General features: G+C 39.7%; 4 protein-coding genes across 7 annotated transcripts; 2 read left to right on the top strand and 2 right to left on the bottom strand.

The window, feature by feature from the left end:
- Nucleotides 1–14309: 14309 nt before the first annotated feature.
- LOC103698529 (photosynthetic NDH subunit of lumenal location 5, chloroplastic) lies at nt 14310–26590 on the bottom strand. Of its 2 annotated transcripts, none has more exons than XM_039130949.1 (7): nt 26419–26590; nt 26104–26322; nt 24899–25049; nt 24695–24783; nt 17628–17682; nt 17455–17540; nt 14310–14680 (listed from the first exon to the last, which is right to left on the bottom strand). In XM_039130949.1, the coding sequence occupies exons 1-7, from the start codon at nt 26440–26442 to the stop codon at nt 14519–14521; spliced, it is 786 nt and encodes a 261-aa protein (XP_038986877.1). In that variant the 5' UTR covers nt 26443–26590; the 3' UTR covers nt 14310–14518. The 2 variants fall into 2 exon arrangements, with proteins under 2 accessions (XP_038986877.1, XP_038986876.1); XM_039130948.1 differs by having other exon boundaries at nt 24899–25055; nt 26419–26589.
- A 53439-nt stretch (nt 26591–80029) lies between these two features.
- LOC103711996 (ACT domain-containing protein ACR6-like) lies at nt 80030–83697 on the top strand. Its single transcript, XM_008798358.4, has 7 exons — nt 80030–80234; nt 81216–81261; nt 81381–81495; nt 81608–81675; nt 81909–82508; nt 82622–82726; nt 82951–83697. Exons 1-7 carry the CDS (start codon nt 80161–80163, stop codon nt 83290–83292), a joined length of 1350 nt encoding a protein of 449 aa, XP_008796580.1. The 5' UTR covers nt 80030–80160; the 3' UTR covers nt 83293–83697.
- Nucleotides 83698–85078: 1381 nt separating this feature from the next.
- LOC103711997 (SWI/SNF complex subunit SWI3A) lies at nt 85079–98136 on the bottom strand. The gene is made up of 7 exons (XM_008798359.4): nt 97863–98136; nt 97207–97733; nt 91573–92058; nt 91293–91462; nt 91148–91194; nt 86095–86255; nt 85079–85539 (listed from the first exon to the last, which is right to left on the bottom strand). The coding sequence occupies exons 1-7, from the start codon at nt 97921–97923 to the stop codon at nt 85342–85344; spliced, it is 1650 nt and encodes a 549-aa protein (XP_008796581.2). The 5' UTR covers nt 97924–98136; the 3' UTR covers nt 85079–85341.
- Nucleotides 98137–102098: 3962 nt separating this feature from the next.
- Nucleotides 102099–138736, top strand: LOC103711998 (CCR4-NOT transcription complex subunit 3-like). Of its 3 annotated transcripts, XR_003386617.2 has the most exons (17): nt 102099–102382; nt 102473–102604; nt 105625–105762; nt 111329–111379; nt 115323–115412; nt 115543–115689; nt 115809–115919; nt 118163–118234; nt 118990–119754; nt 126707–126877; nt 135547–135709; nt 135783–135910; nt 136686–136964; nt 137075–137209; nt 137292–137473; nt 137878–138003; nt 138232–138736. XR_003386617.2 is itself a non-coding variant. In XM_008798361.3 (16 exons), exons 1-16 carry the CDS (start codon nt 102290–102292, stop codon nt 137942–137944), a joined length of 2703 nt encoding a protein of 900 aa, XP_008796583.2. In that variant the 5' UTR covers nt 102099–102289; the 3' UTR covers nt 137945–138137. The 3 variants fall into 3 exon arrangements, 2 of the variants coding, with proteins under 2 accessions (XP_008796583.2, XP_008796582.2); XM_008798361.3 differs by lacking the exon at nt 138232–138736 and having other exon boundaries at nt 105646–105762; nt 137878–138137; XM_008798360.3 differs by lacking the exon at nt 138232–138736 and having other exon boundaries at nt 137878–138137.
- Nucleotides 138737–144179: the final 5443 nt, after the last annotated feature.

Raw genomic sequence — 144179 nt, 5'->3', positions numbered from 1 at the left:
TGAAATATGTTTTGTATTTAGTAAAATGGGTCTGGCATGTTAAATTTCTGAAAATTATGCTTTGAAATCCGTAAACTATGACTGGAAAATTTATGAAATCTGTTTTTATATATATGTATTCTCAGCATGGCTATGATCTGTTCTGTTCTGTTCTGGCCCCGCCAATGGGGATTATACGTTGGACCTGTCGACTTGTAATCTGTGAGGAACCGGTTTCGACACCGCGCCACCGGTGATTAGAATAGTGGTTTCTGGACACCGGCTGCCATCGGTGGGTAAATATAGTGGATTTGGCACTTTTGTGCAACACCGGCTGCCATCGGTGGATAAAAATAGTGGATTTGGCACTTTGTGCAACCCATGCCACTGGGTTACGTGGCCATAGCCTATCATGTTGAGATTCTGATATCATATTTTTGGAAAAATGATAATAAGTTTTGAAAACAACAAAACGATGTTATTTATGATTTATTCCAGACATTATCCTGTATTTTGATCTGATATGCTCTGACCCCACTTTGGGGTATTTTGTTGCTTACTGGGCTAGTGTAGCTCATTGTTCTATTTTCTCCATTTTTCAGATCTAGAGGCTTGATCTCACGAGATTGGGGAGTGCGTTAGATTTTCCGACGATTTCTTCAGTTATTGATCCTTTTGTTAGATTGATTAGAGTATTTGACTTACGTCAGCATATGTTATTTGAAATTTTGTAATACCGCTTTTGAACAATTTAAATAATTATGTCATCTTTGAATAGTTGTATCTGCTTTGATATGATCCGATGCCTTGCGCGCCCGTGCGGCCCGCCGTGCGGGCGTGCGGCGTCTGCCACGCCTCGGGCTCGGGGCGTGACAGATTTGGTGGTATCAGAGCTCAGGTTTCAGATTCCTAGGGATTATGTTTGAAATAGTCAGATGGAGCTTAAGTTTTAGGATCTTTAGGATTCATCAGAAAGTTTGAGAGATGGGTAGACATTAGGCCATTAGACGAAGGCATTTATTTGCTTTTGTTATTGATAAATTTGAGTTATTTTATCACAATTTTGAAATGCTAAAATTAGAATGCAACCTAATTATGGTCGTAATCGAAGTGTGAATGAGCTACTCTGAGAGTTTTCTTGGTAGAGCATTTTGTATTTCAAGTTATGATTAATTAGATTTTGACTAAATTAAGTGAAGGAATATTAATCATGAGATATTATCGTGCAATATAATTATTTTGGAAGTTTAACTTGATATCAGGCACTGTGGATATTGCTTCTAGTTGAAGTTAATTATTTTGGTGGCAAATTAAGATTCATTTATAAAAAGATGTTTAAAGGTTGGACTAGAAAATATTCATTGAAACCTGTATGTGGATCATGCATGGAACTCGTATATAGAAGGAAAATATACTTGGGGATGAGACTTAAGAATTTTTATTTGGCTCTAACCCTTGAGACTTGAAACAGTTAAGATTGATATTTTGATGGATCTCAATGTAAAATCATAGAGCTTATATCTTTGTAGAATTTCTTGTAAATCTTTAAATTTACAATAATCATAGAGCTTATATCCCTAGTGATCTTTGTAGATTTGGTAAGTGAAATCTGGAACTTGCTGCTATTGTGTTTGCATTAAAAATTTGGAGACATTATTTATACGGTGAATCTTGTAAGGTGTACACTGATCACAAAAGTTTGAAATACCTTTTTACCCAGAAGGAACTAAACATGAGACAGAGAAGATGGTTAGAGTTACTGAAAGATTATGATTTGTCTATTTATTACCATCCGGGAAAAGCTAATGTGGTAGCAGATGCACTGAGCAGAAAATCCACTGGTAGTATTGCTGCCTTACTCACCTCTCAGAGGAAAATTCTGGAAGATCTGAGGAGAGCAGAAATTGAGGTATGTTGGCATGACTCTGATGCACAATTGGCAAACTTACGTGTCCAACCTACCTTGATAGAGAGGATCAGGATTGCTCAAGCAGATGACCCTCAGTTGCAAAAGCTTAGAAGTGATATTGAATCAGGTTCTCAATCAGAATTCAGACTTCATGAGGATGGATCATTGAGATACAGGAACAGAATGTGTATTCCAAATGACTCCGACTTAAAGAATGAAATTATGAAGGAAGCTCATAATACTGGATATACAGTGCATCCTGGGGGTACTAAGATGTATAAGGATTTGAAAGGTACATTTTGGTAGAATAATATGAAGAGAGAAATTGCACAATTTGTGGCTCGGTGTTTGACATGTCAGCAAGTTAAAGCAGAGCATCAAAGACCGGCAGGGTTGTTGCAGCCCCTACCACTTCCCAAATGGAAGTGGGAACACATCACTATGGACTTCGTCTCCGGGTTGCCTCGCACTCTTAAAGGTTATGATGCTATATGGGTGATTGTGGACAGATTGACAAAGTCGGCACACTTTTTGGCATTCAAAGTAGGAATGATCTTGAAAAAGTTTGCAGAGCTCTACATTGAACAAATAGTGAGGTTGCATGGAGTACCCCGTAATTAAGTATTAGTCCCTACAATGAATTTTTATTGCATAAATGAACCAATTAGATTCCAACCTTGGGGGCCTTATTGGGCCGGGGTATGCGGGTCCATTGGCCCGTGTTCGATGTGGGCCCTATTGGGCCATGCCCATTATGGGCCAACTCTGGGCCCTGTTAGGCCGTGTCCAATAATATTATTTTTAGTTTTGCTTAGCTCCGAAATTAACAATGAAATTAATTAAATGTTAACAGGTGAACCTGATCCGCCTGCCTGAAGTAGGAATTAAGCGAGAAGAGGTAAGTGACTTAATACTTCAAGTGTGATTTTCAAATAAATAGATTAAATTCTGAAATATGTTTTGTATTTAGTAAAATGGGTCTGGCATGTTAAATTTCATTTGAAAATTATGCTCTGAAATCCGTAAACTATGACTGAAAAATTTATGAAATCTGTTTTTATATATATATATTCTCAGCATGGCTATGATCTGTTCTGTTCTGTTCTGGCCCCGCCAATGGGGATTATACGTTGGACCTGTCGACTTGTAATCTGTGAGGAATCGGTTTCGACACCGCGCCACCGGTGATTAGAATAGTGGTTTCTGGACACCGTTTCCACCGGTGACTAACAATAGTGGTTTCTGGCACTCTGTGCAACCCATGCCACTGGGTTACGTGGCCGTAGCCTATTATGTTGAGATTCTGGTATAAGAGTTTTTGGAAAAATGATAATAAGTTTTGAAAACAACAAAACGATGTTATTGATGATTTATCCCAGACATTATCCTGTATTTTGATCTGATATGCTCTGACCCCACTCTGGGGTATTTTGTTGCTTACTGGGCTAGTGTAGCTCATTATTCTGTTTTCTTCATTTTTCAGATCCAGAGGCTTGATCGCACGGGATTGGGGAGTGCGTTAGATTTTCCGACGATTCCTTCAGTTATTAGTCCTTTAGTTAGATTGATTAAAGTATTTGACTTACGTAAGCATTTGTTATTTGAAATTTTGTAAAACCGCTTTTGAACAATTTAAATAATTATGTCAGTTTTGAATATTTGTATCTGCTTTGATATGATCCGATGCCTTGCACGCCTGTGCGGCCCGCCGTGCGGGCGTGCGGCGTCTGCCACGCCTCGGGCTCGGGGCGTGACAGATTTGGTGGTATCAGAGCCTTGGGACTCGCGGTTTGTATCTCACTTTTGGAGTAGTTTGCATAAAGCCTTGGGGACCACTCTGAGCTTCAGCACAGCTTTCCACCCTCAGACTGATGGCCAATCAGAAAGAACCATTCAGACCTTGGAAGATATGCTAAGAGCTTGTGTAATGGATATGAAAGGTTCTTGGGACCGTCACTTGCCTTTGGTTGAGTTTGCATATAATAACAGTTACCAGGCAAGTATTCAAATGGCACCTTATGAGGCTCTATATGGAAGAAAGTGTAGATCACCTATCTGTTGGGATGATGTTGGTGAAAGAAAAATTATGGGCCCCGAGATTGTGCAACAAACAGTAGAGAAGATCCAGCTGATCAGGGAACGCCTCCGGATAGCTCAGAGCAGACAGAAAAGTTATGCAGATAATAGAAGAAGGGAATTGGAATTTCAGGTCGGAGATCATGTGTTTCTGAAAGTGTCTCCTACTAAAGGGGTGATGCGATTTGGAATACGCGGAAAACTCAGTCCACGCTATGTCGGCCCCTTTGAGATTCTGGAAAGAGTAGGAGCTGTGGCTTACAAATTGGCACTTCCACCTTCACTGTCTGGAGTTCACAATGTTTTTCATGTTTCTATGTTACGAAGGTATATTCCAGATATGAGCCATGTGGTAGAAGTGGCCCCTTTGCAGCTTAGAGAAGATTTGACATATCCTGAGCAGCCTGTACGAGTGGTTGATAGAAAAGAGCAAGTGTTGAGGAGGCGCACGATTCCTTATGTTAAGATTCAGTGGAGCAATCACTCAGAACGTGAGGCTACGTGGGAGCTGGAAGACGAGATGAAGGAAAAATATCCGGACCTTTTTGCAAGCTAAGGTATATTAAATTTCGAGGACGAAATTTTTCTAAGGGGGAGAGAATGTGAGACACGGGCTGAAGTCGGCAGCCCCTGCCGACTTCAGTCCCGTTCCCTCTTTTGGGAAGACCGGAACAGAGGATCGCGATCGCGATCCTCTCCGGCTCTTCCGGGGGCGGATGGGGCGAGGATGCCGCAAGTCCCGCGGCACCCCCCCCCCCCTCTAGCTAATCCGCGGCCGAACCGCGGCCGCGGATTTCGCTCGGCCGCCGCAATCTTTGCGGTGGAGAGCCATCACGAGGGGGGTGATAAAACCCCCCAAGCCCTCCTTCCGAGGGCACCTCCGAACTCCACCTCCTCTTCCTCTCTTCCCTCCTCCTCCTCTCCTTGGTGACCGGCATCCTCTTCCCGACCGTGCGCCGCCCGGACTCCCTCGTGGCCTGCCTCTGTTCCGAGATCCATCTCGGTTCCAAGCACTGCTACCGCCGCCGCTTGTCCACCGGATCGAGCAGCCGTGGCCGGGATCTGCCTCTCCATCGACCACCGGTGAGCCTCCATCCTCTTTTGCCCTTGATTCCATGCCGAACAGCCCGATTTCCCTCTCTGTTTCGACCCCAAACCGAGATCTCTCTCGGTCTTTTTCTTCCCCGTTAGCTGCCGCAGCGGCCGCCGGCCGTCCCCGCAGCCGGCTGGCCGTCGACCGAGGGGTGGCCTCCGGCCATCCCGCCGCCCCCTTCCTCTTCCGCTCTCCCTCTCGGTCTTCCCCTGCCGTGGGGGGGGTTGGGGAGGAAGAAGGCCCTACGGGCCGAACAGGGCCAAGCATGGGCCCTGTTCACCGTGGGCCCGACCTGGGCTTGGTTCACTGTGGGCCCAACTTGGGCCCAGTTAAAAAAAAAAAAAAAAAAAAAAAGATGAAACCCAGTCTAGACCCAAAATCCGAAATCCAGTTCAGACCCGAAACCCGAAACCCGAACCCGTTTAGCCAATAAATGAACAAATTAGAGGCCAACCTTGGGAGGGCCCTATTGGGCCGAGTCTATGTGGGCCCATTGGGTCGTGTCTGATGTGTGCCCTATCGGGCCACGTTCATTATGGACCAACTCTGGGCCCTGTTGGGCCGTGCCCAGTAGTATTATTTTTGAATTTTTGCTTAGCTCTGAAATTAACAAGGAATTAATTAAATTTAAACAGGTGAACCTGATCCGCCTACCTGAAGTAGGAATTAAGCGAGGAGAGGTAAGTAACTTAATACTTCGAGTGTGATTTCTAAATTATTTGATAAATATATTAAATTCTGAAATATGTTTTGTATTTAGTAAAATGGGTCTGGCATGTTAAATTTCTGAAAATTATGCTTTGAAATCCGTAAACTATGACTGGAAAATTTATGAAATCTGTTTTTATATATATGTATTCTCAGCATGGCTATGATCTGTTCTGTTCTGTTCTGGCCCCGCCAATGGGGATTATACGTTGGACCTGTCGACTTGTAATCTGTGAGGAACCGGTTTCGACACCGCGCCACCGGTGATTAGAATAGTGGTTTCTGGACACCGGCTGCCATCGGTGGGTAAATATAGTGGATTTGGCACTTTTGTGCAACACCGGCTGCCATCGGTGGATAAAAATAGTGGATTTGGCACTTTGTGCAACCCATGCCACTGGGTTACGTGGCCGTAGCCTATCATGTTGAGATTCTGATATCATATTTTTGGAAAAATGATAATAAGTTTTGAAAACAACAAAACGATGTTATTTATGATTTATTCCAGACATTATCCTGTATTTTGATCTGATATGCTCTGACCCCACTTTGGGGTATTTTGTTGCTTACTGGGCTAGTGTAGCTCATTGTTCTATTTTCTCCATTTTTCAGATCTAGAGGCTTGATCTCACGAGATTGGGGAGTGCGTTAGATTTTCCGACGATTTCTTCAGTTATTGATCCTTTTGTTAGATTGATTAGAGTATTTGACTTACGTCAGCATATGTTATTTGAAATTTTGTAATACCGCTTTTGAACAATTTAAATAATTATGTCATCTTTGAATAGTTGTATCTGCTTTGATATGATCCGATGCCTTGCGCGCCCGTGCGGCCCGCCGTGCGGGCGTGCGGCGTCTGCCACGCCTCGGGCTCGGGGCGTGACACTCTCCGCCGCCGCCCACTGCTTCCCCAGCGCCGCCGCCCGCCGTCTCGTTGCCCACTGCGTTCTACCCCTCTCCTTCCGTTCCTCCTCCTCGTCGACCGTGCGGACCACGGTGAGAAAGGGCCGGAGGATTGGAGGAAGGAGAGGAGGGGCAGGGGCAGAGTGGAAAGACGGCGAGGGGTGAAGAAGCAGGGTGGAGAGACGACCGCCCATTTTCTAAGGAAAATCAGCAATGGCGTCCACTCTGGGCGGCGTGCTCTCGTCCCCGAGACGAACCGCAGCCTTCACGCATCGCTCCCAAACCTGGCACGGTGGCACCAGGACCGCTCCTCAGCTCCCACCTCTCTTCCCCCGGTTCCTCCTCGGCGCTCTAGTTTCTCTCTGTCCCTTGGGGATGGAAGCTGTCAGAAGCCCCCAAGCAAGTGTTTCCAGGGGTAAAGGTAAGCTAAAGAAGAATTTTTGGAGGAATTTCTCATGTTCTGTATAGAGATATTGTGTTCCCAGTGGGCTCTGTATGCGGTGGTGGTCCCAGTGTGCGCCCCGATCTGGGAGGATATTGTGTTCCGTGGCTTCCTTCTCCCCTCACTTCAGTGCACAGAGGTTGTTGCTGCTTGTGTTTCTTTGGGTGGTAATGGGTGTGGTGTTTGCAAGATCCTGGAACTCACCATCTTCAACGCTCTTGCATAGCCTGTGGAACGGCTTTATCTTCTTGGATCTCATGAAATGATGAAGCCATGCTTGAAACTATTTACATGTATATCAGGTGCCAGTCAATCTTATCTCGTTGATCTGCACTGTCGTTCCATGCAAAATTGATCAGATTGTTTCGCTGAAGTGATAAGCTAACCTGCATCAAAACTTGTCCGCTAAACTTTCTACCAGGACCTAGGCTTGAGCTGAACCTGCTTATCCATGCCTCAGATGTCCAGCAAAGAGGAGTTTTTGGAAATGGGATGCATAAGATTGTTGTGGTTTATAGTTGTGGATTCCATGTCCATTCAGTTGTAATCTACCAGCTTATAAGCCTGTATCAGTTTTGACATTGAAGAAAACCATTGGTGAAAAATTTTTGAAGATTCTATGTATTTTGTTTTTAATTTGTTAGCCAATATCTTTCTACAACTAAGAATTGTTTGTGTCTGTGTAAACTAGAATTGACCAAGAGACGTCTTCGCCGTTGGAACCGCGAGGTTGTGGGCAACATTTTCCGGAGATTCAAGGGGGTAGAGATTGCGATTGCTGGGTTGTAAAGGAAGGAAGACCTAGGAGGCGTGCTCCTGGTGGCCAATATGGTCGATTTTCGGAGGCTACTTGTGACTCACCACTCGCTGCTACGGCAACATGAGATCTTCTGGCGACAAAACTCTCGTGTGCAGTGGGTAAGTAAGGGTGATCGTAACACCAAGTTCTTTCATCGGACGACGGTTATTCGGAGACAGTGGAGCATGATCCACTCTTTGCAAGATGGGTCTCAAGGTGAGCCTATCGTCCGACAGGTCTTATTTGACTTTTTACGCGCCAGATGGACGGAGGATGAGGATGCTAGTGATGGAGATCACCTTCTGAGGGTAGATGTGGGTATTGATAATGATAAGAATGCATCCCTGATCTGGCCGGTGTCGGCACAGGAGGTGCAAGAGGCAGTCTGGGCTTTGGCAGCAGACAAGGCCCCAAGACCTAACGGTTTCTCCCTTTCTTCTTTCGACAGTACTAGGGTATCATTCGGGAAGCTGTGGTGGAGGCTATTTAATACTTCTTTATCCAGACAGCGATGCCTGAGGATTGAAAGGCTACTTTCATCACGCTTATACCGAAGCGTTAGAATGCGGCTGAGCCTTGTCACTTCAGGTCCATTAGTTTGTGCACAACCTTATACAAGGTTGTGGCGAGAATAATAGTGAGCAGAATGAAGCCCCTTTTGCCTAGTATCATCAGCCAAGAGCAGGAGGCTTTTGTAGCCTGCAGAAACATCTCCAACAACGTCATGTTGGCCCAGGAGATGATGTGGGATCTTCAGCGAGCACCGAAGCGGCAAAGCTTGATAGCAGTCAAGTTGGATATGGAGAGGGCTTACGATAGGATTAGGTGGAGTTTTTTTCAATGGGTACTGGAGGCATACGGTTTTCACAGGCGGTGGATTAGATGGGTCATAGGGTGTGTCCGGGGACCAAAGTTTTCTATCTTGATCAACAGCACACCGTCATCTTTTTCAAGTCCACCATTGGGTTGCGTCAGGGATGTCCCTTATCTCCATACTTGTTTATTATTTGTGCTGACATTTTGTCTTGTGCTTTGCAGAGAGTATGCGCCAGCCGGGAGCTGGAGACCTATGTTCCAGCACCGGGGGCTGGACCTATTTTTACTTACTCTTTGCTGATGATTGTCTTCTTCTGGCCAGGGTACGGATTTCTGAGGCACAGGTCCTTCGTAGGGTGTTGGTGGGCTACTGTGCGGTGTCCAACTAGAGAGTGAACTTCCTAAAGTGAGCCATTTTTTTCAGCCTCGGTATGGAGACCAGAGTCAGACAGGAGATCCGAGGAATTTTGCAAATACCGGAGCAGGAGGGGATGCTGACCTACCTGGGAGTTTCCATCACTAGTTGGAAGCTACGGGTGATAAAGTGCTCGGGCCTGGTGTAGTGGGTCCAGAGCAGGTTGGAGGGATGGAGGGCGTCCTCCCTATCCATGATGGGGAGATTGACACTAGTCAGATCGGTGTTGGGGTCCATGCCGGTGTATCTCATGGCCAACACTGTGGTACCGAAGACGATTCTGTTGAGGATCGAGCATCTTCTTCGAAGCTTCTTGTGGGGGTCACACAGTGGAGGCCACGGAGTGCATTTGGTGGCCTGGGAGCAGGTCTGCCTTCCCACTAGTGAGGGTGGTCTAGGGGTGCAGTCCCTCCTGAAGAGGTGTGAGGCTTTCATTGCTCGGCACGCGGTTCGGTTTATGTTAAAGCCACATGGCTTCTGGAGTCAGGTGATAGCAGCCAGATATGGTCGAGGGGGTTCAGAGATGGCAAGGAGGGGTTGACGAACCTCCTTCATATGGTGCGAGATCGGGAGGTACCTGCCGACTGCATCAACAAACACCAAGTGGCTGATAGGTGATGAACGGAGTATTGATGTGACAAGCGATCCATGGTTGGACACCCTTTTCCTGAGGTGCTGGCCAACCATGGTTGATATAGAGGTAGTGGAGGGGCTGCAGGTGTGCGACCTCCTAGCACCAGGAAAGGTAGAGTAGGATGAGGCCAGACTTCGACAGCTATTCGGGGTACACCTAGCTGAGAGGATCCGGTCCCTTCCGGTACCGGGATGTACGGGGCAAGTTGTCAGGGTTTGGGGTACCTCGTGCCGGGCCAATGTTAGACTGGGAGACCTCTTCCATGCTATTCAGCTGGAGCATGAGCCGAGGCCGGATTGTACGTGGATCTGGAGGTCTGGGCTCCACCCGAGGGCAGCCCTCTTTTTATGGAAGGTGATGTGGAATTGCCTTCCGACGAGAGCAGTGCTGAGCAGGCGTGGCTGGGGGATCCCAGCCGAGTGCGGAACATGTGGAGCTAAGAAGTCGGTGGACTATGTATTTTTCCAGTGTACATGGGCGAGGTCGACAGTGAACAGGGATCCCACAGAAGGCTCGGAGTGAGGTTACAGTTTTTTCAGATGATACGATAGTGGCTGGCCAGTTCGCGGACTTGTCAGGAGGCCATCAGAGCAACTTGCACAGTACATCAGATCTGGCTGGTAAAAAATGCTCGTACTCTCGGCGAGCGCAGGGTGTCACCGAGGTTTGTTGTAGAGTTTACTCGAGCACAGGCCACGGAGATCAGGCCCACCCCCTCTTCAGATAGACTTTTGATAGCTCGAAATACTTGAGTTTCCCTCTCTGCTCCGACAGCTCCTCAGACGGTGTTTTTTACCTAGAAGCCCCCACCTCTGAGCTTTCTCAAGGTCAACTTCAATGGGTCGGTGTTGGATGGCAGTACACAGGGCGGTGCAGGCTTTGTTATATGGGGCTTGCAGCTGTTTGACACGTCAGTTCCGGAAGCAGAGTTGCGAGCTGCCTGTGCGGGTCCTTGACATGCGCGGGTGGTGCTGCAGGCCAGTTCGATCATTTTTTTTTCTGGAGGGCGACTCGGCCACGGTTATCGGGTGGATTCAGGGAGGTCAAGAGGTGAGAGCACGGACCACCCCTTGATTTGGGACATAAGGATATGATGAAAGATGGGGGTGCCTTCCAGGCCAAGCATGTATTTAGAGAAGTCAATGGGGCGGCTGCCTACGCGGTCCACCACTCAGGGTACACCCTTTGATCAGGGGAGGGGGAGCTGCCACTGGCACTCCGCAAGCTGTTGTATTTTGATTTTATTAGGTGTATTTGTACATGCATTGTATGAGGCACCCGCTTAAGCAAAAAAAAAAGAATTGTATGCATAGATATAATTTTGGAGAGGAGACATATTGAGCATATTGTAAAGACCTGAAATTTGTGTTGGGCCCGTCCTTGGGCCCAACGAACTGAAGTCGGCAATGGGTGCCGACTTCAGTTTCATCATCATGGTCATCCCCACGATCACCACGCCGGCCGAACGGCCAGCGAAACCTCCCCGCACCCCTCTCCCCTCCCTCTCTCTTCATTAAAGGGAGTTTGAGAACTCTCAGAGGAGCCCCCATCCCTCTAAAATTTGAATCTTCTCTCCTTTTCTTTTTCCCTCTTTTTGAGAGGATCGCCGGAGCCACCGTCGCCGCCGGAGCCACCATCGCCGCCGGGAATCCACTCGTCGACGACCGGAGATGAGAAAGACAACCTATTTACTACCTTTTATGGATTTAAGGGGAGAGGAATGAGGGTATGTTAATCGGTTTCACTTTCCCCGTTTTGGAGAAGTTTTTGTGAGATTCGGCCGGCCGATGGTGGCCGGCCGGGGTCAATCCGGGCCAAAACGAGTTCGACCAGAGGTGGACGAACGGGGGGCCGGGCTTTCCATCCCCGGCCTCTCTCTTCCCTCCCTTTCTTCCTCTCCTTCTTCTTTTCTTCCGCGCTGTTCGTGACAGTGGCGTGGCCGACGGCGGCTGGCCGAGCGCCGCCGCCGAGGGCCACGGTCGGCCGCCGAAGGCCGACCGAAACCACCAGCCACCCTCCTTTCTTCCTTTCTTCCCCTTCTTCTCCTTCTCCTCCTCCTCCTCCTCCTTCTTCTTCTTCTTCTTCTTCTTCTTCTTCTTTCTTCTTCCTGGGCATTTTTCTTGTTTTGATTTCCGTTCCCTGTTTGTGTCTCAGACCAGACACAAACAGACCCTAATCTGATTGAACCGTTTTCTGACTGTAGATTTGGTCTGAACTTGGGTTGGAGTAGTGTGGATCAGACCATGAACCGGTTCAGGCTATGAACCGGTTCCACCTATTCCTTGAATTGGATTTGATCTGAGTTTGAGTGAATGGGTTTTGTTTGGTCTGATTGAACCAGTAATTAGTAAGATGGATTGAGTTTGAGTTGCAATCTGAATAACCAGCTTCGGATTGGAATTGGATTTTAGGTCTGAATCTGAGTCAAAAATTTGGGTTGGTCTGATTTGAGTGTAATCTGGTTTGTTAAGATTTGATCTAATCTGGTCTGATCATATCTGGTTTGGGTTGGGCTGGAGATCTATTTTTGGGCTAAGTTGAATCTGATTGGATCTGTGGGCTGGTTTGGTTTGGGCCTGAGATCTGATCTGGACCTGTAATCTGGTTTGGTTCAATTGGGCCTAATCTGTTTTGGGCCACAATTGGTTTTAGGTTCAAAGGATTCTGATTTTCGGATTTTGGTTTACTTGTTCTTAGGATCTATGTTTGATCTTGGGGGCCCATTCTTGGATCTATGAACTTAGGAGTTTAAGGGGTTGGAAATAGTTTAAATTATGTTTCTTAATTAATTAAATAATTAATGTTTATGTTTAATCAGGGGTTCGTGATATCTGTGGCAGGGATTTTTTAAGCTAGCCCAGGTAGGTGACCTATTGCTTTAAAGTAGAATTTTAACATATATCTTGCATATGTTGATGTTATGATTTATTATTGGCATTATGCGTTAGAATTAGAATTAAATATTTAATTTCATAAACTGTTATGTGCTTTACTATTGGGAGCATGATCATGACTTTGATTTGGAAATTTACCATGTGGAAAGTTGATTTATTGATTTTTTTTAAAACCGCGTGACTATAGTCTAGGCCCCGCCAATGGGATGATACGTTGGCCCTGTCGACTTGTACTGAGCAACTAGTTCTGACACCGCGACCACCGGTGATAGAATAGTGGCGGCACAGGGGTGCGTTTTTGCTCTTCGGAGCGGCTCGGTGGAGCGTGAGATTGGCACCAGGGGGTGCGGCACAGTGGTGCGTTGGCTCAGTGGAGCGGCTCTGCGGAGAGTTGTATTGGCACTTCGGTGTAACCATGTCACTGGGTGATGTGGCCGTAGTCATGCGGTTAAGTTATTTTGAGTCTCGGATTGGGTTTACGAGTTATCGTGTGGATTTTTGGATTCATAAGTTTTAGCTGCTTTTCATATGCATCATGACATGTTATATGATGACTTTATTGCATGATGTTGTCTACTGAGCTGTTAGCTCACTCCTACTATTTACATTTTTACAGGTGATGACATATGATTATAGGGATTACGGGATGGAGTGATCATGATGTATTTAGCTAGTAGATATTGACTTTTCTTTTGACATATGTATATATAGACATTTGATATGAAAGCTGGAATTTATCTTCATTTAGTTATTGATGGTTGATCTAATTCATCTGCCTTGCATGCCTGCGGGGTCCGCCCTGCAGGTGCGCGGCGTCTGCTCGCGTCCCGGGCCCCGGGTTCGGGGCGTGACACATATTATGCTTAAATTTATTCTGGGAAAATTCACATTTCATGGTTGTAAATTCTTCTTTTTTCAACAGAGATGTGGAAAACTAATTTATACCATATTCATATTGTCTTAGATTTTGATTTACATGCACGCTATAATTGAGCTTGTCAAATTCTAATATATACTGAATGTGGAGGTCATCTCCGTCACTGTAGTGTTCGGGGCAAGAGGCATCAATATTTGTTTTGTCCAATCGTATGAGACCTATATCATGAATTTTCTCAATCTCATTCAGACGTTTCACTGCATGCCAAACATTAAAACATAATTTCCAAAAGGAAAGTTTATGACAAAGCAAGCACCTTAAGAATGAATTAGATCCACTGACATCATTGATCTTATTCTCAAGAGTCTACTAATACACTTACTGCTTGTCAAGCATTTGCAAATTCTATTTAGCGAAGTGACTCTTGCTTGCTTTCTTTCATGTCTTCTTAGTGTTCCGTCTTTCACCATCATACTGGGGATAGTTAGAAAGTCAAAAATGTGAACAGGAAGCATCAAATTTAAACAGAGCTACTTGACCGTAGAACTCAGACAAGATGGCTTGAAGGATGCTGATAGTCAACCATGAGATTTAATAGCTTTACTTTTCATGACAGGACAATTCCCTCCTGATCCATGCAAGGAAGTTTGGCTATTGTAGCAATTTGCTCTCAATGTCCATTGTACGGTGGAGAGCTTCTCTAGCATTTCCTTGGTACTGTAAAACCTTGCATGGACATAAATATCAAGTAATAAATACCATGCTCAATCTTAATGACTCAACGCAATCTTATCACATCAATTATTTAAAACTTGTGCAGCATTACATTTCAACCACATGCAGCAAATGGATCATCAATTCAACTGTTTCAACCTAAAATCAACAGTATTTGTTCGCCGATGAGATTAAATCTAGAAAAATTGTGGGATCCTTATGGTGCCTCGCTTGAATAAAGATAACGGGGTGGATCTCCTCAGGCCATGGCGACCACTGGAAGCTCGCCACAGTCACTAATAACCACTTTCTTTTTTGGACGGTCCCCCCGGTCAGTCTCCTGGGACTCGATCAGCCTCACCACATCCATCCCCTCGAGGACCTGCCCAAACACAACGTGCCTCTGGTCCAACCATGGAGTCTGCACCAAAACAGTACACAAAAGTCATATTGTCAGCTTCATGAGTAGCCACCTTGTGCTCGCATTAAGCACAAGCATATTATTCTACCAGAGCCAGCATAGGTCCACATAACCCGACCAACATGACTGAGGCTTAAATGAACAAAAGGGTTTCCTGCAGTCAAGATGATTTGAAATTTGAGGGCAGTTGAAATTGTACTCCACGCTCGCTAGTGCTAGTACAAGCCCCTAAAAACATGATCAAAGTACCTGTGCAATGAATGTATGCCAATATTTTTTATTCAAAGAGTTCTCCAAAATCAGTGATTCGGATTGTCAATATTCTTCCCCTTTTTTTTCGAGAATCGGAAGCACAAGTCAGTGTTCCAGCTGTCTGAATAATTTCAAGGCTAATGTTCTCAAGATATTTAATAACAGGGGAAATAAGGTTCGCATTTCTTGATGTTTGATGATCGGAGTGTCTTGAGTGTTTGATAATAATAGGCCAACCTCCAAAAACTCATAGTGGAACTTTGTAGAAAAAGAACCATGTGGAAGAAGAGGCCTGCATTTGTTGATGTTTGAAGATTGGATCAAGGTGTCTTAAGTGTTTGACAATAATGGGCCAACCGCCAAAATCTCTTTGTGAGAACCTTGTGGAAGAAGACGAAGAAGACAATGAAGAAATCAAGATACAAATATTGGCCCCCACTTTGCCAAGCCATTTAATGGGATAGCTTTCGGTCAAAATAAATTAGACCTAGGGCCGGCCCAAGCCTTAGGCGAGATAGGCAGTCGCCTAAGGCCCCGGCCCAAAAGAAGGCCCACCGCCCGCCGCGCCTTGCCTTCAAAGTTCAAAATGCGAGAAGGCTCGGAAGGGAAAAATCGAAAACTCTTGTTACTTAAGGCCCCGGATCGGCACGTCGTCGTCCTCTCCTGAGTGGCTGACAGGTTGACCATTCCCATCGCACGATCGTGGAAGAAAGTAAAGAGCCAGAGCCCTACATGCTACATACCCCTCTCGGCCTCTCCAGCTCTCCCGAGTCTCTTCCCATTCCCATTGCCATCGGCCAACTCCCTCTCCAGGGTCCAGAGTCCAGCCATTCTCATATTCTCTCTTGCTTAAAGAGAAGTGAACTGCCTCCTTTGGGGCCTCTCCGCCTCTGTCTCTTAGACACTTACTCTCTTTTTATGTCTTGAGAAAAAGCAGAGGGATTGAGCCATTGAGGGAACTCTAGGAAGACGGTAGCTCCTCTTACTCTCTTCTAACTCTCCACCGGCAGCTCCTCACGCCACCTCGCCACTCGCTAGCAATTAACTACGAGAATTCCTGTGGTTGCAAAAGAGAAATGCTATTGTGAAACCGATAACGTACGTCCAATTCGTAGGAAGAGGGGGGATTGTGACGTAAGGCAAGGAACTTCCATAGTTTCCAGAGGAGTCTTCGACTCCACAGCGGCCACCTCCCGATCCTTCCCTCCAAATTGATTTTACTCCAGTTAACACTTTTAACTTTTTGGGAGATTTTTAAGCTATGAGTTAGAAGATATGTTCCCATGTTTGGCTATCACTCTACTTTGACTTTTGCTCCTCTTCAGGTTGAGGGTTACACAAATCAAGAGGCCAACTGGCAAATGCCAATCTACGGTTTGCCTTACAAAATACTTTGCCGAGTTGTAAATGTCCAGTTAAAGGTCTTTCACTTTTGATCGATGCGTTCGCTAGTTTCCTATTCTTTCATTATTATAAGATTCAATCTTCAGTTGTGGGTGGCATGGTTTTTCTGTCCATTGTATTGGTTTTACTTATTTTTCTTCTCTGGTGTATTTTGTTTTCAAACATAATTCTGTAGGCAGAACGAGACACCAATGAAGTCTTTGCGTTTGCGACGCTACTTCCAGAACACAAGGTTGGATGCTAATCTGTGCTTTGGATTGGGTATTTTATTCTAATATTTGATTTTTGTATTTGTTTTTGTAGGATATGACCCAGCAACCCCTAGTTCAAGAGCTTGTCACAAAGGATTTGCATGGTGTAGAATGGAGCTTTCGCCATATCTTTCGTGGTAAGTACACCAACACTTTCGTACTGAAAAGCAATTTCATGGTTAACATTTATGTTAATATCAACATATGCATGACCTTAAAACTATGGCAGTAGGACTTGGGGAAGGACTAAGGAGGGGACATATGTGCCATATTTTCCTCTATCTACATCTATAAGACTGCTTGTTGATCTATAAGACTACTTCCGTGGTTAAAACTTTGGCAGGATTGGTGGTTTTGAGTTTCCAAGGGTTTAGGGCTTTGGTCTGGTACCATCTATGTATCTCCTTATTTCTCTGTCTTTCTCTATATAGAAAGCTTAAATGTTGGGATTTTGACTTGAAAAAATTTATCTTTTTCCGCTTCTTTGAAAAATTTCGTTCATATTTCTTTCACGATTCTTTCTTCTTTTTTTACATTTTTCTTTATCATTTAAGCTATGATCTTTGGCTTCTCTGGGTTCTCTGATCTCTTGAAAAACTATATCTGAGTTTTTTTGACTTTGATTCCGTCCAACCGTACATAAAGTATTGTGCACTTATTAAAAAAAATTTATTATTAAAAAAAAGGCCCCTCTTAGTGAGTTCGCCTTAGGCCCCTAAATGCATTGGGCCGCCCCTGATTAGACCCCCATATTATGATAAACAACACGATGCATCCAAAAGTTGCTGAAAACCAGAATCAAGACTAGGAAGTCTAGCATAAAACTTTGGAAAATAATTTCATATGAGTAATGATATTGTCAGTTACCTTGACAGTGCAAATGAAGAACTGGCTTCCATTGGTGTTGGGTCCTGCATTTGCCATGCTAACTACTCCAGGTCCCACATGAGACACTACAAATTTTCAAATAGCTGAAGATTAACAGCCACGTGAGTGACTGATATTAGATGAAGACAAACAGAACACGGAATTCGACTTACGCCTGAAGTTCTCGTCTTTAAATGTACGGCCATATATGCTTTTACCTCCAGTTCCCTGCAATTCAAAATTAAGTTTTTTGGATAACTGGGAGAGAACTTTTCTACACTAATGTACAAATTCTCTGAATGAATACAAGTGTTTGTCTATGTATGCCTAAACCAACTGTGGACGTCATAGGAAGAAGTCAAAGACAGGAACCCATAACTGTAACTTTGCATCTGTTGATTCTGTTTGCTCTTCTCTTAGTTAAATCAGTTCTAGGTTTGACGTCTGTTAAGATGATCAACAAAAGTATGATCTAAAAAGTTATTTTATGCACAGAGAGCAGGAAATGTCAAGAAAACACAGAGCTGTTCCTAGTACAAATGTTGGCAGCACCTTGACATTTTTATACTCAAAAGAAACATGTTATTGATTTGAAAGTTTTGCTAAGGACATATCTCTTTTTTCTCCCCAACAGCACACGTTTGAAAAGAAGAATGAGTAAAAAATTATCCAGAGGCATAGACCACATTTCTTTTGTAGCCATGCGACATTGAAACATCAATGTCAAGAGGGTACATGATGCCAGAAGGGTGTTACCCACCCTGATGTCCATCTGATTGAGCCACATGCCGGGCTGCACACTGCTCGGCAGGGTAGAGGGAGCACTGGCCAGTGCACAGTGTGGACAAGGATGCAGCACATGGTGGCCTGCGGGAGGGAAAATGGGGTGCCTGTCACGAGGTATCCCCCCACTGGCAAGGCAGCAACAGCGGATCCGTGCTCATATCATGGAGGCACAATATACTACTTTGATCTATTTTAGACATCCTACTATATCATGATCTCATCCACCAAAATTTATAATAAGAAGCTAGCTAATGAAACTACTTTTAGAAAGATCAAACTCTCTCAATTCCCAAGAAATCAGACAAAAATTCAAGTTCTTTATGGATTTCCTTCTTGATCAATGACAAATGTTGCATTGTTATCAATCATATCTTACCATAAGAGTGTCGGATTTGAGTTCTTGACACAGACATGAAGTAACAACTTAATATTTTTTTCTAGATCTTCTTAGTGCATATTGCACATTGCTTCTTTGATTATAGCAAGAATCTTATAGAAACTTGCTGTTTGATTCTCTTATCTAAGCTGAGTACTTAATTTATGTTGATAAATTATTTAAAAACATAATAAAACATGATATTTTATAGATAAACAGAAGCAGTTGCACAGCATATATTTTGTAAGTGGCAAACAATAACTGAAAAAAAAACACACATTCTTGCGAGAATTTTATAATTTTGGGACTTACTTTAACCATATTTATTTGGTGGGAACTCCTCAAACTCAGAATATTTAGCTAATAAATTCTTTCTTGCGAAACAAAACATAACTATTCATGGCAACTAATACTCCCGTTAATTCTCCTACGATAAAATAAACCCTAAAGCAAATCAACATCGTAAAGGGGGGAAACCCATCTTCTATATCAATAAGTACAGGTGATGATAGGAATGAAATTTTTTTATTAAAAAAAAAAAAGAAAAGCAGACTCTACCAAAAAGAAAAGTTAATACGAGTGCAACCTTAAGACATTTCTAAAATGCCAGAAACTGGGTTCACCAAATTCTGAATGTTATATGAAATAGACCTTAGAAAAAATTACCATTCACTTTCTTACATAACTAAGTGGAATAAATAGCACGGATAAATAGCAATGTGTTATATAAAAAGCATATTTAGTACCATATCTATAAATAAAGGGTAAAAATATTAGTTCCATGTATATTATGTGCAAACAGCAAAGTCTAAAAACATGCAACAACCTCCTAAAATATGAAGTTAAAAAGCATACTCTTCGTATGGATTCAAAATCATGGAAGATTTATATAATCAGTTACAGAATTTTAGAAATTCAGAAAATATGCAAAAGGTTCTTTACTGAAATTATATATGATTGTAACTCTGTGTCAAGTGATTCTTAAATTCATGTGACATAATGCAAATGAAAAAAGAATGTTGAAGAGCAACATTCCATCTTATATAAGAATATGAAGGGATGAGAAATATGAATATTCAGAAGGTTTACAGCTTAAGGGGGAAAAAATACAAAAGCCAAAATACAAGCAGTCATAAGGCACTCCAAGTACTCCAAAATTGAGGTTCAGTAAATCTAAGATTATGTTGGACAGATTTGAAATTCCTTACTTTAAACTTATATAAAAAACAAAATTGTGAACAATTTAAGAGGCATGAAAGTTATGGCATGTGCTTGGATGAGGTGAAGAGGGTGAACATGGAGTCTCACCATGTTGCTCAGTACGGACACTCGGTACCATACTGGATGTACTATACCATACTAATATGCAGTCTTATACCGTACCAACACTCCATACATCTCACCATCTTGTACCTTACCATATACTGACACTGTAATAGGATAGTACCGGTACCGGTACAAGATCCGGTACCGAGACGACGAATCTTAATTACAATAGCTGCCCGTAAAATGAAAATATTTAATAGGCAATTCTGGAAATACCTTGAAGCAGGTACCTCCGAAAATTTTGAAAAGTAAATATCATGAGAATTTTAATAGAACAACATCTCACCATGACACTCTTCATCCCTCTTCTCTTTTTCCTCCCTCCCACTTTCCCACATGGCCCACCTAGGATTTTTCTTATTTGCCTGCACCATAATGCCCTTCAGCTTTCACTCTACTATAAAAGACGTGAAGAGGCTGGATTTTGGGATATAGATTATGCTTGCAAGCAAACAAGGAATAGTAAATCATACAAATGGGCTGCATCTGAAAGTATGCATGTATATGTATATATGTATGTGCATATACATCTGCACATATATGTGCATATATGTATACATAAATGCATGCACATGCATAGGTAGGCTATATTGTTATTACGAAAAATATGCACGGGTACTTCCGCATACAATTACAAGAGTTTCCCTTGAAGCCAGGGCTGCAAAATTATCCGAGTTGCTCATGAGCAGCTCAGGATCGGCTTGGTCCAGGCTCAGTGCAGGCTCAACGCAATTAGAAAATGAACCAAGCTACCATAGTTTTTGGAGCCCAGATCATACATGAGCCAAGCTTGAACATCAGCCAGTCAAGAGAAGGCAGCTTCAGAATGATAAAAGCTAAACTAAGAACTTATATGCGCCAAACTTGAGCAGTTGAAGTCAAGCTCGAGCAGCTCATGTACATACAGGAGCTCGAGCAGCCTGCTACTTAGCTTGTTTGTACCCTTACTTGAAGCGGATATTTAACGGCCAATTCTGGTAACGTCTAGAAACAGCTAGCTCAACAAGATTTTGACAATAAACATCAACATTTTTTATGAAATTTTGCAAGTATATTTTAGCACCGATAAGACTCTCCATCCCTCTTTTCTTCCTCTCCTTTCTCTCTTCTTGTCGCTGCTGATATACAAAACCTTCCCCTCTCGCATTTTCCTCTAATGGCTCAGCTGCAGATTTCCAATTTGACATGCACCACATGCCCCTTATCTTTCCCTGCACCATCGTCACCAAAATTCCTATGTTACCCTTGTTTCTTTAAAACTTTGCCAAAACCCAATCCATCTCTTCCACCAGCCTCAAGCCGCTCTCTCTCTCTCTCTCTCTCTCTGGTAATTCGTTGCCTCTAAGTTGCTTTCAGTAATGTTGGAGTAGTGGCTGAATTTCTAAAATTAGATATATTTTATAATCACCTATAGTAATTCAAGTATCAACTTACAATTGTGTTTCATAATCTTTTAACAACTCCTACAAATATTAAAATGGCTATTGTGACAAAAAAATGTAAATATTTACAGAAATATTATCTTATGAGCAATGGAGCACAAAGAAGAATCTCGGGCTTAGTAATTTTCACAATCATGTAACCTCTAGATGATCTTGTTGGTCCACAGTCTTATAGCTTTTCCATGAGTCCTCTCATTAGTTGTTGGTTACACAGCTCCCCACTATATTTCTCATACAAGCCACCATGTCTTGTTTTATTGGGCCAAGCAATGAGAATTGTGAGGCTTCTGTTGCGGGTTGGCTTAACAAGTGATTGAAAAGAGAGCAACCTCAAGAATGACCATGAAAGAAGCTTGGCCATGAAGGAAAATGGAAAGAGAGTAGGTGGGGAGCTATGAGGATGAACGGGAATGAAGGAACTAGAGGAAAAGTGTCAAGACGTAGAAGCTTGGAATGGAGAAGCCTAGCCAAGCCGTCAAAAGGAAGTGGCAGGATGGAACTTGTAAGTTGTGTTAGGAGAGGGTGGAAGAAATATAAGAAGTGTATCACAATGACTTAGTTGTTGAATTGAACAAAATACATGACAGTCCGTCGATTATTTTGTATCTCTAATTAAGTATTAGCTATACCAAATTACCAAAATTATGCCATTAAATGTTAACTTTTAGAGAGCAATTTTTAACTATGCATATAAAACATTAATAACATGCCCGTTTATGAATGTATAATTACATAGGGAATAACCAGCCTAACCATCCATTTAGTTCAAATGATGCCCCCGATTAAAATCCCATTCTATTACCTTGATGCCATTAAACTACCAATTCCTTTCCCCCTCCCTCAAATACTCCCCACCTGTCCTCTCTCAACTCTTTTCCTTACCTCTTCCTTCTTTTCTCTGCACTCCCCCCCCAGCCTCTCACATCCTTCTCTTCCACACTAACACCTAGCAACCCTAGCACCACTCACAATCTTCAAACCTTCGATGGCCCACACAATTCATGCATCCTACAAACCAACATCTCCCACAGCCCTAGCAACACCAGTTGCAAAACAAGCTTAGCAACCCCAACAACATTAGCATATCCACACAATCCCACCACCCCTTTGTCCTCTCTCAATTGCAACCCACCCCACCCCACCCTCATTCCTCCCCACAGGAACATACAAGATGGTCAAGCCTAAATTCAAATTTAAGCTTAAGCCTACGCTCCAGTAATATTTTTGCACTTGGATTAGAGCTAGGCTTATCCTAATATGGGTTTGTCGATCATAAACCTGGCATAGCCCAACCAAACCTAGCCAATTCCAAACCTTGGTTCCAACTGCTGCTAAAGTGTTTCGCTACATAGTGTGGTATGTAAACCATCCCTACAAATGATTCACACAAGCATCATAAGTACTAATTTAACCTATAATATAAAGAAGTGAAGAAAGAGAGATGAATAGTATATCCCACTTTAATAGATAAGAGATACAAGGAAAGAGTAATGATAGAATAAGAGAATCAAGAACAAAAAGATAGAGTGGAATAACTTCCCAAACAATATTCTACTAAATAACCTCTCATCCGATCACAAAAGTCAAGATTTTCCAAAGCCTTAACAGTAAGATCTATAAATCACTCCAACACATAATAACTTTCTCAACCCACTCTTTATGGCCAAATGAAAAGTCTATGTATTTTAACTAATCTTACTCGAAACATGAATTTCCAGCATGGTACCAGTGCTTTCTAATTTCTTAAAAGCATTAGCTATCAGTACTCAGAAGATTCTAAGCAAGCAAATGCAATTTGAATCACTAAATTAGAAAATTAATGCATTTTATTTAACAATATTAAAAATAAATCAAGTTAAATAAAAACAACTAAAGAAATATTGTCCTTAACCCCTGTCCAGAAAAGAGAAGCAACCATCCCAAAGCTAGACACTTTCCCCCTTTTTCCTTTATTCTTCCACCATTTCCCCCTCTTTATCCTCATAAATCATCACCTTCAGTAACCACAATGCAGCCACAAGCAGCAAGCTTACAATTAATTATTCAGGGGTAAATATCACCACCAACTCTCCCTTTTAGTCAGACACCTCTCAGCCTCCCACAATCTTGTCATTTTCCAACTTTTGCTAGGGATAAGATGTTGCTCACCCATTGCTGGTCTCTATTATCTCCACAAATCCTCATGCAAGCACGCATATCCATTTGAAAAATAAGAGTTAGATAGCCAAACTTGAACTCCTTTTTAAAATTCCATAACCTGCCCAAATGCCTTAAAGTCAAGATTACATAAATCACGCCTCTCCAATATAAGTCAAATCTAAACTAGCCCAAACCTTAAATTCCAATATCTATCTATTCTAAAAGTCCAAAACTTTATTTCAGCTAGCCAGAAACTCCATTTAATAAAAAAAAAGCGGACATCGAGGAGGAAAGGAATTTTCCATAAGACTTAGTGATGATCTTATTTTTGCTTGATATAATTTAGAGCAGTGACACTTTTGTTATTTGATGAGGGAACATATAGAGCCACATCACACATACTTGTGCTACATTTTTATGAAAAAATTATGGATTGTTACTTAGAAGAAGAATAAATCCATTTGTTCCAATGAACGCATATTTTTCCAATCATCTCCTATCTAACATGCATCATTCATGTTGTTTATGTACATAAACAAAGCCCCCACAAAATTTCATGACTAATTCATTTTTTTATTTTAATAAATAATTAAATTGCAAATGCACCAGCATTTAACACACCTTAGATTAGGAATTCTACATTCATGAGTATCAATCATGTTCTTCCCATCATGCAGTATGACTCTCAAATTATTTCTTTAAGTCCAAAGTTGTTATATCCAGTTATTCAGTTTTACATTTTCATGAACTATTAGTTATAAGAAGATGATTATGGAAATGAAACATTTATGATGAATTATTTTGCTTCTTATGATTTATACTGAATACATGAGTTGCATTGTCATGGTGTTATGCATTAGCTTTTCATGAATGATTAAACAACAAAGTAAATCCTCTTTGATGCCTAGTTCACGACATAGATTTCAAGTTTATTATTTACAGTTGAAAACAGTACGTAGAAGATGGACAAGACATATTAGGTTTATATTCTGATATATAAGGCAGCCCAAGATAATGGCAACATCTGCTATGCCTCTAAAGAAACAGCAATTGCAATAAATGCCAACTTTACAATGCACTGCAGTGACAAAAATAAAAATTGCTAACATGTTTAAACTTTCTATAGAAGCATGTGGACTAAAATCAGAAAACAAGGAAAAACAGGACATACATTTCCCTTGTCAAAGTCTCCCCCTTGGATCATGAAATCCTTGATGACACGATGAAACATGGATCCCTTGTAGCCAAAGCCTTTCTCCCCTGAACAAAACATCATGAATTAAGAAATGCATCTATATTTTCTTCATAATATACCAAGAGACCAGAAAATGATAAACATAATAAAAGTGTCAAAAAATAAAAGCTAGCTCTCAACCTGTACAAAGAGCACGAAAGTTTTCAGCAGTTTGGGGCACATCATCCCCATACAACCCTATCACAATCCTTCCAACAAGCTTTCCCACAGGGTTCCCAATGCTTATGTCAAAGAACACTTTGTTGGTAACCTTAGACTGCAATTCAGCTTCCTGAGACTATGCCAAACAACAGAACCATTATCAGACCTCAAGAACCTCTACTCAAGCATTGTTATATTTAAAAATCTCAACAAAAGTCCAAAGCTCATATTAGTGACAATATCACCAATAAACTCTGTTCTCTCGTAGCCCAATAAATTTCTCAACATATGCTGCAACATAATATCAAGGTTCCGTTACAAATATCAGATATCAATAGAAATTGCATCTAAGAAAACTCATGAGATTCTCATCTTGGGGGACTGAAATATTTTTATGGAACCAGAGAAAGAACAGCTTGTTTTTTTTATTAAGTTTCCAAGCATAAGGGATCCCACAGGAATAAAAAGTTAAACATAACATTAAATGAGAATCCAAGTTCCATCATTCAAAGAGAAAGATGAACAGATTAAACAAACTAGATTCACTCAGAACTCCACTAATAACCTAACAAAGCTTTCAAAGAATAATGCAGTAATAAATTCATATTCTATTACAGATACAGTATTCCAGTACAGCATCAAACTCTTGTGACACCAAAATAGAATAAGAAAAGGAACGAAGTTTTTTTTTTTTTTTGGCTTTGCTTTATCTTAATTCCCAAAATCAAAGTAATCACATACAACATCATATTAGAATGCAGCTTCCAACATCAAAGAAAGTTGAATTAACTATACAAACTACAAGATGTACTCAAAATTCCATTAAAACCCAATAAAATATTCAAGAATACGCCAATCAAGCTTTTCAAGAATACCGCTACAACATGCTAAACCCCCATTTTCAAACATGGTAGATTTCAATGCAGATTACATCTATTTCTCATGATATTTCTTGACTATTAAATGGTTCAAAGGGGGCAATAATTGGTTCTCTTTGTTTCAGCTTCTCCAAGAATCAAAGCGATCAAACATAACGGAAATCAAGAATCCAATCCCTATCACCATACAGAGAAATTTGGACATTCCGCATTAAGCAATACATTAATAGAAATCCTACTGGAAACCCTGAGCGAAAATAGGCAATAAAAAGAACAGCCGTAAAACCCTAGATCCCGTCTAGTAACCTTCAACTCAGCACGAGCCGAGGTGGTGTAGCGGGCACTCCTCCGGAAGGATGACACGGAGAGGGAGGAAAGCCCATGGCCGCCGGAGAGAGCGGCGGCGGAGGAGATCTCCGGCGCCGGCAAGGAGCTCCCTCGGAGACCCAAGAAACCCGGCGAGGGGGTCCGTTGATGGGAGCGGCGGAGGCTCCTCGGCCCGGCCACCGCCGGCCGCACGCTCGCCTGCGAGAAAAAGAGAGAGAGAAACGACGTCAGAGAGAGAGAGAGAGAGAGGATGGGAGGGAAGGGGGGAGAGAGAGAGAGAGGGTTTAGGAGTACGAGGCTGGTGAGAGAAGACGCCATTAATGGAAGAGGAGGAGGTGTTGAGCGGGAGAAGCGACGATGAACGAGAAGAAGGTTGGTGGATTTTTGTTCGGCCGCCGCTGCTGATAAGAATAGGGAGAAGGGGACAAGTGGTGCCGCTTGTTTTTGTTTGTAAGAGAGGAGAAGGAAAAAAAATGGAAATGGGTGCTTGGAAATCGGAATTAGCCAAAAATGCTATTTTGTTTTTTTTATTTAAAAAATCTTAAAATAAAAAATAAAAAATAAAAGGCGTGATTTATTTGAGGGTAAAGATGATTTCACCACCCTCTATGATTAGATTTTAACAATATAGTATACTGGAGTGTGCCAACTAATACAGCTGCTATAATTTTGGGGATTAGCTTAGCTGTCCAAACAAATGCACTCAATTGTAGTTAAAATCATGATCGGCAGAATCATTCCGAATTATATAGTTCCGGCTGTTTCGAGCCATCCCGACAACTCATTGAGACGGTTCCGGTAATGGAAACGAAAATGTTGTTAGAGGCGGAGAAGAAGAAGAAGAAAATAGAGAAAAAGAGAGAGCGAGCGCGAGAGAGAGGGAGAGGTTGGACCCTGTTTCAAACGAAATAGGAGAACGGTCGCGGCCTCTGCCTACTGCCCCGAAGATGGCCTCCAACGGCCCTCTGCCGGCCTCCATCCCTCTCTCTACCTTCTCTCTCTTTTCCTCTTCAGTCTCTTCTACTGTGTCGGTACAAACCTCGCATGGCTCGGCATGGGCCCATACCGATTCGTCTTGTTGGGCAAACGATATAGTGCCTGGTACTAGTTCCACCAAAGCTAGTTGCAATGCTTGTTGTGGTCATATATTGGTTTCATGTACATATTTTTTTGCAAGTAGACAATCCTTTAGTATTGTCACTTGTTCATCCTATGGCACAATGGACACATCTTCCATGAGATGCATAGTGTCACTTGTGTAATTTTTTTTTCCTTTTACTTAATTTTAGCAAGGGAGATTGTTGGGCATACTATGCCGTTGTGCGGGCCATACCTTGCGGGGTCCCTGAGCAGCACAGGGGGATCACTGAGTCAGCATGTCTTGCCGCCTGCCAGCGGCGATGGCCTGGTTAGTATGTGGGTTATACTCCAGGTGGGGGTCCCTGAACCCATGGCTTGGTGTCGCCCAGTAGCCGACTCGAGGCGCTGGCTAGTGCGGTATAAGGAAATAAAGTAGCGCTTTCACTCTTAGCGGTCGCTCTTGATTCTAACAACCGGTATCGGAGCCAGAGGTCTCGAGTTCGAAACCCAGGCATCGTGCTAGGGGGAAATGTTGGACATACTCTGCCGCTGTGCGAGCCATACCTTGCGGGGTCCCTCAGCAGCACAGGGGGGTCACTAAGTCAGCATGTCCTGCCACCCATCAGTGACGATGACCTGGTTAGTAGGTGGGTTATACTCCAGATGGGGGTCCCTGAACCCATGGCTTGGTGTCGCCCAGTAGCCGACTCGAGGCGCTGGCTGGTGCGGTTTAAAGAAATAAAGTAACATATAATGATGAGCGCTTGATCCTAACAACAGAGATGGAGTGAGCCTCTTGCATTCAAACATAACCACAGTGAGCAACATTTGCCTCCATCAAGTCCAAGAGCTCCAAGGGAATTGATGAAGCAAGAGGTGATGAGTTATGGAAGGAGGAAAGAAGTTAGCAAACCATTTAATAAGTCTAGTGATTTATCTATAACAAATATGAAACATCAAGGAGCAATCCCAGTCTTTCACCATTCGCATATCCTTAAGGCAAGGATCGTGAGGATTAGAATGATCCAAAATAATCGACTGTATGTTAGAGGGTGACTAATTTTTCCCCCTTAAAAGTTTGCATGATAACTCTTTGTGCAGCTGCACTTCTATCAGAATAATCAAAAGTGAATCGATATTATTTTCTATACTTTTTCCGTCCTATCTCAATGCATGATTAGTCCTGAATCTTGAGTTCTATTAAGTTAGGACTTAAGGCTACCTCATGCTTAATATGAAATCATGCAATTAATCTTTATGCAATCTCATTATCCTTGTAGAGCCCATTCAATGTGTTACTTCTTGGGATAAGTATTTCTTATAGAATTCTAGAAATATTAAATTTGTTTTACCGCTGCCTAGATTTTATAAACAAAGCAACGTCGTCATCATAATCTTATTTTATTTTTACTGTTAGTCAGTAATATTTGTTAACAAGATATATATAGTTGTGGATGTATCCCATCAAAATAATTTACTCGAGGTACCTTTATCTAAATCATGTTAATTATAAATAATAACATGCTAAGATTTAGAATCACCATAATAGTGTATTCAAGTTTGAGAGATATACCTACGGAAGATATATTGAATACGTTCTTCAATCACCTAGAATAATAGCGGTTGGATCTTTCCTTCCTTGCTTCTCACAAAAGATAGTCAACAGGGCAAGCTATCAATCATATGGAGAGGAGAGGGGGACCTAGTCTTTATATAGAAAACATAAGAGAGCCTTCCCATTAAAGGCTCCAAAACTCTAATTAGGTTTCCTGACCTATATAACAAAATTACCACAATAAATAGAATTCAATCCTATACATCCAAGGTGCACCAAAGTCCATAAAACAAAATGATCACATATCATATTGGGCTTAACCATAATACCATTATGAGCCATACATCTAACCCATTTTATAAAACAAAAATACGCAATCACCCATATTTTGAAATTATTCTAACATTCTTCCACTTGGGCGAACACAGATTGTCATATTAATTTAAAAAACTTTATTTTGAAAACGACTCTCAGGTTAGATACAAGATCTGGTTCAACAAGAACATCAACATCGAATATGGAAGTCATTACACCATTTAATTGATGTAAGATTACTCCACGGCTACAAATGCTAACATCCTTATCGACATGGATCTCCATCCTCCAACCAATATGGTAGTATGTAGTATGAACTGAGATGGCCAAAGACATCTGGGATACTCTTTTCTGTTGTCACAGCACCCAGATTCGCCCTTGTTTCTTACTTGCCCCCACCTCTTGGTCATCTTAAAGTGAACTTTGACGCTAGTATGTCGGTGGATGGTGTATATAGGGGTGTTGGATTTGTGATCAAATATTTCCTTAGCAGGTTGGTAGCAGTCGGGACTCGACAGACGCCTGGTCTCACTGTTGTAGGGGCAGAGCTTCGGGCTGCATGGGAGGGGCTGTTATATGCGAAGAGGTTTCTCAGTGCCGAGTGGGTGTATCTCGAGGAAGATTCATCTGTGGTGATTGACTGGTTACAAGGTTTGGATAGGTATGGTGATGGCCACCCTCTCATCAGAGAGTTGCGTAGACTGGTTCGGAAGATGGGTGGTCTCTAAGTAGCACATATTTTTCGGAAGGCAAACCGAGCAGCAAACTAGGTTGCTTACTTCGTCGTCCGGCACTTTAGGAAGTTCCTCTGGACTTCTATAGAAGATATTTTCTATCCTTTGTACTCTTTACTTTTTGTTGATTTGGCAGGATGTACTCACGTTAGAGCTACATAAATTGCCATTTTCACTAAAAAAAAAGGTGTGCTAATTCACATCGGTCCTTATAAATGCTTCAAAAAGAAGCCACATGTCTCAAAAGAGACTCACATCATGTCTTTATGCATTATATCTCGAGTACAAAATGATATCTTAATAAATGATATATGCGAAATGCATGCTCAAATATAATTAAAATTTCTGTGCACAAAATACAGAATTATAAATAGAAAGACAAATATTATTATTATTGAAAGAAGCTGTACCCAAACCATATGTGTTGTCTGCGTACTCCATAAAGGGGATCAAGCCAAAATGTAGTTCTTTTACATAATTAACTCCCACTAACCAAAAACATCAAAGGTTTCCACAATATGCATATTACAATAGGTGTCTTAAAGACTTTCGGTGCGAGTCCCTTAGTCAATGGGTCTGCAATCATTGCCTCTATATTTATATGCTCTATTCTTGTCTGCTCTTCTTTAACTTTATCTCTGACCACTAAGTACTTGATGTCTATATGCTTAGAGCTACCAAAACTCTTGTTATTCTTTAAAAATAACACCGCTGCATTATTGTCACACTAGATAGTAATTGGTCTTGAGATGGAATCAACAACTTTCAATCCCAAAATAAAATTTCTCAACCAAATGGCTTGAACTGTAGCTTCATAACATGCTACAAATTTAGCTTGCATATAAGAAAAAGCCACTAGAGTTTTGCTTAACACTTTTTCAAAAAATAGCACCACCAGCCATTATAAAAACATAACCTGAAGTTAACTTCAGATCATCTTGACATCCTGCAAAATCAAAATCTGAGTAGCCTACCACCTCAAGAAGATCTATATGCTGAAAGGTAAGCATATAACCTTTAGTCTTCTTCAAATATTTCAAAACTTTCTTAGCTGCTTTCCAATGCTCTTGTCCTGGATTCGACTAAAATCTACTAAGGACACTGACTGTATAGGCTATGTCTGGTCTAGTGCAAACTTGAGCATACATCAGGCTTCCTACGGCACTTGCATATGGTATGTTCTTCAAAAATTTCCTTTTAAGTTTATTCCTTGGACACTGGACTTTGCTAAACTTATCTCCTTTTACAATAGGTACATCACGAGTGCACAGTTTTGCATATTGAACCTCTCTAGGATGCGTCGTATGTATGTTTTCTGAGAAAGTCCCAATAAACCACGACCTCTATCACGCTGTATCTCAATGCTAAGTACAAAAGAAGCTTCCCCAAGATCTTTCATTTCAAAATTAGCAGATAACATTTTTTTTATCTCATGAAGTAACCCCAAGTCACTGCTGGCAAGTAAAATATCATCAATATACAAAAAAAGAAAAATAAATTTTCTTCCACTGATCTTGAGATAAATGCATTGGTCCACTATATTTTCAACAAAACTAAGAGAAGTCACAACTTCATCAAATTTCAAATACCATTGTCTGGATGCTTGCTTGAGCCCATATATGGATTTGTTTAACTTACACACCAAATTTTTATTTTTCTCTACGACAAAACCTTCTAGTTGCCTTATGTAAACTTATTCATAGAGATCTCAATTTAAAAATGCTATCTTGACATCCATTTGATGAAGCTCTAATACTGTGCTACAAGTGCCATGATAATTCTAAAAGAATCCTTGGATGAAACTAGTGAACAAGTCTCATTATAGTCGCTGCTCTCTTGCTCAGTGAAACTTTTAGCAACCAGTCTAACCTTTTATCTTTCAACATTTCCTTTTGAGTCTAACTTGAATTTGTAAATCCATTTGCAACCTATGGCCTTAACATGTGGTGGAAGTTCAATAAGTTTCCAAACTCTATTTCTCTTCATAGAAAGCATTTCATCTTCCATGACATTTAGCAATTTATCTGAGTCAAGTCTTGTTAATGCTTCTTTAAAGGAGACGGGATTAATATTATGCCCAATATTAAATCACTCTCCAGTAAATAGACAATATAGTCATTAGGCAAGACAAACCTTCTTTCCCTTTGTGATCTCCTAACATGTGATTCAGAAACTAACTTAACTGTTGTTGGAGAAGGTATGTGAGACTCTTCTTGATGCCCAGATTCTTCATTAACGGTTGCAATCAGCTGAGAAATAACTCTTTCTTGTACAATGGAAATTGGAACCACAACTTGATCCAGTTCAGTAAAAGTTTTCTTTAATATAGAACTCCCACTATTACCAACATCATTCTCCAGAAATTTCGTCGTAATGGACTCAACAATTCTGGTTCCACGATTAGGACAATAGAACTTATAGCCCTTTGATCTATCTGGATACCTAATGACAAAACTAGGTGTGGATTTGGGGTCTAATTTTCTTTCAAAAGGATTATAAATCCTAACCATAGCTGGGCAGCCCCAAACTCTAAAATGGGCTAAACTGGGTTTACGACTTGTCCACAATTCAAAAAAAGTTTTTTCAATAACTTTACTAGAAATTCTGTTTAGAATGTACGTAGCAGATTTCAATGCTTCACCCCACAAGAATTCTGACAAATTTGTTCTACTCATCATACTCCTGACCATATCCTTTAGAGTCTGATTACGCCTTTCAGAAACACTATTTTGCTCAGGTATTATTGGCATTGTGTATTGAGGGACTATCCCATATTGCTGTAAAAATCTTGCAAAATCACCCATGTTCCGACCGGACTCGTCATACTTACCATAGTATTCACCACCACTGTCAGATCTCACAACTTTAATACTCTTCCCACATTACATTTCTACTTCCATTTTAAACACCTTGAATTTCTCAAGAGCGAGGGATTTATCATTAATCAAGTAAACATAACCATAACGCGAGAAATCATCAATGAAGGTTATGAAATACTTGTTCCCACATATAGTAGAAGGTAACGATCCACTAATATCGGTGTGAATTAGATCCAAAAGACCATCACTTTGAGTGGTTCCCTTCCTTGTAGTTTTAGTCAGCTTTCCCCTTATGTAACCTATGCAAGTGTCAAAATCCGAAAAATTCAAAAAGGGCATAATCTCAGCTTTTATCAATCTCTCCATTCGCTCCTTCGAAATGTGCCCGAAATGCTTATGCCACAACATAGAGGATGATTCACGAATTAAAGCCCTTTTCTTTTCAACTTTTGTAACAAAAGAAACTTCATCAACTGGAGCCAAATTCAATCTCTACAAACCATCACATAAAATATCATTTCCAACCATACGAAAATCATAAAATAATTCAATCATTTCATTATTAAATTTATAAAAAAATTCAGACTGATCAAGTTAAAACATAGAAATTAAATTACGTCTCATCTTCGGTACAAAAAATGTATTTTTCAAAATAAGAGAAAAACTAGACTCCAAGGATAACTTTACTGCCCCTATAAACTCAATTTTAACTTGAACTCCATTTTCCACGCAGAGGTTCACTTCATTCTCACTTAGCCTCCATCTTCTTACAAAATCTTGTAAGGAATTAGTGATATGAATACTTGCACCAGAGTCTATCCACCAAGAATTCAGAGGTACATCTACCAAATAAGACTCAAAACAAACCAAGGCCAAGGACCCCTTGTTCTGAGAAGGCTGATAGGTCAGTTGCACAGTTTCAATATTCTCACGACGCATTCTATACTCCTCTTGGACACACACAGCAATCAAATTATTGAAATCCCATTTGTCATGCTGAGCATTATAAGAAACTTTAGCTAGTTGAACTGGCTCGGAAGGCTATTAAGAGCATGGTAGACAAGAAAAGGCTTTGTAATGGAAACTTTTAGGGCTTCCAATTTAGAACTTATGTGTATCATTTTCATAATGTACTCCCTAACTCCACAAGTATCATCATATTTCATATTCATAAATTTATCCATTTGGTCCGTAGTTTCAGCCTTATCGGACTCAACAAATCTCTGTCCTATCGCATCCAAAAAATTCTTAGCATTGTCATTGTCTGGTATAGCACTCATAATGGAATCAGATATAGAACGCTTGATAATTTTCAAACATAGCTTGTTAACTCTTTTCCACTTGACATACTCAGCATTGTATTCGATAATACTCTTATCTGTTGGTTTTGAAGGCTGCTCCTCCAAAGCAAAATCTAAATCCAAGAGACCGAGTGTTATTTCTATATCTCGTTTTCTTCTCACATAATTATTTTCAGTCAATGTTTCAGTAGCAGACAATTGGCTTGAAAAGAATAAGACATTCAAAACTGCGGAAACAACACATTATATTTAATATCATCCAAATGTGATGCCTACAATCAATGGATGACAACATATCTATCTAATCAACTTGGGCTATTAATTAGATAGTTCGTAATCAAAATTAAAAAATATATATGTTATTTCTGTTGCCCAGATAGACAACCCAAGAGGGGGGGTGAATTGGGTTTTAAAATAATTTTAACTATTAAAGCGTTTGTGGGTGACTAATTAATGCTTTTTACAAGATGATTAATTAGTTGCTGTGATGTGTATGAAATGAAAGTAATGGTAAGAGACAAGCAATCACAAACACAAAGCTTTTATAGTGGTTCAGAGCTAACCCTTGCTCCTACGTCCACTCCCCAAGTCTCTCTTGGGAATTCACTATAACCCCTTGGATTACAGCCGGTTGTTTTCCAAGCTCACAACCAAACTTGTTGTTTTACGAGCTCACAACGAACTCGGTCGGTTTTCCCAGGCTCACCGACTAGAACCAACCCCGATTGTTTTTCCGGGATCACAATCGAACCCTTACACGTTGGTTTTACATTCGGCTCACCAACCAACCTCAATACTCTTGATTCAATGCCCCGATTGAACCAAGCAAAGACAAAGGTGTAGATAAAAGAGACAAACAGAAAAATACAGCTTCTCAAAAGCAGATAAATGGCAATATGAACAATAACGAAGTTAAGAGCCCTCAAACGCTTTTAAGTTGGAGAAGAGGAAGGGCTTCTTGAACTTCGGGTCTCCTCTTGAATGTGTAGTCGACTTGAATGCAGGAGAAGGCTCTTTCAATGTTGGGAAGAAGTAGGTGGATGCAGTTAATGCTGCTCTTCCTTCTTTTTCGTTGAAGAACAAGTTGCAGAGATTGAAAGCTTGATTACTTGGAGTGGAATGGTTGTTCTCTACCTTGCTACAGTCCTCTGTGGCTATTTAAACCAACCCTCACGGAAACTAGCCGTTAGAGAGCTTTTTCTGCCCGTTCTGCACACTCTGTACAGTCTGACAATGTGTCCGTTGGTGGGTTGGAGTCGACTCGCGCGATCAGGAGTCGACTCGTCTGTAGCGGGAGTCGACTCATACTTTTCCGGAGTCGACTCTGCAACTGTTCCAGATTTGAATTAAAGTTGCCTTCGCGACTGGGAGTCGACTCGTCTTGACCTAGAGTCGACTCGCCAACTTCTGGAGCTGACTTGGCTTTCTCGGAGTCGGCTCATCCCATGAAGTCCGTGGACGTGTTTTTGAATTTGGTCCACTCGAGTCGACTCGACTGTCCTGGGAGTCGACTCGGCGCTCAGAGCCCGAACTCCCTATCTTCTGTCTTTTGGCTCGCCCAGTCTTGGAGTCGACTCGAGCTTCCTCGGAGTCGACTCGGCTCTCAGTTTCCGAAACTTGGTCTTCTGCCCTTTTGATGTGAAGCTGCCTTGGAGTCGACTCTAGCTTTCTGGGAGTCGACTCGAATCTCAGAGGCAGTAACTTGGTCTTCTGTCTTCTTTGTGGTCGCGGAGTCTCGGAGTCGACTCGCGTAATGCGGGAGTCGACTCGAATCTCAGAGTCCAGAATCTGCCCTCTGACTTTTTCTTTGTATACTGCTGAGAGTCGACTCTTGCTGTCTTTGGAGTCGACCTGCCAACCATCGGAGTCGACTCGCGTTCCACTAGAGTCGACTCGAATCTCAGACCCGAAAACTGCTCTCTGACTTTTTCTTTGTATTCCTCTTGGAGTCGACTCTTACTACCCTGGAGTCGACTCGGTGAACATTGGAGTCGACTCGCGCACTTCGGGAGTCGACTCGTTGACAGGTTCTGAGTTGAAGCTTTCTGTTCGTCTGTCTGTTCTCAGTCGGAGTCGACTCGTACAGATCGGGAGTCGACTCGAGCCCGTGCCAGTGAACTTGATACGCTTGGAGTCGACTCGTGATACTCTGGAGTCGACTCGAGTCTCAGACTTTGGTTCAAGCTGACTTCTTAACTTATCCAAAAATTATGAACCAAGTCTTGAGACACTTAGACAAGATTTTCACTGAAACACTTAATTGAATTCATTAGTAAACAAGAAATATACTCAAATGCTTTGAGCTCATCAAAATCAAATAGGGTTTTAATCAATCACTCCACAATCTCCCCCTTTTTGATGATGACAAAACATTGAGTATATGTAAAGTGAATTGCACAATAAACAATGAAATAAAATCCATAAATGAATTCAAATGTCTGGTAGTTCAATTTATCCAAGCTTGAAAGGAGTGAAACAATAAATTTCGGAGTTAAAGCTCCCCCTTTCATTTGGAATTATATAAGCCTTCATCTCATGCAATCAATTGTTTGGCTTATATATATTTAATGATTTAGCTTTCTTAAAAATTCAGATTCTCCCCCTCAACATATGCATTCTACTTTGTTTTGATTCTTTGAATTTCCTTTTAATGCTTTGAAGTTTTTGAACTGAAATTTTGGTTTTTAGAGGGAAAATCTGTCAATTTGTTGTTGAGTAGGATTCAGCTAATCTCCGAATATCCCTTGAATAGATTCTGGAGATTACTCCATTAGGAGCCCCAAAAGAGAGATAATGAGCCTCGAGGTACCGAATCCACTTAGAACAAATTTGTGTGTTTTAAGAGTTTATCTTTTTATTGATTTCCATTGATTCCTTTTACATATTTTATACATATTTTTTCTTTTACATATTTTATACATATTTCTCCCCCTTTTTGTCATCATATCAAAAAGGAGGTAAACAGAACACACAATCAAACATAGATCAAAAGGCACAGTATTGAAGAAAAATGCGGCTACTCATTGTATTAATTTGTATGTAAGTACATTTCAGAATACAATAAGTAACGTAAAGCAATACATGTCAAAGCAAAATACAAAAAGTAGCTACGGTCTCCTCGAGGATGTAGGTCCTCCTCTCGAGGATGTATCTCCTCCTCTCGAGGATGTGGCTCCTCCTCTCGAGGATGTATCTCCTCGAGGCATGCGCTCCACGAGTGATTGGACCGCATTGGTCACGTTCTCTAACTGGCGAATGATGGCCTGGATGGCCCTGCTCTGTGTCGTATCCAGCTCGAGTACTGACTTCTGCAGTCCGTCCAGCTTGTCGATGAGCACATTCGATAAGCGCTCGGCCCCCGCGGTGGTGGTGGACATGTCACGGCCGATGTCATCCCGCATCCGTCGAGTGGTGCTCGTGACCTCACTCATGCTGTGGAACTGGGCTTGGACCAGGAACCGTACATTGTCGATCTCTTCCCGCACATGGGCCGTCATGTCAGTCACGGCTGTCAAGGAAGGGACCAACGCTGACGAAGGTGCAGGAGTGGGAGCAGGCACTGAACCCCGGAGCTCCTGGAGCAGATCTCGGACTATCTCCTGCCGCAGCTCCCGGAGCTGCTCAGACGAGATCCGAACCTCCATAGGCTGAGTGGGTGGAGCTGAGGAGGAGGGTCCGGCGGAGGTGGTAGGAGCAGAAGTGGATGGAAAGTCTGGTACATCGGGAAAGTCAGAATCGGGCTCAGGACTGAGGGAAAGTCTGGTGGTCTGTGTGGTGATGAATGACTTCCTAACCCAGATCCCCTCTCTCTTCCGAAACCCCATCCTGTGTAAGGTCCCCGCTCGCATGCGATCTGTCCATCGCAATGCCTTAGAGGGTTCCCCCTCAGGAATGGGAATCTCGTACTCCCTGAACAGAAGAGTGAATATCATGCCGTATGGGAGGGTGAGCCTAGGTCTATCTAGGGGCTCACACAGATACCTATAGATGAGTTTGGGAAAGTTGATTGGGGTGTCCTGAAGAATATAAAACATAAGAGCTAGGTCTCTCTCATTTACAAAATCAAATCTCCCTGTCTTAGGGAAGATGGACCTAGACAATATACTCAAGAGGATCCGCACCTCAATCGGAAGTGAGCTAGCAGATACCTCGTCTAGGGGGGACTGAGGTGGATGCCCTAGTACGGCCGTAAGGGCCTCAACCCTGTCCTCGGGGTGTGTGGGAGCCACCCCGACTTGTGGAAGGTGGAGGATGTGGGCAATGAGATCCTCCGTAATGAACAGAGGGACACCGGCTACTGTGCCCTCGATACCTCCATCTCCCCGATGGACGGTACCGTAGAACTCTCTAATGAGGCCTGGATATGTGGGGAGATCTAAGGTGAGGAAGTACTCTAAGCCCTGGGCCCTAAGTCTATCACCTATAGTGAACCCTTCCTGGGAGAGGAAGTCGAAATCGACATATCTCCCGGTGGAGACGGCCTTCCCGGCTAATGGCCTCGCGGGAACCGCCCTAGGCGGGGAACGAGCCGGAGGTTGTGGCCTCGCGGGATCGTGCCGAGCCTTGGAGCGCCGCTCGGGACGGACCTCGGGTTGGGACCTCTTCCGGACTACGGTCTTACGCGGCATAATGACCTAAAATGGGAGGAAAACCTAATGAGCGGTGAAGAACCGACGGGAAAGTCTTGGGGACGACCGGGGACGACCTAGAAAGGGAGGAAAACCCTAAGGGACGGTGAAAGGTCGACGGAAAAGGGCTTGGAGACGATCGGGGACGACCTAGGAGTCGGCTCTAGGGCTTGTGAACAGTGGCGGCTGAGAAAGAAAGTGTTTTTGAAACGACAAAGCTAGGGTTAAAAAGTCGGATCCCGACTGCGAGTCGACTCGACCTCGAGTCGACTCCCGACTATATGCGAGTCGACTCCCCCTCTGCTGCCATCTTTGCGAGTCGACTCCCGCAAATGCGCGAGTCGACTCCCCCTTAGGAGCCGACTCTGAAACTTACTCGAGTCGTCTCTAACTTTGGCACGCACCTAAAAATCATGCTATGTTCGTGCCGAATGAGGGAAAATCACTAAATTATGATCTGATTTGATGAACATTGAAAAGAAACTCTATTTTAACCACAATCTAATCATCAAAATCAACGAATCTAGTGGAAACTACCACTAGGATGGATCAATCACTCCTAATCCCCTCCTAAGCACACTAAACCTCTCTTCACTTAGGGGTTTTGTAAAAATGTCTGCTAATTGATCATCAGTACAAACAAATTGGAGTGTCACATCACCATTCAATACATGATCTCTTATGAAGTGATGTCTTATCTCAATATGTTTAGTTCTTGAATGCTGAATTGGATTTTTAGTTAGATTAATGGCACTTGTATGATCACAATTAATGGGAATTTTATCTTGTTTAATGCCATAATCTTCTAGTTGTTGTTTAATCCACAAGATTTGAGCACAACAACTCCCGGCTGCAACATATTCAGCTTCAGCAGTAGATAATGCAACCGAGTTTTGTTTCTTGCTAAACCATGAGATAAGGTTTTCTCCTAGAAATTGATACGACCCGCTGGTACTTTTTCTATCAAGCTTACATCCAGCGAAGTCTGAATCTGTGTATCCTATTAAGTTTAGGCTAGATTCTTTAGAGTACCATAGCCCTATATTCTTAGTTCCTATTAAATATTTAAAAATTCTCTTAACTGCAACTAGATGTGATTCTTTAGGATTAGCCTGATATCTAGCACACATGCAAACACTAAACATAATATCAGGTCTACTTGCAGTAAGATACAATAAGGATCCTATCATACCTCGATACAGTTTCTGATCTACAGATTTACCTGATTCATCTTGGTCTAATTTGCATGATGAACTCATGGGGGTGCTGATTGATTTGTTTCCCTCCATATCAAACTTCTTGAGCATCTCCTTGATATATTTGGCTTGATTGATGAAGATGCCTCCTTCAGATTGTTTGATTTGGAGTCCAAGGAAGTAAGTCAGCTCTCCCATCATGCTCATCTCAAATTCACTCTGCATCAAGTTAGCAAATTCTTCGCAGAGACGATTGTTAGTAGCACCGAAAATAATATCATCAACATAAATCTGTACTAACAGCATATCTTGGTTTTTCTTTTTCAGAAATAGAGTTGTATCTACATTACCCCTAGAGAACTCATGTTCTAATAGGAATTTGCTAAGTCTCTCATACCATGCTCTAGGTGCTTGTTTCAGACCATAAAGTGCTTTGTTCAATTTATAAACATGATTAGGGTATTGATGATTTTCAAAACCAGGAGGTTGTTCTACATATACCTCCTCATTAATATACCCATTTAAAAATGTACTTTTTACATCCATTTGAAATAGTTTGAAGTCCTTAGAGCATGCATATGCTAATAATAATCTAATAGCCTCAAGTCTAGCTACAGGAGCAAAGGTTTCATCAAAATCTATACCTTCTTCTTGATTATACCCCTTTGCTACTAGTCTAGCCTTATTCCTTATTACGATTCCATTTTCATCTAGTTTATTTTTATAAATCCATTTTGTACCTATAATTGGATATTCAGAAGGTCTCTCAACAAGATTCCACACTTTGTTTCTAGTAAATTGGTTTAATTCTTCTTGCATTGCATTTATCCAATTTACATCATTTTCGGCTTCTTCTATATGTTTGGGCTCAAAGTGTGAGACAAAAGCTAGATGGTTATTTAAATTCCTAAGGGATGCTCTAGTCCTAACCGGTTGAGATGGGTCATCTAGAATTAGTTCCTTAGGATGCCCGTGAGCATACCTCCAAGCTTTAGTTAGCCCATGATCCACAATAGCCTCTTGGCTTGATGATGCTCCTTCAATCAATTTTTGATTATCATCTTGTAATGTCATTTCATCTATCTTTTCTTCAAGAATTTCAGCATCATCATCAAAGTTAACTTTCTTACTAGAGGAGATGTCACTAGAATCATCAAATACAACATGTATAGATTCTTCTATAACTAGGGTTCTTGTATTAAAGACTCTATAGGCTTTACTAGTTGTAGAGTAACCTAAGAATATGCCCTCATCAGATTTAGAGTCAAATTTACCTAGATTATCTTTTCCATTATTATGAACAAAACACCTACATCCAAAAACATGAAAGTAGTTTACCTTTGGTTTTCTGTTTTTCCAAAGTTCATAAGGTGTTTTCTTTATAATGGGTCTTAATAAAACTCTATTTAATATATGACTAGAAGTATTAATGGCTTCTCCCCAAAAGTACTTAGGGAGGTTACTTTCACATAACATAGTTCTAGCCATTTCCTCTAGAGTTCTATTTTTCCTCTCCACAACTCCATTTTGTTGTGGTGTCCTAGGTGCAGAAAAATTATGAGTTATTCCCTTTTTACTACAAAACTCATTGAATAACTGATTTTCAAATTCGGTACCATGGTCACTTCTAATGGCTATTACTGAAGTATCTCTAGCATTGGTTACTTCCTTATAAAACTTTTTAAATACTGAAAAAGCTTGATCTTTATGTGCTAAGAACATAACCCAAGTGTACCTAGAATAATCATCTACAATAACTAGACCATATTTATTTCCACCTAGGCTTGTTGTTCTAGTTGGTCCGAATAGGTCCATGTGTAATAATTCTAGAGGTCTAGAGGTAGAGACACATTTTATGGATTTAAATGAGTTCCTAGATTGTTTGCCAAATTGACATGCTTCACATATTTTGTTCTTTTCAAATTTTAATTTTGGCAAACCTATCACAGAATCTCTTTTAACTAGTTTAGTTATTGTGTCCATGCTTGCATGACCCAACTTACGGTGCCATAACCAACTAGCATCATTATCTTTAGTTTCATTAACAACTAAACATTGGTTATGTTTTGCAAGATCTTCAAGGTCTACAACATATACATTTCCACGTCTAATTCCTTTAAAGACTAAACTATTGTCATTAGGGTTTGTTATAATGCATAGTGATGGTTTAAACATAACATCATACCCTTTATCACATAATTGACTAATGCTTAACAAGTTATGTTTAAGACCATCAACATATCTAACATTATCAATAAAAGTAGAAGGGGTGATTTGAACTTTACCAATACCAATGATGTGACCTTGGTTGTTATCCTAAACCCGCTTTATTAAATACTGCTCGTTGACTATTTAGTATCATATTCAATTTTTCTGAGCTATATGTAAATTTTTCAACTAAGGGTTTGTATTTGTTAAGTTCTTTGGTTAGTGTTTGATTTTCTGCCTTTAGATCATTTAGTTCTTTTGTGAAATCCTTGTTTAAGATTTGTTTATGGTTTTTAAGTTCTGAGAGTTCCTTAGTTAGTTTTTCATTATCCTTAGTTAAGGTATTAGTCTTTTGAGTTAAAAGTTGGTTGCTTTTCTTAAGGTCTATATTTTCTTTGGTGATTAAATCCTTATCCTTAACTAATGAATCATACTTACGGATATAAGTTTGGTTAGTTACTTTTAATTCTCTGTTTTTAACATTTATAGCCTTATATTCAATCATTAGTTCATTAAAGGCATCATAAAGCTCATCAAAAGTAAAATCTAAAGGCGATTCGAGCGTTACCTCATTTCCATTGGCCATGAAGCAGAAATTGGCATTTTCCTCTTGTTCCTCATCCGATGAAGAGGATGATGAGTCTGAGTCGGATAGTGTCGTGACAAGAGCCTTCTTCTTCTTGTACTTGCTCCCCTTCTTCAGTAAAGGGCACTCAGCTCTTATGTGACCCGGCTTCTTGCACTCGTAACACCCAATCCCCTCAATTTTCCTTTCCTTACCTTTGTCCTTGCGGTAGGAATTTGAGGGGCCTCTCCTTTGATGATAGGACTTCTTGTGGTTGATGAATTTTCTGAATTTGCGCACAAGAAGTGCCTCACCATCATCATCCTCATGTTCTTCTTCTTCACTGCTGCTACTGCAAGATAAGTCCTTGTTAGATGAAGTAGATTTTAGAGCTATTGCCTTTTTCTTATGGGAGGACTCTTCCTCGTTGTGTTGTTTCATAGTTAGCTCGTGCGTCATTAGGGATCCAAGAAGCTCCTCAAGTGGTAATTTGTTCAGGTCCTTGGCTTCTTGGATTGCGGTCACTTTAGCTTCCCATGACCTTGGTAGACACCGAAGGATTTTCCTGACAAGCTCACTGTTAGTATAGTTCTTGCCAAGGCTTTTTAGGCCATTGACAATGTCAGTAAACCTAGTAAACATGCATGTAATTGTTTCATTAGAATCCATTTTAAATAGTTCATATTTATGAACCAAAATATTTATTTTGGATTCTTTGACTTGATTCGTGCCCTCATGGGTCACTTCAAGTCTGTCCCAAATCTCTTTTGCAGAATTGCAAGTAGAGACCCTATTAAATTCATTTCTATCTAAGGCACAATAAAGCACATTCATAGCTTTAGAGTTTAGTTGTGCCTTCCTCATGTCATGTTCATCCCAATCCTTTTCTAGTTTGGGTACCGTGACACCCTCTACATATATGGATGGGATGTATGGCCCATTTACTACAATGGTCCACATCTCATAGTCTTGGGCTTGGATGAATATTCTCATCCTAGCCTTCCAATATGAGTAGTCGGATCCATTAAAGAATGGGGGTCTTTGGGTGGACTGACCCTCAATGTGGGAAGATCCAAATGGGGTTGTCATTTTGATCTTTTACTCTTGGGTGGAAGAGTTTAGGCTCTGATACCACTTGTTGCCCAGATAGACAACCCAAGAGGGGGGGTGAATTGGGTTTTAAAATAATTTTAACTATTAAAGCGTTTGTGGGTGACTAATTAATGCTTTTTACAAAATGATTAATTAGTTGCTGTGATGTGTATGAAATGAGAGTAATGGTAAGAGACAAGCAATCACAAACACAAAGCTTTTATAGTGGTTCGGAGCTAACCCTTGCTCCTACGTCCACTCCCCAAGTCTCTCTTGGGAATTCACTATAACCCCTTGGATTACAGCCGGTTGTTTTCCAAGCTCACAACCAAACTTGTTGTTTTACGAGCTCACAACGAACTCGGTCGGTTTTTCCAGGCTCACCGACTAGAACCAACCCCGATTGTTTTCCCGGGATCACAATCGAACCCTTACACGTTGGTTTTACACTCGGCTCACCAACCAACCTCAATACTCTTGATTCAATGCCCCGATTGAACCAAGCAAAGACAAAGGTGTAGATAAAAGAGACAAACAGAAAAATACAGCTTCTCAAAAGCAGATAAATGGCAATATGAACAATAACGAAGTTAAGAGCCCTCAAACGCTTTTAAGTTGGAGAAGAGGAAGGGCTTCTTGAACTTCGGGTCTCCTCTTGAATGTGTAGTCGACTTGAATGCAGGAGAAGGCTCTTTCAATGTTGGGAAGAAGTAGGTGGATGCAGTTAATGCTGCTCTTCCTTCTTTTTTGTTGAAGAACAAGTTGCAGAGATTGAAAGCTTGATTACTTGGAGTGGAATGGTTGTTCTCTACCTTGCTACAGTCCTCTGTGGCTATTTAAACCAACCCCCACGGAAACTAGCCGTTAGAGAGCTTTTTCTGCCCGTTCTGCACACTCTGTACAGTCTGACAATGTGTCCGTTGGTGGGTTGGAACCGACTCGCGCGATCAGGAGTCGACTCGTCTGTAGCGGGAGTCGACTCATACTTTTCCGGAGTCGACTCTGCAACTGTTCCAGATTTGAATTAAAGTTGCCTTCGCGACTGGGAGTCGACTCGTCTTGACCTAGAGTCGACTCGCCAACTTCTGGAGCTGACTTGGCTTTCTCGGAGTCGGCTCATCCCATGAAGTCCGTGGACGTGTTTTTGAATTTGGTCCACTCGAGTCGACTCGACTGTCCTGGGAGTCGACTCGGCGCTCAGAGCCCGAACTCCCTATCTTCTGTCTTTTGGCTCGCCCAGTCTTGGAGTCGACTCGAGCTTCCTCGGAGTCGACTCGGCTCTCAGTTTCCGAAACTTGGTCTTCTGCTCTTTTGATGTGAAGCTGCCTTGGAGTCGACTCTAGCTTTCTGGGAGTCGACTCGAATCTCAGAGGCAGTAACTTGGTCTTCTGTCTTCTTTGTGGTCGCGGAGTCTCGGAGTCGACTCGCGTAATGCGGGAGTCGACTCGAATCTCAGAGTCCAGAATCTGCCCTCTGACTTTTTCTTTGTGTACTGCTGAGAGTCAACTCTTGCTGTCTTTGGAGTCGACCTGCCAACCATCGGAGTCGACTCGCGTTCCACTGGAGTCGACTCGAATCTCAGACCCGAAAACTGCTCTCTGACTTTTTCTTTGTATTCCTCTTGGAGTCGACTCTTACTACCCTGGAGTCGACTCGGTGAACATTGGAGTCGACTCGCGCACTTCGGGAGTCGACTCGTTGACAGGTTCTGAGTTGAAGCTTTCTGTTCGTTTGTCTGTTCTCAGTCGGAGTCGACTCGTACAGATCGGGAGTCGACTCGAGCCCGTGCCAGTGAACTTGATACGCTTGGAGTCGACTCGTGATACTCTGGAGTCGACTCGAGTCTCAGACTTTGGTTCAAGCTGACTTCTTAACTTATCCAAAAATTATGAACCAAGTCTTGAGACACTTAGACAAGATTTTCACTGAAACACTTAATTGAATTCATTAGTAAACAAGAAAATACTCAAATGCTTTGAGCTCATCAAAATCAAATAGGGTTTTAATCAATCACTCCACAATTTCTGGTAAGAGCCTTGGTGCATCATTGTAAAGTTACCTTTGGGCTGACTATACAACATGCAATAAGGTACTCTTAGACATATCATAAAGCCGATTAACAAAATCACATCAACTTTCGAAACACCATCACCTTTGGGCAGAAGGATGATTCTAGGCTAATGCAATTCCATTAATCACTCCATGGCATTTTTCCAAATCATCATACATAATAACACCTTTAGGCAAGATATTGCATGCAATGATCCAAAAAATGCAATGCTACCCTCTTTTTTTTGAGAAAACTAGATAAATATCAATGAGTGTGCCACTTTGGCGGCTACCACTCACTTCAATTTCAAAATATTCTCTTAATAGAAAAATAAGAATAGTTTTTATGCCCAACAAATTCAATCACAAAAATAATAGTTATGTGACAAAATCATAACCATCAAAACATACTACAATTATAATCAAAATCAAATGTGATTGATCAAACAAAGATATTAATTACAAAATTTAAGGCATATATGGCAGCAAGATATGTCCAAAATTTAACACCTCATTAATTTAACACTTTAATAATTAATATGCATGAGGGCCCTAATTCAAATTATTCAGTATTTAAATAACAATTAAATGGGTTACTAACTCAGTTCCAGGCCCAAAACCTATTCTGGTCCATTAAGATAAAATGCAAATAAAATAAACATGGGTTGACTAAATAAGAGGCCCAACTTGCAATTGTGGACCTATTGAGATTGGGCTTAGTAGGCCCAAGCCTAATCAAAAGGAAAAATCCTAAACCTTTTTTTTTCTCTATCTTCTTCTTTTAGCCGCTGCCCCTTTTTTTTTGGTTGTTTTGGGAGGCAGCCCCTGGCTGCCCATGGTGCCAACCCGTGGCTGCCACCCACGACAGCCACTACGCCGGCCCATGGCGGGCGACCCTCGTCGGGCCGCCACGACACCCCACGGCCGGCCGGTCGTCGGGCTGCCACGACACCCCACGGCCTGCAGCCAGCCGTGGGGTGGCTCAGGACACGCCCCAACCTGCAGCGGCGGTGGTGTGTAACGTGCCCACGTTATATGGTTGTGCTTGTAAAGGTGCAGGCCGTGGGTGGCTCGGGACACGCCCCAGCCTGTAGCGGCGGCGGTGTATAACCTACCCATGTTACATGGTTGTGCTTGTAAAGGTATATTCGTGTTCCACATTTCTCTTTTAATAAAGGATGTACGTGTCTAGGTGTTTGAAAGAGTCCTAGGGGTAGTTTGTTTTTTGGAGAAGAGTTGTTGTAACAACCTCCTTTTATCAGGGGAGGTGAAGTAGTATTTGAAGTGGTCTTTGTACGTGTCCTGTAACTCCTTTCTTCTTTTTAGGAGAAGGAGATTGGTGCCGAACCAGATCCGGGAAGAATGATTGCGGTGGTAGAAAGTAAGAGAAGAGAAGGAAGAAGAAGAGAAGAAGGAGAAGGAAGGAGGAAGAGAAGAGAGGGAAACGTGGGGGAAAGAAAATGCTTAATTCTTCATTAAACTTTCATCATGAAAATAATTTTCTATATATAGGGCCTAAATACACAATTTGCATGATCCCCCTTACACAGAAATAAATCCTAATAAACCCACAAATAAGCTCTAAAATACAGATAAGCCCAGAAATAAAATAATCCATAAATAAATCCTAAAATGCAAATAAGCCCAGAAATAAAATAATAAAATAAATTTGCACATAAAATGGTGGCCTAGCTGATGTCCCTTTCAACTCCTTCCGGGTGGAAAAAAACTCGACCCCGTCGAGTGCAAATCTGGACGGCTGTCGTACTGCTCCAGAATATCAGGGTCAAGGCACTGCAACTCAGCTCGCGAAATCCACGTCATATTTAATTCGGGTCGACCTTTCCACCGAACAAGGTAACGTTGGTAGCTTCCTCTCCTGGTAGAAATAACCTGCTCATCTAATATATGTTCTATGTGTTCTCTGCGTGCATGAAACTTTGGAGGTGGAGGCTCAATAGCAGGTGTGGGATCAGGGTGATCAACAACAACGGGTGTATCAACAAAAGGATCAGAAGGAATGAATGTGGACTTCTTGTAAGGGACTAAATCTTCAATATTAAATGTCGCACTAATCCCATAGGCTTCAGGAAGATCTACAACATAAGCATTTGAACTAATTATCTTGAGAATTTTGAACGGTCCTGCACTACGAGATTGCAACTTTTTGAACATTTCCGAAGGAAGTCATTCAGGTCTAATTCTTACCATGACAGAATCGCCTACATTCAGTTCTTTATAACGTCTGTGCAAATCAGCAAGGGATTTATATTTTAAGTTATTAGAGTGAATATGTTTGCTGACCTCTTGATGCAATGAATGCAGGTGTGAAGCAAATGATTGTGCAGACTCAGAGACTCTGTGATGATGAGACATGGGAATCAAGTCTATAGATTGCCGAGGTTTATAACCATTCACCACTTCAAAAGGACTCATGCCTAAGGTCCTATTGACCGAACTATTATATGCAAACTCGGCGATTGGTAACACTAGATCCCAAGTCCTAGCATGCTCACCTACCAGACATCTTAAAAGATTTTCGAGACTTCGATTTACTACTTCTGTCTGACCATTAGTTTGGGGATGATAAGTGGAGGAGAATTTTAATTTGGTGCCCATCATGTGCCAAAGGGTTTTCCAAAAATAGCTCATAAATTTAACATCCCTATCGGACACAATAGATTTTGGGAGGCCATGGAGTCTAACGACTTTATCAAAATAGAGTTTCGCAATCCTAGAAGCATCAGAAGTCTTAGAACAGGAGAGAAAATGAGCCATTTTAGAGAATCGGTCCACCACTACAAAAATGGAATCGTGTTTGGTAGAGGTACGCGGCAGCCCTAACACAAAATCCATACTAACATCTTGCCAAGGACAATCAGGAACGGGTAGGAAAGTGTAAAGGCCAGTGTACTGTTTACGCTGCTTAGCTAGTTGACATGTGCGACACTGACCGACAATGTTAGCAACGTCTCTCTTGAGACTCGGCCAAAAGAAACGTCTTTCCACCATTTCAATGGTTTTGTCTCTCCCGAAATGCCCAGACAGTCCTCCAGCATGTACTTTCCATACTAGAAAATCTCTCAATGAGGTTCGAGGAATACACAATCGGTCGGAGCGAAAGAGGTAATCATCTTGTAAAAAGAAATCATCTTGTTCTCTCTCTACTTCATCTCATGGGGTCAGGTATACATCACTAAAATCGGGACAGGTGGTATATTGTTTCCTGATCCTTTCAAAATCAATTACTTCAGTGCTCATCACGGATAGGAGGAAGATCCGTCGACTGAGCGCATCAGCAGCCCTATTCTCAACGCCAGCTTCATGTTTCAGCACAAAAGTATAGACTTGCAGAAACTCAATCCATCGGTCGTGTCGAAGGTTTAGTTTCTTTTGAGAATTGAGATACTTTAAAGCCTCATGGTCTGAATACAGAACAAATTCTTGCGGTAGCAAATAGTGTCGCCAATGTCGCAAAGTTTGCACTACCGCATAGAATTTCTTATCATAGGTGGAATAATGCAACCTATCGTCACTTAACTTTTTGCTAAAGAACGCGACAGGGGGACCTTCTTGGCTTAACACACCACCTATGCCAACGCCAGAGGCGTCACATGCGACCTCGAATACTTTAGTGAAATCGGGGAGGCGCAAGACAGGTGCTTCGGTCATCCTATGCTTAATATCTTTAAATGCTTGGGATGCCGACTTAGTCCAGATAAAGTCTCCTTTCTTCATGCAATCTGTAATGGGAGACATTATCAAACTAAAAGTTCTAATGAAACGACGATAGAAAGTAGTCAAACTATGAAAACTACATACTTCTGCTAGGGTCTTGGGCTCAGGCCAATCGACTATCGCGCTTACTTTTTCTGGATCAGCAGAGACACCCTTGGAAGACACTATGAACCCTAAGAAAGTGACGTGATCAGTCAGGAAAGCACACTTCTTAGGATTTGCAAAGAAGCTTTCTTTCCGCAGGACATCACAAACCTGCCTTAAGTGTGAGAGATGGAGCTCTTGAGTTTGACTATAGATGAGGATGTCATCAAAATATACAACGACAAATTTATTCAAGAAAGGTCGAAAAATCTATGTCATCACCCTCATAAAAGTACTAGGAGCATTTGTTAATCCGAAAGGCATTACTAGCCATTCGTAGAGTCCATCTTTGGTTTTAAAGACAGTTTTTCATTCATCCCCAGGACGAATCCGAATCTAGTGGTACCCACTCTTTAAGTCGATCTTGGAAAAAACTGTAGCACCAGACATATAGTCTAAAAGGTCGTCCAGTCTGGGAATGGAAAAACGATACTTAACTATAATTTTATTGATAGCATGGCTATCGACGCACATCCTCCAAGAGCCATCTTTCTTGGGAGTGAGGAGTGCAGGTACAGCATAGGGACTCAGACTCTCACGAATATATCCTCGAGTGAATAGTTCGTCAACTTGACGTTTCAGTTCAGTGTGCTCGTTTGGGTTTAGCCTATGATGGGGAAGATTTGGCAAAGATGCTTCAGAAATGAGATCAATTACGTGCTGGATATCACGCATCGGAGGGAGTGTAACTGGAAGATCCTTAGGGAAAACAGAGTGAAACTCCTCCAACAGGGGAACTACGGCAGCCGGATGCTCGGCATTTGACTCCACATTGATAACTCTAGCCACAAGGGCGAACACAGGTGAATGGCTTTCGATATCTTTCATTACCTCTTTCGAAGTAATGATGTGAAGTGACTCATCTTTTCGTGGTGTAGCACCCTTCTTCTCAGGGCCGGGCTCTCTAGGAGGTAATGAATTCAGTATAATTTTTCGACCCTAGAACATAAAGCTACACGAATTTGACCGACCATGAAGTGTGACGTCCCTATCATATAACCAAGGTCTTCCTAGAATGACTTGACCTACGTCCATCGGAAGGCAGTCGCACCAAATCTCGTCTTTATAAGATAGAAATTGAATCGGAATAAGGCATCTTTCCAATACCGAAATGGACGTCTTATCTACCCAGGCTACTTTGTATGGATTAGGATGAGGGGTAGATTTCAGGCCAAGACGAGAAACAACTCCAGATGCAATGGCGTTGATGCAACTTCCGCTATCAAATAAGATTTTACATGTTTTACTATTGATCTTAATAAGCGTGTAAAATAGGAAGGTTCTATGCCAATCTTGTTCGGCCTTTGTTTGGGTTAGAGTACACCTAACCACCTGAAGCCTAGGGTTTTGGTCATTCCGATCAGTGAGCTCATACTGGGATGCAGGCTGGGCAAACTCTAACCCGGTCTGTTCGTCTCCAAAGTCTTCTACAAAATCCTCGATGTTTGGTTCATAGACTTCTTCGACACATTCAGTCTCCTGGGTTCCTGCTTCTAGATCAGTTATTAAATAAGTCTTGGCATTACATTGGGACGCGATATGGCCAAACTTTTGGCACCTGAAATACTGGGTTTGGCTTCTTGAGGGCGGGTTGGACCCTAATAGGCCTTTTCCTTTATCAGTTGACGTACTTTAAGCAGGCATCGGAAACGGCCTAGTCGGTGTTTGGCTAGAGCCGGGCTGGGTAGGATGGTTGGAGAGTGGTCTGGATTGCGGGAGATAGCTTTGATTAGGTCGGGCTCCTGGGGGTAAGAACCGAAAGTCGGTACGTCTCACTACAGGAACTCGTAAAAAACTATCCACATCTTGAGCCAACTGGTATGCCTGGCCAAGGGTGGTAATCTCTTGGAGGATTAATTCTTTCTGGATCTCCTCATAGAGTTCTGCCTGAAACCTAGAAAGAGTAACAGTCTTCTCTTCGATTACACCGCACCACATGTGAAACTCCTCAAATCGTGCAATGTAATCGGCAACAGTTGAAGTTCCCTGAGTTAGTTTCTGCCACCTATCCATAAGGCATTGTCGGTAAGAAAATGGCAGATACTTCTCATTCAGTTTTTCTTTCATATCCTCTCAGATGGTGATACGTGGAAGCCTCTGGGTCTCACGCCTATGTTCTACGTTATGCCAGTACCAGTGAGCTTGCCCAATAAGCTTCATTTTAGCAAACCGTACTTTTCGATCATCAGTCATTTCGTACCACTCAAAATAGTTATCCATGGCTGCTCTCCAATCAAGGTACATACTCGGCTCTAATTGACCAGCAAATGTGGGAGCATCTACTCATACGGTACAAAGTAGTCGCTCGTCAAGATCGCGCTGGTGATCAAGAGGAAGTTGGTTCCTAGAGGGATGGAAAAAAGCTACAAGTGGTGTGGTCAAACCAAACTCAGGATAAGCTGCGATTAGGGTTGACAGTTCAGGAGTCCTGGGGTGTTGCACAAGAGCACGGATCTCTCTTTTGAATTCATCTTGATCAGCTCGTAATGTAGCTAATTGTTCCAAAATATCTTGTAGAACTCTGGGGTCCATGGTGGGTAAAGAGGTCTGAGAGTCAGTGAGGAGGTACTCTCTACCACTACGGGTTGGCATGCAGGGACTACTCTAGTTGGTGATATGATATGAAATGCTACTATGAATCCTAACTTACCTAATACAATGCAGGACAACCTACTAATGCAATCTACTATAAATTCGGAAATCAGCAAATTTTTACAAAATTAACTTAAAATTAAATATTACTAATTTGTACTTTGGTTATTTCAGAATAAAGGTAGAAAATTAGTCACTATAAGAAATTAGGTTGCAAACACGTGTTACGATCGCTCAAAATCCAAAAGTAATCTGATCTATGGATGTTGAGAATTGTCCTGTCGCTAAGGTGTGCTGATTTAATATTTAGATTTAAATGGTGAGTAGCATGGGTGTGGTGGTAAATGTTCTAGGTTTTGCAGTTTGACAAGAAAATAAGTTTCAAAATAGGACTCTCATGCAAGAGAACTAGAATATAATTAGATAAACAAGCCCAAAAGAAAGAAGAACTTGATACCTGTGGCGGATGCAGTCAATCAGAATCGTGTACTCGTAGGCTGGGGCGACGGTCGGGGTGCGGCGAGTCGGCTCGTCGGATGGCGCGAATCTGGTCGAATCACAGCAACTTGGGGGCCTGATGGACCTGCCAACTATGGAGTGTGCTGTGTGGTGTGGCTGGCGGGCCTGTAAATGAAGGAGGCTTGTGAATTGGCCTTTGAAGAAGTGGTCGAGCCCTGCAGTCGGTTGGGCCGCATGTGATGCGGTGGGCCCTGGATCGAGCATGGGCGTGGGCGCGGCCTGTGGACTGGGCGCGGGAGGGAGTCGCGTTCTATGGGTTCTGAGGGCCCGGCTCGGCTGATGGGGCTGTGAAGCCGATGGCGGATGGAAGGGGCAGTGAAAGGGTTTCAACCGAAACCCTGGGTCGAGGAACTTTGGCGGAGGAGATGGGATCCGACGGAGGTGGGTCGGCGGATGTGGTTGGAGAAGGAAGCGGCAAGACGTGGTGAGGAGGCGGTGGTGAATGGTGGAGGGAGGTGGTGTGCGGGTGGTGTGCGGCCTGTGGAGTCGGCCGGTGGTGAGAAAAATGGAAGGGGTGTACAAGGAGGCGGAATTGGGGAAGGAGATGGACAAAGGGAGCTAGGCGGAGGCGGAGGCGCGGGTTGTGGCGGAGGCGGACGCGGCGAGGCGGCGGAAGGGTGGTACAACGAGCGGTGCGGAGGGGTGGCGTGCTCGGGGAAGGGGAAGGCGGAGCGGCGAGCGTAGACGGAGGCGGTGATGGCGCTGCGGGTGCGGCGGCGGTGGCAACAGCGGCGAGCGGAGCGGGGTGGAAGCTCGGCAGCATGGCGAAGGCGGCGGCGACGGCAGCGAAACCCTAGGGTTTCCTTTCGGCGAAACAGAGGTAACAATTTTTTTTTTTTTGGAAACACGTGCAGGTCACGTGATTCTACAGAATTTTTTTTTTTACCCTTTACGGGTTCGGGTTTCGGTTGAAACCCGCTCCAACAACTGTGAAGCCCAGCACGTGCAGATCACGTGCAAACAAAAAAAAAAAAATCTGGAATGACTAGTGGACCCAGGTTACCAGGTTGTGGGTAACGGGTTTAAGACTTACCCGTTACCTAACTTCTTCTTCAACCTCCCGACCGATTTGGGAGGCCGATCCAGTCGCTTCGGCGGTGGTTGCGGAGCGGCCGAACGGAACGGCGACGGAGCTCGCAGACGTGGCTCCGTGGTCGGCGGCAACAGGCAATGGCCAGTCGTGGTGGCGGCCGAGATTCCCCTGTGCGCGGTGGTCGGCGGGTGCGTCGACAGTGCCGAGGGACAAGGCTGAAAATAGATCGGCGACGCTCTTCTTCTTTCCGGCAGCGGGAGTCACTCGTGGCCCTTCGACACGCTCCGGTGTCCGTGGTCGAGGTACGGTGTAGAGCTCGTGTGCCCACAGGAATCCGGGGATCCGGCAACGCTCGGCCATACACCGGCTGACGGTAGTTGCAGGTGATGGGGGCAGCGGCGACGACTAATGGCGGCGGCAGGATCAAGTGTGACGATGGGCAGGGAGAATTCGGCGCAGGGACTGTTGCCCTTTCTTCTCTCTCGGCTACAGAAGTTTTTTTTTTTTTTTGTGAAGCTGACAGAGGGAAAGGAGAAGGAACCGAGAGAAGCTCGGTGAACCAGGGTTGTTCCCCTCTGTCCCGTTTCGTGTAAACTGAGAGGACAAGAAATCTTTTTTTTTTTCTGGTGAACGGACTGACAGAGGGAAGGGCCCTGTTCTTGTTGTTGATGGTAACCGAGGGAAAGAAAAACTGTTGATGGATTGGGGCTTTGGCAATAGAAGCAAAACCGATTGCTCTGATACCAAGTTAGTGCCGAACCAGATCCGAGAAGAATGATTGCGGTGGTAGAAAGTAAGAGAAGAGAAGGAAGAAGAAGAAGAGAAGAAGGAGAAGGAAGGAGGAAGAGAAGAGAGGAAAACGTGGGGAAAAGAAAATGCTTAATTCTTCATTAAACTTTCATCATGAAAATAATTTCCTATATATAGGGCCCAAATACACAATTTGCATGAACCCCCTTACACAGAAATAAATCCTAATAAACCCACAAATAAGCTCTAAAATGCAGATAAGCCCAGAAATAAAATAAACCACAAATAAACCCTAAAATGCAAATAAGCCTAGAAATAAAATAATAAAATAAATATGCACATAAAATGGTGGCCTAGCTGATGTCCCCATCATAGATCTATTTAAATTTAGCAATGAATCCATCGCAGGGGATACCAACCAAAAAGTTCTTGCAACAACAGGTGGTTGGAGCTTCCTCGAAAAGCTCTGCTTTAGTGTCTTATTCCCCCGTCCCTGCCTTTCACGCATTTCATCCAACACTTCTTACTTGCCTTCCTTAATTCACCGCCTCACACACAAATCACCAAACAGCTGCTGGGCATGTTGTATCTAGTATCAGAGCCAGGCTTTCCATCATGGCTGAAGGTACTTGGCTCGCCAAGATTGAAAAAATGGTCCTCGCCATGAAGTTGACATCAGAAGTTCACGACAACCTGCTGCAAGAATAGGGCAAGATCTTACAAGAGATGATCCGAAAAATAACTATTCGATTCCAAGCTCGAGTCTATCTCCCTTCCTTCACCAAGAGAGCATGGGGAGTCATCAAATGCCCCTCAATCCCGAGCTCCAACGGCGGTAGCTGAGGAGATCCAGGCAGGCATCCAAACCCGCACGGTTCGCCTACAATTTCCGATTTTTGATGGAGAAGACCCAGCTAGTTGGCTTTACCGAGCTGAACAGTTCTTCGTCTACCACTGCACACCCAATACCTTGAAGCTCCTTACAGCCTCTTTCCATCTTGAAGGGAAGGCGCTCAAGTGGTTCCAAAGTGTGGAGAAAGCCGGCACGGTGACTCATTGGGAGAACTTCGCCAAATCTCTCCTCACTCGATTCGGCCCAAGCCCTTATGAAGATTCTACTGGCTTGCTTGCCGAGCTGAGGCAGACTTCCTCTATTGAAGACTACCAAACTCAATTCGAAGACTTGTCCAACCACACTGAAGGGTTGAACGAAGCTTTCATGATCAGTTGTTTTGTGGGCGGGCTTAAAGAAGAAATCTGCCTAAGTGTGCACATGCTCCGACCTGAGACTCTCTCAGATGGTTTCGGGCTTGCACAGATGCAAGAGACTAAGGTCGCGGCTCGAAGGAGACAACTTCGATCTGAACCCGTGAAGCCAGGTTTGCAGCATTCCAACTCTCCACTACCTTCCATTAAACATCTCACTCCTACTGAGATGAAGAAAAGACGAGAGAAGGGCCTATGCTACAACTGTGACGAGACGTTCTTGCCTGGCCATAAATGTCGAGCATAGAAGTTGTTCCTTATGGAAGGAAGCTGGCCAGATAGCGAGGATCATGAGAACGTGGACGTCGAGCCGGTGGTGCATGAGATCAATGAAGACAACTATGAACCCATGCCGGCCATATCTCTTCATACCATTACAGGAAGCCAAACACCACAAACCATGAGGGTCAGAGGCTGGCTCGGCAGAGTACCGATGGTGGTCCTCATAGACTCAGGCAGTACACACAGCTTCCTGAGTCCTCGGACAGCAGCAAGGGTAGGTCTCATCATCCGGGAGGGCGCCAAGTTTGAAGTATCTGTTGCAAATGGAGATCGCGTTCCATGCAAGGGCCCTAGTATGGGAGCAAAGTTGCGCATCCAAGGCATCACACTCCTAGTTGATTTTTATCCGTTGAATCTGGGCGGCTATGAGGCTGTACTCGGTGCCCAATGGTTGCAAAGGTTGGGGCCGATCACTTGGGATTTCTCCAATCTCACAATGAGTTTCCTTGTGGATGAAAAGACTTACTTGTTACGTGGAGAGGCAGATAAGGATATGCAGTTTATTCCAGATAAGGCTGTGGGTAAAGAAATCTGCTCTCACAACTCTTGTTTTTTGTTACAAGTACATGCCTTGTAGGGAGAAAAAGAAATGAGTCCTGCGCCCCAACCAATTAAGGATCTTTTGGACAAATATAAGGATGTCTTCCATGAGCCGCAGGGACTTCCTCCTTCCTGTACTTGTGACCATCAGATTCCTCTACTACCTGGAACCAAGCCAGTCAACTCTCGTCCCTACCGTTATCCTCATTACCAAAAATCAAAAATTGAGAAGATAGTAGGAGAGTTGCTACAATAAAGTGTGATCCGTACGAGCCAGAGCCCTTTTGTCTCACTTGTGCTCCTGATACGCAGGCAAGATGGCGGATGGAGATTGTGCGTCGACTATAGAGCTCTAAATCAAGCTACAGTCAAGGATAAGTTTTCGATCCCCATAATAGAGGAGTTGTTGGATGAATTACATGGGGCCACAATTTTTTCCAAGTTGGACTTGCGCTTGGGTTACCATCAAATTCGAGTAAAGCCCGAGGACATCCCAAAAACTGCCTTTCGAACTCATGAAGGACACTACGAATTTTTAGTCATGCCATTTGGCCTCACCAATGCTCCTGCCACCTTTCAAGAACTCATGAACGAGGTATTCCGACCTTTCCTCAGGAGATTTGTCTTAATATTTTTTGATGATATCCTTGTATACAGTGTAACTATGGAAGATCATTTGTTACATCAACAATCTGTACTTGATCTCCTCCGTTCTAACAAACCGTATGCCAAGGAAAGCAAGTGCCTATTCGGTAGTGACTCTATCAAATATTTGGGACATATCATCTCAAAGGAGGAAGTTGCAGCTGATCCAAAAAAGATCAGGTGCATGATGGAATGGCCATAACCAACCACTCTCAAAGGCCTCCGAGGATTCTTGGGGCTAATAGGATATTATCGCCGGTTCATAAAGAATTATGGGAAGATCTCTAAGCCATTGATAGAGATGCTTAAAAAGAACTCTTTGTCTTGGACGGAAGAATCTGTAGCTACCTTCAATTGCTTGAAGAAAGTTTTGACTCGGCCACCTGTCTTAGCACTTTCAAATTTCGACGAGAAATTTCAAGTCGAGTGTGATGCTTTGGGAACAGGAATCGGCACAGTGTTGTCACAGGATAGACGCCCAATTGCTTTTTTCAATAAGGCTCTTAAAGGAAGGCATTTGTTCTTATCTACCTATGAAAAGGAGCTGTTGGCATTAGTTTTGGCAGTGCAAAGGTGGAGGCATTATCTCATTGGGCGAAAGTTTTTGATAAAAACTGATCAACAGAGTCTCAAGTTCCTCCTTGATCAAAAAATAGGAACATCCATGTAGCAGCAGTGGGTGTCCAAACTGTTCGGCTATGATTTTCATGTTGAATATAGGAGTGGGACTTCCAATATGGTGGCGGATGCCTTGTCAAGGAAGGAAGCAGAAGTACTAGCAACAACAATTCCTATGGCTAATTGGCTAGAAGCCTTGAAGAAGGAACAAGCTCAAGATCAGCATATTCAGACCCTCTTACATCAACTCCATGATGGACTCTTAGATTCCAGCAAATATTCTGTAAAGGGAGGACTTCTTTTTTATAAGGACCGGTGCTATATCTCTCCTCACTCTCCTTTTAAATTTAAAGTCCTATCTCTGTTTCATAACAGTCCTTTAGGAGGTCATGAAGGCTACCACAAGACCTACCAAAGAGTGAAAAAGGAGTTTTATTAGCCTCAATTGAGGAGGGATGTGCGCACTTATATCCGAGAGTGCGACACTTGCCAACGAGCCAAATCTAAAAATACTCATCCGGCAGGTCTTCTTCAACCATTAGAATTCCCTTCCCAAATATGGACATCCATGGATTTCATAAATGGCTTATCTCTCTCTCAAGGTAAAACCACAGTGATGGTTGTTGTGGACAGACTTTCGAAGTATGCCCATTTTATTGCATTAGCACATCCATATATGGCAGTTATTGTCGCCAAGGCCTTTCTTGATCAAGTGAAGGTGCATGGAATGCCAAATTCCATTATCAGTGATCGTGATGCCATCTTCCTCAGCAACTTTTGGAAAGAATTTTTCAAACTTCAAGGGACTGAGCTCAACATGTCTTCCTCTTACCATCCTCAATCCGATGGACAGACCGAGGTGGTAAACAAATTTCTTGAGCAATACTTGAGATGTTTCAGTGGAGGAAAGCCAAAGGAATGGAGTAAATGGTTGTCGCTTACGGAGTTCTGGTATAATACTTCTCATCACTCCTCAACTGGCATTACCCCATACCAAGCTGTATACGGTGTACCTCCTCCAAAACTTTTATCTTATGTACGTGGCATCACTCAAGCTGAAGCTGTAGATAATGTACTAAGAAGCCGAGAAGAGGTCCTCAATATTCTGAAAGACAACCTTAAAAGAGCACAAGATCGAATGAAGTCCTTGGCTGATCGGCTCTGGACTGATCGCAGTTTTGAAGTAGGTGATGGGTATTCTTACGGCTACAGCCTTATAGGCAGCAGTCTGTCAACCTGAGAACTAATATGAAGCCGGCACATCGATATTATGGACCATATAAAATCATGGAGAAGATAGGGACAGTAGCATATCGTTTGGAGCTGCCCCCTCAATCAAAGGTTCACCCAGTATTCCATGTATCCTGCCTTAAAAGAAAATTGGGTGATCATATTTCAGTCCAAACTTCACTTCCTGATTTTGATCAAGGCGGAACACCTGTTCTAGAACCTGAATCCATCTTGGACAGAAAGATGGTTAAAAAGGAAAATCGAGCTGTCACCAAAGCTCTGATCTGGCCTCTGATTTCCATATAAAGGACATGACGAGGATAAAGACCCTCCTTAACCTCCATTCTTATGGAGTTGGAAGGGGCTAACAGATGATGATGCAACTTGGGAAGAATATTACAAGCTACATGAGAGCTTTCCCAACTGTCAGATCGAGGACGATCTGCAAGGCTGAGAAGGGGGGAATATAACATGCCCACGTTACATGGTTGTGCTTGCATAGGTGTGTTCGTGTTCCACATTTCTCTTTCAATAAAGGATGTACGTGTCTAGGTGTTTGAAAGAGTCCTAGGGGTAGTTTGTTTTTTTGGAGAAGAGTTGTTGTAACAATCTCCTTTTATCAGAGGAGGTAAAGTAGTGTTTGAAGTGGTCTTTGTACGTGTCATGTAACTCCTTCCTTCTTTTTAGGAGGAGATCTATTTAAATTTAGCAATGAATCCATCGCAGGAGATACCAACCAAAAAGTACGTATAACAACTGGAGGTTGGAGCTTCCTCGAAAAGCTATGCATTTAGTGTCTTATTCCGCATCCTTGCCTTTCACGCATTTCATCTAACACTTCTTACTTGCCTCCTTAATTCACCGCCTCACGCACAAATCACCAAACAACTGCTAGGCACGTTGTACGGCGTCCGCCTGCTATGGCGCCGTGGGGCGGCAGCATCCGCCCACGGCGGATCTAATGGGGCGGCCGTCAGCCCGCGGTGGTGGCGGGCAAGTCGCCTCGGCCTCCTTCCGCCGGCCGTCGCACGGCATAGAGGCATCGGCCAGCGAGGTAGAAGGCCCTTCTTTTTCATTTTTTTTTAGGCAACATGTGGTTGCCTACCATGGCAGCCACCATGCCGGCCACCACCTGTGGCCGGCGACCCCCATCCCCAGGTCGCCGCGACGCCACCAAGCGCGCGGCCGCCCCGTGGAGTCGCCGACCTCAGTCATGGGGTGGCCGGGCTCATGGGGTCGGGCGTTCTCCCACGGCGGCGTTTGCCCGCCGTGGAAACGCGGGAGCCACCTTGGCTTCCTTCCGCAGCCTCGCACGACGCAGAGGCGTCGGCCGGCGGCGAGGAAGATCCCATGCCATCATATTCTTCTTCCTTCCTAGATTTAGAAAAGGGGATTTCAAAAAAGGAAGAAGATGAAGGAATAGGGTGGCCTGCGGGAGAAGGAAAAGCAGAGATTTTTTCTTTTTTTATCCAAAATTTAATATTCAATCACATTGCCCCGTAAACCTAAAATAAAAACAAATATTAGATTTACAATGAAGAATCTCTGTTCTTAGACATAGTGTTTTTTTTTTTTAATCCGTAAATTCAGAGAAAATCATAATTGTGTACGAAGGATTATAATCCTAGCATTGAGGCTCTGATACCAATTGTTAATCATAAATAAAAACATGCTAAGATTTAGAATCACGACAATGGTGTATTCAAGTTTAAGAGGTATACCTACGAAAAATATATTGAATACGTTATTCAATCACCTGGAATAATGGCGGCTGGATCTTTCCATTCTTACTCCTCACAAAAGATAGCCACAATGAGGCAAGCTATCAGCCATATGGGGAGGAGAGGGGGACATAAGAATAATAGGTTTCAAAATCCTAATTAAAGGAATATAAGAGAGTCTTCCCATTAAAGGCTACAAAATCCTAATTAGGTTTTTTGGCCTACATACAAAAATTACCACAATAAATAGGACTCAATCCTATACATCCAAGGTGCACCAAAGTCCATAAAACAAAATGATCACACATTATATTGGGCTTAACCATAGTACTATTATGGGTCATACGCCTAATCCATTTTATAAAACAAAAATACGCAACCAGTGAAAGCCCATATTTTGAAATTATTTTAACAAATCATGCTTGTTATATTTATTTCAATTCATCTTTGTCTGCTCTCCCACAATGATATTCTTTTAAAATGATGAAGATTAGTAAAGGTAGTCATCTCTTTGATTTTCCTTCCAACCAACTGCTTATTTGAGAGAAACTAAAAGAATTTTAATATAAGCCCACCACTTGTATACAAATTTTGGACCATGCATCCCACAATAGAGCTATATATTTATCCTATGTGATGGGATAAAAGAAAATGTACATATTTAAGTGGGTGGCATATTGCTTAATAAATAAAACATGGTGGTAAAAGATACATTCGCAACCATCCAAATGAGCCTCCTTTTAGGTACACTACAACTGTTGGAATGGAATAATCTTTCATGGATCAATAGCATCCAATATATATTTCAAATACTCAATGATGCAAAAAGCTTAGGTCAATATAAATATTTACATTGTTAGAGAAATGATAAACAATATATATCAAGCTTAACAACACCTCGCACACGACATAGACCATGCACCTAATGAGATCATAATGACTCAAAGGAGTCATCATAATAAACAATGACCACAAAAAGTCGAGATAATATCCAAGTTAATTAAATAAATAATCAGTAAAATGAAATTTAAACTCATGGTCACCAACAAAGCTAAGTTCTAATACATATTAATTATCCAATTGATCTCAAAAATTTAAGATGTAAGAAAAATGGGAATGAATGGTTGAAAAAGATAGTGATCATACATTAATGATATTTATATCCATATCTATTTTTATTCGACAGATACAAATGCAGATATGGATATTAGTCGGATGTTAGAATTCATATCCAATTATGTTTTTTCTTTACACCACATATCCTGACAATCTATGAGATCACCTCGAGTAGATGCCATGTGGATAAACCTATGGCTAGGACAATTTTAAACAGGTTGCCACATGACGTCTAACAAGCCGAATGGAGTTCAACCAAGATAGGATGAATGTCCACAACAAGTATAAACGTATAAACCTATGGCTAGTTTAGAGTCAACCCATTTGACGATAGTAGTCAAGCAACACGGGAAGTATGTGAGCAATTGCTGGAACAAGAAAAAGGGAGAATCATGGAGCGTTACTACAGAATCTCTGAAGATACTTGAAGAACCAACATGGATGGTTATGGATATGGGAACAAACGGTTACCGACTGTTTAGAGTTGTATCATATAAATATGGAAATGTAACTCTAAGAAGAAATTCTTTTGGCCAATGAACACTTACTATTGATTTTATCTTTATCCATGCAATTACCTTTAATTACTTGCCTTAGCTATCCTAGTTTATCTATACTTCTTAGGATAGAATCATAGCCTGGCTACAACCTATCTCCTCCTCTTTCGAGCAGGCAGCATTACATTAATGAAAAACCTTGAAGTTTAAGGCATCAAGACCTATGCTACGGATTCTTTACCCTCTCTTCTTTCTAGTTATTGACACCAGTGGCGTGTCTGCATACTTGCACGAACCTACCAGAGATGTGGGCGTTATTCCTCCCTAACGGAAGTCCAACGGTCAATAATTTTATAAGAACATGAATACAAATCGAATATTGACCCTACGGACATAAATCGAATAGCTAAACTTTATGGACCACTAATTAAAAGATATCATTATATAAAACCACCAAAACAAGAATATCACTACATAAGGTAAAATAAGTTTAAAAAAAATTAATATTGTCAATTATTTTCTTTTAAATTCATGAGAACTATATGAGATCAAATAAGATTGCAAACAATATGGATTAGAAAATTATCTATTCATATTTATTTTTATTTCTTTTAACATATATATGTATTAATTAAACAATAGGATCGATTCGAATATGGAAATAGATCCAAACAAATATTTTCCGGTCCATTTTCATCTCTACCATAATTTATCAGGCTGAACAGATCTCAATCTCTTCTAAGTTTGGGAGCAAGTACAAATCTGAACTAGGAAACAATTGTTAGGTGGAGTAGCATATTAGGACCAAACTTCACCAAGGATGAATATTGTTGATAGAATTAGAACCGGCAAAAGCTTGGTTCAAATATGTGGGTCAAACCTGTAAAACTTGAACTAATTCAACTCACCAAGTGAATGGGTTGGAGCTGGGTTAGGATGAATCTCAAATCATCCCAAGTTCTTCAGCTAATAGCTCAATACCCAGATTGGGCTAGGAAGGTACTGCAGGCTCAAGTTGCTATGCAGCACAAAAGTTTAGCCCAGTTGGCTTCAAGTTGGCGGGGCAGAGAACTCTATCTCACGCAATCATAGGAGACAAATTGAGCCCAAGACAACCTCAGCCCATTTAAGCCAGACTCAGCCATAAAGCATCTGCAGCATAAAATGGCGAAGAACATGCATGGCTTCTTCTTCCGCGATTTACCTTGTATCAAGTCTCTCATGTATACAGGGAAGTCAATCAACCTGATGATTGGCTCTCAAAATTGGGTCTCAACAGTCATGTGACTCAGTTCTAGGAGAATGATTTCCCAAATCCTGAGTGAGCTTGTAAAAATTGATAGCAGGCTATTGTTTTTCTCATTTAAGTTTCAATACGATAACATAGGCTTAGGAGAAATTATACCATATACGGCATGCGCCACATCACCATGTACCATGTAAATCATCTCATCTCCTTCTTATGGATCCCATTTATCATGCGCTCGTCTTAGTGATTGGCCTATGGAAAGGAGACAAGGTAATTGGCATGGTGCACGCGGTGTAGAGTAAATGAAAAAAAATCAATAAAAGGGCCTAAAACGTTTCAAATGGTTGTTTGAGAACAACCACAAGTAGAGTCTGACCCAAGTGCTTTGTCCTCAACATCAAGCAACGGTCAGTAAGAATGGTTTGATGACAAGTACAATTGAGTCCTTCAATTAGAAAAGGAGTTGAGCTCAAACTTGAAAGCAAAAAATAGACTCATAAATGAGACATTGGTTTTACAGAAATAAATAGAAGCTTAATTCGGCTTGATGATAAGTTCCTTTTCTGAAAACATCAATAAGCTAAACTTGAACATCTCTTGTCAAGCTTGGCTAGAGCTCAAATACACTTTGTTAAGAGCCAAGCCCGAACCCTTATACTAAGCTTGGCTCTCCTTGTTTGAACTCCTAGCCTTTTTGTCTTTTTGCCAATTGAGTCAGAATCCTCTAAGGTGCATGCTTTGCAAAGCAGAGAGCTGTACAGCCCTTGATGCTGCCACTTCATCCTGTGACGGAGACAGACATATGTTTGGCATCCAATGGCAATGCGTCGTGTTTAGCATGCATCACAACACATTGTGTTTGACGATCATCCATCTCGCAATCAGATGATATTGCGGCGATCGAGGGGTATACAACCTTCTACGATGCAAAACTTGCAATGCTGAGGATCCAAACTCCTTGCTAGTCTCTCTCTCTCTCTCTCTCTCTCTCTCTCTACTATTGAAGAAAGCAGCAGACTTGACACTTGAGTCAAGTTAAGGAGAACACACAAGCCCAACATACTGTCTTTGGTGCAGCTTAGTGACATGTCTGAATGTCCCACCTTGTCTTCCAAATGGGAACGAATGGAAGCGCGGAAAGTTGGTCATTCTTATACTGATACTCTGCTGGCCCATGCCGAATTCTAGTGTGTTATCAATAAGAGTCCACTAGGAATCTTCGGCCCAGCCAGATCAACTGAAAAGCGGACCGCGCCTAACAATCAGAGCCTTGAAGTAATTATACCTAAATCCTAACGGGCATTTGGGAAGGCCTCAGTTTACGTGACGGCCCAGCTCTTCATTCAATATTTAAAATAGAACAAGACCATGGCATGATAATCTAGTACTAAGAGGAACAATTGGCTCACACAATTGATCATCGTGCTTGACTTGAAATCCAGGAGTAGAAGCTGGCTACGAGTCTTCCTCCTTGCTGGAAGGGAGGTGGAGGGTTTCCTGGCCTACAGAGGGGAAGTTGGGGACAGTAGTTTTGTTTTGGGTGGAGAGAGAGAGAGAGAGGAGGGATTTGGTTGGCTTGATACATGCCTGAAGCCACTCTTATCTTTCATCCCTTATCTTTTTTGGTTTTGGTCTTGGTTTTCCTTTCCTCACAAGTCATTACTCCTGATCCAGCTGGGCCATCAGGAAAAAAGATAGGGGGATTGGAGATGGACTTCTTGGAGGGTGGAGATTCTTTTAATTTTCTCCTCTCGGTTTCTTCTCCCCTCTTGGGTGGTAGAGAGAGAAAAGGAGGGAGGGGGGTTGAATGGCTGCTGTGCCGTGATGTTAAAGTTGCTGCTTGGGTACTCACTTGAAGGGGAGATGGTGGGATGGGACTTTTATTAATTAGATGGAGTGAATTTCCCATAATGACCCTACTTTCTTTTATAGAGAGGTCCCTTTTTGGACAAATTCTTTGACCGTGAAGCACCATGGGATGACCTTTTCCTATTCTGCTCTTGCTTGACATGGTAAACAGTTTTGCCAAGAACAGTTTCATGGGCCCTTTTGTTAAAGTAATTATTTTTTTTTTTAACTTTCATTCAAGAATTATATTAAACTGAAGAAGCTTTTTGCCTATCTTTATTAGATTCATGTATCTTTATTGAAATAGTGTACTTGACAGCAATCTATTTCCATAACATTTTTTTAAGTATTTTATACTTATTAAATTTTTTTATTATTTAAAAAAAATGTCGTATTTACTGAATGCGCCTTAGGCCCCCAGATGTATTGGGCCGCTCCTGGATATAGCTATACCAATATCTATCATAGCCAAACATGTCTGTAGTTAGAATTTAAGCCAAGCATAAGGCAATTACAATTTACACATGTTGTTCATTTGCCAACTTATGAAAGGGAACTCTCTAATAAATGAAAAACAAGCTACATGAATATTTGGAATTGCCGGTGCTTTTTAATACATTAGAGAGAAGAAACAAAGATCAACAAAGTGGAGTGTGGGTTACCTGAGATCCGTGGGGCGGCAACATCTTCGTCGATAGAGGAGGACGATCGACTAGAGTTTTAAAGAACACCGCAGACTGGCTGTGGCTACGGGGAGGAGGAGGAGCTTGCGAACGAGGAGAATGAGGCTAGTGGAGAGGCTCTCTGGAAGAAGAGCTCGGCCAGCAGTTTTGTGGAACAGAGAAGAAATGGGGATGATGGCAGGTCGGGTAAGGATTTGGAAAATATATGGCTTCCAACGACGCTTATAAACATCATCTTGTTATTGGCTTCCGACGATGCTTATTAATGTCGTCTTATTTCGATGAAATATCCTCGACGCTTATATGCATCGGCTAATTCTTTGCTTCCTATGAAGCTTACCAAAAAGTGTCGGAAAAACCGCATAATCCATTTCCGACTCTTTTAAGCATCGTAATATACCGATATTAATAAAAAAATATCAGCAAATTTTGGCATAGTAGCCATTTGACCAATGCTTCTTTCTAGTATCGGCATATTACAGTCGGGATTTTCCATTTGTAGTGACAAGTGCTTTTATAATTTTTAAAGCAAGAAAGTGTTTCTTACAAAAATTAGTAACACTTGAAAAGTGTTCTTATATAAGAAAAATAGAAACTAGTGTTGCAAGAGAAGCTAGAAAACTAAGGTTTTGACATTTTTGTTTATCGAAAAGATTTTTTTCACTTAGCTAATGAGAAATGAGCTCGCGATCGATCTATATGGCATCCTTTAAAACATTTATCAGGGATGCGTCGCACTCTAGCATATAACTTTGGCTTAGCTAAAATGGTGAAAGGGTTGTGTAATGATCATGATGTGTGGTGTTTAGCTGGCTAGCCAACTGGAAACCCTTGATTTCGACACTCATATAGCATAAACATCAAACCTTCCCACTAGAGTTGGGCACTGGGCCGGCCCGGCACGGCCCGGCACGAAGCGGGCCGTGCCTGGCACGGCCCGCTAGCTACAGTGCTGGGCCGTGCCTGGCACGGCCCATTTGAGAGGGCCGTGCTGGGTCACAGGGTACTGGCCCGCGGGCCGAGCCCGGCACGGCCCGCTTCGGGCCTGGGCCGGCACGGCCCGCTCTAGGCCCGCGGGCCAAGCACGGCACGGCCCGCGGGCCAGCCCGGCACGGCCCATAAGGGCCTGGGCCGGGCTGGCCCGCGGGCCTGGCACGGTCCGGGCCTGGGCCCGGCCCGGCCCGATAAAAATTAATGCTTCATACATTTTTTTAATAAATTAATAAATATTAAAAACTAAGGATTTATGAATATAAAGCCACCTTAATGGTGGGGGGTTTGGCATAGACCCCTACCAGTTTATTAATTTAAATCAAAATGGTACATGAAGGGAGGTTTGGACCTTGGTCTGACCTCCAGAATACAATAAGAAAGGGCCGAGGTTTGGACCTTGGTCTGACCTCCAGAATACAATAAAAATGTACAATTATAAAAAATTAAGAAATCTTACTAATCATCAGTGATTCAGTGAATCAGTATTCACTCTTTAGTCTTCAGTCTTCAGTAGTGTTTGTATCATCATCATCAGAGGATGTTGTATTATGTCCACCTTTATCTTGAAGTCTTGCCTCAGCATCCAACCAATCTTTGAAGCAGAGAAGCATCTCCACCGTTTCGCCCGTCATCCTACTTCTCTTTTCGTTAAGAACACGCCGACCTGCACTAAAAGCGGATTCCGATGCTACCGTGGACATCGGCACAGCTAAAATATCGCGTGCAATTGCAGACATAACAGGATATTGATTTCTAACACTCTTCCACCAAGATAATACATCTAGATTCTCTATTTGATTTTCATCATATGCAGAATGAAGATCATTTCGTAAATAAAATTCTAGTTCACTACTTAAAGATGAAGAAGATGAAGAGGAACTTGAAGCATGTGTGTGTCTTCTCTGTGCAATGAATGAAAAAATAGATGACGAACGAGAACTACTAGAAGAAGAAATAGAGGTTTGTATTTGTGTTCTAGATCCACGAATTTTTTCATCATATATAGCATAAATATCATAAAGAAGTTGTTTTACCTCATCTTTAGCAGATTCAGAATCTTGATTCATATTTTCAGAGTATGCATCAAGTAAAATTAGCACGCCATTTAATTTAACTCTAGGATCAAATACAGCAGCTAAGTTATGCATAGGACATATCTTGTCCCAATACTCATTCCATTTAGATTCCATTAGGTCAATAATAGGCATTAAAACATCATCATATCTATGTTCTGCAAATTTTTGACTAATTATATATATTTGTTGTAAAAATGAACATAAGGTTGGATAATAAATACCAGAAAGAACATTGGTAGCATTATAAAAACTAAGCAAAAAATCTTCCAAAATTTTTCCTTTATTCCAATCAGTTTCAGACAATGTAAAGCCTAATCCACGATCATTAATATATGCACTTAATAAGTTTTTATATGGGTATGCATCATGTATCATGCTATATGTTGAGTTCCAACGAGTAATTACATCAAGTTTAAATTTTTTAAAACGTTTACCATGATTTATGCATAGTTCCTTAAATTCTTGAAGTCTTGATCTTGAAGCATGAATAAAAGAAACTGCATTTCTAATTTTTGAAATCACATCTTGAATCATGCCCATGCCAGCTTGAACAGAAAGATTTAAGATATGACATGCACATCTAATATGCAATAAATTTCCATCTAACATGGGATGCAATGAGTCTTTTAATAATGCAACAGCAGAATTATTATTAGATGCATTATCAAAAGTAATAGACATAATTTTATCATTAATATTATATGAACATGCAGTTTGATAAATGATATTTGAAATTTGTTGCCCAGAATGTGGAAAATCAAAAGCACGAAAAGCAAGAATACGTTTATTTAATTGCCAATCATTATCAATATAATGAGCAGTAATGGCAATAAAACAATTACTACCTACAGATGCTGACCAAATATCAGAAGTTAATGAAATTTTTACATTTAAAGTAGAAAGTGTTTCAATTAAATTTTGTTTCATTGCTAAAAAGTTAGTCATAACTACTCTTCTAAATATACGCCTACTAGTTCTTTTGTAAGCAGGTTGTAGGTTTAATTGAACATATTCTTCAAAATTAAAAGATTCACATAAACTAAAAGGTAATTCATCCTTAACTATCCATTTTACAAGTGCTTTTCTTTGATTTTCATGATTATATGCAAAATTACCTACAAGTAATCCCCCTTGTATATTAAGGGTACTTTGAGTTTGAGCATGAAAATCATGCATCCTATGACTCTCTTGATGTCTTTTTAAATGCCCTGTTCCCCCACTACTACTACAACTATAAAGTTTGGCACATTTTTTACATTTAGCTTTCCAGACTCCATCAACCATAACTCTATCAAATTCATTCCATACAGCACTAGTCCTCTTACGAGAAGAGGTTTGATCTTCACTCGGTTCACTAGTTCTAGAGGAACTAGGAACATGGGGTTGGGGATTAGTTTCTTCTCCCTCAGAAACAGGAGGAATGCCAAATTGACTTTCCTCAAAAGATGACATATCTAAATTGATTAATTCAAAAAATAAAAACTAACCGCAAGGAGGAATTGAGTAGAGGGTCGGAGGGCAGAGGCAGAGCCGAGATTCTGAGCTTCCTCTTGTGCTCTCAACAGAAGCGACCTTCTCTTCTCAACAGGAACCTCCTCTTGTGTAGCACTTGAACACTTGCTAAATGCAAACTAAAAATTAAATTGCTAGAAGAGCACTTTAGAAGAGAGAAATAATAGCAGTAGAGAAGGAGAGAATAGTTGGTTTGGTGTGGTGAGAATGAGGGAGGAATGGGCTATTTATAGAAGCCCAAAAAAAAATTTTCCCAAAATACCCCTCAATTCAGCCGTTATTGGACTGTTGGGAGGGGTAAAAAGGTCATTTTCCGAAAATAGCCGTTGGAAACGGCTATTTTCCTCCCCCCTCTCCAGACGGGCCGTGCCTGGCACGGCCCGTTTGCACCCGTTACGGGCCGTGCCTGGCACGGCCCGTGGCGTGCCGTGCCCGGCCCGGCCCGCCAATAGACGGGCCTGGGGCCGGGCCGGGCTGGCGTTCCGTGCTGGACGGGCCAGGCACGGCCCGTTTAGTCCTCGGGCCCGGTGGGCCTAGGCCGGGCCGGCCCGGCACGGCCCGTTGCCCAACACTACTTCCCACAAAGTAAAATGACCAGAGATATTTTCCCACCATGAAGAGTAGTAGATGATTATTCACACATGGCACCCATTTTACCTTGGCATTGGTTGAGAGAGTCTCACAGTTATTATAGGGCGGCTGATAGGAGAGAGAGCATCAAGAATGGTGCTACAGTGGCTCCTAGGATCCCTCTCAAGGTCATCTGACTTCAATTGTGCCTTTCCTAGGTCACTGACTACTAAACAATGACCGGCTCCCATTACTTTATCAGCTATGTCTTTAGGAGCTCTCCTCGTGCTCAAAACCCAATTGGAGTCTTGATAGCAGGGTTTCAAGGGTTGGACCACTGGCCACTAATTATGACTTTTCAAGACCTTATCTCTTTGTTAATAACCTCTTCATAGGTGTTTATGTTCATGCCCCCGCTAAGGTTTAGTGTGGACCACTAGCCTCTAAACAATGACTAGGTCCAGTTCCCTCTTTGAAAGTTAGTAGCCTCTTGAAGGGGACACCATCTTGTGCTCATTCTCTGACTGAGACTTTACATTATAGGTCATATGTTGCCATGAAAATAAATTTTAAGGTTTAGGAATAGTAACAATTAGATTTTTTCTAGGGAGAAGAAGGAGAAGGAGGAGGAGAAGATGATGATGATGATGAGATTAGCCTTACATAAACTTACTAGATAACCGAAATAGAAAAAGAGAAAAAATAAAACCTATTTACCAAAAAAAAAAAGATCTGTAAAATATCTTTACAATCGAACTGTCTGAACAATGTTCACCGTCTCGGTACCGAACCTCATACCGGTGCCACACTAACACAATGTCACTAACTATATAAAATATTTTTAGCGGTACATCTTCCATATCGTGTACCGGTATCGAACAGATACGGTATAGTATGGGAGGCATACCGACACTTGGTATGCCAAAAATACCCCATATTGTCTGCCCCATAACGTTTGAATGTAATATCCACCAATTTTATTCTAATCCTTTGCTGGGAAAAAAAAGGAAGAAAAGGCTAGCAGTCATAGAGTAAGAAATCTTTAGCTTAATGTTTGACAAATGTTGTTCTCTAAGCCTGTTCATTCACGCATGTACATCACAAGTAAGAGAAGTTGGCTTTCCTTGTATTCTCAGTTCTTAACAATCATGAACACCTCTAGTCACACCAGCCTTAGCTCAATCATCTGTAGCCTAAATTTTGGTCTACAATACTGTTTACCCCAAATCTCGACATCTATGGGTCATCATACACATGGTGTCTTTAAAATAAAATTAGACAGGAACCATAAATTTTAAGCTAAGACCTAGAGCTAGGATGGCCACCCTGATGGTTGGTAAAAAGAATATTTGATAGGCCAAAGTAAACAAGTGCAATATTGAGGAAGCTAACCAAACTAGTCCAAAGACACCTCAAAATACAAAGAATCATGCTATAGATTGATTAGAAGGAGACAACCAGAGCAAACTATTATTGAACAAGCCAAATGAAGGCTAGTAACGAGTTGAGGCCAATCGAGCATGATTATCAGTTTGATGGACAGTAAAATGTTTTACTATTTTAACTAGCATGAGTGGTAGGAAGATAGCTGGTTACCAGAATTGCCAGAAGTGGAGGCCAAACGTGGAGTATTGCTAGTGGTAGACATTCAGTTTATCTTTTAGTATAAATAAATGGATGTACTCTGAAAAAGAGAATTTTTCGATACATCAATCCAGTTTATCTTTAATTATCTTTGTTTTACTTTTACTTCACCTTACTCTTAGTTTTACAGTAGGATTCTACTTTACTCTTAGGAGCAGCAGTAGCGATACATCACTTTAATCATAGCCTTAGCTACATCCTATCCAACCCTATACAGTTTCTTCTAAAACAGGCGGGTGACAATGGCCAAAATTCTTGAAAGTCAAAATATCTAAATTCATACTACTTTCATTATCTTTCTATGATCATCTTATTGCTGGTTACTTCAATACATCTACCATAGCTTTGACTCTAGACAAAAAGCATCAACAAATACCCATAGTTTTTTTTTTTTTTTTTTTGGTGATGAATGTCACACTTGTTGCAGTTTGTCCATGTAAAGTCTATCTCATCCAAGTTGCCAATTAGATGTGCCAAATATCCTGATATGAAAGCATCTAGAGATATTGTAGCCCACTCCTTAAGAGATCTGGTGATAGGCCCACTGAATCTTTGTTGCTGTTTTCTTCCTAGATACTGTCGAAGATGCTTACGTCAATCTGTGGATTTGCTTGCAAAAGCCTTGGGAATCATAGTATATAACAGCATCTAGAATTTTGCTCGTTTGGATAATGAATGCACAACGAAAGTCGGCACACAATTTTGATCTTATCTTCTTTGCACTCTCTCAATGCCCCCCATTTTTCCTTTGTTGCTTCCTTGCCCAAGTCCAATGCAGTGTGGACCCATATTTTTGGCCAATCCAACACAAGACAGTTAAAGTCCAATTAATGTTTCACTGTCCATTTCCCCCTCCTTGTGTCCCATGACGACCAACAACAAATAATATACTCTTGTGCCAAAGATCCCATTAAAAATCCACCAAAAAGGCCCCAGCTTAGAGCCACAAGCTAAGTGGGTTGGGTAGACGTCAACCTAACCAAAACTAAACCCAATTTAGACCCAAATTATACCCAAAGTGAAGGCTTGAAGCAAGCACGAATCCTCTGCGGCGCACAGGCCGCACCATAGAGTACTACTGTACAGCCCTCGATTGCTACCATCAGGAGATGGACGTCCGTCAGCTTGAAGGTCGGGTATGGGCATGACTTAATCTAATTAAAATCGGGTATGCTCAATTTAACAATGAAAAGTTTAACTCAACTTCAAATCTATCCTTAATACAAATCTATGCTAATTAGTATCCCTCTCCGGAGTGGAGAGGACCATGATTGGAACCCTAGTGGTGAGCATCCCTCACTATATATTTCTGAGAAAGAATTAAACATGATCTCAAAAGACCAAACCCTTTTAAGTGCTATAGTTTTCAAATCCTAGATTTCAGAAGAAAAGATAGGGGGGAAATGGCATGTTCCACCACCATCCATGTCACCCCCAGACCCTTTCCAAGGGTGAGGATATTTGGTGGGCCCATGGCTTCTGTTGGGCTCTCGTGGGCTGGGTCAGCCCTATAATTTATCGTAGATGGGCCTCACCCAAAGATATGTCTAATCTGGTGCTGACTCTCAGTGGGTGACGTGGACTAACGTGGTTCACCTAAAACGGAGAGATAGGATGACGGTGACACTTGGATTTGGCTGACGTGGCAGGATTTGGGAGGCCATATTCCCTTTTTTTTTTTGTGGTAAGTCATATTCATTAACTTGCTAGGTTTTAGTGAAGAACAGGCACCACCATTTAATTTAAAATAGTCTTTTATTATGTGGGTAGTAATTGGCCATGCAAGCAACTTGTCTGCTTTAACATGAACTAGGTGGTAACCAGGCTTGGATAGTTGGATGGGAGTAATAAACTATTAAGTGGTCCTTGAGTCACTTGAGCAAGGTTGGGGATAAGTTAGCATGATTTAGTAGGGCCACTCTATGATTTATCATCAGAAAAGGTGGGATCAAAGAAAGAGATGGGTGCTTATGCCAGAGGGCCTACTCCATCAAATTCACCTAACTACTATTGTGCAGGCGAAATTAATGTCCTTCAATATTATTCAAGCAGTTGATATGGTTGGTTTGGTGGATCACCAATAATGGTTTTGCAAAAGTACTAGCTTGATTTTTATTTTTTTAATAAAAAAATGAAGGTATGTGTGGCATCACTATTATTTCTTATTTTATTTTTAAACTAAAAATAGAAAATTGAGACCAAAAATTTGATGCTATTATTTATATGCTTCATTTTGAAGAACTATTTTTGTTATCTCGAAAAAATTAAAAGTAAGAAATCTTTACTTTTAATATTTTTGAAAATAAAAAATTTATATTTTTACTGCTATGAGACTACCACCAACACCACACTTTAGCTACCATCATTGTCATGTATATTTTTTTAAAAAAAATTATTATACAAAACATGCCTATATTTTTAAAAAATTAAAAATAAAATTAGATTTTTTATTTCTGAAAATAGGAAAAGTAGAAAGCAATGCCAAATGACACTTTAACTTTTTGGTAAAATAACTTGATGGTTGCACCAGAGTTTGATCCTCTCTGATTTAGGTCTCGACCCGAAAGATCTAAGCATGCAATCATAGCCATCCATGTATTGTGAAATGGCCATGATTGCATGGCTTGCACAATACACAAGAAATATTATCTTATGTATAATGGTGGAGATACACAATCAAAGCCATCATGCAAAATAGATGGTTATGCAAAAGTCCAAATGAACAAATTTCCAAGCAATACCAAGTTTAATATCTTTGTTATATAGGTTTGGTAACGAGCCCTCTTACCATAGTTGACTTTTAAAACTACAACCAATATATAGTGGGAATATCTAAGGGACGAGCAAACCCTAACTTTGGGCTGAGACGCCCAGCATTCCTCTTGCAAGAAGTACAAGAGAGGCAAGTAGGGATCTCATAGCCATGACACTCCATTGGTAGACAGTAAGATTAAAATATCTATCCTATACATTGTTTGAAATGTCGGCTTAGGACCTATTTAGATGATTAGGCTGAAAATTATATTAGATTTATAGATTGGGCTAGTACAACCAGTAGAATTTTAAAATTACAGGCTAGGCTAGGTCTATATTCATAAGCACCCAAGAATAGCTTTGGAGTAGGCTGATAGAAATTCCATAGGAAGAAAAAAAAAAGACCTCAACTATTCCTGGATACTTATGAATATAGGTCTAATGTAGTTTGTAACCCTATGATTTTATTGGTTGTACTTCCCAATCTACAAATTCAATAGAATTTTCAGTCCAATCATCCAAACATACTCTCAAAATTTTGTTTTCTTTCTTATTATCTTCTTATTCTAGATTTTTATCTCTATTATCCCAACATATCTTATTCCAGCATATCCTGCTTGGTGCAAGCTGACCTTACTCAAGTCTATTTCTTTTTGAGTGCTTGATGGTGGAGAATAGGGGTATTGCATAAGTGGTCCATACTCGGCAGCCCCATTGGCAATGGTGTTTTCATAAAGTTGAGAGAAGTGGGTTGGTGGGCAATGGTCCAGCTAGCTGATAGACCTGGAGTCGAGTAATTCATATCCAACTAGTTTGCATTCCCTCCATGGCTATGAGAAAGAATGCAATAACACACCAACCTTTTATTAGCTTTGGGCAGTTTAGTTGGATGACCATGATTCAAAATTGTTGTTAGTGTCATTGTAAAAAAATCCTGTCTTATTTTTCACATCATTATTTTTTTCTCCATCTATATACAATATCTTTCTCTTGCCATTTGTTCTTCTTTTTTTTTGGTCTAAATATTCTTATTCTTCTAATTTTTTGATTTTTTATTAAAAAATAATCATCATCCCGATCTCACCGCTCCTAGCAACAAACATAGAAGTTTCGAGAGTTTTCCGATGGAAAGATTTGTATACGAGAGAGATCTCAATTCCATGTATGCGGTTAAGCAAGCCATGCTGCCAACTTCCACCCATTCAAGAAGGTCCTGATTCGAGTATTCAATAATTACTGTATGCGTTACATATTGCTTGTTGGTCTAGGTCTCTTATTATATTGTCTTTTGATTTCTTGCTAATCTTGACACGCTAAAACATGAAAAATGCCACTTGTTGTCTGTATGAAATTTTAATGATTTTGCTCGCTATTAGCTCAGCTGATTGGTATCTCTCCTAAGAACTTGACGTAAATCCTGGTGATGACACATTATTATTGTTGTACTAAAAAAACTAGAATTCGAGAGATTCTATCTTTTCTTACTTATAGTACTCCTAAAAGCAAATATTTGAAGTCTTTGATATCCATCTTGGGGTCTTGGTCGTCCTCTTTCTTTAATTGATCTAATAATATGCAAATAAGAGTCCTAAAGAGTATGTGATAAATGTTGCTCTTTCTTTGATTAAATTGGTGCCTCGTCTTTCTTTCTATCTCCCAATTCTCTCACCCATCCTACAACCCTGCTACATTAGCCTTGTTGCTAGTAAAAAACTTAATTAATTCAAATAAAATTTTTAGAGAGATTGGCCTCTATATTTCTCCCTCTTCCATATCTGGTGACTAACTCACATTTCTTTCTTAGAGGCAATAAATATCCTTAAATATTTCAGTTACATAGATAACCTCTCTCTTGCATCAAAAAAGACAGAACCTCTCTATGTTGTATCTCCAACGCAAGTCATTTTCCCTCCTTAAAATCTCATATTAGGTATAGTCAAGCAAGAGATTATAATCATCTATATATTTAAACATATTTTAGGAGGGAGATGTCAAAATCTCTAGATCCATATGAAAGATATACTGTTTTCCTTCCAAACATAGAAATTCAATAAAGGTATTATGAATAAAGACTTCCAAAATATTCCATGTATCATTCATAAGGTAACCATAGGGAAGAGGGTGTCACATGCACAGGACCAAGATGATGACATAAAACGAACCTAGATAGATTTGTATATCTCATTTATGAGCTTTTAATGTTTGTAAACATTTAAGAGCTTGATCATTATAGTATTTGGTTGATTTAGCTCTTCTATCAATTGGATTCCATTCACATAACCATGAGAGTAGAGTGAAAAATATTAGAACAAAATTTAACAATTTTAGAATCTATTCAACATGGTGATTTTGATTATGGGTAGACAATTCTTCTATGGCATGCATGCCATTAGCCTGTGCATTGTGCATGGGACTATCCTAGTCAATACATAGTATCCCTACCATTTCAACTCACATACTAATAATGCACATACCACAGAGAGGAGCACACAGATGCTGCTCTCAAGTGCTACTTAAAGACTGTTTGTTTGCCTGATTATTTTAAAATATATAGGGTGCAATTGGAAATGCTGTGATTAGAATTGTAGTTACAAAAGCTATTTCTGTTTGATTGTCTGTAATTAAAAATTGAAAAGACAATTACAGCTATTTCGTTTCATGATGGTGGAAAGTAATAACATTATTAAATTATTGTACGATTATTATAATAATAATTACTAAGGTAATTATGTCACTATAAAATAAATTTGATATTATAATATATTATTACAATCAAAAACATATTTATAATGTATGTTATTTTAATAATTAATAATTATTATACGGTGGGATTATAAAATAATTATGATGATTATATTTTTATATTATATATCATAATAAGAATCATTATGACATAATAACAAAATAAATATCTTATGATAATAATACTAATAGTTATATTATTAAATGATTATTATAATTCTATAATATTAATCTAGTAATAATTATCATTATAATATTATTATAATTATTCAATAATATATACTCTTAAGATCATTATATACCTATTTAATTATTATCATTTCATAACAATCCTTAACATAATCTCTAATAATATAATAATAATTTGTAATTTTTACATGATAGAAATTTTAATATAATTATGAATATTTATTATACATAGATTATAATAAAACCATTATGATACAAAAAATAAATTTTAATATTAGTTACATTGTATAATATTATACTATATTATATTCATGTCATTATTATAATATTTATGTCATATTATAATTACTATTTTATATTATTCTAACAATAAGTTTATATTCGATAATATATTTATCAAAATAATCAATATATTTAATTTATTATAATTAGATAATAATAATTTTCATTTGTTGGAGAGAGGGGAACTCCTGGAAGCTACTTCCAAGTGCAATATATCTTATAATTGGAACCATGCCCAATTTTTTTTTACTGTAGTTTCAGTTACAGGATTTGGAACTTTTTTTTCCAATTCAAATATAGCTGCATTTGCAGGTGCAAGCATCTAAAAATCAATTTGGATGCCTGCAAATTCAGTTGCAGTATTTGAAACTACAATCTTCTCAATTATAAGCATAGAAACAACCCCTTTACTCTTTTCCTTCCACGTATAGTCTTGCTCTCCCTTGCTAGATACACAGGACATATAAAACTTGCATGATGGAACTAGATGTCCAAATGTAATGGATCTTTTGCATGTGTCTCGGATGAAACGAACCACAAAGTAGAATCTATTTTTCTAATGAGTTTTTTCTTATCCCATCTAATATCTCATTAAAATAATAATCTCCAAGCTCAAGCATCCAAAACATGGACATTAACTATGGCTCTCAACCCATCGACTATAGGTCGGGTCCGCTCTAATACTATTTGTAACAACATAGGATCTCATCTAAAAAGGCTAACCGGAAAGTGTTATTTGGATTTATTGATCCTATATAAGTACCCAAGATCTACCCAACGAATAACTGTCGTTGACTAAACACATGCCCGCACGATCCTTACCGCCATAGTTTGCAAAACTTTTGGCACCCAATGGGCTCGCTTGCATGTGCAAGAAGATATTGATTTATACTGATTTTAAAGAACTATTAGAACAAAAAAAATGGAGAATACACGGGAAGAAAACAGATATCAGTAATTCTAATTGCTAATTTTTTTTCTAGAGGCAAAAGTTAAAATAAAGATTATGAACCATGAGCCGGAAAAATAGCTTTGGTCAGAGCTAAACCTGAACTTTCTAAACAATGTCATGTTTCATGTTCTTTTGGTTTCTTTCTTTTTCTTTTTTTGGGTAAAAAAGATAAATTAAATCTAACAAATATAAGTGCATCCATTAGAATCCACGAATAAAATATTTAACAATAGACAAAAATCAGATGCACTATTGACTTTTCTATATATGTGTGTATGAAAGAGAAACTTAAAAATAGAACAAAGAATGCAGTAATCGTCAGCAATCCAGAGAAGAGAATGAAGTATGATTTCTACTAGCAATGGATCAGAAAGCCATCTAATAACCGTACTAAATTTAACTCCAAAACAAATTTTGATTATATGTTGATTGATAGAAAACTGATATATTTCAAGACCTCACTGGTCTAAAACCAATATTGATTTTTAAAAAAACCTTCTAATATCCTTATTATGTTAGACAAATATTTAAGAAGTAATATTATGATTAATGCCTTACGAAATATTACTTAATTTAAGCTAAAATATATTAGCTCAGATATCAATATCTCATCCTATATATATGTATAATTTTGAAATGCAAGTTTTTATATTTAGAAATTTATTTTTTAAGTAGATAAAGCTATAAGAACATCGAAGCTGTTGGTCATTTTAGTCCACGTGGACCGGGAGAACCGGTCGCTCTCGCTGGGCTTACCGCCAAGAAAACAGGAAGCGGTCCGACCGGCCCACGACCCGCACGCGGGAGCCGCGGTTCTCCCACGTGGGAACACACCCCCGACTTTACGGACTTCCACGAGAAATTAACTCTCCCTGAAACTTCGGAAAAAAAAAAACACCCGCAATATCTCCACTCCCCAAATTCAGCAACCCACTCCTCGAAGTCTACCACCATTTGCCGTCCATCTCAAGACAAGACCTCAATCACCGAAAAAGTAGGGTACAAATACCAAATCATCGAAAAGTTACTAGAAGTTCGACATGACCTGACATTGGCAGATCTGACAGCGAATCAGAACTTGACACGTCATCATGCGACGAGATTCTAGTCTGAAAAGATGGGGTGGTTTTAAACGGCTGGTAGGGTGGCCTTGGTTGCCATCCAAAGGCCGTTTCCTTTTTTTTTTTTTTTCTCTCCTCCTCCTGTGCCCTTTTTCTTCTCCAAGTCCCCTGTTTTCCTCCCGTCCTATTTCTATCTCTCTCTCGTACACATATATTAAGACGTTCGGGTTCTCTCTTTCTCGGGTTTCATGCGGAGTTCTGTAGCTCTGGAGATGGATGATGATGAGTATGCTAAGCTGATTAGAAGGATGAATCCCCCAAGGTATGAGATTCCTTCTGTTCTTTTTCTTCGTTTCCGTTTTTTGGGCATAGTTTTGTTCTTAATCCGCTTGGGCGTGTTTTCAAGGGTTTTTAATGTTGGTCTCTTGGGATGCAAAGGTTGGGTTGGAACTAGTTGGTGGCTGCATTTAGCTAGGACCAGTTTGAGCTCTTTCTTTTCCTGTTTAATTTTGTTGTTTTGTGATTTGGGTGTGCTTTGTTTGTATTTAATGCTTATATTTTTGCAGGTAGTCATGGTTTTCTGGGCTTTAAAGGTTGGGTTGGGGCTCGTTGTGTTTGTTTTTTCTTTTCTTTTTTTTTTGATTTTCTTCTTGTTTGGTTAGGTGTTTCTGTTTTGGATTTATGATTTTTTTTTAATGGGCTCCTATCTGGGTTTTTGGTGTCTGTAGTTTTGGGATTCCCCTGTTCTCTTCTTTATTTGTTATTCTTTTTTTCTTTAGAAAGATTGTTCTTGTTTGACTTGGGCATGCCTTGTCTGGGTTTTCTTCATGGACTTTTTGTGCCTCTAATAACGGGATAAGGTTGTTTGGAGTTTGTGGGGAGTAGGGATGAACAATTTAGACTCTACTGGCTTCTTTTTCCCTCATTATTTGCTTTAGTTCTTGTTTGATTTTAGTGTCTTTTCTTCAAATATGTAGGTTTGTTTTACAGGATTACCATCTGATTATTTTTTTTTCTTTTTCTAATGTTTGACAGAAATGGCTTACTAAGAGTTCCTGTTGATTTAGTTCTACCTTGATTTTTCTTTTTGAATTTATGGTTTTTTTTCCCCTTAAAGACTCCCGTTTACTTGTACTTTTGGTGTTGGAATTGGGTTCATTGGAATTTATATTCTGTTAGGAGGATGAGAACTTGTTTTCATCTTTCCTGGATCTTCCATTTACTTTGTAGTCTTCTGAATTATCCTTTCGGTACTTGGTTTTGTGTATTGCTTCTCAGCTATATCTATTGTTTTTTGCTGCAGGGTTGTGATAGACAATGATGCTTGCGATAATGCAACTGTTATTAGGGTAAGTTTGAGCTTTCTCTCAGAAGGCATGTGTTTAAGCTACCAGCCTCCATTGAGGCCACTCCATATTTGTGGATTTGTTGTGTTGTTTCTTAGTGTCTTTAATCTTCCATATCTTAGGTACATAGTGTTAACAAGCATGGATTTCTCCTTGAAGTAGTCCAAGTCCTCACTGATCTGAACCTCATCATCACCAAGGCTTATATATCCTCAGATGGGAGTTGGTTCATGGAGGGTAAGGCCTGCCGCCAGATCAAATCTAGAAGGAAATAGAAACACAAATTTAAGGCCTTCAACTTGTTTATGTGCACTGAAATTTACTTGACCAGATTTTCTTATGGTTTCAGTCTTTAATGTGACCGACCGCGATGGGAATAAAATCCGGGACAAAGAGATCATCTCCTGCATACAAACAGTAAGCTTGCCATATACTCCTTGGTCCGGGCTGTTAGTTCTTCATAAATCCTAAATTAGCTAGTTCTGCGTTTTAGGATCTTAAGGACTTCCTAATTCTTCAAATACTTGATATAACTCCATGGTAGACTTTTGATACCTAGGCCTAGTTCATTCACTTCCTGATAGATTCTAAGTATGAGATCAGGTTCCAATTACTAATCATCTTGTTTTGGTTCGAATTATTAATGCCAGTCCGTCGAATCAGATGCCTGCTTCTTCCCCGCACTCAGGAATTCAGTCGGCATAATGTCGTCTGCAGAGAATACATCGATTGAGCTAACAGGAACCGACAGGCCTGGCCTGCTTTCTGAAATATTTGCTGTGCTTGCTGACTTGAATTGTAATGTGGTGAAAGCAGAGGTCTGGACTCACAACACCAGAGCTGCGGCGGTGGTTCATGTCGCTGATGAGTCGACAAGGGGTGCAATTGAGGACCCTCAGAGGCTCTCCACAATCAAGAAATTCCTCTTCAATGTCCTTAAAGGGGACAACACCTCAAGAACTGCTAAGATGATCGTCTCGACGGCGGCGCTCACCCACACAGAGAGGAGGCTGCATCAAATGATGTTTGATGATCGGGACTATGAGAGATTAGATATGACTGGAGAGGGAGATGACAAATCTAGGCCTCGAGTTGCTATAATGGACTGCTCTGAAAAGGACTACACTACAGTCATCTTGAGGTCCAAGGACCGGCCCAAGCTTCTGTTCGACACTGTTTGCACCCTCACGGACATGCAGTATGTTGTGTTCCATGGAACGGTCCACACAGGAAGCTCAGAAGCTTATCAGGCAAGACACAGTGGAGTTGTTCCTTATGCTTGATAGATATCGATGTGGTTCCTTCTTCTTCTAATTTCCTTCCATGCAGCATTTCTTAAGGTTTTAATTTTGCTTGACTGCAGGAATATTACATAAGGCATGTTGATGGCCTCCCCATAAGCTCAGAGGCCGAAAGGCAGCGCGTGATTCAGTGCCTTGAAGCAGCCATCGAGAGACGGGCCTCAGAGGTATGATTCACTTCAAGCCATGATGAAATATATGAGGACCCGTGCGGGCGTGTGTTTAGTTGCAAATTGGTTATTATCTGGATAGATATTGGGTACTTATACAAGATCGAGGAACCCAAATAATATTTTCCGACTAGTCTTTTTGGGTGAGATCTTGGGTTGTTACAAAATATGTGTTGTGCTTTCATTTGGTTTTATGAAGTTCAATCTTTGGATCTTCGCAGGGATTGGAATTGGAATTGAGGACAGAGGACAGGGTTGGGCTTCTCTCAGACATTACAAGGATATTCCGAGAGAATGGCCTGTGTATAAGGCGAGCAGGTATATCAACAATTGGAGGCAAAGCTGTGGACACTTTCTACCTCTCCGAGATGTCAGGCAACCCTGTGGAAGCCAAGACCATAGATTCATTGCGCAATCAAATCGGTCAGACAATTTTGAAGGTGAAGCAGAATCCCTTGCCTCCTACACCTCCTGAGGCAGCGAGCACCACCGGATTCCTCTTCGGAAATTTCTTCAAGGCCTGCTCATTCCAGAGCTTCAGGCTGATTAGATCCTCCTCATGAACTTGTTTCACATTCACCAGAGAAGATCTATATACCAAAGATCTATATTCCATAGCCAACGCAAGCATAAATAGCCATAGCACCAACCTGTATATAGCTAGAGGCTGCATTCAAACTATAATATTAGACACTGGAGGCTGCATTCCAGCTAGAGAACACTGCATAGCATTGAGATTACTTGTCCTTTAGTTCTTAAGTGTCACACTTGTAAACGGATGTTACTTTGGTCTGTAACAACTAACGAGATAGGGCTGTGCCCAATTCTTCTCTCTCAGAAAAAACAAAAAAAGAAGGGAAAAAAAAAGTGGGGGAAAGAGGAATGATATTAGTTGATTTGGTAATGAAATGTACATCTGCTTGATTTAGCACTACAGAAATTTATTATTTGTTGGGTACTTGTACTAAGTTCAGTTATGCCAGTGTGAGATGGAATAATTCAGAGCACATAATGTTTGGATTTCTTTGCTGCGGTTCTAACTACTTTTAACAAAGGAGGCTTGATTTAATGGCGATTGAAGACCACACTATAGCTCTAAGTAATCAAGGAATAATTTAAATTGAGAAACGAGTTGCAAGTTATAAGCGCCTGAGATGATGGTCATGTAATTCTAATTGGAGAGAGTGGGCTACACACCCTTTTTGAAGAGTCTTTTTCTGGTTTATGAAGCATTTAAGGCTGTCTCACTGGTGCTTCACGAAGTAAGCATATGTTATTTGTGAGCTTAAGGTAGTGAAATTGTAACTATATTCACCTATCAAACAAAGACAAATAATTAAAAAATTGCTCCTTCTTGAAGATTAATAATCTTAACCCAAGTACGTTTGTAATAAACAAGCATGTTGAGGAAGACTCTATTATGGTGACTGAGTGGATTCGTGACTTCGGGTGCCAGAAAGACAGCCACCCCATACTCAAAGACATTCAGAGGTTGGTGTCAGGTTGCCACTTGCGAACAGAGCAGCAGACTGGATCATCTCTTTGCTACTCATCATTCGGAAGAAGTTTTATCTATTGAAATTGATGTTGCCCCATAACCTATATGTCATTTTATTTCTCTTGATGCTGAGGGTGGCGCTCATGCTAGACTGACGTGAGCTACCATTTTCAGAAGTCATCCATGTTCGCCGTATTTTTCTTCCACAGCAGATTCCAATTAGAAAATTCTTCATGAAACTTCCAACTCTTCAGGCTGACGTAGACTACCAATAAAATGTTCGTTATACGTTTTATGTTACATTTTCAGTTTAAAATTTGAAAATAGATTTATAACACCCAGCATTTTCAGGCATAAGCAAATTCAAAGCTTCCAGCCGACCCAGAGAGAATTACATGCACCAGATCTGACAAAATTAAAAGTCAGAGCACTTTGATACGACTTTAAGAAAGATTTTTCAACAAGCTAAGAACTTTGCAAAAAGCCCAAGATTCACCTAATACTTTTGTTCACCACAGATTTTTTTTGGTTTCCGATGGATACCCACAAACTAGCAACCTTGACCCTTCCCATAGATTAAAAGTCATCGACTTCATGAAGGAGGACTCGGCCAAATGCATGATGGAGTGCTTGTTTCTTTGCAAAGAAATGATACGTGAGACGTCAACAGTCAGAGGTCAACGAGTCGAGGCTTTCTCATACGTTAACAAAAAAAGATTCCAGTCACCCAAAAATAAAAAACAAAACAAAAAAAACAAAACGAGTCCAACATGGAATCCACCAAAATTGACCATCGAAGTTTAGAACAGGATTTAAAAAGGAATCTGGAAATGAGAGGTCCCAGGTGCAAGTGATGAAAGGTTTGACAAAATTATCAATACTTGCTCATTGAAAACACGGAAACGAGTGCTAGATTTCAATAGTTAAGGGAAACCCAAAAGACTACATGGATCACTTGGTATTCATGAGCGCTTCTTTAACCTGTATGGAGGTACAAAGTCTTCCAAGATTTGTATTAAAAAATGCTCAGGGTGCTTCCTCTAAAGCTGCATACATGACATGTAGGAAAGAACCCCAAAAATCAGGAATGAAGGATGAGAGAACAAGGGCTCCCTTAGGAACCATGGTTCCACAAAGATTTGGGAAAAACATTGTCCTTCCATCTTGGAATCCCAGCCTGAAATATCTGCTGAATGACCTCTACCCACTTGTCGAGAAGAGATTCCTTCATCTGCTGTATTAGGGTGTATTCCTTCTCCATAATGAACTCCAGCTCCTTGAAATGCTTGATTTTATATTGAATCTTTCTCATCTGTTAAAAAGACATCAAGACAAAAAGGAGGCATGGATCACATTTTTACAAATCCAGCTCAATTTCAAGGCTGCAACCAGAGTAACCGGCTGCCAGGTGGAACTCCAAAGTTTTGAAATTACAAATGAGATTGAGGAGATATTTGGTTGTTAAATAAAAGAGAGGTTCAAGAGAAAAATGCAAGGATATGTTTTAAAATATCATAATCTAAGTCCCGTCAGGAGGTGGGGGAATGGATCATTCTCAAAATTTTTTAAAGCATTTATCTCTTTAAGACAACTAAACTTGCTATTTTTCTAAAAAGGCTAGAAATGCAAATTGTCAGATGTAACATCTTGGTGCAAAATTAAGCTAAGTTGTTTTCAGTAGGTTCCAAAACCCACCAGGGAGGCTGGAATATTGGAGGAAGCCAGGAGAACGGATCAGTTGATGTTTTATGATAGCAGAAATTACTTGTCCAACTTGCAAGTCCAGAGACGTTGATTTCCCATCAAACAAAATCAGGTTATATACTCCTGACACTAAGCATTAAGTTAAAATAAGAGAGAAAGAAACCTGCGCTTCAATAATTGATGCCACCAAAAGTTCCATTTCCCTCCCTTCTTGGTCTGCTAGTAGCTTGGCACGAGCAGCTGCTGCCCCAAGAGCTGTCGCAATGGCAGCTTTAGTTTGAAATGCTGTAGCACTAAAATTCTTCTCTGACAGTACTGGAGTATCTGGGGAAGAAAAGAGGGACTTGCATGTGAGATGCCTTATACATATTTTGTGCCATAGCAGCAGAAAAATCTTTCAACATAGATCATGGCAAAGCTGCAGCAATCATTCCACTTACATACGACTTGGCATCCTATATACATTAACAACAGTACTTTCTGAAAAAGCAGTGGCACTTCAACGATATAGGATATTGAAAAGCCAAAAATCATTTCATTAACCTTATGACATGCATGCACTGATTATTCTATTGGTCAAGAGTGACTACAATTTTAGGAATACAGAAGAATTTTGAATCCTTCTATATATGTATACACACACACACAATGAATAAAGGCAGAAATATCTTTGGAACACGCTGCAAGCTCTAATGAAGCTTGTGAATGCCAGAATGCTTACATTCATACACTGACAACCATCTTCAGCTAACCAATCCACTAGGATAATACCTCCCTAAAATATTCGTGAAAAATCATGGTTGTTTGTTTTGATAGTTCATTTGTTTGGGTTTGGATATGCTATTTGAAATTCACTCTTTTAAAACAAATTGGATTTGCTTGGGGCAGGATGAGTTTTACAGATCCATACAATTCTATTGTGATATTTATTTTTTTTTACAAAGAGATTGTTGATAAAACGGTATGAACTCATCAAGACATATAAAAGAAAATTCAGAAAGATTAAGGAGTTTGGAAACATTAAGTTTGGAAACAATTTAATAAAGCTTCATATAGGATTCTTAACATAATTCTCTTCTTGTTTTGTACCAAAAAAAATATGTATGTGAACTGGCTTCATTTGTACCAATAAGAAATTCACTCATAAACTAGAAAAATCAGGAATCTATGTCCCAAAACAGCAGAACATCAATTGTACAACGTTAAAAAGAAACGGGGTATTCCCTAACAAAAAAGAGTTTCACTATCTATTCGGTACAGGCTGGCACTTTCAAAAAGCATGCAAAATAATTAAATTTGCCAAGTTCTTTTAGCTAGGAGAAGCACCTCATGAAATGAGTCAGGGATGCGAACACAAGCAGTCGATGCAGTTGAGGATGTGATTTGTGACTAGAATAGACATGCAAGCATAAAGAAGAGAGACGATATTAACAAGGACATGAAAATTTATGACAGGAACCCTGTTTTCTTACCCCCCCCCCCCTCCTCTTTTCTCACCTCAAGGGGAGGGGGAGAGGAAGAGGGGTGGGAGAGAGTGGGGGGAGAGGGGGCAAGGGAGGGGAGAGTCAGTCTAATCTTTAGGGTTAACAATTTCAGTTCATAGACATGCATTAACCTAAATAACTACATCAGCTAGTGGTAACAAATAATTTTATAACATGTAACCGTCATTCGCAAGGATATCGACCTGTTGACACCCTTTTCTTTTTGGTTGACCAAGACCAATGTGAAATACACATCGAAGGCTAAAAATGTGAACATCATAATCAAAAACTCAACAACTACGTAGTCCAATTCATATTCATCAATCTATCTATATGTATGTATACAATGCATGCAGGTCCCAAGATCTGCACTACTATATAAGAAAATCCATGCATCTAGCGCACTCTCCATCTCTGATGAGGGTGTGCTCTTCTTTTCCTCTTCCATTTTCACTCTCAATTCATCTTTTCAATTTTATCCTTTTTATAAGTTGGCGATTAGCAAGCACCCTTGGTGTGCTCTTCTTTTCCTCTTCCATTTTCACTCTCAATTCATCTTTTCAATTTTATCCTTTTTATAAGTTGGCGATTAGCAAGCACCCTTATCTTTTGTTCCACTAACCCATCTCTCTTAATCACAATCTCAGAAATATATTAAACTAAATGTATATCTAGTTAAATCATAATAGAAGCTCATTGTTTGGTGTACAATTCTTCACCATATATTTGAATTAAAGTATGCATCGCATGTGAAGAAGGGCGGCCCAAGGCTCTTGACACTATAAAATCTAAAGAGGGTCAGATATATGCAGCCTTACCCCTGCATGCAGAGAAGCTATTTTCATGTTTCGCACCCATAAGGCCAAGGTCACAATGGAGCAATCATACTATTGCACCAAAGGCTCATCCTCTAAAATATAAATCACATGTGACGGGGTCATAAAGTCTATGTAATCATGTAATTGCTCAGAAATGAAAAACATGATGATAAAACAAGTAATCACGGCAGTCTATCCAAAACTCCTTTCACTAGGCACACCCAGCATGTTATGGCATCATAATCATCCATAAAATTAATCATGTGCATCTCGTGTGCCAAATGGAATATTACCAATAATGGCTAGAGGCCATTAATTTGACTCTACCTACCTTTCTAACAAGGATATGTAAAACAAAGTAATCTACTACTCACAAGGCCATCAAAGAATATTGGATATGGACCTTTAAGTGGCAACAACACAGTAAAGAGGTACAGTCGTAACTTATGGAAAAGCCATATTGGACAGATCATGCACTAAGACCCTTAATAATGTAAGAATGTAGTGTCTGTTTGTATGCTAGAAGATCTTATCAGCCCAATAAGAACTTCCAAGAGTTTTAATTTGAAATATGCTGAAATCCTAGTGAGAGGAGAGGGGGGAGCCATTAGAATCTGGGATTGGATGATTTACGTTATCCTAGAAACATAGAGATAAGTTATGGTTTGATCGGCCTCCTCACCTCTCCCTCACTTCTCTAGCTCCTCCCACCATAGTTTATTTAAAAGAAGCCGACATCCGAAAGATCTTATCAGCCAATAAGATCTTTCAACATCCAAACAGGCCATAACATTTACAAGCATGCTTCAAGCACGCCATACATTTAAGCATAGTTCACCGTACCAGCCTAAATCGGACGGTACAAGCATCCCATACCGTACCAATTCGGTACCAATACCTGGTATGGGTGGCAACACTCGGTATACCAAAAAGATCCTGTACCGTACCATACCAACACAGTGTCTTGAGTTCATTGACGTCTTCGCATGGACCTACAAGGAGATGCAGGGAAAGTGTAGCATCGGTACGAGGTCCGGTAATGAGACAGCGAACCTTGCATTTAAATGTTACTTTTATTATTATTATATTTATTTTTACTATTTCTACATTTGTTTTTCCATTTTTTCTATAATTGTTTCATTTTTCAAGGTAAGGTACCAATTTCCCCATAAAAAATAAACAGTATAAGAAGGTAGATATTAAATTGTAAATGCACCCACGGACATCACATTCTTCGGCTCTTCGTAATGTTAATAAAGCTATGTATTTGATGATATGGACCTTACTACTAAAAAGCTTCTAAGTATTATCCCCATTCTAACATCTATCACCACCTACCTAATTAATCCTTGAAACTTCCAAATAATGTCGAATAATTTCCTGAGTATCTAAAAGCCCCTTCAAATTTTAAAAGGGCAAGATTCCCTATTGAGGGATCAAATTTCGCTTCTTGGACATAAGGAATCAAATCTCCATGAGAGGCTTAAGTTTCACAATGTTCCAATGAACAAGGTGGCAACATTAGTGCAAGATCAGGAAAGCATATCTTTCTAGCCTAAAAACCTGTCAAATTATATAAGTTTCCTTTTTCCTTGTGGGAAACTTTCCTATGATGCTAACATATATGTCAAACAATGGTTATCTGAATAGCCCTATGAAACAAGCCCCATTCTAAATATTCTTACCTTAATTTATCTCCAAACTATGAAACTATCAGAAACTATCCAAAAAGGTTGTCAGGAAAGCCCTAAACATGCTAGCTAAATCAAGAAACCGATTCTAGATTTTTTTTTTCATTAACCACAATGTTTGAGCACATCATTTATACATATTTCTCTATGCGATGCACAAGTGATGAGGCAAGACATATTTGATTCTTTTTAGTATTCTTAAGTTTATAAACTCCCTCACTTTTTTGCAAAAGAAAGTAGTCCTCGAGAGAGATCACTCATCCCATGCATAAACCAGAGGATGTCATTTCCAATTGTCTATGATGTGTTTAAGAAAGGTCCTAGAGGAAATGGACCTACAAAAATCCCAACCCTGAAAAATCTCATTTGGAGCTTGACAAAGAGACGCAAAGTCCTTTGTCTCCACTATTTTTAGCCCCATGTGGAAACAGATGTTTCTGATGGTCTTCAACTGAATATCTTTATTATAATAATCTTCAGCTACACGTAAAGCTGTAAGGATTATCCCATCACATGAATTTGCTTTGTAGATAAAAGTTTAATGCAGCAATGAGCAATCACTCATGATTCACCAAGATTACGAAATACTATAGATAATGAGTGAAGAAGGAAAGGTCTGTTATAGAGAATTATGCTGATCATTAAGGAAAAACTGTTCACTCAACAAGGCAAACTAGAAACACAATTTGGACACTTCAAAATATATAAATAGCTATAAGAATATGCCAAGACCAAAATCATCTTCTTTAATAGATTCTATGGTTAACAAAACCCATATCCAGTTAAAACGAACATAAAAAATGGAAATGTGAGGTTTAAAATGACACCAATTTAACATGCTCATCGAATCCTAGCTCACACTTCCTTGCATAAGAACGACGAGATAACTGGTATGTATTACTTGATGAAGAATCTGAAATAGTCCAATATCCTGAACAGGCCATGCTATGTTCAAAATATGTCGACAATGAGACAAGGTGATCAAATACCTGCTTGTTTATGCATCTCATCTATTACTTCACAAAGCACCCACAACAACTCAACATTCAGAACAAGTATGTACATGACTCTATCTCCAAAAATATCTCATATAACAACAATTAAATATCTTATATGAAAACAATTAAATGCATCTGCTGCAACTCAGCTATCACTAACATGAGGAATTCAAAACAGTTCAATATACAGAACAAGAATCCTATATAGCAAAAACAACTAAATACCTGTTTGTTTATGCATCTCCACATCCTGATCCTCAACCTTGACATCACTGAAATAATTGCATTATACTTAGCACAGCACAGGAACAGTACATGTATTTTTCATTAATGCTGAAACACCATAAGAACTGTATTAATGCTTGCTAACCTCTTGGGCTCATTATTAGTTGGGAATGATTTACGCTTTTTTCTAGCTTCATCTTCATCAATATTGAAGACCTCGCCTGCCCATGGGTTCTCATCGGACAATGCTGTAACAGCTGCCTCTGCTGCTGTGGCAGCAACATGCGGGCCAGCTACTGTAGACAAAAGAGCTACCTAACAGAGAAATTAGGTTTCTTTGTTTTTTGTTTATACATCATTGTTTTAATTTCCTTTTGTAGTTCAGCAAATTGAGATTAGAAAAGTGATCAGCAGCTTGTAACTACCTGTTTCATCAAAGAATCTGTAGCATTTGCAATAGCTTGAATGTGTCTTCGCTTTGAAGGATGTACTGGAATAGATTCTTCTTCAACCTTCTCGTTCACATCGTTATGCACATGACCATCTGTCTTAGGCTCTGGCAGTAGCTCACTAGAAGCATGCTGGATTGCTTTAGTATTGGTTGCTTGGTTGCCTGAGTTTTTAGCATCATATTTACCACTGAAGGTGCCCAACATATGGTCACCAAAAGGTAGCTGTATAAGCCTTGCAATACAATCAAGTCTGTTCTTTGTTCGCACATGCTGGGCAATAAGATCCCAATCATCTCCATGCTTTAGAACAGCTTCTAAAAGAAGTAAGGTCTCTGCATCTGTCCATGCACCAGTTGCATGGTTAGCATTGCCATCAACACGATCACTATTGTCATCTGCTGATTTTCCTTCAATCTCATTCTCAGTTTTGGAACATTTCAAACATACTACAAAACCACCCTGCAGACAATTTGACAGAAAATCATTATCACATATCAATATAATTTTCATATGCCAGTCCTCATAGGACCATGAAGGACCTTACACTACCATGACAACACCAAGTAGAAGTTCAGTTCTTAAACACACAAATATTTTGGTTCTTCAACCTTATTAGCAGTTCAATTAACTGCTTCTACTAATAAAAACTAAGAAAATGCAAAGTTAAAGAATTGTATTGGCTAAATTTATATCAGAAAGTCATTAATACCAAATCTAAGCAAGCAGCAGAGAACATAATTACACAGAAAGATGAGGAAACAAAGTTATTATATCAAATCTTTTTAAAAGATAAAAATGAAGTCATGAAGTCGAAACAAAAATAGGGTATAATCTACATATGAATTTTCTCCCACCTCCCCATAAGTTTCTCCATGATTTCACTCTATCCATGAGGACATGATCAAAAATAGTACTTCTTTCCAGTGAAATACATTCAGCCTTAACAAGTAATGATGAAGATACCCAAGGTTTGTTATTCATGCAGGAACAGCTCGTAAAGTTGCTTTGAGGTTCCATCTAGTCACATGTTTCGGCTTCATTGCCATCTTCAATTTAATACGTTTAAACTGCGCATGATGGATTGCCGCTATAACAATCCTGGCACTTAACCAACCAACCAGCCCACCCAATACCCCACCCTAACTCCCATGCTCACCCCTCTCAACAAAGAGGGAGGAGGGGAGTTGAGAAGCACTTTCATATATTTTGACTTGGGCCTACATGACTTCTGCAGAAGCAAATGCCAGAAGTTGAAAGAAATGAAGATTGGCGGAAGTGACTTTCACCCCACCAACCATGTCCACAAAACTCAAGTTTCATCAACCTTCACACTGAAAAATAGCAAATCATGGATCTCTTGCATTTTCTCCTTACCAAAGATGCCCTAAGTGTAAAAAGCTACGGGCTTGAAATTGATGCCTTATAAACTTTTTCACCACAAGAAATCTCTAAGTCTTTCCAAAACTCTTGTACCTATTAATGCTCCAACAAGTGCAAACAAGAAGAACTGAACAACCGGGAGGTCTCAGATTTACACCATAATAAATTAAATCACCCCTTATTTTTGAGATTAATAGTTCGCCAAAACAGATCCTTATTCATTCTTTTTTGTTCTTTTTTCCCTCCTATCCCTTTCTTTCCTCTTTTTATCAATCAATCTAAACCTGCTTTCTGTGTTCTAAGTTATCAATATATTCTATGCTTGCTGCCCAATAAAATAAACAGAACAAAATCTTTAGACCATTAAATGCTAACCATCATCGAGGGACTGAAGAACAGCCTCAACATTATCAAAGCCTAGACAGTCCTAAGCATGGACACTCTTAAAGGCCTAGGTGGAAAGTCAAAACAAAAAAATGGCATCTAAAATTAAAATTATTTAATAATCAGATCTATGGGCGTAAATGGCCAGGTCAATCCTCGGCCCAAAGCAAGCCTGAGGTTTAAACCTCAGAGGATTGAGCCTGGCCAGGCCCAATTTAAATTTGGTGCAGGAGTATGAGGCCCAAACCCAACATAACTCAAGATTTGCTTTAGGGCAAAGCCGCGCTCATAATGGACCCCCGCTTAATTTCACCATATTCTCAACTCAGGCATGGCCTGGAAATTGATCGGGCCTCAATTCCAAGCCCGAGCCCAGCCCAAGCCTAGTTTGTCTCCATGTCAGATTTTCGGGCCATTCAAGGCAGCCCGGCCCATTGTTTCCCTTAATTAGATCTTGACACATGCGATGCAAATGGTTTATTTAATAAGAAGCATTTGATGGATGTATATGATCCCATAAATCAAGATAAATTTGCAATAAATTTGATAAATAAACTCCTTATTTTAGTTTATTTACTCCTTAGTAGCTATTTATTTAACAGTAATTACATAATAACTAATAGAAAACTGCAATTATGATGGGATTCAGAGAAATTATGGGCCATACAATCGGATTAAAGGAGATCACTCACAGTCCATGGTACATGAAACTTTTCAAAGATTTCTCTTTATTTGGAATCTCTCTAGCTTACATGGTCCGCCTAGGCACTTGTCTTAACATTTTGAATCAAGTTTGCATATGCTGGATGAGATTGATTTATATATTAGTATTGGATGTTGACTAGTTGATTGTTCCCAATTCCCATTGACTTACTATGTCTTATTTGATAAGTTATCTTCATTTATTAGATTATAACTATCTTTTTAAGTTTCTCCTTTTATTTTGTTTTAATTTATCATTTTTGAGCCACCTTGACCTCTAGCTTCTTGCTCAATTACTTGCCTAGCCCCTGGGAGCCAAGTGGGTGGGGGGGCTGTCCAGATACCACCTACAGACTTTTAATAAATTGCTCTTTTCAGGCCATGATTTCCATTTTAAGATTACTTCATAAGTGCAGTTATGTAAGATACATTGAACATCCAACATGAACGATGATTGACAAGCACCCATAGAGTTTGCTTTATCTAATAATATAGATTCATCATATTCATATAAACATCAAAATTTATAGTTTTTAAGAAGATAACAAAGTTAATAGACAAGGTAATATTAAACTTTGACATTTAACAATTGTGAGAACAACAAAATCCATGTTCGTAAAAGGATATAGAAGGTACCTAAAACATCTTTTAACCAAATCAAATATTCAAATAAAGAAACATGTACAGGATGGTCGCAGATACAACTGTGCTTCTCTTGTTTCTCTACCTACAGTATTATTTCAAGTGCATTAAAAAAGTGTACTTACTAAAGAAAAGTGTGCATTTGCATGAGTTAATTGTTTATACACTAGTAAATTTTATTTTGCAGTATTAATGCCTTAATCTTGAAGTGCAATTTCAATAAAAAGAGGTATAATATCTCATCATGTACATTTATATATTAAAATTAATGGATTGCATCTAAATAGTGGAAAGCAATCAAACCACCTCCTGAGCACTAAGCAGCTTGTGGCACCCAACTGCTGCAATTTCGATAAAAAGAGCTCTAATATCTCATCATATACATTTATATATTAAAATTAATGGATTACATCTAAATAGTGGGAAACAATCAAACCACTTCCAGAGCACTAAGCAGATTGTGGCACCCAACTGCATACCTAGGTGCCAACTCAAGCAGTTGAGTGGACATATTGCTTATGACCCTCGAAAGCAGCATATGTGTAGGAAATAGAGAGAACCAAGCACCTAGGCAAGGCAAGCTGCGTGCCCACATGGCCGCCCTTAATAATATTAGGTTTACCTATTTCGTCCCAAATTAGTTCCTTTCCGTTTTCCTTTTTCCTCTTTTTGAGATAGAGGGAGATCCACATGGTATTCTGAAGTGCTAAGGTTTGAATTCTTGGGGATACACCATCCAAGACTTGAACCTAGAATCTACGCTTCTTTGGTGCAAGGGGCGAGACCGCTAGGGAAACACCCAATTCGCGGATTTAATTCTGTTAAATGCTCATAGTACTAGGCTTTGTAATAAGTGTTGTGTTCCCCAAGAATAAGTGTCACAATTAACTTTCACCATCAATCAAATACTTTAACACAAAGTAAATCCCGATATTCAAATAAATGTTCAATTTTAATATAGGCCAGCATTAAATGCTTCAAAATTTTCTCATACATATAAACTTTATATAACAAGTTTACCTAATATAGTATGACTTGAATTTTTGCTGCTAGAATTGTGATAGCATATCTAATGTTGGATGGGAACCTAACCATGCTAACCAAATTTTAATCTAATAATCACAAGAATTTCAAGATTGTCTCTAATTTCCCTTTTCTTTTCAGTAATTTAAGAGCTGTACATAAGGGTAAAGAGAGAGGCATCATTGTAATGTTGTTAATGGCATAAAGCCTTGGGAGCAAGAGAAAGTGACCCCATGCAGGAAACATAATGTATTACAAGTAGCAAAAGAGAAGGATGAGCAAACAAGACAAGCTCAAAGAAGAACGTATAAAATTGAAAAGGAAAGAACAAGAAGATGCAGACTGCAAACAATTTTCAATACTAGGTACCTTAAAGCTAGTATCATTAAATGCCTCTAAGGAAGATGGTGTAAGAAACTAAATACAGGTTTAAGTTTAAAGCAAAGGGCTAAAATTACAATCACAATGACCACTAGTTAGGCCTTGCAGGATGAAGAGAGTGAAGAGGTAATTTACATCAAGGAGTGGAAGCTGTCAATCAAATGGAGTACTTTATTTTTTAAGAAAAAGTAACGCTTATATTATCTAATCCATAGTTGTCTAGGACCACTTAAGAATCCTATCGATAAAGATGACTACCATGGAGTCATCAGAAGTGTTGCTGATTATAGAACTTTTTCATTCAAGACTCAGATACCATTTTCAATTTACAATGCTTGAAAACATTGTAATTTGACATGTGTTGTTTTCCCTATGTATGAAATGGTTTTATGTCTATTATTTATACGGATATGCTTTTACATGCCATACAGAAATGAATTCTTGAAAAAAGTGGCTCCCAGCTGCAAATAGAGCATTCTCAAGTGAATAATATGTACAAATATGTTCAAGAACGGATTATTAAAAATGAATGTAAACTACCTTACAAGGATTATATACCTGAGTAAATGAAGCGGATTCGGTGGATGGGGCACTAAGTCAGATATGGAATATATTGTGAATGGATATGTTATTTTGTTAATAAAAAATGGTAAAACAGTCACGCCCATCATCAAAATGTGACAACCGAGAGCATATCATATGCATGCACATGCAGTTCACTTTATCGCAATTATGTGTCTTTCCATGACAATCTATTTATATAGTCAAGTGGGAGGGCGCTATCAATAAATGCATAGACATCGGTATTTCATGAGAAATGCAGCATGTGCAACCCCTTATGCACATGCCCTTTTGTTTCAACATTCAAACCAGCATGTGACGACCCATAAGTTATCACCAAAATCAACATTTTTGAAGTTTTTGCATATACTTCTACCATGACCTTATTCTTTAGTATTAGAAATTTTTGACAGTTTAATACAATTCATAGCAAACTCTTTAGGCAATCAAAACTCAGGCATCTAAGAAATGGATTTCTTTCGTCTTCCACATTCGAATTAGAACGGAACAAGAAGAAATGTTCAAAAGTGTTACCTCCATCAGCGGTTCATGTCGACCAGAGACACACTGGTCCCCACAGACCGCGCAAACCGGGCCCTTCCCCGGCGCCCAGTCCCCGAACACGTCTGAGTACGACGACAGCGGCGGCAACCTAAACCCAGTCTCCCCAGCCCCAGCAGCCGTCGCCGCCGCTACTGACCGCCCCGAAGCCAATTTCGAGGACGCCGGCATCACCTGCACGCCAGCCCCTGGCTCCTCCACCACAACCCGCGGCCCCACCTCCTCCGTCGGCCGCGGCCGCCCATCTGATACCCCGAAATTGATCAACCCCCATCTCTCCAAGAACAGGAACACCTTGCGGAGGGTTCCAACGTCTCCGATCAGCGACTTCCGCACCTCTGTGAAGGTCAACCGACGGGAGGGGTCCTCCCGGAACTTGTTGATGATGAAGTCGCGGTACTCCTTGTAGACCCTAACGTTCCGGGACGCGGCGCTCCCGTCGAAGAAATCCGGCAGCTCCCGCCGCTCCGTCCCGTGGATCTCGTCCCATTGGAACCAGTCTGCAAGCAAGAAAGACGACCAGGAACCCTGAGATCGAAGCTAGAAAAAAAAACCCTAACCCTAACACTGAGAGACAAAGAAGGGAGGGGGAGAGAGAGAGAGAGAGAGGAAGGAAATTTAAAGATAACTGGAAGAGCTGGGGATGGAGTAGAGATCGCGGCCGAAGTCGTCTTCGGAGCTCGACGTCATCCGCGCTCGCGAGCGGGAAGGGAGGGAATGGGCAGCACGGGTCGATTGGTGATGAAGGGTGCTGGGGTGAGATCAGACGGATGAATGGTGCGGATATAGAAGGATGGGAAGATCTGGGCCGTCCGATGGATAGGTTTCCTTTTTATTTTTTCGGGAGAGTTGGGGGTTGGGGAGAGGCGGAGGTGAAGGGGCAGAGCGGATGGCTGAGTGCCTGGGTTCTCTTTCTTGAAGTAATAGTTCTCCGAGACTTCAGGCTAGGACTGCTTGTCAAAATTGAAGTTCGTCTTCTTCTTCTTTGTTTTTTTCCCGTGACAAGCCAAGTAATAATCTCTCGATTATTGAGAAACACACCAAATTCTCTCTCTCTCTCTCTCTCTCTAGCTTAATGCTTCTTCAAAATAATAAGGATTTAGATTAGTTAATCAAGAATTTTTCGAGTTATGCAAAGATATTATGATTTGTCCACCATTAATTCAGAAAATTTTAAAGGCATGTTTGGTTGTAGAAAATTAGGCTTTAAAATAGAAATAGAAATGTGACTTCCATCCCAGCTATTTGATTATTGAGAGCCCTTGACCCCGGCATAGACTCCTCCGCTGGGGGGGGGGGGGGGGGCTATATTGTGGGAATAAAGGATCCAAACTTAGTCCCACATCGACTAGATAGCGGAGGGGTCCGTTCTTTAAATGGAGGGGAGCTACCCCATTCTTTTTAGAGGCGTTTTTTGTCGGGTGCATTGGGAAGAGATTATGAAACCTCCTTCAAAGCGAAGCAGTCACTGGACGCGTGGGCCGGAGGTTTGACCTCATCAATTATGTTTCCTAATATTCAAATCCTATTTAGATTTCAATTTCGATTCTGATTTCAGGCATGAATCAAAGTGTTAAAAAATGTAGTCATTCCAATTTTCATTCCACTTCATTCCAATTTCAAACGCACCCTAAGTAATGATGCTATTTGTTGTTACAATTGATGTTCTTTTTGTTATCTTAATCCTTTTTAGCCCTCTAATTTACAACTATATAAAAATTTAACAATTTCTATTGTTTCTTAACTTGCAGCAAACTTGTCCTTTTTATTGAATATAGAGGAAATCGAACATTTGCAATACAAATTTGTAGCTGTGAGATATCCTACCCAAAATATTTAAAAATATAACAACTAGAAAGAGGGTGCACCGGGTAGGTTCGACACTAAACTAGAACCTATCCAATCTCAATTGATTCTTGATTTTTGATATCCAAATTAATCAATTTGTTGGAACCAACCCAATTCAGCGCATTCAAGATTGGATCGGCTCTCGCATTATCTTTTTTTTTAATAACAAAAAAATATTAATTTTAATAATATATTTAAATATAATATATAAATATGGTCTATCTTACTTTCATTTCAGGCAGGATCTATTTTACACATATAATCCAATACAACAATGACGAAGTCTCACATAATCCAATTGGGCTTGCCTATTTAAGTCACTATACAGTATACAATAAATAAAAATTTATTCCTCATAACTTAGCACTAATGCATTCTTTAATGATAACTCGGCTCCACCATTACCATTGTCTTCACAGGAACCATTGAAGTTGAGTTTAGTGGGCATTTAATAAATTGAAACGGGCTTGTAAAATCAAAATTAGAGGTGAATCTACCAACTATTAGAATTGACAGTTATTGAAAATTGGGTGCTGATAATATTGATTTAAATCCAGCCCTTGCCTTGATTTTGACAGAATTCCCAATATACCAAATGGACGAATTCCCAATATACTAGGTTAGAGATGGGAAGAATTCCCAATATACCAAATGGACGAATTGAACTTCATAGTTAATTATCCAAAAAGGAAAAAAAAAAAAGGAACTTCTTCCTTGTTCTGCCGAGGAAACCAAGGGAGAAAAAAACAAAAAAAAGGAAAAAAAAAACTATTTTGACTCTCTTTCCCTCTCCTCTTTATGACCCTAGGCCCACCAATGGGCCCGTTGCATCTTTTCTTCTCTCTCCTTTCCAAATCTCGTAATGGATACCAAGCGATTAATTTCGATGCCGCATGTGATATATATTCTTATCGAATTGAAATATAAAATATAATTTATGAAAAAAGTTTTGATTCGAGATTATTATAAATTTTTAGCCTGGCTATGTTAAGACTCCCATCAGTAGAGAGTAGTACGTTGGCATTTAATTAATCCTAAAGAGTATACTGTAACAAGATGCGCGGCATTATTGCAAGCAGATACGTAGTTATGAAGAACTCTGCCATAAGATGATACGCAACACACCACATGAAGATACGCAGTATCATAAGTCTACTAAAGAAAAATATGGTCATAGCTCAATGTTGACGAGATATATGCAATATTTGAGAGAACTTGAATTTATGAATGAAGTTTGAATTTTGAGAAAGATTGAATTTGGCATGCATAATATTTTGATAATGTTGCATATTTGGATTTGATTTTAAATTAATGAATTCCATTAGCTTATTTTTTGTAATGATTATTTAATTTATTGCAGGATAAATATAGTTAAACTATTCATTGCTTACTGGGATGTATCTCATTAGTCCATATCTTATTGCTTTTCTGAGAACTAAGCTAGCATAGAGATTAGAAGTAGAACTTTGGTCTCTTTATTATAGATTGAGATTTTACCTAAGTTTGATGTAAGATCTTTTGAATATCGTTAGATTTTGTAAGACATTAAACTTTGGATTTTAATTATATAAATTTTGGATCTACTTAATTATTTGTTTTATTCTGTTGCTTGCTTTATGATATTGTGATGTGATGTCTTGTATGCTTGTCAGAAGAGTTTCTTATGAGTATATAGTGGTTGCCATAACCTCTGACTCACGACCTTAGGTCGGGGATGTGACAATTTTAATTTCATCATAATTTTTTAGCCCTTTCATCACATTCAAAAGCATTCTTAAATAATACAATTCAATTGAACTGACGTGAACATAAATAATTCTGTTTATGCAGACTTTTTGTTTTCTCCTTCTAAATTTTATCTCTAGGATTCCATACCCATTTGGTAAGAAATTTTGCATAAGTTAATCCTTGAGTATGTTCAAAAATTGCATGAGCTTTTATTCATTCGGTGAACATTATCTTTTCTGCATCTTTTCTATTCAGCAAAGCTATTAAACTTTGGTTTTCTTAATAAGTAATTGTGTTTATAAATGGTACATGGACCACCGATCACTAAACTATTGATTATCTGAAATGAATATTAAACTGAAATAATCTCCATATAGCTTCATATGTCGATAAATGAGGTCTCATTTCTTCAGTTGTCTATGGTGTTTTCCGCATCAGCTATGTTGGAAAAACAATAGCTACTTCAACTCATGAACCAACTTGAAGACTTTAATAATACTTTAGCACTTATGTTCTCTTTTCTTTGAAAAAGGTTCAATATAATGCTAAATTAATCAATTAATTTTTCCAATTCATATCAATCCATAAGGGCTTTAATGATTCAACATGGAATGAAGAAGACATTGCTTCTTCAAAATGGAAGAAAATTCTATTAAAATATGAATTTACAGTAAAAATTCATGTTACTTTTGGTGAACATTTAATTACTACTGAAACATTGTGCAATATAATTGCTTTGCTATTGATTGATAGGTCATAAATTTAAACCCTACTTGAATTGATTTGCTTAATTCTTAAAAGTTTTATCTTTAATATGTATTATACTAAACTTATAAATTCTCAACTAGTCTATCCTATCAAGTATGTTCAATTTAGTTAGTATTTGAGTGGGTTCAATTTAAATAATTTTGAATATTTAGAGAAAAAAGAAAATTTGAATGATAGCCCTTGAAAAAAGGAATGAAAATTATTTAGATTTCAATGCCTAATTTTTAAGGAAGCTGAGGATGTGATGCTCTTTTCTCTTCTTTGATTCCACTTTACAAGGACGAAAATACAAGGAAAAAAGAGAGAGAAGATCATACCATTTTGTTAATATTTACATAAATATAATTTCCCATTCATCCCATAGCAAGTGCTCAATTCGAGCACTATGCGGACATAAAAACGATGATATTGGTGGGCCGCACCTGATAGACGGTCCTGATCAGCGATGATCAAATGCTTTGACCTACGTCAATGATTGGTCGTTAGATGGGTGAGATTTTCGTAAATCGACTCCACCGCGGCTGCGATCGTCGTCGCTGTCGTCGTTCTAAAAGCTCTTCGGGTTGGGCCGGAAAGAACGAAAGCTTCCGCTTGCTTCGTTTCCTCGCTCCATCACTCCACTCCTCCTGTTCGAAATCCTGGAACGAAGGGGGAATCGCTAAATTTGAGACCCTTGGATGCTCCGATTCTGCGACTCCGAGGCGATTTCACCATGGGAGCGAGTCGGAAACTTCAGGGCGAGATCGATCGGGTCTTGAAGAAGGTGCAGGAGGGCGTCGAAGTCTTCGACAGCATCTGGAACAAGGTATTTCTTCCAAAAAATTTTCTGATTTTTATGGGTTTGCGGATGCTTTCCTTTTTTATTTTTTACACAATCTATTGGTTTTTTTTGTAGGTTTATGACACGGAGAACGCCAATCAGAAGGAGAAATTCGAAGCGGATTTGAAGAAGGAGATCAAAAAGCTGCAGCGGTATCGAGATCAGATCAAGACATGGATCCAGTCGAGCGAGATAAAGGACAAAAAGGTTAGGTTCTTATCTTAATTCTAGAATATGTTGCAGGATTTTCATTGTTAGGGTTTTCATCATGCTGGGAAATCTTTATGAAGTTTTGTTTCGAGGCCGTACGTGATGTCCTATATTCTTTGTGCATGTTTACTTTTTTTTTTTTTAAAGGGTTTGAAGTAGTTATACTTAGGTTTCCTGGTAAATCATTCAATATTAATATTATGAAAGTATGACAATTTAGGTTGGTAAGAGTAAACAGATAGCATTCGTTATTCTGGGAGTGAAGAGATAGCTTTTTTACTGAATTTGGGGTATAAGAGCATTTCGTAACAGTTAAACACTGGCACCATTCCATATTGAATCCAGTATAATAATCAAGCAAAAATTTAGACTACCTACCCATCAAGATGGGTAACAGTTAGCTGTACGTCATTTTAGACGTAGCACTATTACCCTCCACCAGCATCGCAACAGCACAATGCAAAAGGTGCTATGTGAACATGAACATTGTTTATCCAAATACCGGCACTTCTTTCTTCGTGTCCTAGTAAGATGCTTCTGCTTAAGCTAGTTTCTTCTAGCATCATCTCAATCCCAGTGCAAAATCTATCCAAATCACTTTGTTAGAGGAAGATCTCAGTGGATGCTAATTGCGATATCATTAGGGGAAAGATTCATTGAATGCTGGAAGAATTTAATGTGCCTTAATAAAATCTTAAGAGAACATGCTTGGAGTTGTCATTATTTTGCCCACAAATTTCCAGCCTCCATTAGGACATTCTTGAAAACTTTTAGGATCTATTATTGGAAGCAGTGTTGTTTATTGTAGTCGTAGGTTTGGAAGTTTACCATTTATCTGTAGAATCCTGAATAGTACATTTCAAAATTTTTGTTGCCATAACATTGTGTATCAAAGTACCTATTCTTCTAGCTTCATTATCTTATTAAGTTGCTTCTTCCTCCTTAAACTAGTTTGTTCTACTATAATTGCAATAGAAGTTCAAATTTGATCCAAAGGTCCAAACATCTGTAACTTTGTTACATGAAGATCGCCGTGGATGCTGATTATGATATCATTTTGCAAAAGCTTTATTGAATGTTGTATTTTTTTTGTGGTAACTCTATGGTACCCTTTGAGAATATGGTTAGTACTTTTGTGTTACACGGTCTTGGTGGGTGGTAAATAAGATGTCATTTTGGGGAAAGCTTTGTTGAATATTGTAAATTTCTGTGTAACTGAATGGGATCATTAGTGAACATGCCTAAAATCATTTCTATTCTACCCACAGTTTTCTGTCCCCCTATTAAACATTCTTTGGAATTTTTATGATTCATTCTTGGAATTAATGATGCTAATATTAGTAAGAGGGTGTACAATTTTAATTAACTTATTCATTCATAGCATTCTAAAAAATACATTGCAAAATAAACTATTTTGTACCTAAAATATTGTGTTTCAAAGAAACTATTTTGTAACTAAAACATTGTAAGAGGTCTAGTTGACATGGGCTGGGCCTCATGTTTTATAATACTAGACATAATCTGTGCACATAATTTAGAAGATATGTGTTGGACTCAAGGTACGTTGTCTTGGTATCGGATTTTGTACCAGTACCAATTATTACTGTGTTGGTACGTGCGATATAGAGGCTGGTTGGATGTGCTGACACTTAGGATACCATTTGCATTGCGTATCGGTTTGGTACATAAGGTACGATACGGTCGGTATGCATTGATACCGACCGATACAACATTCTTTGGCTGGATGGGCTAGATCTGATTTCTGCAGGATTTTCAGGCCAATCCTGCAGGATTATTCAAACAGGACTTAAATATCTTGGGTTTCCAATAGTGCCCTTGCTGCTCTGATCAAGTTGCTTATGGTTGGAATATATCTATGATGATTGAATTAGTGAGTTTACAAGCATTGGTACAAATAATTTCATTTTTAAGATATTTGGATGATACTTCTCTCACTTATGATCCATCCAGGAGGCTTTCTAGTCTGGAACTCATGATAAACATGATACTATAATTGTGAGAATTAAGGGGAGACAAAAGAGAAGAGGACTAGATAGAACATTGCTTAAAGTAGTTTGAGATAGTAAAGGTCTAAATTACTAAGTGATGGCTATTATATTTGATTGTATTCTTAGGTGAAAAACTCTGAATCTTAGAACTCTGTAAGTAGGTGATTTTTTCCAAATGTTGGTGGACATTAGGTTTTGTTGAGAAAAATTGTATATAATGCTACTCTAGAACTACACATGTTCGATTTCATTCATTATTGGTTGCATATCAGTTGCTTAGTTTTCACTTTCAAAGAAGCATTTTTGAAAGGCCAATATTAAGTTTCTAATTGGTAAAACTGCTAATTTTGAATTGAACAATCAGTCAGTCATAAGGTATGCCATACCGTATCAAACTGGGCGATACAGGTGTGCCGACTGATTCAGTACCGGTATGCAGTATGGGGCGTATGCTGACACTCAATATGCTGAACCAGGCAGACTGACATAGTAACAGGGTGGCACCGGTATGGGGCCTGGTACCGAGACGGTGTACCTTAATTAGTCATGCTATTTGACAACAAAGTTCTACTTTTCTTGATGGCTAGTGGATTTCTTTTGAACACTTCACTGTTGAATCCATGTGCTTTTGCTTCTTACTAGTTTGCTTATTCTAAAATTAGGAAAGGTCAATTAAAGAGGAAAGTGCATACTTTGAACTGAAATATGTGCATTTGAAGTTTTGTTCTTAAAGATAGTAAAATTCATATTTCACCGTGAAATTGTCGTGATAGATTTGTTGATATTTTGTGTTCATGTTCAGAAATGTGCATCATCTCTGTTTCATTGGAATGATTTTGGTTGTACAGTCATACCTTGGAACTCAAATGTTTTAAGTCCAACTGTATACGTGTATTTAACTTCACTTATTTACTATACATTAGTTAATGCAGATTAAATAACAATCCTATAAATAGAGCACTCATGACTCTGAGGTTGACAAATGATTTATGATATATGTTGACATAGGTTAGTGCCTCTTATGAGCAGGCTCTTATGGATGCTCGCAAGCTTATTGAGCGTGAAATGGAAAGATTTAAGGTCTGTGAAAAGGAAACTAAAACGAAAGCCTTCTCCAAAGAAGGGTTAGGCCAACAACCGAAAACTGTAAGTGGCACTTTATATTTTACTTCCATGCTTTGTCTCATGAATAAAGGTCACTTTAGTTCTTATTAAATAACAAAATGATTCAATATGCTAATTTTGCTACTATCAACTATGTAATCTCTAATATTGCAAGTGCAACAGGTTTGGTTTTCATTTCTTAGTGGTCCATTTTTGGAATTGTTTTTTGATAAAGATCATCAACAAAGAAAGATGCTATATTTATTGCTTTGCAGAAACATTTCTAATGACAACATGCTCATGTGATGCACATGGAAGAGAAGATGGTGGGAATTTGGTTGGATACTCACGAGAGCACGAAGGGGGTCATGGGACAGAACAAAGTCTTCTATCATGCTATAAGCATGACATGTTGCTACTGGGTTAGGGTTTAGGAGGGTTACAAAGTGCAGATCTGAGGGAAAGTAAGATTCTAGGTGGTGTCCAAATTTGATTGAAGTATTTCCTAAACTTTATCTAAAAAACCAACTGAAATGTCCAACAAGGATCTGTAGATGTAGTAGACCTGATATGTAGTAGATATGGATGATGATCATGCATAAATCATGTCCAGCTAGCTGCAAATAATGTAATTACAGCATAAAGACAAGCTTGGGATTATCAGAAAGAAAACAAAAATAGAGATAAAAGAAATTCAAAAACATGTTTTCAGTTTTATTTTTGATTAGGCTATTTTGGGATTTTTGGTTCGAGTTTGGAGTTTTAAGAGGGAAAATATAAAAATCTAAAAGAAACTATGAAAAATTGCAAAAAAAAGTAAAGCACGATAAAATAAAGTCTGTCATAAAATATCAGTGTTTATTGTATTGTTTGAAATTATTGAAATCATTGGTCATAGGTTTTGTCATTTTCAGATTGAAAGTCTAAGATGGGAAACATTTCATGATTATTTTAAAAACCAACAGAAATGTTAAAAAATAATATTAGGCATCAGTTTAAACTTTAAAATATATTCAATTGTCCACCAAAAGTTTGATCATCTACTGTGTAACCATATAGTTATCTGTAAGAGTAAAATATACAAATAAAGGCTGCATATAATTGTATTAAAAGATAATAATGTAATTCATAAAATTTGAAAACAGGACCATTATTAGATATAGCTCATCTAACTTTTTTGATATTTGAGCTTAGATCCGGTGAACCCAATTCCTCTATATGTGTGAGCAGAAGGTGAATTCTTTTCTTTTCATTCTTCTTAAAACAAATCTCTCAAAAATCCAAAAAGCCTCTTAAATCTAGGAAAAGTCAGCCATCTCTTGAATTCTTGGAACTGAACTCCTGCTTGTTTCCAAGTCCCAAAATTCTTAAAACGTGCAAAATATTGATAATTTGTCTTTAGAAAATGCTTCTTCAACCTCTTGAGCAGGCAAAATAGGATATTTAGGCGATTTTTTTGTCACATTTTCTAATTGAAAGTGTTTATTTTGGCCTATTTTTCTAATAAATCTAGATATATGCAGAAATCATGGTTTTCTCACATACTTCTATTTTATCCTTGGACATTTTTTAATTAAATGGCAATTATAAATATATTGGTTTAGTAACTTCTTTACTAAATCTTTCTAAGACCTAGGGGAATTATTATTTATATATATATACTTACTGATGGTGCCTAGTGCATTATCGGTAAGTGTTGGATGATCTAAATATTAGTTGAAAAAGTAGATCACATATCCAAAGAATCCTAACTTTGAGCTGAAGCCTCTTCTTTTAACTCAATAGTCATCAGAAAAACTAGAATTGATATCCGAATGTTGTTAAAGAAATGAAAAAAATGGTCACAAAATATAGTTGAACATAACAATGACTGATTGTGGCACCCCTAATCAATTTTTGTCGGTTTCATATGAAACCAATTGGAAACACTGAAATTGGCTAAATCTAGAGTGAAATTAGTTAGTTTTGACCAACATTGGATCAAAGCCAATTAGTTTTGGCTGAAAGTTACCATAATCATTGAAATTACGAAACCTTATGTGGCTCAGGATTGTTTTTGGTTGGAATGCTTTGTTTTGTTTTTCTTTATTTGTTATAAGTTTTTTATTTATATATACTTTTTTCCTTCATGTAGAAACTTTGAAACTCAAACTGAAATTAATTAAACTGCCAAAATTATGGAGATCAAAACTCATTTGGTTTGGTTGAAACAGAGATTGAGACTATGTCTTCAAAACCTCCTCTCTTGGGTTGAATCGCTTCAGTTTTAGGGCATATTTGGATACTTTTGATTTTCATGGCATTTTATGAAAATTTGGCTTTCCGTAGGAATCTTAAACAATGTGGAAATTTGTCCTAGATAGCCATTTGGATGAAATTTTGCACGAAAAAGGGATGACCACATGAGAAAAAATAAAATCTGCAAATTTCTCATTTTTTCCTTCTTATGTTTGTTACCTAAGGTTAGAAGCTCTTGGTCCCTTTTTGTTTTTCTCAATGTAATTTACCCTTCTTGTTTTGGCCCCTTTCCCTCTTTACTACTACTTTATTCACCTTCCCTCGCCGACACATCAACCCAAGTAGTATCACCTGTTTCCCGACAATCATCTTCACTCCGAGCAATGAAGATAGTACACTCGCTTAGGCTGAAGTTGTCAAAGAGAAGGGTAGTAGCAAGGTCACCAAAAATAAGGTGGTGATAGCCTTATGGGTTGAAGAGTGTAGAAGATCAGGCGGTGACAAAGGGGAGGAAGAGAAGGAAGGTTAGTGCAGAGGAAGTACTAAGCAAGAAGATCAGAATGTACCCAACAAGAAGATCAGGATTCTAGGGCTAGTCATGACCTATCACTTAGATTGAGTAAGTCAACAACAATCCGACCCATGGTTCGCCGTATCGGCCTGAATCGGGTGGTACGGGCTGTATCGTACCAGTTTAGTACTGGTACCTAATACGGGTGGCGTACCGACACTCGGTATGCTAAAAAGATTCCATACCGTACTGACACAGTGCTAGTGTGGCATATAGTCTCTATATCAAGACAACAAACCTTTAGCCACAGTTAGTAATTTGACATTTTCATTTGCAACTAATATCTTTGAGATCTTCGTGAACCAAGTATTTGGCGACATGCCTGCAATCAACAACTTCATCAGTGATTGTCATGTATATGATGAACTTTGGATCTTTGTCTATGACTACTATGTCTATGACAAACTTCTACCATCTCTTTGGTGGCTTTTTTGTTTGTGACAGACGGCCTTGCAGCAACAAATTCATCCATAACATCTAGTGTCCACGTGTATTAAGGATGTTTGCATTCCTTGAAACTGCCTTATCGGAGCCACCTTCTTTGATAAGTTATTATTAGACAGCTTATGACAATCGTTAATAACTACTTCTTTTATAAGACATTATTGAGTCTATGATAACCTCTGATAACTATTTCCAAGTTATCTTGATAGCCCATGGAAACTACTAGTAACCACCACTTTGATAGTTAATGAGAACTACAAGTGGCTGCCTCTATGGAAATAACCATCATCCTTTTGATTATAAAATTAGGGAGCATGGAGCATGGGGCAACCAACAACAATAAGAAATCAAACATCAAATCTCAGAGATTTCGACACAATTTCCTCCACTTTGAAGATTGAAAGTTTTTTCAAGACACTAAAGTTGAGGACCCTAAGCCTCTATGTTAAAGGACCAATGACCCTTAAGCAAAATCTTTATTTATGCAGTCCAATGTTTCAGAGAATGACGTTATAATCGTTTCAAAGGCTGTCATAACAGTTTTCGCACCTTTGTGCTATGTTATCTATAATAATGGGGCCTACTACCTGCGAAGGAGATGAGGACTTTCAAGCCCTCTCCCTCTCCCTCCCTCTTTCTCCTTCTCCCTCTTCGGCTTTGGCTTTGTTGGTATAGCTCAGAACCGTATGGCATGACGCTATACCGTTTGGCAACCGATATGGGTCTACTGATACAACCAACCTTGATTATAACAGTTGTTGTAAAGTTTTTGTTTTAATATAAAAACTGCAATGCTACTTTTGGGGGCAAATAATGGCTATTATAACTATTGTAAAAGTTAATAACAGTTTTGGTGGCATGATGCGTTATTTAATACATTTACACTGTCCAATAATTTCATGTATTATAATCCAAACTCCTTAATCCGGGTGTTCTTTAATGAGATGTGATTTATAAGTTCTTTAAATAGAATGACTCGAAAAAATGGTTCTATCAATCTTGATTTTTTTGTTTTTATGTCAAGATGCCTAATTTTCGAATGATGCTCATTTTCGTGTATTGGTGACCGTGCGAAAAGATGGACTATGCGCTCTTAATGAACATGGACCCATCAAAAGGCACTATTCATTTGAGATTCCCTTTTGTGTTTGGACTTGTAGTTTGACTCTACAAATTATGATCCTTAGATAAAAGGGATCTTGTTGGACAAAGTTTGTATATGAAATATTTATGGTTGGGAATCATGAGCACTTATGTAATTCAACCATTTTCCTACAATCACTGTTGCCACTACCAAGGTTTCATACCCTTTTGCTGCCACCACCACCATCAAGACCACGGTCATTTTCGTCACCATTGCCAACAATCTGCTGCTACCACCACCATGGCCACTACCCATTGCAACCACTACCATCACCATGCCCCCCTCCCACCCTAAATACACACACAGAGTCATCCACCACCACCACCACTCATTACTACCAATTACCACCACCACCATGGTCATCATTCGTGCTGCCACCATAGAACAAGTTTCATACTTTTCAATTTTAAAAACAAAACCATTTTTTAACTACTGAACATTTATCTGTTTTTGAGATTTTGAAAACAAAGCCAAGACAATTAGAAATTAAAACAAGAAATAAAAAATGAAAAAATGACAGTGGTGCCAAATGTAACCTAATTCATTGATCCCTCCTTTAAATTTCTTTTCTGCTCTAGCTCTATGCTTTGGAGACAAGGAGCATTTGCAGGATTTTTAATAGTCAAGGTGAGGTAATCCTAGTAAAGAAGTAAAAAAAAAATCTAAAGACATCAACATTAAAGAGTATTTTGAGTTTTGGTCCCTGCTCCTCACCATATTGACTATGTGCCCAAATCATGCAAATCAATGGTTAGCCATAGTCGGTCCATTGACAAAATGTATATTGTTACAACATAATAAGCTGTTACACAACCGTATGGATGGGATTTTAGAAAGGTGGTATAAATAGTACCTTTTAGGTTAGGTTTTCCCTCCCCAGGCATTCAGATTTAAATGAAGAACAAGTTGGGAGCTATTTTTGATGTCTTTCCTTCTCAGTCATTTGGTTAAAAAATGAACAATTTTAGCTAGCATTCTGAGAAAATGTCCTCTATTTTTGTACTTATTGCCAAGTGAGCTGAATTAATTGATTATCTTACAAACAAGAGTAATTTAGAAATTATATCTTTGCTATATTAAGTTAGAGGCAGTATTGAAGATCTGGGGACAACCAATCCTTGCTAATGACTACCGTAAATATTAGTTATTGCCTAAAATCATACTTTTAACACTTAATGTTGCTTCGTTTTCACAAGCCCTTTTTTGTGTAGGATCCAAAAGAAAAGGCTAAAGCAGAGACAAGGGATTGGCTCAACAATGTGGTATGCAAAAAAATTACCTCATCTTTTATCCTCCTGTTTACTTACTGGTGCAAGATTTTCTCATAGATTTGGCAGTTTCATAAGCTCAACTCAGCTACTTTAGTGTCATGTTCATCAATATTTCCAAGAAAGATAAACTTTTGCCAAGGTTTTGATGACAACAACCATTTATTCAAATACACCAATATTAGAAGTTTTATCTTTCATCTTATTTTTTGTGAATGACTTTGTTCCATCTTGAAATCTAATAGTTTTGACTTTTGAGTCTCCTGGAGAGAGAGATGCCTGCACACTGAGTTTTGAACCTTCATCAATTGCAGAGGGGTGTTGATACAGTTGCACTAAGCAGCTGGTTCTTAGTTGTCTCAGAATATTATATATAATGAGTAACAACTTCATTTCTTGCAATGTGTTATAACCAACATCTGTTGTGCCGGTACCAAGCTTCATACTGGTTGCACGACAGCACAGGTCGGTACGGCCTCGTATTGTGCTGTGCCGCCCCAGTATCGACACAGTAGAGGTGGGGGAGAGGGAGAACGGGATAGAGAAAAAGAGGGAGAGCGGAGGGGGGGGGAGGGGGAGGGAGGGAGAGAGGAAGGAAGAGAGGCCGGTCGGCGGAGGTCAGGGAGCTTCTGTGAGGAGGCAAAGGCCGGGGAGACGCGGAGGCGGGACTCCACCTCCGGTCTCTTGTTTCGTTCGAAACAAGAGCCCAAAGGGTGCTCCTTTTATTTTTGCGGATTTTAAGTTGAAATCGGCAAGCTCCGCCTCTACGTCTTCTCAGCCTCCGCCTCTTCTGCACAAAGGTTCCGCGACCTCTCTCTTCTTTTCTCCCTCCCTCCCTCCCCCTGCTCTCTCTCTTTTCCTCTTTTTTTCCCCTTCGGCGATGGAGTCTCGGTTTCAATGACGGAATCGTCCCGATCCGCCATTGGTACGGCTCTGGACGCCCCAAACCGGACGGTTCGGGACGGTTCCGCCGACCATAGTTATAACTGTTTCTATAACCAAGTACAATATGTTATAATTGTCTCTATGACCAACTGATAGGGTGCTGTGACATGTTGGACAAAAACCTCTCGGTATATATAGATTTTTTTTTTTTTAATATAGAGAAGGTGGATCTTGAATAGCCACATCTCTAATCCAATCCATCACCATGCCTCAAGAGTAGGGACCCAGTGCTTGCTGCTTCTCCTCTATAGCCTCCCCTCACCACCATGCCTAGCCACCCTCTCAAGTCCTTTCTTTCTTCAATTAGCCGTAGAATGATCAAATTCCACATCACCTGGCCCCTAATTGATCAATTGCATGCTCAAAGTGGTGCATCATACCAGGGGAACAAGTAGTAATACATTAATGCCTCCATAAGGCAGAAATAAGAAAGAAAAGTTGAAGTCCATGTGTTGCCTGGGTTGTATGCTTGGGTTATGGCATGGGTTGTGATACCCTTTTGGATGTATATCTTTGATAACCAAATCATGTTGCTAACTTGTCATGTTTAAAATTTTAGAAGGTTAAAAAGCATGCAACTAGATATTAGCTTTGAAGCAGATGCATTGGAGATTAACATATGCAGAAGTTGGGTTTATCTAGAGAAATACAGTACCATATGGAGATGGGTTAATTTGTTTGTTCATTCTGTCAGTTAACTCACCCACCATAGCCCATCCAGATGAGATGACCCCAACTTGGTGTTTGGCACATTCTGTAACAAAGTTTTTGTTGTCTCATTATCAAACCTTCATTGTGATTAGTAATTTGGTACACTCCCCTCCAGAGGTCCTGAATAGATGGTGTGTAATTTAAGTAAAAGGACTGGGCAGTTACAACTACTTACAACAATTTGAGATCTTTGAAAATTGTTATCTGAAATTTTTTTGCTAAAAGATATGTTCAATCTATGGTCATTGGGGGGCCTCCTTAAAGGATCTAGTAAATCCATTGATTGTTTTGAAGAATCAAAAGGACCAGTTATTAATGGAATTCCTTGTCGGCTCTTTGTGAAATACTCATCTGGCTAAGAACTTCCAAACACCTTAAGCCAAACTGGTCCCAACGAATAGCCAATCTGCAATAAATAGGGAAGGTGTGGTAATGCTATGGATGACCCAGTATCGAATATAGGTAATAACATCAGCAAAAGAATGTTCTCCCATGCTTCTAGACATGCTGAGCTCCACAAATTGTTGTATATTCAACACAAAAAGGGAGTTTATTCCATAAATGATGGGATCAGTAAATGGAAAACTATTGATATTTCATCTTTGTGAGATCGTCAACTTTGTGCTACACCAAATCAGTATAGCTATCCTGCTTTGGTACAACAACTCAATCATGACTAGTACTGAAATACTATATGATTCTTTTTTTTCTATTTTTTTTGTTCCTTGTCTATGCATATCTATATGTTATTCAATAGATCAATAGAAAATTCGTCAAATTCCTTATAAGGTGTTTCCATTATTGGCTTCACAATAGAAAGGAGAGATCTTGGAAAAGTGTGAATCAATGGGTTCTAATGATTCATGAAACATATTATCATATTCATATATTTCAGTTATATGCAAAATCAGTAAATCCTTTTTTTTAAAAAAATTTCAATGCTTTCTTTCATTTCAAGTAATTGGTTGGTTGCTCAATAAATATATTATAATAAATACAAAATACAAGAATAGATAATATTTAATGAAAGAAAGAGAACATAGTTGGAACAATCAATATTCGTGATGCAACAACGGTTGCATTAGATGCAAAACAAAGGTTCTTTCTTGACCGAACTACAAGTATGGAACTCCATGATATGGAAAGACAGAATATAGAACCTAAAAGGATAATGGAAGTTGTTCGTCTTTGAATCGAGTTGGACCCTCCAAAAAGAATAAAAATGAAAGTAAAGGTTTTATTTTTTTGATAGATTGTTTCGATATATCGTAGGGCACCTTTTTTCTTCTCATTCGAGATATTATGGGCAATTAACTGGCTATTAATGTGCTGAATCCAATGTGTTAAAAAAAGGGTAAAAGGTAATATAGGTTTTTCGCTCCCAAATGGATTAGATCCTTTTTATTGAGAAAGAAAAGAAATGATCAAAATTAATGGATTAGATCCTTTTTATTGAAAAAGAAAAGAAAAGATTAAAATTGAAATTCTTTTCAAATTCAATTCTTTTATATTATTCCAAAATTACTTAAGTATAATTTCATTTTTACATGAGGCTACATGACATGGTTCTTATTACTATTACTTAACTCATGACTTGCAAAATGAATCTGTGAATTTGGAACAATAGTATCTATCGATATCGCGGCTGATGAATCAAGAACTTTCAATTGGAACTAAACTAATCCTGTCAATTAGGCATTGCCTTGTGCCTTGATGGTTTTATGGAGGAGCACCTTGATGGCTTTGTGGAGCATTGGAGATTGCATAACAATTCATTTCCAATTTGAAGAATATAGACTTTAAATGCTAACTGATACTTAAGTTATTAAATAATTAGACGTAACCTAAATTTGCTATTTGGAGATAAAAAAAGCTTGAATTAAATAAAAAATGTAATTTATTCTATTTTTGCAATTTTTGTAAGAACTGATAAGCTCTAAGATTGGTTAGAAGACTGATTTGTGCATAAAGTAATTTCTCAGAAAACAAAAACTGTTCATGAAGGTACAGACTACCTTCTGGTTTTCATTTGAACTTGCTTGTGCATTGGTTCATCCTCCAAAATTAAGAAATCAATTTAAGGATCAGGTTGGCTTTATTAGTTGTTTCTGATGAAACGTGATGGAGTGGCCGGCTTGCTCTGTTTAATGTATTTTTTTGCCAATCTTTTTTCTTTACTACTTGGGCTAGAGATTTTACATTTCCTTCTGTTTATATTTTTTATATAGTTCTAATGGAGTTGGAGAAAGTTTTTTAAAATCATTCTGAATCTTTCCTACAGGTTGGAGATTTGGAAAGTCAGATTGATAACTTTGAAGCTGAGGTTGAAGGGCTTTCTGTAAAGAAAGGAAAGACAAGGCCACCTCGACTGGTATGATCAGATAGAAGTTTCTCATCTGATTTATTGTAATACGACTTTATTATCTAGTGTCAATTTGTTTTCTTTCTTGCCTCAATTTGTTTTTTATACATCATTTGGTATTTTATTATATTTATTTCAGACACATTTGGAGACATCTATCACAAGGCATAGGGCTCATATACTGAAGTTAGAGTTGATCTTGAGACTGTTGGATAATGATGAGTTGAGTCCTGATCAGGTCAATGATGTTAAAGACTTTTTAGAAGATTATGTTGAACGCAATCAGGTGTGTCTTTGTCAAATCAGCTCAAGAATAAACTCACATGCATATGCAGCTCATTACTTAATTCTTGTAGAATTGACTTTATGGGTTTTGGCTTTGTGAACTCTCAATGGCCTATAAAGGAAGATTTTGATGAATTTAGTGATGTTGATGAGCTCTACAGCGCTTTACCTTTGGATAAGGTTGAAGCACTTGAAGATTTGGTTTCACTTGGTCCTTCCAGTCTTGTTAAGGTGATGTGTACTTACTGATTTGTATGTTGCTGATTTCTTGTTTTTAAATATTTTCTTGCTCTAAAAATTAGACAGATAGAATTTGAGTGGGCTTATATTCAAAAGTTTTGTGGTATGACCTGTCTGACATGTTGATTTCCATCACCAAGGAACAGTTTTTAGGAGTTTAATTTGGTTTTAGTTGTCTTTGAAGATGTCATTATTAGGCCTAGAATATAGCCTTCATCAGCTTGTTATCATACTTTCTTTCCACTTTGATGTATTGGTGATCATTGCATCTTGTACCTATTATTTGCCATATTTGGTGCTCTGTTGGGAGCCTCTGCAACTTTTGGTGAGTTTATATCTTTTCGTTACTTTATACATTTTAGTTTTGAATACAACATTTAAAATTTAATAACTTGGCCATGTAGACTATGCACATATTTTGTCCACTAATTTCCATTTAACTCAGTAGATACCCCTAATTGCCTTTAGCTGCTTGAAGTTGACCTATTGGTATTCTGATAGGTTAGGTTGCAGTATTGAGGTTACTTTATATAGTTGGAGTTACATGTGGGCTTACACACAGGGAACCATGCATCAGAAAGGTAACAATTGAAATAAATTGACTTGCAGGCAGTCCAATTATGTGCAACCAACCAGTTCCCATCTTATATGTTCCCACATGACTTTTAGGCCCGATTATTGGGGACTTTTTTGTCTGTGCGAATTATTTGATTTGAATTTTGTCTTTGGAAGGGACTAAAAGAAGAAAAATCTGGAAGCCTAGTCTTGTAGATCTTTACAAGACTAAACTTTTAGATCCTCACGCAACTGTGCTTGGCACTCTTCTGGATTTTGTGATGACTGCCAGAATGATTTACAAAAAACTTTTAATGTTTCTTCTTATATATTTTGTTCACACTGTTATCATGCTGTTATTTATGATCAGTATCATATCTATGCTGAAATTTATGGATCATCTGTTGCAGGGATTTGATGAAGAATGATTTGATGAGACATTGATTTGCTACATTTCTATTTTTAACTCCTTTACAAGCTTGGAGCACCATATTGAATGTTTAAATGTGCTTTTATGATACTATTTATTGATTGAATTCTGGAATTAAGAATTTAGAAGGCTGTTATTATTTTTAAATATAGTAGAAATTGTTGTTTGAGTATATTGCAACAAAAAAATACTCCAAATTAACAAGAGAAGAAATAGAGAAAACAAAAATGGTGGAATAATCAGGTATACTGGGCGATGAAAAGGAAAGAGGGGAGAAAATTGAAAACCCTTGGTCAGAATGGAAGAAGAAAGGTTATTCTTTCTTTAAAAACAGAGAAAAATTACCCTAAGATGCTTCTGTGCAAAGCCAGCCACTTTAGAATCTATGGAGGCAAGGTGTATGGATTCCTGGAGGGGATGGGGCATCTGTCCCTACCTTACTCTCTCCTCATCTTTTTTATTCATGGACCAGCTCCATAATGGGCTCCACTCTTTACTTTGATGCTGATGTGGCACTCCCTGACATCATATAATGATGTCAACCCTCCAAAATTGAGATAAGAATAGATGATCTCCATCAGCCATTAAAAATCCACTAAAATGGAAAAGAAAGACTATAAACCAAAAAAAAAGAAAACGTAAGTCAGGAGATTTTGAGCCTAAAATCTGCATGCATCATTATCATGACCAAGTGATCTAGAATTTATCATGTATTTGTTACCTCCGCTCTTATTTTAAACTTTTGAAATTGAACTTTGCGCCTGTTTGCTGCTTCTTTGCTATAATTCTGCAAAATTCTGAATTTTTTGTCAGCATTTCTTCTACTGATTTGCAGGCCACAATTGTGGACTGCATTTGTTTTAAGCATAAAGGACTTAATCTATAGTGCCTGTTGTTTCTCTAGGGGCATCCCAAAATAATGGGAGTTTATAAATTTTTTAGCATGTTTTTTGGTAATCTTGCAATTTTAGATCTTTGCATGCTGGACAAATGAAACATAATTTTAATTGATGTGGAAAATAGTAGATGTTAAATATGCCACTAAAATTTATTTTTCTACCAGTCCTGATCACTTGTCATGCCTTCCATGTGTATATTCTGTGTTATAAATGACATTTGTTATTTCACCTGTGTTTTCTATATCAGTTCTCTTTTGGACTAAGGATTGTCTCTTATCACACCCCTGGTGCAGGTGCTTCCAGTTTTCCTTTACTTACCCTTCCTTATTTTTCTCTCTCTTATTTGGCAGGGTGTTGGTTCTGTTTCTGCTTCTAGTGCTGTTTTAGGCTTGAAGAATTCTGTTGCAAGTTCCTCTACTCAGGTACCTTTAAATTTCATTTGTTGACAAAGTGTGCACTAATCTCAGGAACTGTAGATGATAACTTGAAGTTGTTGAATCTGTTTGGGTTGTGATTGTTGAATGATTATTGCCAATTGGAAAAAAATAATTCTCCAATGCGTTATAATGGCTATGTCTTACAGATAATCTGTTTAGTGACCATAATTTCTTGAGAAAACATTTTTCACTCGTCACCAGTGTTCCTTTCCTGAAGCAGTGTCTTTATGAACTGGAATTTTAATTATGAATTTTTGTTGCTTACTCGAACTTTTTGATGAACTAGGCAACTTGGCATGAATCTTCATTCGTTTTGCCTACTGTTTTTGTTTGCTGCTCATTCTGGAAAGCCTTTTTATTCTGATTATATGGGTACATATATCATATATGTGTATATGTAACTCTTATATATGTTTATATGTTTGCCTGTGTACATTTATATGAATTGTTTAATCTTAATATTTTTAAAGCATCTTTCTGGCTTTACTGGTATAGCCTTTCTGCAATCATGTGAAAATGATTTCTAGTGTTTAAAATTATTTATGCGTTTCCTGTCACCTTTTGTTTGTTACTGAGATGCTGAAAAATCCTCCTATAACTAATTGACTCACCGTTTGATATCTGAAGCACTCTATGAAGCTCGATGGCTTATGTTTATCTATTTACATACTATCTAGTTTGATGACTAAATAACTTCTTGATATTGTATGATTTCATATGGTATTTTTTTTTTTCACCAGGCTGCCTTGACATCAACTGCCTCACAAAATACTGCACAGGACCATGGTGAAGAAACAGCTTCCCTGGACAGTAATTCTGATATGGCTCCTAGAACGCCACCTTCCAAAAGTGGAGCTATGGAATCTTTGGTGTCGTTAGCTTCCCCCAGTGTCAGTTCTGGGACACCTGCAGGTCCCACTCCTGCTGCTGCTACTATCGTTTCTGGACGCCCATTGGCTGGTGGGCCAACTGTAGCAGCAATACCGTCCTGTCCACTAAGTGTTCGAGGTGCTTCAGATAACTCATCTGCAGCCATGTCTGCATCTATTGCTATTTCATCGAGTTCGGTAAAGGAGGATGATAGCATGAGCTTCCCTGGTCGTAGATCATCTCCAGCCATCCATGAAATTGGAATTGGGAGAGGTATTAGCCGAGGGATATCCAGTCAAGCATCCATTAGTGCTCCTATGAGTTTAGGCTCAGCCAGTGGTGTTTCAGGCAATGGAGCACTAGGTTCAGTTCCTGCAGTCTCTGAAATGGCTAAGAGAAACATGTTAAATGGTGATGAGAGAATTGGAAGTGGCAACCTCTCGCAGCCATTAGCTTCTCCTCTAAGTAATAGAATCCTATTGCATCAGGCTTCAAAAACTAATGAAGGAACTAATTCAAATGATTCTAATAATGTTAGTGAGGCAGCAGTTATTGGTGGAAGAGTCTTTTCACCTTCAGTTAGTGGAGTTCAGTGGAGACCTCAAAATACAGCTTTTCAGAGTCAAAATGAAACAGTATGTGTTTTTTTTTTCTCTTAATAGTTTTGAAGCTCCCTTCTCAGAAGATGCTTTTTTCTCTCTCCTAACTTTTCTTCCTATTGCTTCACATAATTTGTCAGTACAAGATATTCATTTCTTGTAAATGCCAATGGTTTATTAGAAAAGCATTCATCCATATCTGTGATTTCAACTTTGGAGAAAAAGGAAAAGACAAATACATGAATACGATGAACAATTATGCTCATTTCTTGAAAAACATGGGGTAAGCTATAATAGGAGTGAAGAACGGAATTAAAACATGTCAGTTTAGTTAGTAACATTTGTTAGTTCATTTGGCTCTATGTGCTGATACAAGAAAGAAACTTTGGTAGAAGATGTCTCATGTATGTCCTCATATACATATTCAGGCATGATTAATGGATACTACATGTGATTCTTATATTGCTTGGCATGCTTTGATCTTGCATGTGCAAATTCCTAATCAAGAGATTGAGGCATGGTTGTCATTTATTCTGAAGGTTGCTGCTGGATAATAGAGAACTCACGAAAAACAACCTTGATGCTTGTCAATGCTTCTTGGATTGCTTGTGGACTTGTGTAGGAATGTGCTGTTTGAATTTCAATGATTCTAGGATATATGATTTACCTAACATTAGACTCTCACATAATATCGTTGATGAAAGTGACCATCCACCTCTCAATAGTTAAATAAACTAATTTCACACTCTCGGGCAATTATTTAGATAGCAACGTATACAGCCATATTGTGTTGTATATTGTATGATAATGACACAAGGTATGAACCTCACTTTGTTTTGCTGGCACCTATTAGGTACACTATCCGTATGGTACTGTATTGTATCTGGCCAGATCAAGGAATGCTGAACCGACCTGAATTGGGTGGTTCAGCCCATATCGAATTGTACTGAAGCTGGTTTGGGACGGCTCAGCCTCTCGAGTCGGTTTGGGCCCGGTTTCATTAAAAACCCTCTCCCGACCTTGTATGCACCTTTGAAAATGCCCCGACTCCTTCGCTCGTCCGCTCCTTTGCTCATCTCACTCATGTCATTCGCTCTGTCACTTTAAGGAGGTAAGCCCCCTGTCTCCTCCCCTCTCTCTCCCTCCCCCCTCCCTCCCTCTCCCTCCACATCGAACTGTTCGGCCATTCCAATTAGGGTTTCCCTCTCTCTCCATCTCTTTCCCTCTTATCTCTCTCCCCCCTCGCATCGATGGAGGCCCTTCTCCCTAGATTCCGGCACCTCCCTCTCTCCCCCTTCCTCCCTTTCTCTCTCTTCCTATCTCTCCCCCTTCCCCTCCCCCTCCCTCTCCAGCTTGTGTTGTGTCGATACACCTCGAAACGGCATATTACGAGTCCATATCATATCGTACCATTGGCCAACCAATACGGGTCCCGGTATTGGTACAACCAACCTTGGTCTAGATTATACTAGTAGGTGCTAGTACTAGTACTTCAACCTTTGCCCTTGAGCTTGATGTTTTGGAATTTTAATGCCTCATGAGAGAGTTTCACATTAATAGGTTAGCACTCTTCTTCTTCCTTTTTACAATTGGAGCTGGGTGACCAATGCAATGTTTAAACAGTATGAATTTCGATGTTGCTTTTGAATCTTCCAAACTCGTGTTAGTTTTTTATTTCTATTCTTTTATCTAGAGCCTCAATTTATATCTATGTTTCTTAAGATTAAAACATGGTTTAGAAACTTATCTAAACTATTTCAGAGTTTTTTATGGATTTAACTAAAACCAAACCTCAGAACATCTACGAGAGCTAGAAGTGATGCATGCAGCTTGAAGCCTTCTATTGCTGAATTTTTGCTTTAATTTCAGTCTATATGCTTTTATTTTTAGGTTTAGGTGGTTTATATCAGTTTTCATGTAGTAACTTCAGTTATAACTACCTCATCACCTTATTTAAATCCTGGTGCCTTTTATAAGGGCTGGCTAGATAGAGAGAAGAGGGAGAGAGGAGATAGATGCCTCGTCTCATTGAGGTGGGTGAGTGTTCCCCTTTCCACTGGCCCTCTTCTCTCGCTATTGTCTTAGGCTGCCTTTGTTGGATTGCAAAATCTGGGATTAGCATTCCCATGCTATGCAGAATGGTCGCCTTAATATAGAACATATTAGCATTCGAAAAGTTGAATGAATTAAATTCCTTTCTCTTAGGGGTAAGATAATGACCCCCTTGAAAACCCAAAAAATTCCTTATACGAATTGTTTATGCAAATTTTGATGGAATAAAGCTCCTTTGATGGGGTCACGAGAATATTGTGAATTTAATGGAACTAGCAAACTGACATATGCAATGGACGTTAAGTAAAATAGACGACTAGAAAAATCATAAAATAGGGTACGTTAAAAAAAATAGACAAAGAGAAAGAATAGAAAAATAGAACTGCAAAAAATACCTTGAAAATAAATAATATAAGATGAAAATATAAGCATAATCTAAATAAGACAAAAAATAAAAAATGATAATAAGATAAACATAAAAAGCAAAAATAACATAAAAATTATTTTTTTGCAGCCATCACCATCATAGTGGTTGTAGTAGTCTCTGTCAAATTCATAATCCCTACTTATTCACTTTTTGTTAGAGGCCTTTAGCAATGGGGCACTGTCTTATGGATATCCTTGATAAATTTTTTTCTAACAAATTAGAAGATCACAATATGTCCATTATTTCTTTGTCATCTCTCTTATTTGTTAGGGATTAATGGTAGAAGGCTAGTTTGTTTGGAAAGAACTCATGGGAAAAACTGTATTGAAGGCCCACATGTTTGGAAAAAAAGATGGGAATGGATTTGTTTCCAAACGAGAATTTTTTTCTAGAGATTGTAAAGGTATTAAAAAAAAAGGACATTTGTTAGAAAAAATGATAGACGAAACCTACAAGAAAATTTTAAAATTTAAGACTTCCTTTTTATAGTTTAATGTAAATCAAAGTTCATTGTACATTTGCATACCATCCCGTACAGGATGTACTGTATCGTATTGGTACCAAACCGAGACTCAGTACGAGGGGCATACCGATTATTGAGTCTCAGTATGATGAACTGACCTCTATTTTGTGCATATCAACATTGCAACAGCATGATACAGGTATGGGGTCCGGTATAAGATTGCGAAGTTTGGTATAAATAAAGCCCCTTTGGCCAAAATAGATAATCTTGGAATAAATTGAGATTGAAAAATAATGTTTGGCAAGGATAAGGGGTATTCCACCCTTGTTCCCCAACCAAATGCAGCATTAAGGGGAGTTAGCCACGATGGGTAATTTGGGGATATTCTGATTTCTTTTTTTGTTAGCGTTGCTAGTTATTAAGCCCTATGCATTATATGAAATCAATGTTATGAAGATTAAAAGAAGCAATGATTTCCATTTATTCTCTTGAGGCTTTGGTGCCTATTCTTGATCTCTCTTCCTCAAGAATTTATTTCTTTCTCTTTACCCCACCCCCTTTTCTTTTCTTTCAACACTTGTGTTACCACTTTATCAGCCCAGATCTGAAATTATGTTACAATTTAATTTAATTTGTTGCCTTAATACTAGATGGCTGCATTGGTCAGAGCATCCATGATCCTTCGGCGGAGTACTACACCATATTTTGCCATTTTAGTGAACACTGATCATGTTAAATGATTTCAAAGCCACGAGAATGCCTTGAGAACAAAGATCATGTGATTAGGGAAATATTATGGACCTTAAATACAAATACCTTGTAGAAGGACACAGACTAGAAGATTGATGATATCATTTAAATATTAAAGTTCTTCGTGCAAGGAAAATAAGATAACCTCTCTTTATCAAATGTAGCTGATTATGATCCAACAAAAACATATGATGCAAGGCAAAGACAAAGTAACTCGTGCATATCTCAGGAAGGGGGAGAGGAAGGGGAGGGCCAAGTGGGGGCGATGTGCTGCATCCAACGCCCTTGAAACCCTTGAATGGGGTTGGGGGGGTGGGGGAGGGTGCTCTTGGACTGTCGCAAGCGGCTTGCAAGTAGGGGGGTAGGGCTCAAACCATCGCGGGTTAAAATTGAACCGTGGAGAGATGGTTTTATAATTGAACCACTAGGTGGGGGTTGAATCGTTCCAACTTGGTGTCGGTTCGGTACAGGCTGAATCGATTTGAACAGGTCGGTTCGACAATCATTGCATGAGACAATACAAGCTCAATAGATGGTATGATAAATTTCTATGGGGTGGGGCCCTAACCCTAACCCTAGAGGAGCGAGAGAAAGAGGGAAGGGGTAGAGGGAGAGGGAGGAAGGGGGAGGGCCGAGTGGAGCGATGTGCTGCATCCGACGCCATTGAAACCCTTGAATGGGGTGGGGGTGGGGGTGCTCTTGGACCATCACAAGCGGCTTGAAAGCAGGGGGTAGGGCTCAAACCATCGCGGGTTAAAATCAAACCATGGGGAGATGGTTTTATAATCAAACCACTAGGTGGTGGCTGAACCGTTCCGACTTGGTGTCGGTTCGGTATGGGCTGAATCAATCTGAACAGGTCGGTTCGGCAATCATCGGATGAGACAATACAAGCTCAATAGTTGGGATGATAAATTTCTATATGGGAGTAGATGACGATTATGCTGAAACAATGGTGCTTATCCATTGTCTCCAAACTTGCCACAAGGTTGGGTTAGTTTTCTTCTGTTCTCTTGGGTCTCCAGTATCTGTTCTCCATTCTTTATATATTCGTCTTCTTTTCCACCTTGTTTCTTCTCTTCAAAACTTGGCTTAGCACAACCTTTGCTCTATGAAAAGAATCTTTTCAACATGATACAATTTAATTTGTGGCCTTAATGCTGAGTAGTTGCATCAGGAACCAACCTTCAAATTGTAAGTCTGTGTTGTTTTTGTTTCTCTCATTGCAGCATTTGTTTGGTTGTTTTGTAGGGAATTGTGACTTGACCAAGATGTTGCTATGACTTTGCTAGATTTTGTGCTTGATTCAACATTTCTCTCCCTCTTTGGACTCTAGAATACTCCTTCTCTCACCTTGTTCTGTGTTATTTGATTTCGTCCATTATTATTGGTTCATCAGATGTTGTTTAATGTTATATAATAGTTATTTACAAAGTTTAGGTTCCCACCAACCATCACCACATTTAAGCATTTCTGTAAAGCCATGCTGTATTGATTGATCAAAGGATGAAAGATGTGAATTCTGTTTCATCATCTAAATGTTCAGCAGGACAATCTCATCAAGAGAAGTTAGGAATAGATAAACTCATTATGCTTTCCTTGATATTGTGGTCAATTATTCTTGAGGTCTCCCCCTTTGTTCATCTCAATGTCCATTAACCACTGACTCGCTCATCTCATAGGCTGAATATCTGATATCAGGTGTTTAAGTTTCTTGCCATAATGAGAAGCCATGCAATTTGACCAAATTATTGGTCTTCAAAGAATTCTATGTTCATAGGCATACAGTTCTTATGTTTTACTTGAAACAGCCACGACTAGATTCTTCCTTAAAGCATTTGGAGTTCATTAATAAATTGGGTGTTATATGACATACATACTTGTCCAACACATCATCATCCCTTTCACTAGAAGAAAATTGCAAAATGATTAGCATTTGATACTTTCACAAACATGATTCTTCCTTTTTCGTGTCTGGGTTGTATACTGCCCTGCTTCAAAGTAAGCTACTCAATGAGCTTCCTCCAATATGCATTGAAATTTTGAGGCTACTGTTTCTGATGTATATCCATCAGCATCAAAGTTTGCTTCCAAAAAACTCTCAAGTGTGTTTTGTAAAATTAATTTCTGGTGTTCTTTCATCTCTTTATTTTTAAAATTCTATATTATCTGATTTATTTTGGGTTTAATTTGGTTCTATATTTAGAAACATGTATGATAGTTTGATTTTAATCAACGATGCATGTTTCTTTTATTATGTTAGGGTTAATGTCATAATTTTATACAAAATCGATTCTCTAGAAAAGAGATGGATTACTTAGATCTTTCACTTGGTCAAGTCTTAAGTTTTCTCATCCCTAGTGGGTAGAATTCTTTTGTCCTCCTTTTGGTCTTTCTTCCTTTTTAGTATTCTTCTATTTTTTGGCTTACCTATTTGTTGCCTATTTGTGTCATGATTTCGTAAACATATTATGACATCTACTTTACTACATTTTAGTTCAAGTCCACTCCTCCACTTTGGCAACCTCTTGTGATTCATGATTGTGTCCCCTAAAGGATTTCTCTAAGCAATCCCAAATCACATGCATTTTTCAGATCAAGAATGCCTAGATATAATTTTAAGCGACAGGAGCCTCAAAGTTGAGGAGAAAAATTCATTAACAGATGCTGTCCTAATATTTTAACAAATTGGGTGGAAAAATTGCCCCTAGATTTGATCGTTTGATGTAATTTTTTTAGCAAACTATAAATTAAATTTTATAGTTCATATTGCTCATAAGTTTTTTCTTGTTATGGAGTTGCCTTTTTAAAAAAATGAAATAAGAAAGAAAAAATGGGGAAGAAATGAAAAAGGGCAGTAATTGCCATCCTCTCTGTATTTTATAGTATTTCCTTAGTTCTCTTCGAAATAATGTGTACCCATATTGTGTTAGTTTTGCACTTACCTGGGTTGACAGTTCTAATTCAAGATAATTTGAAAAAACTTTTGAGAATGAATAACAGCAATCTAGCTGGTTGTTTGATTTTTGCTGCTGACATGTCAATTTACTTTATTTTTTTTATATTCCTTTTCCTAAGGTTATTTAGGCTCCAAGATAATTTTATCCTAGGTAAGTATTTGCTTCGGGATATCAACCATGACCGAGCTGCCATATTGTGCCTTTGAAATATGGCTCACTGATCATCATCTATGTTTTGGCTACTCTGATATCTTTTTGGGGCATAGCATAAGAGTTTGCTAAAGATCAACATGGTGTCCAATTAAGAAGATTCACTTGTTGGATTCCTTCTTTCAGGGTCAGTTTCGTGGACGGCCTGAGATTGCTCCTGACCAGAGGGAGAAATTTCTGCAACGGCTGCAACAAGTGCAGCAACAAGGCCACAGTACCCTTCTCGGTGTTCCTCACCTTTCTGGTGCGAATCACAAGCAATTACCTGCACAACAGCAAAATGCACTTTTACAACAGGTACTTTCCTCCTTGAACCCTAAACTTGTCAAATCTTTTGTTTTCAATAAAATCTTATCTTTATTCTGATGATTTACATATAAAAGGCTGTGAGACTGGTTTTAGAGATTTCTTTTAAGAACTGCTTTATTGAAATACCTTTTCTGTATCTAAGAAAGGTTTTCTTGTTTTCAAACTATGGCAGCTCTAGAATGCAGATTATTGGTCTTGGAAAGTTGATATAACATTGGCACCATTTTTGTTTCTATGCATCTTTGATGGTTAACTAATTTTTCTCATAAGCCATTTTTGGAAATTGCTATTCCTAAAAGAACATAGGTTTGTGTTTAAACTTTAAAGTAGGTTAATATAAAGTATCATGGCATGGAGTTTTTTAAGCAGCGGGTTTGTTCTTGGGTTATTAGAATGTTTAGAGGCTTTAAGCCTGGAAGGCCTTGTTTTTGCAATAGCAACCCCTGAATAAATGGATTAAATTATTCTTAAACCAACTCTGATTCAGAGTAAATTATTTCACCGCATAGGGTGGAATAGTTCATTCCTAGTTAAAAGAAACATAGTACTGCCCCCGAGGAAAAGGTGGATTGTAAAGGATTTCTAGCAAGAATAGCTAGAATAAGGCTAGAATAAGTAGGTTAAAAGGGTCCTATTCAACATCTATTGTGCCAGTATCGGGCCCCGGACCAATGGTCTGGCGGTACTGGTTGGTACGGCCCTGTGCCGTGTCGTGCCGACCCTGTACTGGCATAGTAGAAGAGGCAGAGAGAGGGAGAATAGGAGAGTAAAAAAGAGAGAGAGAAGGGAGAGGCTGAGGGAGGCCAGTGGAGAGCCAGTGGAGGGCTGCGGAGCTGCCGTGCGGAAGAGGCAGAGGCCGGGAAGCCGCGGAGGAGGGGCTCCACCTCTAGTTCCCTCTTCACAAAAATAAACGGGGCCTCCTCCGGACCCATGTTTCAAACGAAACAGGGGACTAAAAACGGAGCCCCTCCTCTGTGGCTCCCCGGCCTCTCTCTTCCTTCCTCTCCTTCTCCCTCCATCCTCTCTCTCTCTCTTTTTCTCCTTTTCCCTTTTTCCTTCTCCTTCTTTCCCTCCGTCGCCGGTCTCGGTTTTGTTGTTGGAATTGTCTCGCCTGCTGCTGGTACGGCTTGGGACGCCCCGAACCGGACGGTTCAGGATGGTTCCGCCGACCATGGTCCTATTTTATTGACACCTTAAACCAATTGCTGCAAAATATACAGTGGGCAACATAGTAGTAATATTTTTGAGAAAATCTTGAATTATAGATGATTTTTTCATTGAAAGAATGATCCTCTGGATTATCCTTAGATTATTAATTGGCCAATGGCCTGTTAGTTTTCACAAACTATATGATATATTCACAGAGTCACAGTTTATTCTGGAACATTCATGAGCTAAATTCTATCTGCTGCTGCTGCTGGTGGTGGTATTTTTGCCCTTGTTTGATTTCTTTCCTCCTCCATGCTTGCTGTTAACTGAGTAATCCACGGATTTGTTAGAACTTAGAAGTCTTACATCTTTCAGTTTACTGCTTTTCTATGACTGTTTAATAAATTCTCAATTTTTTGCTCCTGGCCGAATTGCTCGCAAATGCCAAACTCGTGGCTATGTTGTCTGGGGTAGTCTGTGACTATTGTTATTCCTGATGCTAGTGTTGTAAGTAGTTGCTGAAATTGGTAAACAAACAGATAGTAAGGTTGACTTTTAACTTGAGTTATGCAATGGGCGTTTGGCCAATCCAAGTTATGCAGTTCATGAATTATTTAATAATATTGAGGTCCCTTTGTACATGAAGTGGGCCTTGGGCTTATTTTATGTGGTTATGGATAAGAAAGATGAGCATCATACTTAATTGTTAATTGTGAATGTCAAGGACAAAAAATGCTTTATCTATTGTCATGTTGGAAAGAAAGGTACTTTGGAGTAACACCATCTTGGTGTTTACTTTTTGCTGGTAGCCTTAAATCATTATACATCCTGTTTGCAAAGTTTAAAAAAAATTGGTTCCAGCTGGAGCCTAAATATTATGTGTCTCGTCCCATACGTCAAAATGTACACTTGTCAAATCAACTCCTATTCATTGATGAAAGAACCACTAAACCTTATAGAAAATGAAAAACTTGGACAAGTCTAAAGAAATCAGAACAGTATCTTATACACTAAACTCTTAACAGATATTATAGAACTGGTGCGCATGAATAGCTTAGTTGGAAGTATTTGATGGATAATTTTAGTTTCAGCAATTGATGATATGCATGTTTTTTTCTTTTATTTTTTTTGTCAGGTGTTTGTGTTTGTAAATGTAAGTTGATACATAAATAGGTAGTCTAGGTCAAGATTTGCCATGCCAGCTGGTACCATACCATATTGGGTGTATTGTACCGTACCGATACGTAATTGGTAAGTAGTCTTATATTGTACCGACACTCAGTACATCTCGTCGTCTCGTACCGTACCACATACCAACGCTGTAATTGGATGGTACGAGGCTTGGTACCGAGATGACGAACGTTGGCTTAGGTTAAGATCAACCTTTTTTGAGGGTAAATTTAGTTGAGTGAAATTCAAAGAGATGAATTATCGAAAAAAAAATTTAAATCATTTGGTGTGATCTACAATAGCTAAACTGCCTGTGAATAAATAATAAATTGTTTTTAAGATCATGTGCCTATTCATCTAGCAAGGTTTACAATATCAAGGTACGGAGGTATATGGATTGGAGGTCAGTATAGTATGCAAGGTATTAAGGATTCTGCTGACAGAGTATCAATAGGTTTGCATAGATATGGCTAGTATACCATTGGTATGACATCATTTTTGGCATTTAAAAATCTGATTTCGACCATTTTATCCTGATTTCTTGTTTCAATGCTATGATTTTGCAAGAAAATAGTGAGGAGTATTGATTTAAGTGCGTTAATTTTGTTTTTGTTTATGTACTGAAGTCACTGACATGCATGTTTAGCTTATAAAATCACATAACTTGGAATCAAAAAATACAGTTAAAGCATATATATGTTAAAATTAGCGATTGAAATGCAGTTAGGTTATTAAATATAATTGAATTTGACGAATCAAAACTGATAAAAATATTTCTAGTGTCATACATACATGGAGATTTTCATGTAATTGAAATTCAATTTTGTAATTCTTCATTTTAAGTTCTAAAGTTCTGAACCTGATTAAAAGTCAAAATATAATTTTAGCCAAAATAAACTAGGAACTCTATTTAAATTTCTTTGGGAAGACAAATAGTCTAATGAATATCCAAGGTTTCATGTTCAGGTTAGAGCAAATTTTTATTAAAAAAGCAGGAGCAATAGAGAGAAAAAGAGGGCTGTCATAAATATATGGTAAACCAATTGCATTCCATTGTTGACTAACACATGCTTCAAAAATCTTGATATAGGGCAGTTGATGTTTGCCTGCTTGATTTAGGGTTGATGCGAGCAGCTTGGCTAGTATTTCCCCCTAACGAACCCTCCATCTATGCTTGGTACTGGCTTAAGTTAGTATGGTATGTTGCGAGCATTACATACCAAACCGACTAGTTTTTTAATATATATATATAATCAAGGTCGGTGGAATCGTCCCGAACTGTCCGGTTCAGGGCATCCCAAGCTGTATCGGCGGCTTCTCAGGATGGTTTCGACAACCAAACTGAGACGTCGTCGCAGGAGGGGGAGAAGAAGGAAAAAGAGGAAAAGAGGCTAGCTTAGGGCCGGTTGATGGAGGCCGAGGAGCCTTCGTGTGGAGGAGGCGGAGGCCAGGGAGAGCGGAGGCGGGGCTCTGCCTCCAGTCTCCTGTTTCGTTCGAAACAGGGGCCCGAAGGGGCCTCTTTTATTTTTCCACATTTTTAGTTGAAGTCGACAAACCCACTGTCGACTTCACATAATTTTTTTCTAATAGTTTTTTTTATTTCGTGATATTCAAATGAAGTCGGCAAATGATTTGCGGACTTCACTTAAAAATCGCGAAATTTTTTAGCAGTTAGACTCCTGTTTCGAATGAGATAGGGATCTGGTCGCGGCCTCCGCCTCCGCCTCTTGCCCAGGCGCTGGCCTCCGCTACCCTCCGCCGGCCCCCTCTCTCCCTCCCTCTCTCCCCCTTCTCTCTCTTTTCCTCTCTTCCGTTCGCGCTCTCTCGTTCGCTCTCTCTCTTGCCTTCTCTGCTGTGTCGGTATGGGCCCGACACGGCACGACGCAGGCCAGTACCGACTTGTGCCGCCGGGCAACCGGTACGGTGCCCGGTACCGACACAGTAGACCTTGCATATAATCATTACAAAATGGATGAGTTAGGGTAATAAATTGCATTATAGGCTATACAAATTAAGAATCTAAATTGTTGCTCTTAATCTGGGTCTAGATATCCTCTAGCTATCGCAAGGAATAATCTCTTCTTCAATTGATGGCAAAACACCTGCCTAATCATCCCTTGATGGCTCACCCGCCCCCCTTCCCATACATCCTAATTACTCTTAAAAACTTGATTTTTCATTTTTGGCCCATTTTTAGGTGTCCTCCATTTTTCACCCTAATAAGGTTATAGAGTCCTTGATCTAAGTCAAAGTTCACGCTAAACCTTGTCTAGACCCTTCTTGACCATGTCCTATGCTAACCCGAATTTTTCCTTGATTCATTTTTGCTTAGTTACACCAAAAATTCATGTTTTTCATTTTTATCATTGTTTAATGATTAATTTCCTTATTTTTTGTTAATAAAGCCACTAAACCTTGTCCTTTTCTCTGAAATTTTTACCCTAATCTTGTGCTATTATTCACTAGCTTAATCCCTTGGCTATACGTAAAATTCCTCTAAAAACACTTAAAATATCTACAATTGTGAAATTGCACCTAACCCATCCCATAATTGGAATTTTATTGAACCTTATTTACATCTTCATTTCCTTTATTTTCTTTAATCAAATCCATCAATTGTAGCCTAAATTCCATCCATCACCCTCCATTAAGTTGTATTCTTACCTACCTATTTACTTAGGTGTACACCTTGATCACAAATTCTAATCATATCTGTGTGCCTATGCTATTACCACCTCTAATCACCCTTAATTGCACTCCCTAATTATCACATGCTCTTTCCTTGGGATCCCACCTTCTATATTTATGCCACTTGGCACACTCTCCTACTACCTCACTTCTTCTAAAATCCTTCTATAACTAGTTCTTCCCTCCATGTGCTAAGTGTCCTCAAATACATATCATATTTTAAGTTGGTTCTCTTGCACCCTATGCCATTCCCTAATAAGGAAAAAGGAGATATTTCTCCATAACTACCCAGCCCTTTCTCCAAATCTAGATCCATGACATGCATTGGTTCCATAGGTTGTTTTGTGTTTGGTCCTCTTAAACCATCACTACTTGGTCCATTTACCATCCTAGCCCTTGGTCTCTGCTTAATTTTAAATAAACCCCTTGCTTAAACCTTAGAATTAGGATTTATTTCATCAATGCCCCTGCTCTGCCCCTTGATCTACTTCTAATTTCTCTTCTGTCCTCGCTGATCCTAGCCATCCACTCGAGGGAAAGCGAACCTTTCTCCCTCTACAAAATTATAGCCATCAATGTCATCAATCCTAGTAATCTAACCCTCAACCAACCGCAAACCAACACCTTATAGTCCCCTCCTAACCCTTAGATATACGGAAGACTCTAGAATCCTTTATCCTAGCCATCTATCCTACCCTCTTTTCACTATAAATATCTCCTCCTCTGAAGAGAAAAGTAGAGGAAATTAGCTTCTTGGGGGAAATCATGCTTTGAGCGAACCCTAGGATCCCTTCTTCTCCTGTCCAACTTCATCTTCTATCTCCAGCCGCTAAAAGAAACCCCAATCCAAGAATTCAAGAGCTTACCAAGACATGAAGCTAGGAAGAGAAGACTATTTCTATCCCTTTAGTTGGGGGGCCTCTTCAACTAGAGGTCTAAGACTAAAGGGAAGGGTAGAGGAAGTGGCTAAGAAATGCATTGGGCGCTACACCAACTCCCATCTCCCCCTCTCTTCATTCTTCTCTCTTCTCTCTCTCTCTTCTCTCTCTTTTTCTATATTTCTCTTATTTTCGGATGTATTTTTGTTTTATGTTTTGGTAGACAACGTAGAAGTTGATTGTGGAGCACTGAACTAGCCTTTAAGACCTACGCTAGAGGGATGTTAGGATGTACACCTTGGTCCTTTTCCTACACTAATATAGGTCCTTACCCTATAACAATCCCTTCTTTTTCTTCTTTTAGGTTTTCCTAGGATTTCTTAAACCCTAAAATTTTAGATGGGGACTCCATTGAAACGTGACCTTTGAGGGGTGACCAACACTAGGCCCCAACTGTTTTGATTGCGTTTAATCCATAAATCGCATGAAATTGTTGTAAGATGCTATCAATACTTTTAGCTTTGGGATGACAGATAGCTAGGGGTTTCAAAACATTACAGTTTTTGGTTTTGTAGGCAGTTGCAAGTAGCAGGTCACGCTCAGTGTGTATGTACAGTGTGGTATGATGGGGTGGGTGAGGCAGGGTGAGGTGCGAGCTTTGTTGTTTGTGTGGATGTGGGGGGTTGGGATAGGATTAGGGTTAATGTAGTAGAGAGATGTCCATTTGATTGTGTGCCTACTGGCATTGCTAAATCCGTTTTTTATGTGCATGAAGACCAGAAGACCAATTGCGCATGTCTTCTTACATTTATAGATGCTGTTAATTTTTTCATCTGGATATATGTTTATTTTTGTAGTGGCTTTATAGATTTTTTTGCCATCATCGAGCTTATTAAATGGGAAGATGTGCTACTGTTTTTGATTTTGTAATTATAATATATACTCATAAATGTTAAATAAGTTTAGTGAGTTGTAGAATTATTTAAGTTTAGATGTCGTGCCAATCTTTTAAGCCAATTGCGATATAATATAAATCTAGATTCCACAACTATTTACAATATTGAGTGAGACCACCTTCAAGAAATTTATTATCCTGTTGACTTAATATTTTTGAAATCAAGAAAGTGGAATGTGGTCCTCTTGTTGAAAGCATTCCATTAAAAATTTGTGGGATAGGGAATATGTAAAAATCACCTTCATCACCCTTTATAGGTAAATTGAGTCTCTGTTTCACAATCTAAACAATTCAGAGTTCCATATTAATTTGGTTTATGCTTTGTGATTTTGGACATTGTCATGACAGAAATTTTACCTTGGCTAGGGCTTAGGTTCATGCACAGTGGTGGGAACAAAAATTTTACTTGGGAACCGTTAAGACTTGTAATTTTGAATGTTGAAATGATTTTTTATTTGTCAAAGCTACTTGTTCAATGTAGATAGACTGCTGTTTATACATGTAATGTCCATTGTGTTTTATCTTATGCTTCTACTTGGAACTTTCCAGATTGTCCTCTGGTGATATTGTAATTTTTATTAAGCAATAATAGGTGGATGTTGTTGCATGTAACACAGGATGAGCTGTGCTTATCTGATGAGATTTTCTGGTTGTATGGGCATCCAATCCCATTTATTGGGGTAGAAGGGACTAAATCCATATGTTGATATTTTTTCATCGTAGTACTAGAATCTTTTGGTGAGTCTTTCTTTTCCTTTTCATGGCAGTGATCTTAGTTCTACTGCCTTATAAAAACCAAAATTTGGCAGAAACTATATCATCTTCTCAAGTATCTCTCTCTTTTTTTAAGCAATAGCTTTCTTACTCTTTGAGCTCTTTTAGTAGATATATTTGGGAGAGGATTAGTTTAACTCAAATGCCCTTTCCATAAGTTGAGACCTTAGGAGTAGGATCTTCCTAGAAAATTACCTACTTCAGAATCTTCCTGGAAACTTGTATGCATCCACTTCCTAAGCACTAGTGATCCACTTTCGAAATACCCCACCTGTTTCCTCTTCTGATTCAGGTAACTTAGGCTGAGACTATTTATCTTATGAAGAGTTCATTTATGTTTTGTTTTCATATTTAGAGTTCAGGTTCTCCTCTGGCAAAAAACTTTCCATGATCTGGCTCTTCCTTTGTTCAGTTGAAATCTTGACTTAACAGAAGAATAGGGCTGAGATTGTCAATTGCAACAAGCTCTTTTTTTTTTTTTGACCATGGGCGAACATGTTTAGATTGCTCAGAAAGATCCCTTTGGCATTTGTCTGGAAACTTTCACTGGATTATATTGAATTTAGGCCATAGGTTGCATGAAAGCACCTATGGTGACATCAATATCATCCTCAGCACTTGAAGACCTATGGCCCCTTGTATCTTGGTTGAGAGTTCACTGGAAACAGAAAATTCTCGACGACCATCCTAATATCTTGGGTTATATTTCAGCAAAAAGCATTAAAAATGTTAGGTTATATATTGTTGCATCAGAGAAACTTATATCTTGATTGTAGGGTTTGTTTTTAGTACGTTGTGCTAATTTACTTAATGAAGAGGTTGCTTTTAGGGGAAACCTTATCTTTGTTGATATGGTTCAGGAAGTTAATTTCTGAATTTTTGAGGGATGCTTATCTTGCATGAAGCTTGCATATCTATTTGAAAAAACCATGCTACTGAAGCAGTCATTCATGAAATGCATTTACCACTTTAAACTCTCAAAGATTGAGATAGCAATTTTAAATCTGTTATTAACATAATGTCTAACGAAATTTTCTATGCAGCTTAATTCTCAAAGTTCTTCTATTTCACCTCAAGTAGGATTAGGACTTGGAGTACAGGGACCAAGCCTTGCTTCTGTTACGCCAACCTTGCAACAGAAGGCAACTCCAATTCTTCAACAATCCTCCTCACATTCCTTGATTCCGACTGGACCAAAAGATGGAGGTATTTATTATTCCTTTTCAAGAATTTGTTTTACCACAATTAATTGTCAACCATTTTGCATTTTGTAATGCAGATGCTGGACACCTTAAAGTAGAAGATCAGAATCAACAGAATTTGTCTGATGATATGAACGTTGAAACTGCTACAAGTTCTGGTCTCAACAAGACTGTTAATGATGACGACTTGAAGACACCATACATGGTAGAGACTCATCAATTTGAGAATATAGTCTTTGTTCATGCTAGGACATGCTAAATTTGAAACCCCAATTTTGGATTTTCATCCTAAAAACATCTGCTGGAGATGGAAATTTGCTCTATTAGGACTTTACCATTTGAATTTGATTCATAAAGAAATATAATTATTTGCTTTCTCCCTTCTTTGTTGTTATTTAATGAAATGACAAGTCTAACATTAATGGCAAATGCGACTCCTTTGATGCCTTTCCAATTTTATACATCAATTGAGCTGGTTTCTGTGGGCATGAACCGGTTTTTCTTCCATTAAAATATCTGCATCACATGAACCCATCAAGATCCTTGTCTTCCTTAAACGTGTTATTCATCCTATAATTGTCTACTATTTGCATTTGCTATTATTATACATCTAGACTTAATTTTCTTTGCCCGATGAAGCTGTCAGTACTTTTTTGGAATGTTGAGGCAATTTATTTATTCCTGAAAGGTATGGTTGCTCGTAAATTCATAAACCTGTCATAACAGGTCCAGTAGGAAACCCTTGGTAAATGTTGAATTTGGAATATGTTATTGGTTTAAAGGGGTTTACTCCGTATGTACTAATTATGTATCTATTACTTGCTTATCTTAGAAATTATTCTTAATAAAAATTGCTCTTTATAATCACTTGCTTTTAAATAAAAAATGACAGTATGTGGAGATAATCAAATCATTAACATTTGTAATTTCTGAAAACTGTAAAGTGTAAAGGTCTTTTTCATTTTGGGGGATTTTTTTAGGGCCCAGCTTCACCGTCTATGATAGAAGGTAACCAGTTGCCCAGAGATACTGATCTCTCACCTGGGCAACCATTGCAACCCAGTCAGTCTTCAGCGGGCCCTGGTGTTATTGGTCGAAGAAGCATCTCTGACCTTGGTGCCATTGGAGATAACCTTGGTGGATCAGCGGGGAGTTCTGGCGGAATGCATGATCAGATCTATAATATGCAGATGCTTGAAGCTGTGTTTTGCAAACTTCCACAGCCCAAGGATTCAGAACGTGTAAAGAGCTATGTTCCTGTAGGGAAACTCTGCTATGCTTCACTATACGATCATTAATATAATTTTTTTAGAGTATCCATGTATTCTTTTTCTTTTTTATGGAAGATGTTCTTTTTCTTTATTTCCAGAGGCACCCTGCAGTCACTCCTGCTAGCTATCCCCAAACTCAGGCCCCAATCATCGACAATCCTGCCTTCTGGGAACGATTAGGTCTCGATCCAATTGGCACAGATACCTTCTTCTTCGCATTTTACTATCAACAGGTATCTTGTTTCCTTTTAAAGTGGTTACAATGTTGCTTTAAATTCCAAATTTCAATTTGTACTAATGTTGAAAATATTTCAGAACACTTACCAGCAATACTTAGCTGCAAGGGAATTGAAAAGGCAATCATGGAGATACCACAGGAAATATAACACATGGTTTCAACGGCACGAGGAGCCAAAACTTACAAATGATGAATATGAGAGGGGAACGTATGTATACTTTGATTTCCATATTGCAGATGATGGTTCGCAGCATGGATGGTATGTTTAGCTCCTTCAGATATACTTTTACCTTTTTCAAGAAGATGTGGTTTCTTGTTTGGGCTTTATTGTTATTACAAGAACTTCATTTTTACTGTTCTGGCCTCTCAAACACTTTTTAGTTGGTAGGAACCATTAATCCACCAACTAGTTATTGCCTTAGACCTGTGAAAATATATGATTGTCATTCTGAAAAAGACACTTCGAAGCATGATTGGTTGACGGCCTTGATGATTTGATGATAAGGTGACCTTTTTAGTTAAATAATTTGCTTCTTTTTGTTGACACTGAAAAGAAAAATATTGAAGATTTACTTTCTAAACACCACTGGTCATCGATGAAATTTTCCTGAAATCCTCTTTTTTGCTTTTGAAATCATCCTGACATCTTGCTGCTGATTGCAGGTGCCAAAGGATTAAGACTGAGTTCACATTCGAATATAACTTTCTTGAGGATGAGCTTGTCGTGTAGATATACTGGATCACATTATAGACAATTTAATTTCATGTTTCAGTACGTCATGATCAAAGGTTTGTAATTTTCTTTGGTGATCGAATTTATGAATTAATTTTTAGTTACTCAATTATAAGACATCTGTTTTAGTAATCTATAAACTCTGAAAATTATCTGTTCTTTTTTAACTAATATGATGCTTCACATACAAGTTTGACCCTATTCTTTTAAATTCTCCAATGTTCTACCTCCTTTGAAGAAATCAGCATTAAGGAACAGGATTTGCTTTGTGTATGACCTGCCAGCTTTTTGCTGCCCTGAAATGAAGTCGAGAGGCACAGATCTGAATGCATGAATTTGTAGCTGCAGAGGTGAATCTGCTATAAGTTCAGGAACATGCAATGATGAATGAAATTGATATGGTTGATTCTTAGGAGGGAGTTGGAGATCCATCTGCTCGATAAAACCATAATACCTGCAGATCATGGCAGCCTGAGATTGAAAGAGCCAATGATTGCAATCTGCTCGTTACTCTGGCAATTATCTATTCCGAGTGGTAGGAAATATCTTATTGACAAAGTCATAAGATTGTTGTGGGGAACCCTCAGGCAGCTTTTCAGTCTGATGCAAGTGGGGTGGATTTTCAGTAAATATCAACACCAGTTGCGGTTCAACATGTAGAAATTTAATAATATGGTTCATATGGTAACTTGCTCTGTTAGTCTTCAAAAGCAGGTACCTGGACATGGAACTTAAGATCCATTCTCTTTTCCCTTCTGCTTGCCGAAAATACACCTGATATTAGGAATCTGGATTCTCTCTAGATGTTCTGAAATTATATTAGGTATGCAAATGTACTGAAGTTTCATTGCAAATTTTTCATGGCATGTTCGCAATTTGCTTTAGAAATGCAAGGTTTTTCGAGCTGGATCATCAGAGGGAGAGAGTTTGCTGTGTGATATGAGTTTAAACAATAGCACTTGAAAAGGTTTGGCCTACCAGGCCTTGTTTGGGGAAGCTGTTAGTAATAGAGCTTTTGGAAGTAGAGCTGTTGGAAGTAAAACTGTTGGAAGTAGAGCTGTCACGCCCCGAGCCCGAGGCGCGGCAGACGCCGCACGCCCGCACGGCGGGCCGCGCAGGCGTGCAAGGCATTGGAACATATCGGAGCAAATACAGATGTTCAAAAATGACATAATTATTTAAATTGTTCAAAAGCAGTCTTGCAGAGTTTCAAAATAACATTTGCTAACATAATTCAAATATCCAAACTAAACTAACTAAAATGCCAATAACTGAAAAATCATCGGAACATCTAACGCACTTCTCAATCCCGTGCGATCAAGTCTCTGGATCTGAAAAATAGAGAAAATAAAATAATGAGCTACACTAGCTCAGTAAGCAACAAAATATCCCAAAGTGGGGTCAGAGCATATCAAATCAAAATACATGATAATGTCTGGAATAAATCATAAATATCATTGTTTTGCTGTTTTCAAAATTTATTATCATTTTTTCGAAAACTCTGATACCAGAATCTCAACATGATAGGCTACGGCCACGTAACCCAGTGGCATGGGTTGTACAGAGTGCCAGAAACCACTATTGTTAGTCACCGGTGGCAATGGTGTCCAGAAACTACTATTCTAATCACTGGTGGCGTGGTGTCGAAACCGGTTCCTCACAGATTACAAGTCGACAGGTCCAACGTATAATCCCTATTGGCGGGGCCAGAACAGAACAGATCATAGCCATGCTGAGAATGCATATATATATATAGATACATATATATATATACATATATACATATATATATATACATACATACATATATATATATATATATATACATACATACATATATATATACATACATACATATATATATACATACATACATATATACATACATACATATATATACATACATATATATATACATACATATATATATACATATATATATATATATACATATATATATATATATATATATTTCAGAAATTGTCCAATTATATTTCACGGATTTCAGAGCATATAACATGATTTTCAAATAAAATTTAACATGCCTGACCCATTTTACTGAATACAAAACATATATCAAAACATAATCAGTTTATCAAATAATTTAGAAATCACACTTGAAGTATTAAGTTACTTACCTCTTCTCGCTTAATCCCTACTTCAGATAGACGGATCAGGTTCATCTGTTTAAATTTAATTAATTTCTTGTTAATTTCAGAACTAAGCAAAATCCAAAAATAATACTATTGGACACGGCCCAACACGGCCCAGAGTTGGCCCATAATAGGCATGGCCTGATAGGGCCCACATCGAACATGGCCCAATGGGCCCGCATAGACCCGGCCCAATAGGGCCCCCAAGGTTGGCTTCTAATTGGTTTATTTATGTAATAAATCTTTCCTATAGGGATCAAATACAAATTACTGAAGACCCTTTTTGTGAAATAATATACTGACAAGGGCTTAACTGTAAAATTTCATTTATTGGCCAAATGGGTTCGGGTTCCGGGTTCCGGGTTCGGGTTCGGATTCCGAGCTCAGATCTGAACTGGATTTTGGTTTTCGGGTTTTTTTTTTATTTTTTTTGTTTCGGGTTTCGGGTTAGAACCAGGCCCAAGTTAGTCCCGCAGTGAACAGGACCCGTGACAGGGCCCTTCTTCTTCCCCAAGCCCCCACGGACAGGGGAAGAAGATGAAGAGGAAGAAAGGACCCCGGGGGGGGGGGGGGGGGGGGGGGGGGGGGGGGAATCGGCGGGGTGGCCGGCCTGGGTGGCCGGAGGCCACCTTTCGGTCGACGGCCAGTCGGCCGCAGTGGCGGCCGGCGGTCGTTGCGGTGGCCGGGGTCAATAATCAACCGAGAATGGTCTTCATGGGGCCAAAACCAAGGGAGGAAGGCATGCATCGGCTAAGATCGAATAGCACAAAGGGAAGAGGGCTTACCGGCAGTCGATGGAAGTGGCGGATCTCGGCCGAGGGAGGCTCGATCCAGCGGTCAAGCGGTGGCGGTGGCGCTCGGAACCGAGGGGTTGGATCTCGGAACAGGGGATGGTCGTGAGGGGAATCCGGGCGGCGCTCGGTCGGGAAGGCATGCCGGTCACCCAGGAGAGGAGGAGGAGGGAAGGAGGGAAGAGGAGGAGTTCGGAGGTGCCCCAGGAAGGAGGTCTTGGGGGGTTTTATCACCCCCCTCGTGATGGCTCTCCGCCGTGAAGATCGCGGCGGCCGAGCGAAATCCGCTGCCGCGGTTCGGCCACGGATTAGCTGGAGGAGGGGTGCCGCAGGACTTGCGGCATCCTCGCTCCGACCGCCCCCGGAAGAGCTGGAGAGGATCGCAATCGCGATCCTCTGTTCCGGTCTTCCCAAAAGAGGGAACGAGACTGAAGTCGGCAGGGGCTGCCGACTTCAGCCCGTGTCTCACATTCTCTCCCCCTTTAGAAAAATTTCGTCCTCGAAATTTAATATACCTTAGCTTGCAAAAAGGTCCGAATATTTTTCCTTCATCTCGTCCTCTAGCTCCCACGTAGCCTCACGTTCTGAGTGATTGCTCCACTGAATCTTAACATAAGGAATCGTGCGCCTCCTCAACACTTGCTCTTTTCTATCAACCACACGTACAGGCTGCTCGGGATATGTCAAATCTTCTCTAAGCTGCAAGGGAGCCACTTCTACCACATGGCTCATATCTGTAATATACTTTCTTAGCATGGAAACATGAAAAACATTGTGAACTCCAGACAGTGAAGGTGGAAGTGCCAATTTGTATGCTATAGCTCCTACTCTTTCCAGAATCTCAAAGGGGCCCACATAGCGTGGACTGAGTTTTCCGCGTATTCCAAATCGCATCACCCCTTTAGTAGGAGACACTTTCAGAAACACATGATCTCCGACCTGAAATTCCAATTTCCTTCTTCTATTATCTGCATAACTTTTCTGTCTGCTCTGAGCTATCCGGAGGCGTTCCCTGATCAGCTGGATCTTCTCTACTGTTTGTTGCACAATCTCGGGGCCCATAATTTTTCTTTCACCAACATCATCCCAACAGATAGGTGATCTACACTTTCTTCCATATAGAGCCTCATAAGGTGCCATTTGAATACTTGCCTGGTAACTGTTATTATATGCAAACTCAACCAAAGGCAAGTGACGGTCCCAAGAACCTTTCATATCCATTACACAAGCTCTTAGCATATCTTCCAAGGTCTGAATGGTTCTTTCTAATTGGCCATCAGTCTGAGGGTGGAAAGCTGTGCTGAAGCTCAGAGTGGTCCCCAAGGCTTTATGCAAACTACCCCAAAAGTGAGATACAAACCGCGAGTCCCTATCGGAAACAATGGATACGGGTACTCCATGCAACCTTACTATTTGTTCAATGTAGAGCTCTGCAAACTTTTCCAAGATCATTCCTACTTTGAATGCCAAAAAGTGTGCCGACTTTGTCAATCTGTCCACAATCACCCATATAGCATCATAACCTTTAGGAGTGCGAGGCAACCCGGAGACGAAGTCCATAGTGATGTGTTCCCACTTCCATTCAGAAAGTGGTAGGGGCTGCAACAACCCTGCCGATCTTTGATGCTCTACTTTAACTTGCTGACATATCAAACACCTAGCCACAAATTGTGCAATTTCTCTCTTCATATTATTCCACCAAAATGTACCTTTCAATTCCTTATACATCTTAGTACCCCTAGGATGCATTGTATATCTAGTATTATGAGCTTCCCTCATAATTTCATTCTTTAAATCAGAGTTATTTGGAATACAAATTCTGTTCCTGTATCTCAATGATCCATCCTCATGAAGTCTGAATTCTGATTGAAAACCTGATTCAATATCACTTCTAAGCTTTTGCAACTGAGGGTCATCTGCTTGAGCAATCCTGATCCTCTCTATCAAGGTAGGTTGGACATGTAGGTTTGCCAAAAGTGCATCAGGATCATGCCAACATACCTCGATTTCTGCTCTTCTTAGATCTTCCAAAATTCTTCTCTGAGAGGTGAGTAAGGCGGCAATAGAGGAAAAACCCTCAACAAATCGTCTGTAATATCCTGCTAGGCCCAAGAAACTGCGAATCTCAGTAACACTGTTGGGCCTGCTCCAGCTGACCACTGCCTCGATCTTCTTTGGATCCACATACATACCCTCTTTAGATATTACATGCCCTAGGAACATTACACTGTCTAGCCAAAATTCACTTTTCTTCAACTTACCATACAACTGCTCTTGCCTTAGGATTTCCAGTACTAACCTCAAATGATGCTCGTGCTCGGCCTGACTCCCAGAATAGATCAAGATGTCATCAATAAATACAACTACAAATTTGTCCAGAAAGGGTCTGAACATCCTGTTCATCAGATCCATAAAAGCTGCAGGGGCATTTGTTAGTCCAAAAGGCATGACCAAAAATTCATAGTGCCCATACCGAGTACGAAAAGCAGTTTTTGGCACATCTTCAGCTCTTATCTTTAACTGATGGTACCCAGAATGAAGATCAATTTTGGAAAATACCTAAGCACCCTTTAACTGATCAAATAGGTCATCTATTCTTGGTAGAGGATACTTATTCTTTACCGTTACCCTATTTATTTCTCGGTAATCAATATATAATCTCATGCTACCATCCTTCTTCTTTACAAATAAGACTGGAGCTCCCCAAGGTGAGACACTAGGTCTGATGAAACCCTTATCAAGAAGATCCTGCAACTGCTCCTTTAATTCTTTCATTTCAGTTGGAGCCATTCTATAGGGGGTCTTGGAGATTGGTGTGGTACTGGGAATCAAATCAATTGCAAATTCAATTTCTCTATCTGGTGGCAAGCCAGGGAGGTCTTCCGGAAAGACATCGGGGTATTCATTTGCTACTGGAATATCTTCAAATCTTTGATCTGATAGTTTAGTGTCAACCACTGTGGCAATATATGCCAAACTCCCCTTTCTAAGTAGTCGCTCAATTTGCATAGCGGAGACAATTCGAGGGGAGGTATATGCACCATTGCCCATAAAGCTGAATTCAGTATCTCCTGGGGTCCGGAAGTTTACCCATTTTTCATGGCAGTTAATGGCGGCAAAATGTGATGCTAACCAGTCCATACCGAGGATTATGTCAAAGTCATGCATATTTATAACTATTAAGTCAGCAGGCAAGTCTCTACCTACTATCTGAACTGGACAAGTCTTGTAGACCTGATTACCAATCATCCCACTTCCGGCAGGAGTGCTAACATGCAGATCATACTC

Source organism: Phoenix dactylifera, chromosome 10, assembly GCF_009389715.1.
Source record: "Phoenix dactylifera cultivar Barhee BC4 chromosome 10, palm_55x_up_171113_PBpolish2nd_filt_p, whole genome shotgun sequence".
Classification (NCBI taxonomy): domain Eukaryota; kingdom Viridiplantae; phylum Streptophyta; class Magnoliopsida; order Arecales; family Arecaceae; genus Phoenix; species Phoenix dactylifera.
Note: the sequence above shows the minus strand (reverse complement) of the source record. Positions and strands in the feature narration are given on the sequence as shown.

Coding starts and splice junctions, on each gene's coding strand:
- LOC103698529 (XM_039130948.1), bottom strand. CDS start 26,442: ATGGCGTCTTCTCTCACCAGCCTC. Junction 25,056..26,103: donor CGGCTCGTGCTGAGTTGAAG/GTTACTAGACGG, acceptor TGTTTGGCATAG/TCTCAGGAAGCTGAATTGCA. Junction 17,541..17,627: donor TAAAGACGAGAACTTCAGGC/GTAAGTCGAATT, acceptor GAAAATTTGTAG/TGTCTCATGTGGGACCTGGA.
- LOC103711996 (XM_008798358.4), top strand. CDS start 80,161: ATGCGGAGTTCTGTAGCTCTGGAGATGGATGATGATGAGTATGCTAAG. Junction 81,676..81,908: donor TCATCTCCTGCATACAAACA/GTAAGCTTGCCA, acceptor TATTAATGCCAG/TCCGTCGAATCAGATGCCTG. Junction 82,509..82,621: donor GAAGCTCAGAAGCTTATCAG/GCAAGACACAGT, acceptor GCTTGACTGCAG/GAATATTACATAAGGCATGT.
- LOC103711997 (XM_008798359.4), bottom strand. CDS start 97,923: ATGACGTCGAGCTCCGAAGACGACTTCGGCCGCGATCTCTACTCCATC. Junction 92,059..97,206: donor GACATGAACCGCTGATGGAG/GTAACACTTTTG, acceptor AATTGTCTGCAG/GGTGGTTTTGTAGTATGTTT. Junction 86,256..91,147: donor GGAGATGCATAAACAAACAG/GTATTTAGTTGT, acceptor TTTCTTCCCCAG/ATACTCCAGTACTGTCAGAG.
- LOC103711998 (XM_008798360.3), top strand. CDS start 102,290: ATGGGAGCGAGTCGGAAACTTCAGGGCGAGATCGATCGGGTCTTGAAG. Junction 102,605..105,624: donor GCGAGATAAAGGACAAAAAG/GTTAGGTTCTTA, acceptor ATGTTGACATAG/GTTAGTGCCTCTTATGAGCA. Junction 111,380..115,322: donor GGGATTGGCTCAACAATGTG/GTATGCAAAAAA, acceptor TCTTTCCTACAG/GTTGGAGATTTGGAAAGTCA.